This window comes from Protopterus annectens, chromosome 11.part0 (genome assembly GCF_019279795.1).
Source record: "Protopterus annectens isolate FY-2018-M chromosome 11.part0, PAN1.0, whole genome shotgun sequence".
Lineage (NCBI taxonomy): Eukaryota > Metazoa > Chordata > Ceratodontiformes > Protopteridae > Protopterus > Protopterus annectens.
In genome coordinates this window covers 581,248,536-581,392,714 of record NC_056745.1, presented here as the reverse complement: position 1 = coordinate 581,392,714, position 144,179 = coordinate 581,248,536, and positions in this window count along the sequence as shown.

Genomic DNA, 144,179 nt, shown 5'->3' with positions numbered 1-144,179 from the left:
GTGGGTTCCTATCAGTTTGTTGAAACATCAGCAGTTAAAACACCACATGTTCGAACTGTGAAGTTCGAAAACTGATTATTGTGAAGCCATGGAACACCAAATTCTTTCCCAGGGGAAGAATTTGGTGGGCCGTTTATGTGGCTTCGCGATTTTCAGCACTGTGGTGGAAAGTTACTGGTTGGGTTCAGGTAAGTGTGCGATTGTGTGGATGTTAGGGTTAGGGCATGGGTTAGGTGAGTTAGGGATGGGGCGCGGGTGAGGTGGGTGTGTGATAGTGACAGATTTTAGGGTTAGGGCGAGATAGGTGAGTTAGGGTTAGGGCGCAGGTCAGGTGAGTGTGCAATAGTGGCAGAGCTTAGGGTTAGGGTTTGGGTTAAGGTAAGTGGATAGGTAGTAGTGTATGTACAGTTTAGTGTAGGGTTAGATGTAGGATTTTAAGTGTATGTGTGTGGTTTGCTGTTTTTTTGGTGTGCTTGTGTTCTGTGTGTGTTTCTTGGAACAGTGATTTTTTCCCTGGGAAAAAAAATCGCTGTTCTAAGCCTTTGATAGTTTTGCACTTCAAGGTTGGAAGTTCTAACATATGGTGCTCGAACTTCTGCCATTTTGAAGAAGTGATATAGACTCAATCTTGACACTACAATAAACAGAACATGCTGGAGGGATAGATTCCTGTCCCAGAGACTTCCCATACTCTGGAACAAACTACCTGTCTATATCAAACAAAGCAACTCATTAGCACTCTTCAAGAAAAATCTTGATGATCGGATAGAAAATAGGAAATTCACCCCAGGGAATCACCTCTGTGGCTCTGCTCGACAGGAGCACTGGAAAATAATTTTCTTGTGTGACGAAAGCCAGGGTACCTTTTTGGCTATGCTTATATAGGCCCTAGGGCCAATAGCATAGTGCCTACCTATGAGCCTATTACTTTTTCGTGATAAATTAAGTGGTAATTAATAGTAATCACCAGTGAGTTTGTTCAATGTTTTGTGTTTTGATCAAACTGACCAGCAACTATTCAATGTAAAATCACACACACACACACACACACACACACACACATATATATTTATATATATATATATATATATATATATATATATATATATATATATATACACACACACACACACACACACACACACACACACACACACACACACACACACACCAAAGAAATCGAGTGCACGCCGCCGAAAATGGTGTACGGAGTAAGATACAAAGTTCCAAAAAATATATTCCAGCACTCAGAATATTAAATGCAATGTCGGATATAATAAAACGACCCAAAAAGCACTTATGATACACAAAAGTACTTTATTGTTGAGTGGAACAAACATTCAGGTTGCTCCTTCATGCAGCCATTCGGCTCAACTGAAAAAACTCACAGATCGGTGACCAATTTCGCCCCCTGGCATCATCAGTGTAAAGTTACAACAAAACAACACTCCAGCCCATGTTTTATAGTGAGAGGACACCATATTCATAAAACATATATTATGTGGTATAATACAAAAAACAAAAGTGAATAAATATATACTCATAAATATGTATATGTAAAAGTTATTATATTCTATTATATACCACAAATAAATAAATAAATATATATATATATATATATATATATATATATATATATATATATATATATATATATTTATATATATATATGTGTGTGTGCATATAATGAAGAGCACATCCAACCACATATACCCAAATACGAGTATGACACATAAAAATTAAAAAAAATGTTTAGGAAAAATGACGAATATAGAGAATAAATTATGTAAACATAAAAAAAGAAGAAAAGTAGAATCACCAATGGTGATTAAGACCAGGTTTATACATGGCCCCTAGTTTAATCATCCACATTCTTTCCTTTTTATCCAAAATCTGATGATTGGTCAAGTCAGATAGCCTACTACCTTTAATAGTATCAATACCAATAAAGAGAAAAGAAGCAGTATTATGATCATATGAATGTTTATAAAGAGTACTTCTTACACGTTTGCAATTGATATCACTCAAATGCAAAGCAATTCTGCTCTTCAAGCTTCTAGAAGTTTGTCCAATATAAAAGGACCCACATTGGCATACTGCCATGTATATCACCCATTCCGTGTGGCAAGTGATAAGATGTTTAATATCAAAGACTTTAAATGTATTAACAGAAGTAAAAGACTTGGTACGTGACATCACCTTACAATATACACAATTACCACAGGCATATGACCCAGTTGATAAAACAACAGCTGTATCATCTTTAAGCCAGTCAATCTGTTTAAACCAAGACAGATGTTCCCCTAAATTCTTACCCCGTCTATAACTATATAAACATTTAGATTCCAAAAGTTGATCAAAAAAAGGATCTGACTTAAGTACTTCCCAATGATTATCTATAACATTCCGGATCTTAAAAAGTTGGTACCATAATTAACCACAAATCTAACATTCTGGTTAGATCTGGGTCTCAATGTATCAGGAACATCTGTATCCCAGCTAGAATTAGTTGGTTTCAAGAATTCATGTCTGGAATAAGTCAAAGCCATTGATTTCAATGTATGAATATTACATTTATCATAACCTCTTCTCATAAATCTATCACTCATGTTGTTTAATTCCTTTTCATAATCTTTTTGTTCATTACATATACGTCTAAGTCTATAAAACTGCGACTTAGGTATATTCTGAGTGATATGTTTTGGATGGCAACTATTGGCCTCTAGTATAGCATTCTTAGTAAACTTTTTACGAAAAATACCAGTATTAATAGTACCATCAGTTGTTTTGGTCACTTGTACATCCAAGAAGTCAATGTTGTTCATTTCTATTTTATCAGTAAATTTTAAACCAAAATTATTGGAATTAAGATAAGTTACAAATTCCTTCCAACCTACTAAATTCCCAGACCAAACTCCTCAACAATCATCCAAATAGCGACGCCAGATTACCAAGTCTTTCTTAAAGATGTTTTCATCTGAATAAATTAGTTGCCATTCAAAATATCCCATATAGAGATCCGCATAAATGGGTGCGAACGTAGTACCCATGGTAGTACCTCTCATTTTTAAGTAACAATCACTATAAAAGTAGAAAATGTTGTATTCTAATACTATCTTGACCAAAGCAATCAAAAAGTCAATGTGGGTGTGCCTATATTTACCATATAGGGTAAGCCAATGTCTAAGGGCCAGTATACCACCATGGTGCGTAATATTTGTATATAATGATTGCACATCTAAAGTGCAAAGAAAAGAATCAGGTTCAACTTGCAAATCATTCATGAGACATAGAAATTCGCCAGAATCTTTAAGCCTAGCTCTAACCAGTCCCAATAAAGGTTTAAGTTGTTGTTCCAAATAAACAGACAAAGGTTCCGTCAAGGATCCACGTCCTGAGACGATGGGTCTTCCAGGAGGATTATTTACACTTTTGTGAATTTTGGGGAGAATGTAGAACCTCTGGGGTATAGGATTGTCCACTGTCAGTTGTTTACATAGGGAATCTGATATGTTCGCATTTCTAACAGCCATGTATAAAAACTTGTCAATCTTCTTCTTAAAGTCCATAGTAGGATCTAAGGGTAATTTATAATAAAATCTAACATCATTCAACTGTTTATATACTTCAGTTAAATAATCTTTTTTGGACCAGATGACTACCGCTCCCCCTTTATCAGCATTAACTATTATGATGTCATGATTATTTTTAAGACGTCCTAATGCCTGTCTTTCTTGTTTCGTTAAATTATCACCAAACTCCCTGAATATAGAGTTTTGTCCCATATGTAACTCATGTAAGACTAAATCTTCAAAAAGCTTAACACGAGGATGATACGGTGGTTGAAAAGTAGATTTTCTAAACTGAAAAAAATCATCAGGGGAGTTAACAGTATTAATGACATTTTCAGTATCTGACTTATTACTAAAAAAATATTTGAGATTTAAATTTCTACAAAATTGTTTCAAATCAAGACATACATCATATTCAGAAACAAAACAAGAAGGTACATAACTAGATCCTTTATTGAGCACACTTCTTTCAAAAGGTGTCAATGCATAGTTAGTTAAATTGAGTATGAGATCATCCATGTCTGCATGAACATTAAGTTCTATATCTTGGTAAGGTCCCTGAATATTTGTTCCAAGTTGCTCCCTGGTCCGCCTGCGGTGTTTCCACCCTCCTCTTCTAAAGGGCCTATTCTGCCCCTCGATCTCTTGTGTAAAGGTGAAATTTGTTCATCCAAGACTTCCGCCTCAGTATCTGTGCTTGGGGGATTTGAGGAAATATCAGAAGTACTGGAATCAGTATTAAGATCCATGGTTCTGGTAGACTTGAGTATGGATCTGTTTCTTTTATGTTTCTGTTTAAAATGCTTATTGACAGGTTCAGAGAACCTGACAGATCTCTTCATTGATTTCCAGGAATAAACAGTATTGTTTTTAACATCACCCAAGTCTCGGCTGAATTTCTTAAGCTTCTTATTTGTTATTTCTTTCTCAAAACAATGCACTTCAGTCAGATAAGTCTCATCAGTCTGTTATAGTCACCTTGATTATCATGCTGTTGTATTGTATCAAGGCAATCATCCAGTTTCCCTTTCATTCCCACAAGTACATGTTCATAATATTCAATAAGTAATTCAATGAACAATTTACATGCTGTATTCTGTATACAACACCATTTTCTCATAAAGTCAGGATCATCTTTCCCAACAGCCAGTTCTAAATAAACACGTAAACCACGTGGAGCTATCCCAGCCCCCTTGTATGCTTTTAAAAGTTTGATGTGCCAAGTAGTTGAATGAAACTTCTTGGTATGAAGCTTTAATTCTTTAAACAAATGCGACATACTAAAAGTCTCACTCACCCCCATGGAATTACCATTGCTGGAAATGCCATCTTGACCCTCAAAAAAGGCCAAATCATCCGTATCTTGAAATAAGTTACTCACAAAAGCATGAAGGTTATCTCCATTCGCCATGAATGTATAAAGTCCCAATATACTGAGTCGAATAAAAAAAACTGTGATCCAATACCCAAAAATGCAACGGCACTACGGATATAAACACACCAAAAAATTGAGTGCACGTCGCCGAAAATGGTGCACGGAGTAAGATAGAAACATTTTATATTGGACAAACTTCTAGAAGCTTGAAGAGCAGAATTGCTTTGCATTTGAGTGATATCAATTGCAAACGTGTAAGAAGTGCTCTTTATAAACATTCATGTGATCATAATACTGCTTCTTTTCTCTTTGTTGGTATTGATACTATTAAAGGTAGTAGGCTATCTGACTTGACCAAGCATCAGATTTTGGATAAAAAGGAAAGAATGTGGATGATTAAACTAGGGGCCATGTATAAACCTGGTCTTAATCACCATTGGTGATTCTACTTTTCTTCTTTTCTTCTTTTTTTATGTTTACATAATTTATTCTCTATATTCATTGTCATTTTTCCTAAACATTTTTTTTAATTTTTATGTGTCATACTCGTATTTGGGTATATGTGGTTGGATGTGCTCTTTATTATATGCATACATATATATATATATATATATATATATATATATATATATTTGTGGTATATAATAGAATATAATAACTTTTACATATACATATTTATGAGTATATATTTATGCACTTTTGTTTTTTGTATTATACCACATAATATATGTTTCATGAATATGGTCGACTCTCACTATAAAACATGGGCTGGAGTGTTGTTTTGTTGTAACTTCACACTGATGATGCCAGGGGGCGAAATTGGTCACCAATCTGTGAGTTTGTTCAGTTGAGTTGAATGGCTGCATGAAGGAGGAACTTGAATGTTTGTTCCACTCAACAGTAAAGTACTTTTGTGTATCATAAGTGATTTTTGGGTCATTTTATTATATCCAACATTGGATTTAATATTCTGAGTGCGAACTTTATATATATATATATATATATATATATATATATATATATATATATATATATATAATTTATACAAATATAATGGTGGCACAGTGTCACAATAGTGTTGTTACCTTAAAGCAAAAGGTTCCCCAGTTTGACTCTCGACTGGGTGCCTTTTCTGCAGAATCTGCATGTCCTTTCTGTGTTCATGTGGATTTACTCCAGGCGCTCCAGTTTTCTCCCACATTCCAAAGACATTTGGTAAGTGAATTGGGCACTCTAAATTGGCCATAGGTTTGTGTGTGCTTGTGAGTGTGTGGCATGGAAGAACAGTCATGGCTAGCCACCAGACAGTGTAAACCTTGGCTCTAGATAACTGTCACTGTTGAAGTAACACCCTGACCCCGTGTGCAAAAAGGGAAAAAGGCTCTAGATATATATTTAGAGAGAGATTTCATATATATATATATATATATATATATAGATATATATATATATATATATATATATTTATATGTATATATATATATATGTATATACATATATATATATATATATATATATATATAGCTTACCACCATATGGTCGGGCACACAGTGCTCGAGCGTATATATATCCGAATATATTTAGTGAATCCTAGCATGTCGAATGGTCGGAATGTCGCAAAATCACAGAATATGACATTTCTGACTGCTCTACATTCAGAATCAAGTGCTACCATGGGTCAAAAAGGGGGCAGGAGTTTGCGATTTGCAACATCTGCATTTGCAAATGTGGGATGTTGCCACACTCATTTCAGACATTCAGGCTCGACCATCCACCGATCGACCATATGGTGGTAAACCTATATATACAAATATATATATATATATATATATATATATATATATATATATATATATATATATATATAGATAGATATATGTGTGTGTGTGTGTATATATATATATATATATATATATATATATATATATATATATATATATATATATATATATATCACTCCAGAATAAGTACAAATATGACTCTGTCACTGTTCATGTTGGTGTGAATGACCTGAGCCGTACCTCCCTGGACTACATGAAAAGAGACATGGAAGAGCTCTCTGATTACGTAGCCCAGGCCGGTACGACCCTGACCATGAGTAGCATCCTGCCCTCACCAAGAATGATACCACGGTATAAAGAAAAAATGATCAATTTCAACAATTGGCTAAACTTTTGGTATAATTCAAAGGGGATCAAGTGTCTGTCAGCCTGGGATGACATGCTCGACAAGCCACGCTGCTTCACTAGAGTCGGCTTGCACCTGTCACCCTTAGGCTTTTAAATACTGGCCAAGACTCTTGCCACCCCCATAGTGCTTTTTTTAGGCAAGGCTCAAAAGACAACCCACCATCATAAATAGCACAAGTAACAAAAAATTGAGAGTAATGCTACTCAATGCCAGAAGTGTAAACCTCAAAATAAATGCACCCGAGGCACTCCTCAGTATGGAGAAAATGAATATATGTGCAGTAACAGAAATCTGGTTTAAGACTCCAGAAAGCACCCCAGCACTACCAGGCTACAACTCATACCATACATTTCGGCCACAAAACCCAGACCAAAATACAAAATGTGGGGCCGTATCCCTATTCATCAAGGATACCCTCACCTCCAGGTTAGTGGCACAGCATGATACTTCAAAGAAAATCCACGTGCAACTAACAACAAGCAGAACTGCAATTCAAATTGTAGCTTGTTACAGATCACCCACCATGTCCCAGGACCCCCATTACGCATTTCTGGAAACACTGGGAAACATAATGGTCCTACCAAACACCCTGATATTGGGTGATTTCAATTACCCCAACATTAACTGGGAGAACTACTCAAGTACTAACTCCCTTGCCCAACATTTCCTAGAATTTATAAACTCAAATGCCCTGGATCAACTAGTCAACACCCCCACCAGAGGTGACAACATATTGGACCTGGTCATCACTAACATAGGCAACAACCCCTTGCTGGTTAGATCTGACCATAAACTAATCACTCTGGATATCCACATTCTACCCCCACCCCCGGTCAAAGAAACCACAATGAAAAACTTTTCAAAAGCAAACTTCACGATACTTAAGACTGAGGTGGAAAGTTTCAAATCCCCTATGCTAAAGGATAACACTGCCCAAGCTGCAAAATCCTTTACTAATGCACTCTCCGGACACCTACAAGAATGCATGGATCATGCTATCCCAAGCAAAACCAAGACTCATTCCTCCAAGAAAAGGAAACCAGTCTGGTGGACCCCTGCCATAAACAAACTATGCAACAGAAGGAGGAAACTAGTACAGAAAAGAGTAAAATCCCAAGAAGGGAAGGCATCCCTGATCAATATCAGCAAGAAACTATGATCCCTCATAAAATCATCCAAGGTTAGCTTCAAAAGAAAAATTGCCAAGGACTCCAAAGTTAACCACAAGGCATTCTTTAGCTATGTCAAGAATCTAAGTGGCAATTCCCAGATCTGCTCGGAATTAGTGCAGAATGGCACAAAATACACTGAGTCGATGATATCGCCAACATCCTGGCAGACAGGTTCAGTGCAAACTTCGCCCCTCTCTCACCCCCAAAAGGGCCCATTACCATACCAGAAGAATGTAGAGCCCCTGAAATCACAGACACTCAGGTTAAAACAGTCCTCTCCAAAGCCAAAAACACAGCATCAATGAGAGCAGACGGTGTCCCAGGCTGTGTCCTACATGAGCTCAAAGATGAACTAAACCCTCAACTAAACACACTGTTCAAACTCAGCCTCTCCACAGGCTATGTGTCCATGGAGTGGCGCACAGTAACACTTATTCCGGTCCACAAAGGTGGTGCCACAACAGACCCCGGGAACTATCACCTTATAAGCCTGACTAGCTTGGTCTGCAAGGCTATGGAGCACATCATCATGGATCTCATTAACAGAGATATTGGGAACCTCCAAATACTGGACCCTATCCAGTTCATCTTTGTTAAGGGCAGATCATGCCTCCTAAACCTAGTGGACTTCTTTGAGACAGTTGCCAAGGCTATAGATGAGGGAAAGGTGGTCCACATAGCCTACCTAGACCTCGCAAAGGCCTTCAACACCATTCCCCATTCTGGTATTATAGACAAGCTCACCAGCCTGAACATAAACCCCTACATGACAAGATGGGTTGCCAACTGGCTCATGGACAGAACCCATATGGTAAGAGTTGCTGGATCTAGGTCTGACTCTAAACCAGTTACAAGTGGCATTCCCCAGGGCTCAGTCCTAGGACCCCTCCTGTTCAGCATATACTTTTCAGAGGTGCAGTCAAGCAGAGGAGGACTATGGCTGACCAATTTCACAGACAACCAAAAACTAGGGGCTATAATTGACTCTCCGGTTGACACAGACATCCTCCAAAAGGATCTCACTGAGACAGATGCCTGCTGTCAAAACCATGGCCTCAAGCTAAATGCCAAAAAGTGCATAGTCATCCCCTTTGGAAAAAACAAAGTACCCACAAACTATCACATTGATGGTAGCCCCCTAAATACAGAAGATGTAATAAGGGATCTGGGGACCCAAGTAGATAGTAATCTCTCCTTTGATAATCACATTGCCAAAGTGGTTAGAAAATCCTTCTATGTGGTGCGCCTAATCACAAAAGGGTTTGCATCCAGATCGAAAGAGGTCGTTGTGCCCCTCTATGCATCACTCATCAGACCCATCATAGAGTATAACTCCCCATTTGGGATGTACCTTACAAGACACCTGCAACAGCTGGAAAGACCACGGAAGTACCTCACCAAGAGGATCACTGGCCTCAAACAGATGCCCTATGCAACTCGACTGAAGAAACTCCAGCTGTACTCGGTTGCATACTGCCTACTCAGAAATGATCTCTGCCTGACATACAAAGCCATGTCCAATGCAGAATTGATGGACATACTCCACCTAAAGAAAACCATGTCCCCTCGAGCCACATGTTCCAGGGATGTAAACCTCACCACAACAATAAATAGGATGTGCTGGAGGGATAGATTCCTGTCCAGAGACTTCCCATGCTCTGGAACAAGATTCCAATCTACATTAGGGAGAGCTCCTCACTAACACTCTTCAAGAGAAACCTTGACAAGTGGATGGGAAACAGAAAGTTTACACCGGGGATCACTTCAGTGGCTCTGCTGGACAGAGGCACAGGGAACTAATCTAAGGGGGCGGCGAAAGCCAACGCATTCTGGCTAGGCTTATAAATGCCTTTGGGCAGATAGCCTAGTACCTACCTATGAACGTATGTACTTATATATATATATATATATATATATATATATATATATATATATATATATATATATATATTTCTCCTTTATAATCTCAAAATACTGAAATCTTGAATTTCAGTAGCTCAAGACCATAAAGGTGAATTTTTAAAATAATGAAAGTGCATAATCGCGAATTTGAATATCTCATATTCACAGTTAGGGCTTTACACTACGTTACATGCAGTGTTTTAGGTGGATGGTCTCCGGTGTCGTGTGGATTTAGGTGGAATTTAAGGTAAGTGAGTGTTTTGTAATGGTTTTGGGTGAGAGTTTGAGTGTATGTGAGTTTGTCTGTAAGTTGTACATGTGGGTTAGGGTAGATGGGTGAAAGTATGATTGTGTAAGTGTTGGAAGTGTTGGTGTTTGTGTGTGTGTGTGTGTGTGTGTATGTGTGTGTGTGTGTGTGTGTGTGTGTGTGTGTGTGTGTGTGTGTGTGTGTGTGTGTGGGACTGTAGAATGTCTGGGTGTGAGTTTACTTTCTTTTTGTGTTTGTGCGATCTTGGAGTTAGTGTATATAAGTAGGTGGGTGTGCAGGGTACAGGGCAGCTTGCCTCCCTGCTTATTTGTAGTGTAGGTTTGCAGATGTGTGGTGTTATGTTTTTGTGTGTTTTTTTGTTTTGTACTCTGGGTATTGTGGTGTAAGTGTGGTGTGGTGTATGCTGTGTGTTCAGGATTTCAAATTTTGTGGTTTTGGGCTGCCGGTGTTTTGTGGATTTGCCTTTCAGTAGTTTGAGATTATAAAGTGAATATATATATATATATATATATATATATATATATATATATATATATATATATATATATAGATAGATATAGTTATAAGCTTGAAATCCTGAAATATCGAATTTCAGAATCTCAAGCCTATAAAGTCGAACGGACGGAAATCGCGAACCTGGAAATGTCGAGTCTGATAATGTCGAACCCGCGGTTCGGATAGCACATTAGGTGACTGTTACTTATTTCAGGGGTTTGGGGAGGGATTGTGCTTTTGTTAGTGTGTTGGGATGTTTTATGTGTGGGTTAGGCTAGGTAGGTCAGAGTGTGAGTGTGTTAGTTTTGGAAGTGGTGGTGTTTGTATGTCAATGATGTGTGTTTGTCCGGAGGTGTGGAATATTTGGTGCTAGGTTGTCTGTGTTATGGAGTGTAGTGTGACCTCGGAGTTAGTATATATTAGTAGGGAGGTATGGGGGACGCAGTCCTCCACTTGGGGGGTGCAGGGGAGTTTGTTCCCCTGCATATAGTAAGGGTAGGTGTGTGTGTGTTTGTTTAGTTGTGTGCATGTGTGTTGTATTGCTTTTTGTACAGTGTTGGGAGGTGTGTGTGTTTGTATGTGTTGTGCAGTGTGTGCTGTGTCTTTTCACGGTTTTGTGGATTCAGAACTTTGGGTTTTGTGGTTTTGTTGGGAGGCCACGGTGGTGCAGTGGTTAGAATTGTTACCTTCCAGCAAGAGGTTCTCCGGTTCGATCCTCTGCTGGGGTGTCTTCTGTGTGGAGTCTGCATGTCCACTCTGTGGTCGCATGGGTTTCCTCTGGGTGCTCCAGTTTCCTCCCATATCCTAAAGACATGCTGCAGGTGGATTGGACAGTTTAAATTGGCCCTAGTTGTGAGTGCGTGTCTGTGTATGTGTGTGCCTTCTGGGGAAGGTCGGGCATCAGGCTGGCAACTTGACACTGTAAAACTCCACTGCCAATCATGAGCGGACAGGTGATCTGCTGTGGTGACCCCTAACCAGGAAAAGAAGAAGGGTTTTGTGGTTTTGAGAGTTAGGGTTTCATGGTTTTGTGTTTTGGTTATTTGGATTTTCTACTTCATGGTCTTGAGATACTGAAATTCGATAATTCAGTATTTTGAGATTATGAAGTGAATCCATATATATATCCATATATGGGATTCATACTGATCCCCAAATGACAACATCACTGAATCACTATCGGCTGGGCATACTTACGCGAAAGTGCTTTTCACCGAGAGCACTTTCACGTCAGTATGCCTGTTGCGGAGATTGTACTACTGTGCGGATAAGGGAATATTCCCTTTTCCTCACTGTAGTGCGATCTTGGAGTGAGAATATTAAAGTAGGGGGGTGTGGAGGGCACAGCTCCCCACAAAGGCGGTGCAGGGGGGCTTGCCCCCTGCTCGAATGTAAAAAACATACGGACTTTCAAAACCGGACATTCGTCATGTTTCTGATGTTCGGTATTTAGGCTAAATTTTGTTTTTGTTTTCGGAATTTTAGTTCATTCTTCTGACAACAAATTATTTTGCCTTTGAAATTTTGATGGCAAACCTATATAAACCTATATAAACACATATATATATATATATATATATATATATATATATATATATATATATATATATATATATATATATATATATATATATACATATATGTATATATATATATATATATATATATATATATATATATGGTTCCCTATCAGAAGCCTGAAACACTATAAGCCTGAAAATCAAAATCCTGAAACAAAAAACCTGAAAATTCAAAATCCCGAAAACTCAAAATCCTGAAACTCAAAATCCTGAAAACACAAAATGGACATACTGACGTCATTGTGGCTTTGCTATTGTTAGCCCTGTGATGTTGGGTTCAGGTAAGTGTGCGGTTGGTTTTATGTTAGGGTTAGGGGCGGTTTAAGTGAGTTAGGGTTAGGGCGCGGGTCAGGTGAGTGTGCGATAGTGACGGACCTTAGGGTTAGGATTAGGGTCAGGGTCAGTTGGTAGATATTAGTGTCTTTATAGTGACATATTAGCATTATTTGTGTTTTCAGGATTTTGAGTTTCAGGATTTTGGGTTTTCGGGATTTTAGATATACTGGGAACTGCCTAGTGGATGGTACTTATGGGTAAGGCAAACCAGGCAGCATAGGATATTATATAGGTATTTATTTATTTATTTATTTATTGACGTTTGATTACTGGGAAAGTCAGAATGGGTAGAAACCCGTTTTCAGTGGAGTCAGAGGAGAAAAACTTCAAATTACTACAAAACATTTTAAGAACAATAATTTTACAATCTTCAAAAATAAAACAAAAACATCTGCAATTTAAATAATAATTTAACAAATTTGACATTATATAAAAACATTGGTTAAGAACTAATACCAGTTATACAGCAATCATTTAACATTTAGAGAAATTTTTGACAGTTTATAGAGAAATTAAAGGTAAATTAGTCTAATACAAACATGAATTGCAATATGAAGTGAGGGAAAAACAGACTTATGGTACATTTAGAGACAAAGTCACGGAAGGTGTCAGAGCCATGGCCTCAAGCTCAGTGCAAAAAAGGGCATTGTCATCCTCTTTGGTAAAAGTTCTGTACCCAGGAACTACCACATAGGTGGCAGTCTACTTAATGCCGAATGTGTGATAAGAGACCTTGGGACCCAGGTGGACAGTAGTCTCTCCTTTGATAATCACATGACCACAGTAGTCAGGAAAACCTTCTATGTGGCACATCTCATCACAAAAGGGTTCTCATTCAAGAAAAAAGAGGTTATTGTTCCCCTCTACTTGACACTCATTAGACCCATTATAGAGTACAATAAACCTTTTGGAATGTACCTCACAAGACATCTGTAGCAGCTGGAAAGACCACAGAAGTACCTCACAAATAAGATTACTGGCCTCAAACAGATGCCCTACACTTACCATCTCAAAAAACTCCAGCTTTACTCCGTAGCATATCATCTACTCTGAGGTGATCTCTGCCTAACATATAAAGCTATGTCAAAAAAGAGCTGTTGGACATGCTACACCTAAAGAAATCCCTCCAAGCGACATGCTCTAGGGACCTAAACCTTGTCACCACAATACACAGGACATGCTGGGGGGGATAGATTCCTGTCCCAGAGACTTCCCATCCTCTGGAACAAGCTACCCATCTATATCAAGCAAAGTTCCTCATTAGCACTCTTCAAGAAAAATCTTGATGAGTGGATGGGAAATAGGAAATACACCCTGGGGATCACTTCTGTGGCTCTGCTCGACAGGGGCACAGGAAAATAACTTTCTTGGGTGGCGTAAGCCAGGGAACCTTGTTGGCTAGGCTTACTTAGGCACTTGGGCCGATAGCCTAGTACCTACCTATGAACCTATGAACCTATAATAGAAGTAGGAAATAAGTGAAGAAGGGAGAGTATGGATGTATTAAGCATGAAAAGGTATTGTTCACATTTAAGGATGTATAGTTTATCCTGGTTTTGGGCAAGAACAGAGTCAGATTTTAGCTAGGAGGTCTTTCAGAGTGGTTTTAAAAGATCGAATGGGAGGGTATTGAGTCTTGACCTGATGAATACAGGTAAGGAGTTGCAGGCCTTAGCAGTCTTGTAAGAGTACAGACAATGCCCAGCAGATTTGATAGGTTTGTAAACAGACAGGAGTTTTTGGTCACTGGGTACATAGCTGTGTAGAATGTCTTTTAGTACTGGACCGGCAGATGGATGCTGGATATTTTTGTAGGTAGTAAGAAGCTGTGTATATGTCAGTTGATAAGGCAGTTCTAACCAATTTAGGCTTTTTAGTGCTATACAGCAGTGGGTTCTGAAAGGGGTATTTGCTGCAAATTTAGCAACTTTGTTATAGCATTGTTCAGGTTTTAATTTTTGTGAAGCCTGGAGGTTAGTGAGGATGGGAGCACCATAAAGAAGTGTCAGGGGAGATAAGTAGTGGCAAGTGTAGTTTTAGTTGCGACTGTGGGAAAGTTTTTGGCACTGTAAAGCATCCTTAGTTTTTGATGAGTTTTTCTTATGTAATTTTTGTATATGCAGGTCAAATCTAAGCTTATCATCTACTATCACCCTTATTAATTTGCTATGAGAAGTGATGTCAATGGTTGTATTATCAAGAGAGAGGACTTCAAATTTTGTTTTTTCATGAGAGAGAGATTTGAGGAAAAAGTGTGGATATGTGGAGATGTGGAGTATTTATGGGAAAAATAGTTTTTAGTAGTAGGCACAACATAGAAATAAGAGTTTGGTACTAGTGACCTAAGAGAACTACCTAGGATGTCATGTAATTAGGAGCACTTGGGGTAGATGCCTATAAGCAATGGATTAAGTGACAACATAACAGAAGTCAGTGTTTGACAGGTCAGAGGAGTCTGGAGTTTGCTTTTTTGCTGTGAAGTGTGATGTACCGAGGTCAGAGTAATCAGCTCCAAGACAGGGTGAGGGGTTTTACTAAATTAGAGAATTATCGCTGTTCTGATGGTTAGAATCTTGAGCCATATTTTCCATTAAGGAGTGATAAGCCAAAGTTGTTTATTTACACAACTAGTGAGGTATTATAGGTTCATAGGTAAGTACTAGGCTATCAGCCCTAGGGCCTATACAAGCCTAGCCAAAAAGGTACTCTAAATTTTGCCACCCAAGAAAATTATTTTCCTGTGCCCCTGTCAAGCTGAGCCACAGAGGTGATCCCCAGGGTGAATTTCCTATTTCCCATCCAATCATCAAGATTTTTCTTGAAGACTGCTAATGAGGAGCTTTGTTTGATATAGATAGGTAGTTTGTTCCAGAGTATGGAAAGTTTCTGGGACAGAAATCTATCCCTCCAGCATTTCCTGTTTATTGTGGTGACAAGGTTTAGGTCCCAAGAGTGTGTTGCTTGGAGGGATTGGTATTTCTTTAAGTGGAGTATGTCCAACAGCTCTGGGTTTGACATAGCTTTGTATGTTAGGCAGAAATTGCCTCTGAGTAGGCGATATGTGACGGAGTAAAGCTGGAGTTTTTTGAGACGGTCTGCAAAGGGCATCTGTTTGAGGCCAGTAATCCTCTTTGTGAGGTATTTCTGTGGCCTTTCCATTTGTTGTACTTGTCTTGTGAGGTACATACTAAAAGGGGCATTGTACTCTATAATGGGTCTAATGAGTGATGAGTAGAGGGGAACAATGGCCTCTTTTTTTACTGGATGAGAAACCTTTTGTGATGAGGTGTGCCACGTTGAAGGATTTCCTGACTACTGTGGCGATGTGATTATCAAAGGAGATACTACTGTCCACCTGTGTCCCAAGGTCTCATCACACTTTCGGTGTTAAGTAGACTACACCTATGTGGTAGCTCATGGGTACAGAGTTTTTACTAAAGGGGATGACAATGCTCTTTTTGGCATTCAGCTTGAGGCCATGGCTTTGACACCAGGCATCTGTCTCAGTGAGGCCCTTTTGTAGGATGTCCACATTGTTAGGAGTTTCAGTTATGGCTCCTAGCTTGCAGTCATCTGTGAACTTCGGTAGCCAAAGACCTTCTGTGTTTGCCTGTACTTCAGAAAAGTAGATACCAAACAGGAGAGGACCCAGGACTGAACTCTGTGGTACTCCACTTGTCACTGGTCTGAAGTCAGATTTGGAGTCTGCTACTTTCACAGTGTGGGTTTTGTCAGTGAGCCATTTGGCAACCCATCTTGTGACATAGGGATTTATACCTAGTTTATAGGTTCATAGGTTCATAGGTAGGTACTAGGCTATTGGCCCTAGAGCCTATACAAGCCTAGCCAAAAAGGTGCCCTGGCTTTCACCACCCAAGAAAATTATTTTCCTGTGCTCTTGTCAAGCAGAACTACAGAAGTGATCCCTGGGGTGAATTTCCTATTACCCATCCAATCATTAAGATTTTCTTGAAGAGTGTTAATGAGGAGCTCTGTTTGACATAGATAGGTAATCTGTCCCAGAGTATGGGAAGTCTCTGGGACAGGAATCTATCCCTCCAGCATGTTTTGTTTATTGTGGTGACAAGATTTAGGTCCTTAGAGCATGTAGCTTGGAGGGACTGGGATTTCTTTACGTGGAGCATGTCCAACAGCTCTGGGTTTGACATAGCTTTGTATGTTAGGCAGAGATCGCTTCTGAGTAGCCAATATGCAATGGACTAAAGCTGGCGTTTTTTGAGTCAGTCTGTGTAGGCCATCTGTTTGAGGCCAGTAATCCTCTTTGCGAGGTATTTCTGCAGCCTTTCCAGTTGTTGTAGATGTCTTGTGAGGTACATACCTAAAGGGGCATTGTACTTTATAATGGGTCTAATGAGTGATGAGTAGTGGGGAACAATGACCTCTTTTTTTCTGGAAGAGAAACCTTTTTTGATGAGGTGTGCCATGTAGAAAGATTTCCTGACCACTGTGGTGATGTGATTATCAAAGGAGAGACTACTGTCCACCTGTGTCCCAAGGTCTCTTATCACACTTTCGGTGTTAAGTAGACTACCGCCTATATGGTAGTTCATGGGTGCAGAGATTTTACCAAAGGGGATGCCAATGCACTTTTTGACATTGAGCTTAAGACCATGGCTTTGACACCAGGCATCTGTCTCAGTGAGGCCCTTTTGTAGGATGTCCACATCATTAGGAGTTTTGATTATGGCTCCTAGTTTGTAGTCATCTGCGAATTTAGTTAGCCAAAGACCTTCTGTGTAAGCCTGTACTTCAGAGAAATAGATACTAAACCAGGAGAGGACCCAGGACTGAACCCTGTGGTACTCCACTTGTCACTGGTCTGAAGTCTGATTTGGACTACTTTCACAGTGTGGGTTCTGTCAGTAAGCCAGTTGGCAACCCATCTTGTGACATAGGGAAGTATACCTAGTTTAGTGAGTTTATCTATAATATCAAAGTGGGGGATGTTGTTGAATGCCTTGGTGAGATCTAAATAGGCTGTGTGAACCACCTTACCCTCATCTATGGCTTTGGTGACTGCTTCAAAGAAGTCTATTAAGTTTAGGAGACATGATTTGCCTTTGACAAACCCAAACTGTGTGGGGTCCAGAGTTTGGAGATCTCCAATGTCTTTGTTTATGAGTTCCATGTTGACACATTCCATGGCCTTGCAGACCAGACTTGTCAGGCTAATGGGGTGGTAGTTCCCAGGGTCTGTTGTGACCCTCCCCTTTGTGGAGTGGGATAACTGTTGCAGTGCACCATTCAATGGGCACAAAGCCTGAGGTGAGGCTATGATTGAACATGGTACTTAGGTGAGGTGCCAGTTCATTCTGTAGTTCGTGTAGAAGGCAGCCTGGGATGTTGTCAGGGCCCACGAATGCTGTGTTTTTGGCTTTGGAGAGTGAGGATTTTACCTGTGCATCATGATTACAGGACCTTTGCATTCTTCCAGTATAAAGATGGGCCCTTTAGGGGGTGAGAGGGGGGGGGTAAAGTTAGCACTGAACCTATCTGCCAGCATGTTGGCAATATCAGTTGGTTCTGTATATTTAGTGTCATTGTGCTGTAACTCAGAGCAGATCTGAGTGCTGCCATTGAGATTCTTCACATAGCTATAGAATGCTTTGTGGTTGTCTTTAGAATCAGTGACGATTTTGTTTCCATAACTAGCTTTGGAGGATTTTATGAGAGATCTCAGCTTCTTACTGAGGCTGAACAGGGAGTTCCACCAATTGTGGGATTTTACGCTTTTTTGCAACAGTTTCTTTCTTCTGTTGAAGAGTTTTTTTATGGCAGTAGACCACCAGATTGGCTTCCTTTTTTAGAGGATAGCATCTTGTTTCTGTTAGGGATAGCACAATCCATGCACTGGTGTAAGTGCTTATAAAGTGCATTTGTGTAGGATTCAGCAGTCGTACCTCTATTGTCTATCTGCATGGGTGTTGTGAAGTTTGCCACTTCTGTCTTAAGAAACGTGAAGTTGGCTTTGGAGAAATTTTTTATGGTTGTTTTCCTAATGGGGGGTGGGAGCGGGATATGGATGTCTAGGGTGATTAGCTTGTGGTCGGATCTGACCAACGAAGAGCTGACCTCTGGTGTGGAACACCAGTTACCCATGTTGGTGATGACCAGGTCTAGGATATTGCTGCCTCTGGTGGGGGTGTGGATAAGTTAATCCAAGGCATTGGAATTGATGAATTCCAGAAAACGTTAAGCAAAAGAGTTGGTACATGGGTAGTTTTCCCAGCTAATGGTGGGGTAGTTGAAATCACCCATTATTAGGGTGTTGGGTTGTACCTTAATATTTTCCAGTGTATCAAGAAAAGAGGAGTGGGAATCCTGGGGCATGGTGGGGGGTCTGTAGCAAGCTACAATCTGGATTGTGGTTTTGCCCAGAGTTAGTTGAACTTGGATAGTCTTGGATGCATTATGCTGAACAACTATCTTGGAGGTGTGGATATCCTTAATGAATATGGACACTCCTCCACCTTTAGTGTTTCGGTCCGGGTTTGGTGGCCGAAAGGTGTGGTATGAATTATAGCCTGGTAATGCAGGGGTGTTCTCTGGAGCTTTGAAATAGGTGTCTGACACTGCACAGATGCCGATGTTCTCCATTTTAAGGAGTGCCTCAAGTGAGTGCATTTTGAGATTTAGACTTCTAGCATTGAGTAGCACTACCCTCAGATTTTGCTTGCTTGTACCTGTTACGGTGGTGAATTTGTCATGTGAACCTTGCCTAAAAAAGGCACTATAGGGGTGGCAAGAGCCTTTGCCAGTATCCAGAATCCCAAGGGCGACAGGTGCAGGCCATCTCTGGCAAAGCAGCGTGGTCTGTCAATCATGTCATCCCAGGCAGACAGATACTGGATTCCCTTAGAATGACACCAGAAGCTTAGCCAATTGTTGAAGTCAATCATTTTGTCCTTGCACTGTGGTATCATTCTCGGTGATGGCAGGATGCTACTCAGGGCTAGGGCCATACCTGCCTGGGCTACAAGATCGGAGAGCTCCTCCATGTCTCTTTTCATGTAATCCAGGGCGGTACATCTCAGGTCATTCACACCAACATGGACAATAACAGAGTCATATTTGTACTTGTTGTAGAGTGACCTGAGTGCATGCATTATGTGGTGGATCCTAGCATCCGACAGGCAGCTGACAGTAACTTTCTCCTTATTTAGCCTGGTGAGTGGAACATCAGTGTGCCTGACTATAGAGTCACCTATGACTAGAGTGTTGGGTACGTTATGCCTTATGGGTTGTAATTGAGTGGCACACTGAGTATGTGGGCTATGTGTCATTTGGATTGTGTTGGGGGGTGGAGGTTGCTTGCATTTCTGCTTTGGAGATCTCGGTTGTTTGGGCAGATTTTTAATGAGAGCCTCCATGAATGTAGGTGTGTGTTTTGTGCTTCTGTGTGTGTGTGTTTTGGTGGTGTAGGTTTTGAGGTACTATGTGATGAGTGTGGTGCAGAGCAAGTGTTTACCTTCTCCTCTTGACTGTCTAGTCCAGTCTTCAGTGAAGAGAGCTTTGCTTCCAGTTTGGCTATATAAGTGCATCTCTCACAGGTCATAGTGCTGGGTGCATCTCTCACAGGTCGTAGTATTACTTGAAAGACTTTTTACCAGAGACTTTTATTTTCCAGAGTCTGGAGCAGTATGATAAAAACTTTGTTTTTTGTGTCACATTTTGCCTTTATATTCAACACAGCACTGTTTACTGTGAATCTTTACTTGTGTGCCCTGACTGCTGGCTACTTCTGTGAAAAGCAGAAACTTTGAGAGCTGCCATTGCTTGCCGGAGATTTAAGAAAACAGACTTTGTGCTGTTTTCCTTACTCATTTCCATTACTTTAACTGATCACCAGAATAAGACCTTCGAGAAGAGAATTTGTGTCACTTCTCTGTTTTGGGACTTAAACTGTAATTACTTGCCAGTGCAAATCCTGGTGAGAGTGAAATCAATAACGAGAGAGAGAGAGAGATTGTTGACTGCTGTTTTTGATTTACCTGAGAAGTGGTTGTAGGGTACTATCAGTCATGCCCATTTTGTTCCTGTTAGTACTTTTCTGACATAGTGCTGCAAGAGTGGCTCTTTAGTTTTAAAAATGTTGCAGCATAGCAAAAGTGTTTCATCTTACAAATATTTTGAGTTTTCCCCTACAGCTATATTTCCAGTTCCATTGTTGGCAAAAGTCTTCCTGTGTGTTGCAAAAAATACCTCTGTTTAAGAAAAGTTGTGGTGCTCGCTCTGTCTATATTTACTGCAATGTACGTAAACATACACACACACACGTGTGTGTGTGTGTGTGTGTGTGTGTGTGTGTGTGTGTGTGTGTGTGTGTGTGTGTGTGTGTGTGTGTGTGTGTGTGTGTGTGTGTGTGTGTGTGTGTGTGTGTGTGTGTGTGTGCTTGGAAGTTGATTAGAAAGGTAGCCTGACTCAAAATTCTACTTCTCCCCATAATATAAGACTGAAACTATAGGCAAACAAGGTGCATAACTATATGATTCAACATCGCTGTCTCTATTCGACGGCCAGCTAAACTTGTATGTGGAATACTGTTTCAAAAGTTACTTGAACTGCTGTCCTTTAAAGGTGCTCATACATCACCAGAACTGAGACCTGTATTAGCTAAATTAACCCCCTACCTTTTCTTTATTACAGCTAGCCCAAAATAAATGGCTAATACAACTCAAAGAGACACCCAACCCAATAGTTGCTTTATTAAAGCCAATACTGGTACTGTATACACTAAGCTTGAGTGCAGTTAGACATAAGCTAGTGCATACCCAATCCCCAAACTCACCTGAACAATAGATTGTTTTTTGTTGTTCACACATTGTGCTGTTTCTGGTCTCCTTTTACATCTCCCTATTCATCTTGTCTACCATCCTCGACCAGGAACTGACTACTGCCATCCTTCCTCCTTCTCATCATGCGTTGAGCCGGTTAAATGTTGTAGCTTTAGTGTTCTGTGCCATTGCTTATCCCATTTAATAAACATTATAACACGCAGTCATGGTGTCTAGTGATGTACAGCTGTAGCTAGGGAATATTACTGTGTTCACAAGTTGATTAGAAATCTACACTAGGATTTCTATATTCTTACTTTCAGGAATCATTAACATTATTGAATGCAATTATCTCAGGCTTTAAATGCAATAGAACTGGTGTAGGTTCATAGGTTCATAGGGCAATACTAGGCTATTGGCTCGGAGGCCCTATAATCCTAGCCAAGAATTTCGCCCATGTTCCCACAAAGCCAGCACCTGTTCCTTTCAGGTTTGCCATATTTTTAGGGATGTCCCTAATTTCAGCTCAAAATGTTTCTCCTTCCCTCCTAAGACAAATTTTTATGGTAGTGGATTACAGTCAGTAAATATAATACACTTGCTTTCTCCTTTCGAGCACCTACTGTTTCTCAAGTTCTCCCCATGAACATTAAGGAAATCAACACTTACTCCAAATTCAAAATGCAACTCAAAAACACTAATTCATCCAAACCAAATGCTCCTGCTTTAACACAGGACATATCACCTAACCTAACTCCTTTCATAGTCACTTCTCTCTCAAGATTTACTGAAAATTGACCCACTTTAGAAAATAATGTCTATATTGTATGTTACATTCTACTTGATTGTATATTGCACTGTGCTTGTTCAAAACAATGTATGACATTTTTTATTTAATTAATCTGAACCACTCCTTTGTGCATTTTTTGTTTGTGAAATGTTTTCTATGTCACCCAGGCTGAGCCTGAAATTGGTCAATATTGATCAGTGCACTGCACCAATCAGCAAATATAAATAAATAAATAAATACCTACACTCACATTCTCTTTTTCTGTCAACGTTCTATGTTAATAGTGCTAGTATTTTAAAAATGTCCCTATTGTATGGTATTTCCCTAATTATTTTTGCATTGTCCCCAATTCTGGATGTAAAGTACTGAGAATTATATATCACAGAGTTTTTATAAGTAGTTGCTTAGGTAGGTATTCAATGCTCTTTTGACATTCTAGGAACATTAAGACAAAACTTCTGCAAATATACATTTGCTTTCATCTATTTATGGAACAACAACTTTAGTATGAAATGGTAGGAGATAACAATACTAAAATATTTGTTTTGTCTCTCCCCGTATTCAAACAGTGACGGGTTAGACTAGCCAAACCATTACAGAGCTTTAAGTATAGTCATAATGTAAACTTTGCAAGCCTGCTATTCTAAAACAGGAATTTAATCCTTGAAAGCTTAACAATATAATACATTCAGGCACAGCACACTAGTATTAAACAGGCAAACAACAATGAAACTGAACATATCAAACATTACTCAATATTCTTAATGTTAAATGTTCTACACAACTGTCTGTTTTGTGCAACAGGAAAATGCTTTCTTGTATAGAGATATGAGTATTTCATTCATGGTTTCACTTTTTAATATGATTAAGACTTGAGAAATGCAGTGTACTGAATCATTATTTCCTGCAATACAGATATTCATTCATCCTCCACCTGTAGGGTTTACTGTATGTAGATCCAAAACCTAAATTGGCAGTCAGTGAGTAGAAGGCAGAGAACTAACTCTGGTCAGGATGCCATTCCATTGTATGGACATACAGACACACACACACAGACACACACACACGCACACACACGCACACACACGCACACACACGCACACACACACACACACACACACACACACACACACACACACACACACACACACACACACACATGCACTGTGATCACATCTATGAGCATCTTGGAGGATCAGATTTCCACCAATTGCATGAGAAAACTAAAAACATGTTTCTGCACTGAAGGATGTACCTAAAATTAGTCTACAAAAATGTTTAATATAGCAATAACCCACACCTGGGTGTGGGTAATGCTGGATTTACCCACAGTTGGTGTGGTTTGGTCACGAGGGCGAAGCCCGAGTGGCCAAACAAAGTCAACTGTGGGTAAATCCAGCATTACCCACACCCAGAAGTGGGCTATTGCTATTATACAATGACATTATTTAAGAAAAAAAATAATGGGCAGTTTTCACGAAACCTCTGTGTAAGAGTTAATATGTCTTACATGGAGGCTGCAGTCTAACGATATGACATTAGCATGCCATCCATATTCATGAGGGCATGCTGAATCACACCCTAGGCTAACACAGTTCATGTAGGAAAGTAGGGGGCGTATCCGAATAACGAGTTCTGCAAAGGGACACACCCCCAGAAGAGTCAGAGTCCTGAAAGTAAACTCCCATGAGCGAGTCCGCGGAAATGTCAAGGAACACAACACCACACATGCCCCCACAGACTATAAACCCAACTGTAATGTAAAACGTAAAAATAGCAGTTTAATTTTTTTTTATAATTTCCAAAATGTTTGCCCATAGTTGCTCTCGTTTGCGCGGGTATGCCCTCCGCTCAGTCACAGTTAGCAGTCATTGAAAAGCATATAAGATCTAAATATGCAAATTAAGCCAAGTAGCAATAGCGTAGCGGTAGAGATGTTGGCCAAAGAGGAGGTAGTCACGGTTCGAGCCCCCCCAACACCATTTTCTATTTTTATTTAAATAAGCATGAAACAATCCCCTGGCATATATGTATATATAATGGGCCATGTATTTTGAAGAAATCAGACACAAGAAAATATAAAAAAATTGTATAAGTGCCCATAGCTGAGCAAGGCTTTACAAATCCGAATATGAGTGCCCATAGGTGAGCAGCAGTTTAACAGGTGTAATATGAGTGCCCGGAGTTGAGCACTGCTTTGACATGCTTAAAATGAGAGCCTGTAGCTGAGCAACACTTCACACAGCGTAATATGCGTGCTCATAGCCAAATAACGCATTACCCAGCGTAAGCCATTTGCACGGAGCTGTGCAGCGTGCCAGCCGGCGGGCAATGTCGAGCAAGCTGTATCAAAACCGCCTTTACACAGACACACCTCCTACCCTGTCTAAACAGTAGTAAAAACAAAAAAGCAATATCCAGGCTCAAACCCAGGATACTGTGCACCATAGTCAAAGTACTGAACCACTAAGCCATGACAGCTGTATTGAGAAATGCAGTATTAGCATATATATAGGAATGAGTGGAAATAGAAGCATGACAAAGCATGTTTTCTTAAGCTGATAAATATCCAAAATGGCCAATCACAGGTAAGTGTGGAAAAACGGGCATATATAAGCCCCATAGGTGGGAATACACAGCATAACTGGTTGTGGTACCCATTTGCAGTCAGGATGGCAGGTGCAGGAGAGGGAAGTCACTTTAGAGCACAGAGGTGGGGTGTTGAGGAGTCCAAATATATGGTTTGGCTCCTAGTCCATGATCATGAGGCTCAACTCATGCAGGGCCAGGTTCACTGGGGTGCATACAAGGCAGAGGCGTGGAACCGGTTGGCACATGATCTCACCAGTGCCACAGGCATACCAAGGACTGGTGAACAGGTCCGTCACCACCATGCGGACCTGAAGAGACATAAGCAGGACCAACTGAACCGTTGGATCCAGGAGGCCCGGCAAATACCCAATGTCCCACTACTGAGTAAGTATCCATGTAATTAAGTATGTAAGAAATTATCCTAGCCTATATTATGGAGATGTATGTTCCAATATTACTTCATTTATATTACAGCTGCAGGTGTCCATTCCATGAATCAGCGAGCCTATGCTGATAGGCTGGTGAGGTTGTGCCACCAGGTAGGTTAGTAATTATTTTGCTGGAATTGTTATAGAATATAAGTGAGACAGCTTATAAAAGAGTTCAGTGTTGTTACATATTAATAAAGTTCAAATAAGCCTACAGGAAAGATTCTGATAGTACTGTAAGATTAGGTGATGCAGCCTGTAATCCAGAAATAAACATTAAACAAGTCTGAAATAGAGTTTCCACCTGTATTGTAATATCAGATAACTGCTTCACCCTGAAAATGACTGGTAATCAATCTACAAAGGATAGACATGTGTCAAATACATCCCCTTTTAAAATCTGCCATATGAAATAAGTGAGTCTGTTGGAAAGGATTGTTGTAACCAAGTTATAAATGTTAATAACGCCTAGAATTAAGTACCATCTTGAATTGTAAAAATAAAACAAGTGAGAGTGTGAGAAAGAGGGTATGAATCGACCAAGAAAGCTGTAATAAGTCTGGAATAAAGTTATACTGCAGTCAGTATATAATGAAATGAATGAGACAGCCACAACCAAAGAGTGAAATGGGTGTAATAAAGTACTGAACCTGGAATGTGTCTGTCCCACAATTTGGATATGGTGCTGCACCCTTTCAATATGGAGATAGTATGGTTGTATGAAATACTGAACATCCACAGTTGTCTAGAGCCATATAAATCAAATGTAGCAGGATGCTGTACCTGAACACAGCCAGATATGAACATGTATGAATAAAAATGGAATGTATATTAATGTAGCAGTAACATTCCCATCACCAACATTCCCAAGGTTACATATAGGAAACTGTACAAAGACATGTAGGGGATATATATCTGCAGCTACTAGGAATGTACAGCAAATGTATAGGTAGTTTAAGTTGTTAATGTAATATTTCTTCACCCTGCCCCATTTTCACAAATTATGCCATTCCACATCAAACTGGGTATGTGTATACACAACTAATTCCCATGGACATTTGTCCTGTTGGTTCATACATATCTGCATGTACGTTGATGCATGTGCCCTGTTCACATGTCCAAACCTGATGGCCTGTTGCCATCAATCAACCGTGCATGCTGTGGGATTGTGTACTGTTGTTCTAAATATGCATGTGTTATGCTTGCTGTTCAATGTTTGGAATTCATGGGTGTTTGGTTAATGGGAATACTTATGCATGCTGTTACAACTAATTTTGAATGGTGTTGTTTGTTACTAACCCAAAATGTCATAAAATACTGATAAACATAGGACAACAGGGAAGGCGGGTTCCAGCGGACCCACCTCTCCCACCTCAGCTGGCGAGTGCACCTGGCACCAGTGCCCACCCTGGAACCTCCTCTGGTGGCCCTGTGCCACCTTGGGGTGGAAGCGCTGCAGGGGATGGGGCTCATCCCCCCTCTGCAAGCGTGGCCGGAGGAGAACGTCCACTCACCCTCCATAGTGTCCAGTCTGTGGTACGTAGTGAGATCAGGCATGCTGTGCTTGATCCCCAACGCCAGCTCGAGGTGAGGGTGGCGCAACTCATGGGTGTGCCTGCCCATCCTATACAGACCCCAGCACAGCCCCATCCTGGGCAGTGAAGGCACAGTGGTAACTGCCCATGGGTGGGGATCTCAGTTCCACTGTTGCCATCTGTGGGCTCATGGGCTCGCGATATCCAAACATCCGTCCCCGTCAATTGTGTTTACCCCCCACATGTCATACTCCACCCCTGTATGCATCTTGTTTGCCTTGTCTGTTAACCTCCCCAACCTACCTCCCCAAATATACTTATTTCCTGTACCTCACATTCCACTCTCACCTGAAAAAAAATAAAAAAAGGGCACTCTGTTCCCACAAAAAAATTATGCCCCATACATAGCTGCCCATTTTGCAGACATGTCTGCTGGACATGTCAACTGATAACTAACATTGGCTGTACAACATATTTTGTTGTCCTCACCCCTCTCTCAGGGGTGGAAGGTTTCAAACTTCACACCAAATTTCACACATATGCACAGCTGTTGCTGGTAAAGAAATGGGCAGCTATGGGCCTTCTCTACATCTTTCCTGCACATCCCAAGCTTGTTTTCCTACTGTCCTACCCTCTTTGTGCCCCCCTTTTCACCACTTTCCTATCTCCCCATTTTCTTTTCTTTAAAAGAAATTAGCACGGGTGTTAGTGAGAGTAAGCACTTTTAAGCAGTAGTCAGCGGGTGTGCGCTTGTGTGCACTTAGCTAAGCGAGTGTGCGCATAGCTAAGCGACTGTGCGTATGCTTGAGCATCGCACAAACCTGCTTACAACTGCTTAAAAGTGCCTTAGCCACTTTGTATGACAAGGCCTGTAGTCTGCTCATCAGCAAAATAAAATTCCCCTGTCAGTCTCAAACACAGGACCTTGGAAACACTAGTCTGCATGACTTACCACTAAGCCATAACTGATATACAAGAACTTGGTGCTGAAAGCAATATATCATGACATAGAAGGACTGATTGTAAAGGTAATATAGGAAGGCCATTACACAAAGCTTGTTTCCTGTATCTTTACTGGCAGTTCTTGTGGAATTGCATTACATTAGTGTGATAAGAGAAACAGCCATGCTAGGAGGTAATAATGTTAGAGTAGCACCTTACAAACCACACACGGTAACAGAGCAGGATAAACACCACCATATTTGAATAGGTATGAGTCCAGACATCCGAACTGTGACTGATTTACAGGAATGTCCTTCATTTGTCAAAAAATGTTAGCTGTGCCCCACTGACTCCCTGCGAAATGTACTAACAGTAGGCAGAAAGGTGGGTAATCCCACGTAATGGTGACCATCAATAAGTTAAAGTACACACTACTTGCATGTCAGAAATAGGGTAGTAATACAAATGCTCAAAATACCCCACAGTCACAACTGCAGAATATCTGAAATATATCACGGGTGTATCCCACTGATATGTACCGTTCCCTGAGGCTGCTCAAATATATACCCGAGAGTATCTGAGGCCTGCAAGTGTCAGAAACACACAGGCATATCAGCCTGTCTGCTGTTACACACTCTGCGAATAGCTGTAGAATTGCTTCCACAAGCATGCCCTCATGTAGGAGTACAACCCAGAAATATCAAAGGATGTAGCCATCTAACAAACTAAGGACAGTATAGCAGTTTACAAGCAATGCATGTGCCTGATATTCATAACTGTTAGTACAAAGTACAAGGCCCTACTACTGCTCAGCAGCAAAATAAGATACCCTTGTAAGTGTCAAACCCTAGACCTTGGCCTCACCAGACTGCATGCAGTGCCACCAAACCACATCAAACATATAAGAAATTGCTGCTGAAAGAAATATATCATGCATTACAAGGAGTGAATGTAAATGGAAAATAGGAAAGCCATAGCAACACATTCCAGTAAAGACTAATATCAGGCCTTCAAGGAGTGAATGTAAAGGCAAAATAGTGAAGCCATAGCAACACATTGTAAGAGCTACTGTTGTATACCAGTTAATCCACTAGTCCCACAGGAAAGTACATAATCCCATGTAAACAGTGTTAGCATTATCAGGTGTCAGTCAGGTTTCAGTACAACATGCATTTCAGTGGCTACAACACTGCCTTAGATATGAGAGACATACCAACCTTTTGACTGACACAACAGTGTCCACAGCAAACCAGCATGGTCCCCACCTTGCAAAACTGAAAGGCCTACACCTACCTAACCTAACATTGTATAGCACTGTCCTGAAATCACAGTGAGAACTGCAATTACCACACAGCAGGCTGCATGCAATTAGTAAATGCTGGCCAACAATTGGCGCAGAGGCCATCACATGCACATGTGCAGATGCCTACAAAAGCAGCCTGTACTGCCAGTCCACACATACAATAATATCATTGCAGCAACTGGAGGGAGAGAGAGAGACAGAGACAGAGAGAGAGAGAGAGACAAAAAAAAAAAAAAACAAGCCATCAAGCCATCAAGCCAGCCAGCAAGCCATCCATCCAAAAAAGCTGTCAGAAACAAAAGTAATGTAAACTACATTATCTAATAATCTACATACTGTGAACCCTCCATATGTGTTAGCAGTCTGTATCTATATGTATATGAAGATGTGCATAGGGCAAGGGACATACTGCAACTGTTAGTGAAGGCTGGACATACAGATGTAGTTGAAGGTTGCTATGTGCACATATCAATGTAGGTTGTAGTACAATGTAGGTTGCACAGCAATGGATGTTTAGAAGTATGTTAGTGTGTGTATGTATATATATATATATATATATATATATATATATATATATATATATATAGATAGAGAGGTTTGTATAAATAGATAGACATATATAGATAGAATATGTATATACATATAGATGTAATAGACACATACATATATAGATATATATAGATAGATACATACACATATACAGACAGATATGAATGTCTATAGATATGTATGTATATGAATATATCTATCTATATATATATATATATATATATATATATATATATATATATATATATATATATATTTAGAGTGAGAGAGGCACATGGGGGCAGATGTATTGCAACAGGTGCCTGGTGACGAAGGCATGGACTGAACACCAGTGTGGATACTGGAGTACCATACCCCATTCCAAAACACTTTAACCACTAACTACCACATAGGTGGTTGCCTGCCTACTACTGGAGGTGTCAGAAGGGAACATGGGAAACAAGTGTACAATAGCCTCCCCTTTGATATTCACAGTGGCACACTATCTTGTAATCCCTGTACATGGTACGTGTCATCACAAATTGTGTGTCAGGTAGTGAAATGTAGGTCAGTGTACCCCTGTACACCTCACAATGTCCTACACAGTATGTACCTCCCATGACAACTACAGCAAGGGAAAAGGCCACAGACATTCCTAACAAAGAGTGATAATGCCCTCAAACACATTCCCTATGCAGAGTGACTGACAAAACCACAGATAGAGTGCCTTTCATACTACCTACAAAGAGGTCACCACTGCTGGATATACAGAGTTATGTCACACCCATACCAGTTGTCCAACCGCCATGGTAACACCTTACAATCTGTCTAGCCTAAATGACCTATGGCCCTCATCCTTGTCACCACAGTAAAGAGCACATGCTGGAGGTACAGGTTCCTATCCACAAATAAGCCATACCCTGGACTAAACCACCCAGCATTAACAAGCAAGGCTCCTTATTAGTATATGTCAGACATACCCCTGATGAATGTTATGGAGATAGGTAATATGCCGTATGAGTCACCTCTGTGTAACAGTTTGACAGGAGCAAGTACAATCACATTACATGTGTCCCAAGGGGCAGGGTAGCATAAGGCTATGCTGCCATAGGCCCAGGGCCAATAGCATAGTACCTACCTATTACACAATGCACACACACATGTACTCATTGCAATACCAACTATGTGAGGTGGAATGAGTGTGACACTGACTGTGTGCAAGGTCTGTAATGGTGTGATTGCTCAGCATGACTTTGTGTTTGTCATGGTAGTGTGTGCCCTCGGTTTGAGGCCAGAGAAGGATGTGTCAGTTATTGGGATACAAACATATTACATTGCCATATGTTGTGCTGTAGTTCCCTGTGTATGACTGTAGTGTAGGTAGGGGTATGGCAGCAAAGACTAGGGTGGATTACCAGTAAAACTGTAAATGTGCATTGCATGCATTGCATGGGATGACAATATTCTCCATCCATTAGCTTGATACATACCCCCAGTGTGAGGTTGTGCATTGTACCTCAAACAGTGTGCCAAGTGCTGGTGTATACTAGTTTGTTGTATGGAGTGTGCCAGGCAGTGTCACACAGTTGTTGGCTGAGCACTGATATGTGGTTATTTTTCATGTGTATCCCCTGATAGACAGACAGATGCTATATATGGCAGTTCAATGATATCAGTACAGTAGAGTATTACGTGTGCCATATTACTTGCTCACATATTTTTCTTTTCCTTCCAGGGCGATGGTGCATCAGCGCCCCCCCCCCGTTATTCAGTTGCAGAGGATAAGGAGATACACCAGAGCCTGGTGCGGGGTTTTTCCACACTGTTTTCCAGGATCTGCCAGAACCAGCATGAGAGGGCTGCCCTGTGGCACGACCTTGTCCATTGGGTAAATGACATAGGCATGCATAACCGGACATATGAGTAGGTACGCCATCACTGCAGTGATTTAATTAGAAATGCCCGTCAGTGTGCATCTGATATCCACAGACAACATCTTGCCACAGGTGGTTGGGTACCTATCCACCCCCCCACCTCACCAGAGTGGAGGAGCTCCTCCTAAGTGTTGTGGCTCCAGGCCAACAAAAACAACATCCACAGACATGTGTCATGATGGAGGCTGGAGCCACCCAGCATGTGGACATGGAGTGTGCAGGTAACATGCCATATCTGTAGTTGACTGTTCTCTGCACTGGTAGTTCATGCATGTGTGAGATGTGTACTGTTTGTGTAGCTGTTATCCTGCTTATTCTTGTGCAAGATTGATATTCTGAATATCATCAGTACACCAGTGATAGCCAACTGTTGTACTACTGTACTGTATCATACTCCCAGTATCAATGGCACAGTAGTGGCCATTGACAATAACTCTCTTATTTGTGCAGGTCCCTCTGGAGTAACAGCAAGGCTGCCAATCCATGCTGGTGAGTGTGTAATAACAATACTATTAATACTAATAATAATATTAATACTTATAATACCCTCAAACAGTATTGTGTATGTGTTGGATTGCAGGTGTGTGTGTGTTTGTATCTGCTGTACTGAGGAGTGTGCATGTGTGCCCGTGTGCATGTGTGCATGTGCCCATGTGCATGTGTGCATGTGTGCATGTGCCCGTGTGCATGTGTGCATGTGCTCGTGTGCATGTGTGCATGTGCCCGTGTGCATGTGCCTGTGTGCATGTGTGCATGCGCCTGTGTGCATGTGTGCATGTGTGCATGTGCATGTGTGCATGTGTGCATGTGTGCATGTGGCCGTGTGCATGTGTGCATGCGGCCGTGTGCATGTGTGCATGTGTGCATCTGCCCGTGTGCATCTGTGGTAACATTGTGTACACATTGTAAACTGTGTTTCCTGTCTTCCTCTCACAGGTTCTGGTGTTGCTCTGTTGGCGTGCAGCAGGGAACCTGAAGCCACTGCTGGGGATAGTGATAATGATGATACATGTGTAATGGCACAGGGAGGTGTGACAGGGTCTGTTGTTGGTCAGCCAATCGACAGTACACAGCAGTCAACCCCATCAATGCGCACAGTCATCCTGCCGATACATCCATTGTCACCAATGTCCTTAGCTGAGGGACAGCATACAGTGGGCATTGACAAGGGTAATGTGGTATCAGTGGCACATGCATCCCCTCACAGCAGCCATGGCCAGAGTCCTGACATGGTACCACACAGGCAGATGTCCAGGGGTTCTTGTGGGAGCATCCATAGTCGTACTGCCCCTGTCAGAGGTGCCCACAGAGGTCTTTCAACCTCAGCTATGTTCCGGGCTGTAATGCAGGCACATGCACTTATGGAACGGTACACCAGACAGGGTCTGAGGGAGCTTAGAGCAAATCGCACTGCTATGAATGACACTATGCGTGATGTTGCGGCTGTCATCCGTACTGCTGGCGAGGTCATCGACAGACGTTGAGGGGACACATTAGAACTGTTCCACAACTACATGTCCATGAGCCAGGGCAATGCAAGATGGTTGAGGCATCGACGTGGACGTATGCCAGCAACATCATCAGCTAACAGTCGTCGCGGATGACAACAAACCTGCAGCCTCTCCCATAGTGCCAGTACCAGCCCCAGCAATGCTGGGTCTGTGCTGTCATCAGACCGTACTAGAAGACCACGTGCACATGGCTCTGGACAGTCCCAGCAGGGACATGTGTCCAGTCATCAACCAACTGCTTCTGATGACAGTACCCAGTCTGGCTTAGTACCTGATACTGTCCATAGCACCCCTGCCAGACACAGGTACCATGTCCGTGGCCAGAGACAGTGATCTGTATGACCTGGCAGGTACAGTCTGTGGCTGTCTACAAACACCCATATATGACAGCCATGTGGTGGAACTGTGTGCATGCATACACACATGCATAATGTTAACACCTAGGGCTAAAACATACACACACACACCGCATCAACATTGCCCCATTTTGTACTGTTGTCCCTCACTAACACACACACACATAACACATACATGTTGATTGGATGTGTCAATGGCAGACTCTGGCATACCAAGTACACACCCTGTGCATATGATGAAACTGTGCCACCTCCTGCAATCTGTAGCATTGATGCAGGAACAGGATAGCATGGTACTGATGCACAGGGTGACTACATAGCACTGTAGTAATATTATCATGTTGTTTACAGTACAGTGTAATGATATCAATGTGGGTATATCCCAGCATGCCTGATGCATTAACAGTATGATTGTCATTGTAGTGTTTTTATACACCAGTGTTAATTCCAAAAGTGTAATGTCTGCGCATGTTTGCATTCTGGTGGTAAGGCTGAAAACACAAACCCACCTACATAGGTACCACAGGGGATAAGAAACTGGAAGTAATGATACTCAATGACAGACATCTAAACCGCAAGATGCATGCAGTCCAAACTCTCCTCAGCATGGAGAATGTAGATATCTGTGCAGTAACAGAAACCTGGTTCAAGGCTCCCAAGAGCACCCTAGCACTACCATGCTTTACAGCCCCAAAACATGGAACTAACCATGAAAGGAGGGTGAGTATTAATAAATGTCAAGGATACCCACACCCCCAGGTTGGTGCCACAGCATGAAGCATCACAGACTATCCACGTGCAACTAACAGTGGGTAAAACTGCCTTCCAGTTCATAGCCTGCTACAGACCACCCTCCTAAACCCAGGAAACCCACTTGGCCTACTTAAGAACACATGTAAATATGAAGGTGTCTCCAAACAACATTATCTTGGGCAACTTCATCTACCCACACATAGACTGGGAGCATTACTGTAGCTCCAACACCCTAGGCCAAAGGTTCCTAGAATTCATAAACTCAAATGCTATGGAACAACTTGTTACCACTCCCACAAGAGGGGAAAACATACTGCACCTGATCATCACCAACATGGGGACTCTATGCTCCAGACCAGAAGTGTATCCCTCACTGGTAAGATCAGACCATAGAGTAATCTCACTGTATATTCACATACCAACCCCAGCCCTTGCCCAGAAAAACACAGTGAAAAAGTTGTCTAAAGCAAATTCCACACACCTCAAAACTGGGACAGAGGTAATCCTTCAAAGCCCCCGGGCCTGTGGAAAATACGTCCCACACTACTGAATCCTTTATAAACGCATTCTATGAACACCTTCAGGAATGCACAGATCATGAAATTCCAAATATAACCATGACCCAATCCTCCAAAGATAGGCGTCCTTTCTGGTGGACCCCAGCCACATAACAGAAAACAATAGAAGGAGGAAGCTACTACATGATCGAGCAATATCCCACAAAGGGAAGGCATCGCTGATCAGTATTTTGAAAACATTACAGGCACTCATAAAATCATCTAAGGCCAGCTTCAAGAGAAATATTGCACAAGACACTAAGGATAATCACAAGGCTTTCTTTACTTATGTTAGGAATCTGGGTGGGAATTCCCAGATATGCTCAGAAGTTGTCCTAAATGACAAAGAATACACCTAAGCCACATAATTGCCAACATCATTGCTGACAGGTTCAGCACAAACATCTCACCCCCCTCCCCACCACAAGGGCAAATATATATCCCAGCAGAGTGATGCCCCCCTGACATCTGAGATGCTCAGTCGCCCTCTCCAAAGCAAAAACACAGCATCAATGGGAGCAGACAGTGTCCCAGGCTGCATCCTACATGGACTCCAAGAAGAACTAAACACAAACATAAAACTACTGTTCAATCCCAGCCTTACTACAGGATACGTACCCAAGGAGTGGCGTATAGCAACAGTGATCCCTCTCCACAAAGGTGGTGCCTCAAAGGATCCTGGAAACTATCACCCCATACGCCTGACTAGCTTGGTCTGCAAAGCTATGGAAAGGATCATCATAGACCTCATAAATAAAGATATTGGGGACCTACAGACACTGGATCCTACCCAGTTCGGCTTTGTTAAGGGCAGATCCTGCCTCTTAAACCTGGTCAATTTCTTTGAAACAGTCACCAAGGCCATTGACGAGGGGAAGGTGGTCCACACAGCCTACCTGGACCTCGCAAAAGCCTTCGATACAATACCCCACTCGGGCATTATAGAGATGCTCACCAGCATAACTATAAACCCCGATGTCACTAGATGGATTGCAAACTGGCTCATGGACAGAACACACATGGTCAGAATTGCTGGAGCCATGTCACACTCCAAACCGGTTACAAGTGGCATCCTACAGAGTTCAGTCCTGGGACCTCTCTTGTTTGGTATATATTTCTCAGAGGTACAGGCCAACACAGATGGACTGTGGCTGAGCAGGTTCGCAGATGACTGCAAACTGGGCTCCATAACCAACTCACCAGCCAACAGAAGCATCCTACAAAAGGGCCTCATAGAAACAGACAACTGGTGCCAGAGCCATGGCCTCAAGCTAAACGTCAAAACGTGTATAGTCATCCCCTTTGGTAAGAACAAAGTGCCCAGAAATTAACACATAGGTGGTAAGCCATTAAGTACTGTACACATGATTAGGGACCTGGGGACCCGAGTTGATAGCAAACTCTCATTTGACAACCACATGGTTGTAGTGGTTACACAGACAGTTTATATAGGCCACCTAATCATGAAGGGATTCACAGCTAGATCACGGGAGGTAATTGTGCCTCTTTAGTCATCCCTCATCAGGCCCATAATTGAGTACAATGCCCCTTTTGTGGTGTACCTTACCAGAGACCTGACCTGCAGCAACTGGAAAGTCCACAAAAGTACCTCACCAAGGGGGTCAAAGGGCTCCAACAGATGCCTGACATATAGAACCATGTCCAACCTGGAATTAATGGACATGCTGCACCTCAGAAAATCCAAATTCCATGGAGCTATGCACTCATGACACTTGCACCTCAGCACTTACATAAATAGGACATGCTGGAGGGACAGATTCATAACCCAGAGGCTCCCTTCACTCTGGAATATAATTACAGTCCAGGTTAGGCAGAGTCCCTTAATGACTCTCTGCAAGAGGACTGTTGCTGAGTGGATGGGAGATTGTAGGTTTACCTCGGGTTTCACTTCTGTGTCACTGTTACACAGAGGCTGAGTATACTAACCTGGAAAAAGACCATATGAAAATACATTTAAAATGGGTGGCGAAAGACAAACACAGTCTGGCTAGGCTTATAACTGCCCTAGGGCAGATAGCCTAGTATGAACCTATGAACCTATTACATGATGTATCCTCAACTGATACACAGATGTAGGAAACCCAGTGTCAGTGATATCCCTGCAGTACTACACTATACCAGTAGCCATTCTTACTGAGCCCCACACATCCCTGGGAAGAATACTGTTTGGCATATAGCAGTCTCACGTACATGCCAACACACTAGCGATATGTTCATCCACGACTGGAAATGTATACAGTGGCCTACAATGCAGTCTGCACATGACACACATGACCACCACAAGGGTATCATACAGATAGATACCTGTTGTCCAAGCCATGCTCTATTACTGTAACACAACTGTAACTTTGTCATCAGCATGTACTTAACATAGTATTCCAGTAGTACCATGTAGGTGGCAGCACCCATCATGTAGAACGGATAATGGTGTGTACATATGGACAAGTGTTTTCTTGTCTATCCTGTGATATTCACATTTCCAAAGGTATTGTGCAGTCCCTTGGTGTATCACCTAAGCAAGAAGGTGTCTTTATGCATATCAGCAACAGTTGCCATACACCTACACTGGATGTCCATTACTCACAGACTTTGCTGTGTTATAACATGTGTGACATATACTCCAGACATGAACCCTCACCCACATTAATATATCACAGCTTTCATGAGTGTGTGTCACCCAGTTGGCCTTGGACACAGATCACTGCAGTAGCCTGCATTGCCAACAACATACATGTATGGCGTACAGCCTGGGAATCTGCAGGACATGCTGGCACAGGTAACAACTGTATTCATATGAGGCAGGCTTCACACATAGGAACTATTGAAGGTCACAGGTACATATCTGTATGTGGCACACACATACCTGATGTGTGCATTGCAATTACTGTTATAATTATATGTCATACAATAATAAAAGCAAAACCCACCACCCATTGACAAACACACAGCTTTTGTAGGATTCAAACCCCTACATAACGACACTTGAGAGAGACACATTAGCACAGCACACTATTCGCATTACTAGGTGGTTTCCCTTCTCCTGCTGTACTTATAGGGTGCTGACATCATCAGTCTTTACAAAGAGGAATGTACATCATATAGTGTGTTATTCCAGTTGTCAAAAGGGACATTTCTGAAAACTGCACACATACACCCCCCCGCAACACACACACTGAGCATTTGCAGGATTCAAACCCCTACATAACTATGCTATGATACTTAAGAGAAAAAACTCATTAGCACAGCGTGCTATTCGCATTACTGGATGGTTTCTTTTCTCCTGCTGTACTTATAGGGTGCTGACCTCATCAGTCTTTACAAAGAGGAATGTATATCATGTAGTGTGTTATTCCAGTTGTCAAAAGGGACATTTCTTTCAAAGAGAATTACACACATACACCCCCCCCAACACACACACACTGAGCATTTGCAGGATTCAAACCCCTACATAACTATGCTATGATATTTGAGAGAAAAATCTCATTTGCACAGCGTGCTATTCGCATTACTAAGTGGTTGCTTTTCTCCTGCTGTACTTATAGGGTGCTGACATCATCAGTCTTTACAAAGAGGAATGTATATCATGTAGTGTGTTATTCCAGTTGTCAAAAGGGACATTTCTTTCAAAGAGAATTGCACACATACACCCCCCCAACACACACACTGAGCATTTGCAGGATTCAAGCCCCTACATAACTATGCTATGATACTTGAGAGAAAAACTCATCAGCACAGCGTGCTATTCGCATTACTGGGTGGTTTCTTTTCTCCTGCTGTACTTATAGGGTGCTGACATCATCAGTCTTTACAAAGAGGAATGTATATCATGTAGTGTGTTATTCCAGTTGTCAAAGGGACATTTCTTTCAAAGAGAATTGCACACATACACCCCCCCAACACACACACTGAGCATTTGCAGGATTCAACCCCCTACATAACTATGCTATGATACTTGAGAGAAAAACTCATTAGCACAGCGTGCTATTCGCATTATTGGGTGGTTTCTTTTCTCCTGCTGTACTTATAGGGTGCTGACATCATCAGTCTTTACAAAGAGGAATGTATAACATGTAGTGTGTTATTCCAGTTGTCAAAATGGACATTTCTTTCAAAGAGAATTGCACACATACACCCCCCCCAACACACACACTGAGCATTTGCAGGATTCAAACCCCTACATAACTATGCTATGATACTTGAGAGAAAAACTCATTAGCACAGCATGCTATTCGCATTACTAGGTGGTTTCTTTTCTCCTGCTGTACTTATAGGGTGCTGACATCATCAGTCTTTACAAAGAGGAACGTATATCATGTAGTGTGTTATTCCAGTTGTCAAAAGGGACATTTCTTTCAAAGAGAATTGCACACGTACACCCCCCCCCAACACACACCCTGAGCATTTGCAAGATTCAAACCCCATACATAACTATGCTTTGATACTTGAGAGAAAAACTCATTAGCACAGCGTGCTATTCGCATTACTGGGTGGTTTCTTTTCTCCTGCTGTACTTATAGGGTGCTGACATCATCAGTCTTTACAAAGAGGAATGTATATCATGTAGTGTGTTATTCCAGTTGTCAAAAGGGACATTTCTTTCAAAGAGAATTGCACACATACACACCCCCCACAACACACACACTGAGCATTTGCAGGATTCAAACTCCTACATAACTATGCTATGATACTTGAGAGAAAAACTCATTAGCACAGCATGCTATTCGCATTACTGAGTGGTTTCATTTCTCCTGCTGTACTTATAGGGTGCTGACATCATCAGTCTTTACAAAGAGGAATGTATATCATGTAGTGTGTTATTCCAGTTGTCAAAAGGGACATTTCTTTCAAAGAGAATTGCACACATACACCCCCCCCCCAACACACACACTAAGCATTTGCAGGATTCAAATCCCTACATAACTATGCTATGATACTTGAGAGAAAAACTCATTAGCACAGCATGCTATTCGCATTACTGGGTGGTTTCTTTTCTCCTGCTGTACTTATAGGGTGCTGACATCATCAGTCTTTACAAAGAGGAATGTATATCATGTAGTGTGTTATTCCAGTTGTCAAAAGGGACATTTCTTTCAAAGAAAATTGCACACATACACCCCCCCCAACACACACACTGAGCATTTACAGGATTCAGGCCCCTACTTAACTATGTCATGACACCTGAGAGGGTTGCATTAGCACAGCGCGCTATTCGCATTCCTAGGTGGTTTTGCTTCTCCTGCTTTACTTAAAGGGTGCTGACATCATCAGTGTTTACAAAGAGGAATGTACATCATGTAGTGTGTTATTCCAGTTGTCAAAAGGGACATTTCTTGCAAAGAGAATTGAATACATGCACACCCCCTGCCCCCACACACACTGAGCGTTTGCAGGATTCAAACCCCTACTTAACTATGTTATGACACTTGAAAGAGAGACGCATTAGCACAGTGCAATATTTGCATTACTGGGTGGCTTTTCTTCTCCTGCAGTATTTATAGGGTGTTGACATCAGTTTTTAGAAAGAGGTATGTACATCTATTACTATCCCTCAGTATGGGGGATAACAATATATATGCATTAACAGACACCTAGTTCAGGGTCACATATGCACATCAGCACTGCCTGGTTATGTTTTATACCATGCTTCATGAACACAGGACTTGTAACACACAACACAACCAGGGAATGTATCCATATCCATATGCTCTTCAGTTTTTCCCTTAGAACTGCTCTGCTTTCAATCTAAACAGTCTATTCTCTATCTGAAAAACCCAGCACTTGCTCCTAAAGCATTTTACACAGGTAAAGCACTCTTAAACAAAAAAAGCACTACATCCCCCTACAATCCCCTTGAGTACCCATTTCCCTATAGGTCCTTTCTGACTCAGTTACACAGCAATCCCTTACACTATTCTAGCATGTCGAAGGGTCAATTACTGGCGTCCTCTCCAGTTCAGCTGGTGAATCTGGGAATCTTGAGGCAATGTTACAACTGCCTCATGTACACAGACAACCCTCTCCTCCTCCTAACAAACACAAATATATGTGAGAGATGCAACTATATAGCCAAACTGGAGGCTGAGCTCTCTCGACTCAGTACTGGCAAAACCAGTCAGGAGGAGAAGGTAACCACACACACCACAAACCCAGTCTCACATAGACCTATCGCAACTGCAAACCAAACACATAAACACACAAAAACATACACGGAGTCTCTAATTAAAAATCTACCAAAACAACAGAGGCCTCCAAAGCAGGCATCCAAGCAACCACTACCTCAAAACATAGTACATGCAATACATAGTTCACAAAGTCAGCATGCCAAACAGTCACAGCCCTTAAGGCCAAACAACATGCCTGATACACTTGTAATAGGTGACTCCATAGTCAGACACACTGACGTCCCGCTCACCAGACTGAAAAAGGAAAAGGTTACAGTAAGCTGCCTGTCGGGCGCCAGAATCCGCCACATAACACACGCACTCAGGTCACTCCAAAGCAAGTACAAATATGACTCAGTCATTGTCCATGCTGGTGTGAATGACCTGAGATGTACTACCTTCCTGGACTACATGAAAAGAGACATAGAGGAGCTCTCTGATTATGTAGCCCAGGCCAGTATGGCCCTGACCCTGAGCAGCATCTTACCCTCACCAAGAATTATGCCACAGTACAAAGACAAAATGATCAGCTTTAACAATTGGCTCAATTACTGGTGTCATTCTAAGGGGATCCATTGTCTGTCTCCTTGGGATGACATGCTTGACAAGCCATGCTACTTTGCAAGGCACGGCTTGCACCTGTCACCCCTGGGCTTCCGGATATCGGCCAAGGCTCTTGCCACCCCCATAGTGCCTTTTTTAGGCAAGGCTCAAAAGACAAACCCACCTCCCTAGAAAACACAAGTGGAAAAAAACTAAGGGCAATGCTGCTCAACGTCAGAAGTCTAAACCTCAAGATGCACGCTCTCTAAGCCCTCCTCAGTATGGAGAACATCAATGTCTGTGCAGCGACTGAAACCTGGTTCAAGGCTTCTGAGAGCACCCCAGCATTACCAGGTTATACCTCATATCATGCTTTCCGGCCCCAAAACTTGGACCGAACCACAAAAGGAGGGGGAGTATCCATATTCATCAAAGATACCCACACTTCCAGGTTAGTGGCAACACACGAAGCATTGGAGACCATCCATGTGCAACTAACCGTAGGCAAAACTGCCCTACAGTTTGTAGCATGATACAGACCACCCTCTCAAACTCAGGAACCCCACTCAACCTTCCTGAAGACACTGGAGAGTAAGAATGTCTCTCCAAATACCATCATATTGGGAGACTTCAACTACCCAAACATAGACTGGGAGCATTACTCAAGCCCCAGCACCTTAGCCCAAAGGTTCCTAGAATTCATAAACTCAAATGCAATAGAACAACTAGTTACCACTCCCACAAGAGGAGATAATATACTAGACCTGATCATCACAAACATGGGGACACAATGCTCCACACTGGAAGTATACCCCTCATTGGTGAGATCAGACCATAAATTAATCTCACTGGAAATCAACATCCCGCCCCCACCCCCAGCACAAAAGACCACAGTGAAGAATTTCTCAAAAGCCGACTTCACACTTCTTAAGACTGAAGTGGTATCCTTCAAGGCCCCTGGGCCAGTGGAAACCACAGCCCACACCGCTGAATCCTTTATAAACGCTTTCTACGAACACCTTCAAGAATGCCTGGATCATGCAATCCCAAATAAAACCAAGACCCATTCCCCCAAAGGCAGGCATCCTGTCTGGTGAACCCCAGCCATTAACAAGCTTTACAACAGGAGGAGGAAGCTACTACATGACAGAGCAAAATCCCCAAATGGGAAGGCATCTCTGATCAGTAATAGCAGAAAACTACGATCACTCATAAAATCATCCAAGGCCAACTTTGAGAGAAAAATCGCAAAAGACACTAAAGACAATCACAAGGCCTTCTTTAGTTATGTTAGAAACCTGGGTAGAAACTCCCAGATATGCTCAGAGTTAGTCCAAAATGACAAAAAATACACTGAACCCACAGACATTGCCAACATACTGGCAGACAGGTTCAGTGCAAATTTCTTCCCCCCCAAAAGGAGAAATATCTATCCCAGCAGAGTGTAGCCTCCCTGACATCTCAGATGCCCAAGTGAGAGCTGCCCTCTCCAAAGCTAAAAACACAGCATCAATGGGACCAGACGGTGTCCCGGGTTGCGTGCTACATGAACTCGAAGAGGAACTAAACCCGCACATAAGGCTGCTGTTTAATATTAGCTTTACTACAGGATACGTACCCAAAGAATGGCGTACAGCAACAGTGATCCCACTCCACAAAGGAGGTGCTTCTACGGACCCTGGAAATTACCGCCCCATAAGCTTGATGAGCCTGGTCTGCAAAGCTATGGAGAGGATCATTATGGAACTCATAAACAAAGACATTGGGGACCTACAGACACTGGATCCTACCCAATTCGGCTTTGTCAAGGGCAGATCCTGTCTTTTGAACTTGGTCAACTTTTTTGAAACAGTCACTAAGGCCATTGATGAGGGTAAGGCAGTTCACACAGCCTACCTTGATCTTGCAAAAGCCTTCGACACAATACCCCACTCGGGCATCATAGACAAGCTCACCAGCTTAAATGTAAACCCATATGTCATAAGATGGGTTGTAAACTGGCTCAAGGACAGAACCTACAAGGTCAGAATTGCTGGAGCCATGTCAGACTCTAAGCCAGTCACAAGCGGTGTCCCACAGGGCTCGGTCCTGGGACCCCTCTTGTTCGGCATTTATTTTTCCGAGGTGCAAGCAAACATAGGAGGATTGTGGCTGACAAAGTTTGCAGATGACTGCAAACTGGGCACCATAATTGGTACTCCAGCGGACACAAGCATCCTTCAGAAAGGCCTCGTAGAAATGGATAACTGGTGCCAGAGCCATGGTCTTAAACTGAACGCCAAAAAATGTATAGTCATACCCTTTGGGAAAAACAAAGTACCCCCAAATTACCACATAGGTGGTAATCCATTAAGTACAGAAGAAGTAATCAGGGACCTAGGGACCCAAGTTGACAGTAATCTCTCATTTGACACTCACATTGCCAAGGTGGTTAGGAAGACCTTCTATATTACCCACTTTATCATGAAAGGATTCACATCTAGATCAAGAGAGGTCATCGTGTCCCTATACTCTTCCCTTATCAGGCCCATAATTGAGTACAATGTCCCATTTGGGATGTACCTTACCCAACACCTGCAGCAGTCAGAAAGACCCCAAAAGTACCTCACCAAGAGGATCAAGGGTCTCAAACATATGTCATATACTGCCCGGCTGAAGAAACTCCAGCTCTATTCAGTCGCATACCGCATACTCAGAGGCGATCTATGCCTGACATACAAGGCCATGTCCAATCCAGAATTAATGGACATGCTCCACCTCAGAAAATCCAAATCCACCAAAGCCACGAGAGCAAGAGATTTGAACCTCAACACAGAAATAAATAGGACGTGCTGGAGGGACAGATTCATAACCCAGAGGCTCCCTACACTCTGGAACAGTATCCCATCTTGATGAGTGGATGGGAGTTCATAGGTTTACCCCGGGGGTCATCTCTGTGTCACTACTAGTCAGAGGCACAGTAAACTAAACCCTAAATGGGCATAGTATTCTCATTCCAAGGGGTGGCGAAAGCCACACACACTCTGGCTAGGCTTATAAATGCCCTAGGGCAGATAGCCTAGTATGAACCTATGAACCTATGAACATATGAACATATATACATCACAGATACACACACATCTGGGTTGTTACCACTGCACTAAGCATGACAGGCCACACATATACAACTACCATTGTGCAAAACTGCCTTTTGGTTTGGTGTGTAGTTCAGACCACCCCCTCCCATATCCAGGAACCACACTTGGCTTCCCTGGGAACAGTGTGGGATATGAAGGTGTTCACATACACCATTACAGTGGTTAACTTCAGGTACAGGAATATTGACTGGGGGAACTACTCAGGCCTCAACAACATCACCCTACAGCCACTACAATTTGTGAATCCATGTGCTACGGCAGAACCAGTCACCACAGCCACAAGGGGGAATACATATTGGACCTGATCATCACCAACATGGGGACTCTATGTTCCACACCAGAGTTAGACCACCATTGTTAAGATATGACCATAACCAACTTTCCTTGGACATCCATATCCGATTCCCACCCCCAGGCAAGGAAATCACTGCTAACAAAGTATTTCTCAAAAGCAGACTTTGCACTTGTGAAGACTGGGGTGGAATACTTCAAAGGCCCTGTGCTGGAGGATTATACAGCCCAATCTGCAGAATCCTCTACTAATGCATTCTATGAGCACCTGCAGGTTTTCATTGATCATGCTATCCCAAATAAAACCAAGACTCCTCCACAACAGGAGACCTGCCTGGTTGACACCAGCCATATATAAGCTGTACAACAGAAGGAGTGAGCTAATACATAACAGAGCAATATCCCACAGAGGGAGGACATCTCTGAACAGTATTGGCAGGACACTTCAATCCCTCACAATCATCACTTGCAAGTTTTGACAGTGAAATTGCCCAGACACTACAGATAAGGCTCCCCTCAGTCTGGAATTGAATCCCAATTAATGTTAGACATAGAACCTCGCCAACCCTCTTCCAGCAAACTCCAGCCACATGGATGTGACATTGCAAATTCAACCCCTGGGATCTCCACTGTGTCCCTGCTTGACAGAGGCACAGCAAACTAGCCTTAAACGGTGCCTTCTGTGACCTACTTTACAGAGGCACAGTAGGCTACTGTACTGGGGAGGCAGATGCCAAATACACTCTGGCTAGGCTTATGAATTCCCTAGGGCAAACAACCTAGTATCGACCTCTGCACCCATATGTTTATGTTTGGGATGCACAATATTTGTTGCTGATAAACTGTTTGGAGGTCTTTATTGCCATAGCTTTCCCTGTTTCTATGAGCAACTTGTGTATCTGTGGAAGATGTTTGATCATGGCAGGGTTCCAGTATATTACTTATGTCTCTGTTGTCATTTAACTGTGTGCACTGGGCAGATTGCTGTATTGTGGGAGGTTCCTGGCTTAACACATACAAATGCCAGATATGTGTGCCCGACTGCTATACTGAGACATGGCCTAAGTGTGTGAGCATGCCCAGTTCAGTCTTTCCATGGTTTGTTGCCTGACATATGTCTTATTTATCAAAGTGTGTGAGCATGCCCAGTGTGACCTTTCCATATGTTGAGATCTGAGGTCCACTACATTTGTGATTGTGTGTGAACTTGAACAATATTTGTCATTTATAGTGTGTGTGTTGGAATTCATGTTGTGTTCTTACTGCCCAACTGCTTTGTGTCTGAACCCAACAGGGATTATGCTGTGCCTGCAGGGTTTCCATGGGACAGTTTGCATACACTTGTCAACATTCTTTCATACTGACCAAACACTGTAATATTGTCATAGTGTAGTGGTCCAGTCCTTTCACTCTGGTGCACAGTATCCTGGGTTTGAGCCACATCACTGCTTTAAATATTCATACAGTGCACACCAGACTAAGGTATGACCATGTTGCATTTTGTTCAGCTATGGCCTACTTAAACCAGGCTTGTCCAACATTACTAGTGTATTCCGCAACTTGGGTGGACATTGCGAAACACTAAGCTATGTGCCTTAAGGCATTTCTAATCCTAGTCAGAGTGTGTTTGTCCTTCAACACACATTTTAACTAGAGTTTGCCATGACATTTTTCAAGGTTAGTATACTGTGCCTCTGTCTAACTGTGACATAAAAGTAATACCCAGGGTAAACCTACAATCTGCCATCCACTCATCAAGATTCCTCTTGAAGAGAGTCAATGAGGGACTCTCTGGCTAACCTGGACTGTGAATTTACTCAAGAGTGGAGGGAGCTTCTGGGTTATGGATCAATCACTACAGCATGTCCTAATTATTTCAGTGCTGAGGTTCAGGTCTCTCATGTGCATAGCTCAATGGGATTCAGATTTTACAAGGTGCAGCATGTGCATTGATTCCAGATTGGACATGGCTATATACATCAGGCAAAGATTGCCTCTGGGCAGGCCGTATGCCACTGTGTGGAGCTGCAGTTTGTTTAATCAGGCAGATTTGGGGTCTTTCCAGTTGCCAGAGGTGTTTGCTAAGGTACATCCCACAAGGGGCATTATACTCAATTGTGAGCCTGATGAAGGATGACTGAAGAGGCATGATGACCTCCCCTGATATAGATGTGATTACCTTTATGATTAGGTGGGTATATGAAATGTTTTTATAACCACTACAGCCACATGGTTGTCAAATGTGAGATTTCTATCAACTTGTGTCCCCAGGTCTCTTATTACTTCTTCTGTACTTAATGGGTTACCACCTATGTGGTAATTGGTGGCCACTTACTGTTTTTCCAAAGGGGATGACTATACACTTTTTTGTGTTTAGCTTGAAGACATGGCTGTGGCACCAGTTGTCTGTTTCTATAAGGCCCTTTTGTAGGATGCTTGTGTCAGCTGGAGGGTCAGATATGGCGCCCAGTTTGTATTCATCTGCAAACTTGTTCAGACACAGTCCTTCCATGTTGGCCTGTACCTCAGAGAATTATATACCAAACAGGGGGGTCCCAGGACTGAGCCTTGTGGGATGCCAGTTGTAGCTGGTTTGGACTCTGACAGGGCTCCAGCATTTCTGACCATGTCAGTTCTGTCCTTGAGCCAGTTTGCAACCCATCTAGTGACATAGGGGTTTATATTTAAGCTGGTGAGCTTATCTATAATGCCCACATGGGGTATTGTATGGAAGGCTTTTGCAAGGTCCAGGTAGGCTGTGTGGACCACCTTCCCCTCATCAATAGCCTTGGTGACTGTTTCAAATGACTCAACCAGGTTTAACGGGCAGGATCTGCCCCTTAAGAAAGCCACACTGGGTAGGGTCCAGTGTCTGTAGGTCCCCAATATCTTTATTTCTGAGGTCCATGATGATCCTTTCCATAGCTTTGCAGACCATGCTAGTCAGGATTCTGGGGTGATAGTTTGCATGATCCATTCAGGCACCACCTTTGTGGAGAGGGACCACTGTTGCTGTACACTGCTGTTTGGGTACATATCCTGTGGTAAGGCTGAGATTGAGCAGTGGTTTTATTTGGTGTTCAATTCTTCTTGGACTTCATGTTGGATGCAGCCCGGGACACCATCTGGTCCCATTGATGCTGTGTGTTTTGCTTTAGGTATGCTGGCTGTTACCTGAGCATCTGCAATGTCAGGGGGCCAGCATTCTGCTGGGATAGATATTTGGCCTTTTGGTGGGGGGGGGGGGAGTTTGCACTGAACCTGTCAGGTCGGATGTTGGCAAGGTCTGTGGGTTTGGTGTATTGTTTGTCATTTTGGACTAATTCTGAGCATATCTGGGAATTCCCACCCAGGTTCCTACCATCAGTAAAGAAAGCCTTGTGATTATCCTTAGTGTCCTGTACAATTTTTATCTCTTAGCTGGCCTTAGAGGATTTTATGTGTAGCCATAGTTATTTGTCATAATACTGATCAGTGATGCCTTCCCTTTTTGGGTTTTGCTCTATCATGTAGTAGCTTCCTCCTTCTTTTGCATGGTTTGTTAATGGCTGGTATCCACCAGACAGGATGCCTGCCTTTGGAGGATTGGGTCTTGGTTTTATTTGGGATTGCATAGTCCATGCATTCCTGAAGGTGTTCATAGAATGCATTCATAAAGGGATCTGTGGTCTGGGCCATATTTTCCACAGGCACAAGGGCTTTAATGGATTCCACCTCAGTTTGGAGGAGTGCATAATTTGCTTTACACATGTTTTTCTGGCCAGGGACTGGGGTCAGGATGTGACTATCCAGTGAGATTACTGTATGGTCTGATCTTACCAGTGAGGAATACACTTCTCGTCTTGGCCATAGAGTCCCCATGTTGGTGATTATCAGGTCCAGTATGTTTACCCCTCTTGTGGGAGTGGTGACAAGTTGTTCCATAGCATTTCAGTTTATGAAGTCTAGGAACCTTTGGCCTAGGGTGTTGGAGCTAGAATAATGCTCCCAGTCTATGTTTGGGTAGTTGCAGTCACCCAATATAATGTTGTTTGGAGAGACCTTCATATTTTCATGTGTTCTCAAGTAGGCCAAGTGGGGTTCCTGGATTTAGGAGGGTGGTCTGCAGCAGGCTATGAACTGGGAGGCAATGTTAGCCACTGTTACTTGCACGTGGATAGTCTGTGCTGCTTCATGCTATGGCACCAACCTGGGGGTGTGGATATCCTTGACAATTATTGATACTCACCCTCCTTTTGTAGTTTGTTCCATGTTTTGGGGCTGTAAAGCATGGTATGAGGTGTAACCTGGTAGTGCTAGGGTGCTCTTGGGAGCCTTGAACCAGGTGTCTGTTACTGCACAGATATCAACATTCTCCATGCTGAGGAGAGTTTGGACTGCATGCATCTTGCAGTTTAGACTTCAGGCATTGGGTAGCATTACTTCTAGTTTCGTATCCCTTGTGATACCTATGGAGGTGGGTTTGTGCTTTGAGCCTTACCTATTCAAGGCACTATGGGGGTGACAACAGCCTTTGCCAGTATCCAAAATGCCAGGGGTGATAGGTACAACCCATCCATAGCAGAGCATCATGTCTTGCTCAGCATGTCATCCCAGGCTGACAGGCATTGGATCCCCTTTGACTAACAACAATACTTACGACAATTGTTGTAATTGATCATCTTGTCTTCATATTGTGGCATCATGCTTGGTGAGGGTAGGATGTTACTCATGGGTCATCAAGTTTGCATATACTACATGGTGTTACAATGCTTAACACATGGCAATCATGCCTCAGGTGGTGCTGCAGGGCTGCCTATGTTGGATGCACATACTACACTCCCTGTACATATTTGAAAGCAGGTTGTGTCAACTTAGGCATCCCTTTTACTATATGTGTGAGTCAGGGAGAGGTATCATTTCCAGGGTTCCTACTGAGCCAGTGTATGTGCTATGCGTTGCCTCTTTGCCAAGGCCAAGGCATACTGGGCACTCCTCCTTCTGCCTACTGGGGCATGCTCAGGTTGTTCCTCCGAGTCACGCTCTGCCTGTGATGGCCTTGGCAATGGTGGGGGGCTGTTTGGGCCGGGCCTATGCTGGTCTTGCTGCAGCTGTTTTTGCAGAATCATATTATGTAGCATAGCACATACCATGACAATCTGGGTACATGTAGTTGGTGAGTACTGCAAGGCTCCACCAGATGTGTCCAGGCACTGAAACCGTGACTTGAGAAGCCTAAACAAATGCTCTATTACATTACGTGTTTGAGCATGTGCCTCATTATGGAGTTCCTGGTCAGGTGTGTGTGCGTTTCTGATGGGTGTCATATGCCACGGCTCCAGTGCATAGCCAGCATCCCCCAATAGGTGACCATGTGGGATGCCCCCGCTGGCAAATGTCTGGTACAGTTGCGTCAGATGCCAGATATGGGAATCATGGTAGCTTTCAGGGCAGCCAGCACACACATTCATTATTATGCCCTGGGCATCACACACAACCTGGCAGTTGATGGAGGGGAAGCCCTTGCGGTTAATGTAGCCCTACCCCGCTCACCGGCTGGTGCTTTGATGCGTATATGCATGCAGTCTATTGCACCCACTACCTCAGGGTATTCTGCTATTTGCTGGAAGAGACGCATATTGCTGGCCAATACCTCATGGGAATTGGGGAAATATACATGATCACCGACATGTGCTGACATGGCATCCAGGAACTGGTGCAGTACCCTGGATGCTGATGCCTGTGATATCCCCATCATATCACCAGTTGGTCTCTGGAAGGTACCTGTTGCTAGTATTCTTAGGCCAACACATACCTTGGTTTCCACTGGGATGGGTTCCCCTCTGTTGGTTCTGTGTGTAAGGCGTGGCCTGCACAGCTCAACAATTTGCTGCAGGAGGTCTCTGTCCACTCTATAGCACTCCACTATCTCCAGCTCATGTAACCCCCTGGTAGGTGATCCTTTGCCTATACACTCTTCTCCGTCTCCTCACTGTGGGTTGTCCGGCAGCATTTGCATTGTCACCACCCTCAGCATGTCGCATATGTCACCTTATAATAGCTATGGCAGCTCCTAGCATTTTTGTCTGAGTGAAGCTTTTTCAGTTTTCAGTTCTAATAGCTTACTCCAGTGTTGCAGTGTCTCTTGAGAGACACATATTGCACTGTTGTTTGCAGAGTTTTCAGTGCTGGGCTGGGCTACTGTTCTGCCTGTGTAATTGCCTGATTCTGATTGTTTTCACCTACTAGCTCTGCTAGTATTCCCTGGTAGCTTCCTACAATTTGTTGTGCTTCCTTTTTCCTGTCTGTTTCCCCAGGGGGAGCGACTCGTATACAGAGGTACACACACACACACACACAGCAGCTAACACGTGCGCACACATGCTTAGATGGACTACAACTTGCTTATTCGGGTTAAAACGCGTGCACACTAGCGCAAACGCGCTTACAAGTCTTTAAACAGGCTTCTACATGCTTACTCTGGCGTAAACGTGCACACTCACGCTTACACGCTTGCACTCCATCTTACTCGGGCTTCCCAGCACGCACACTTGCGCATGCACGCTCGTCAAGAAACTTTGGTGTTATCCACAGTGTACACCTTCCATTTCTTGGCTTTTCCATGTCTACCTGTTGACACACCTCTTTCCATGATGTCTAACTGACAGCTTTCACATCCCACTCTGCTCCAATGAGCTTCATTTCTTTCATACATACCCCCCTGTGATGTCACCTATCTCCTACTCTGTTACTCCCCCTTATCCTACTCCTACACTCCAGGGAATATGCTCATATGCTATGTAAAAGTGCAATTCACTATCCTAACACTCATTTACATAGGATTGCTTACTAATGCTTAGTTACATGTCTTACACTGAGCTCCCCCCCCCCCTTAGCAACCCCTACTCGGTGGCCATGTTGTTTTCAGCCTGCTATTCCCTTACATTGTAAATTGATGGTTTGCATAAAACCCATGTTTATGGGTTTTAAATATTTTTCTGTTTTTTTTTTAGCGCAGCCCGTTTGCGCAGCGCTGCGCTATGTTTAAACACTGGCGATCGCAGAAAAAAAAAAAATTATTTTAATTTTGCATGGAGGTACGTTGCAGAACGGTATTCAGTTATAATATATAATAAATATAAAACAAAAACGATTTACAATTTTACCGACATGGAACCTACCAAAGAATTTTTTGACTTATTTTCTAAAGGTTTCCAGTTTGTCCCTTCTAGGCCCTCCTTTTTACTTGATATTTTGATTGACCTAAAGCTGTTTATGAGACAACTAAGTTTAAACCTACACTTTAAAAGGCAAAAGAATACTGGCAATGAATTAACAAGGAGGAGTACTTTCAATCCCCCTATGCACCCCTCCCTCAAGGTTTTTGATGAGCTTGTAGAAAGGGACATCAGGGGAATGGAACAACACAATCAGGATACTTCTCCTAACAACTTGAGTAATAAGGAGTTGGCATTGATCAAACACTTGAGACAGGAAGGATGTAGGGTTATGAAACCCGATAAAGGAGGGGGAACAGTTTTGATGTATACGGCAGATTATGAGGCCCATATTCACAATATGTTGCAAGACCTGGACCAATATGAGCTGGTATCCAAAAATGAAATTAATATTGCCTATGCCAAAATTAATTTCCAACTTTCTGACCACCTTTTACAGAATGCCATCAATTAACAACTTTACAATTATTTTTTATGTGGACAAGCCAAAAATTGCTCAAATTTTTGGCATTCTGAAGACTCATAAAACACTAGAACCACTTAAGTTCAGACCAATAGTTGCAGGGTCAGGTAGTATTACCGAACCTTTGGCCAAATTTATTGATTCAATTTTAAAACCATCTGTGGCTATCATAATCCACATTTGTAAGGATTCTTGGGATATTTTGAGGGGTATTGATCAGATTTTATTCAACCGCCAAGTTTTGATGGTTACGGTGGATGTAGTGGAACTCTTCCCGAGTATTCCCCATGAAACGGGATTAGAATGGCTTGGTTATATTTTGACATCAGAGGCAGGCCATAATGCTACAATTACTAATCTCATACTAGAATTCATTGAAATTGTCCTAGAGAACAACTTCATCCACTTTAACGGTGAATTTTACCATCAAAGAAAAGTTGTGGAAATGGGGGCCTCATGTGCCTCCTTGTATGCCAACGTTGTACTGTATTTTTGGGAAAAGAAATTTATTTTTTCCAGTAAATGGTATCATGATATTTTACATTATAGAAGGTATTTGGACGACATTTGTATTTTGTGGAGGGATAGTAAGGAGAGTTTTTTGAATTTTTGCACTACAGTAACAACACAACACCTTTTTTGAAGTTTACACATAAATTAGACAATTATTAGTTACATTATTTAGATGTTACTATTGTTTAGGATTATGTTAACCAATGCTTTTAATCAAAATTGTACAGAAAGAGTTCATATTCTAACTCTTACCTGCATTTTAATAGCGGGCACCCATATTTTCAGAAGAGAGGTATTGTCAAGGGACAGTTGATCTGGGCATCTCAAATGTCTAGTACATTAGAGGATTTTATTGGGGAAGTTGATACCCTTAAAGGTTTCATTTTAGAGAAAGGATACCCGGACAAGTTCATTGAAGATTTGATTCAGGAGATTAGCCAAAAAAGGGACACTATGTATCCCCCTTTGCTTGAAACGGGACTATCCACCTTACAACAGAAAGAATACCAGAATACAGGGGATGGTAAAAGTAACTTTATTTACACTTACTCAAGGAACTCTGATGAGATTGAGGGTATTGTATCTAAATATTGGCCTATTCTTAGTCTCCATGATGAAATAAAAGCCTTTATTCCACTTCAACCACATTTTTTCAGAAAGAGAGATAAGAACCTGAAAAAACTTTTTGAAATTAAACAAGTCCTAGAGTTTCACAGAAATGAAAGGAAACCTGGTACACACCCATGTGGGAACTGTAAACAATGCCATGCCATGTTTAATCAGAAGCAAATTTATATTCCTTCGAGGAAATTTAAATTTACCTCGAAGAGCTACTATAATTGTTGCACAAAAGGAGTAGTATACTTAAGGTTATGTAAAGCTTGCAATAGTTTTTATGTAGGCAAAACTGAGCATCATTTAAGGAGAAAGGTTTACGAGCACTTCAATGATATTGCAAAACTTAAGGAAAGCAATGCTTTTTACAAACACTCCTTATCATGTGAGAAAATGAATGTAAAATTTGTCGTATTGGAACAAGTAACACCAGACATTAGGGGTGGTAGCTGGGAAACTGGAGTACTGCAAATTATATTGGGAACTGAAGCTGAACTCCAGTATGTTTCTTGGTTTAAATGATAGTATTAATATTATGAGTGTTTTAAAATTAAGAAAAGCTCGTTTGTGACACTCCCATACATCCCCTTTATGTACACACTATTTGGAAATGAGTGTTTTATTCTTTCCTCCTGACACTGTCACTCTTTTAACTTTGCTATTTATTGTTTTGACATGCCATGTTTGAATCTCCCTGTACCATAGGTAATTTTAGAGGTGATTTACACCTTCTTGGTACAGGTTGTGGGCTCTGGGTTATGTTTTTTAAGTTTTTATCTAACCCTAGGGTATTGTATGTGTTTTTTACTCAAAATCTTACCACATTTCTTGTTAGATCTTATTTATATTAATATATATATTTTATACATTTTTTTTATTTACACCTATTGTGCTGAGTTTGAATATGTTTGATTGTACATATTTTCACTTTTGTAGTTTATATAGGAATTTTGCAAGTTGTATTATCATTAGAAGATCTTGTTTATTTAGTGTACTGTGTTTTATGAGTTTTTAAATCTACAGTTGTAGGTTAATTAATTTTATCACATAATTTTATCATGTGACTTAACTGGATTATTTAACGATGTGACTTGCAGTGCTGCTATATGTGACCTTGATAAAGCCCGGTAATACTCGGGCGAAAGCGCTTGGTGTATTTGCTGTTTTCAATAAAGTTTGCTGATATATACAGACCGGACTTGGCTACTGCTACCACTCTTTGGATTTATTTTTCTGCTGGTTTTTGGGTCCTGACTTGCTGGGCTTGTGTTCTTGGTTTATTCACGTTGTGTTTTGGAATTATTTGTTCAGCATTACTTACAATGGAATGATGCTACTTGAAATAATATGAAAGTATTCATGTTAAAGGTCAGCATTCCTGCAGCCATAGTGAGGCAGGAGGATGTATTGTTCATAGGTTCATAGGTGTGTAGTAGGATAATGGCCCTGGAGACTTTATAAGCCTAGCCCATAGGATTAACCTGGCATCATGCCACCCAACCTTAGTTCCCAGTGCCTCTGTTGAGTAGATCCACTGGAATGACCCCTGGGGTGAATTTCTATTTCTCATTCACTCATCAAGATTTTTCATGAAGAGGGCCAGTGACATGCTCTGTTTGACATGTATGGGAAGTCTATTCCATAGCATAGGCAGTTTCTGGGTTATGAACATGTCCCTTCAGCATGTTCTGTTGATTGTGGTAATGAGGTAGAGGTCTCTGGAGTGTGTGGTACAGAGGGAATTGGGATTTCTTTAGATGAAGCATTTCTAACAGAGCTGGGTTAGACATGGCTTTGTAAGTCAAGCAGAGATCGCCACTAAGTAGGCAATATGAGATAGAGAATAGTTGGAGTTTTTTGAGTCTGTCCATATAGGACAAGTGTTGAAGGCCTAGGATCCTCTTTGTGAGGTAGTTTTGTGGCCTCTCTAGTTGTTGCAGGTGTCTAGTGAGGTACATGCCAAATGGGGCATTGTACTCGATGATTGGCCTAATGTAACATCATCTATAGGCAACTCAACTATAGCATTGGTTGCAATATGTGTTTTCTGTATAATAACATAATAATAAAGCAATTCTACTGTTGGTGCCTGATGTGCTCAGTGGTGTAATGTCTCTGACTGCCATTCCTTAACATCTGATTAATAGACTTGCATGTTGCCTAGAAAATAGTTGCTTTTTATGGATGGGTAAAACAGAAAGGATAGAACACTACATAGAGTTGAGTTGTTTATAATATAAAGCACAGTTACCTTGCTACTGCATGTGTAATACAGTGATAGCATGCTTTAAGTTTTTTTCTGTTGCAATACTAGTGCACTGAGATACCTGTTTATTGTGCTACAAGGAACAGAGCTCTGCCATAAATCTGTGGCCATTTTAACTGTGTTCACATCTGATAGCTCAGCCTACTGAACTGTATACTGGGAAAGAATGTATTTTTAAAAGAAACTGTTATTGTTTATTTTTAATCCATTTTATAGCATAGTCAGCTGATCCAATCATTTTAGTTCTGACTGTTTATCTAACCCCTCACCTCTCTCTCTCTTTCTCTTTGTAACCTAACTTTAGGTACCCTGACTCAAAATCTATCTTTCAGCAGCAGCTACTTCGCCCTATAATATAAAACTGAAACTGCAGGCAAGTGAGATGCATAACTATACAATTCAACATCTTGGCCAGCTAAACTTGTATGTGGAAATTTATTTGTACTGCTGTCCATTAAACGTGCTCATACATCACCAGAAACGAGACCTGTATTAGCTAAATTACCCCTCCACTTTTTTTTATTACAGCTAGCCCAAATTTAACAGCTCAAACAACTCAAAGAGGCACCCAACCCAATAGCTGCTTTATTAAAGATGATACTGGTACTGTATACACTAAGCTTGAGTGCAGCTAGACATAGACTAGTGCAGACCCAATCCCTGCACTCACCTAAGCAGTAGATTGTTTTTTGTTGTTTGCACATTGTGCCATTCCTGGTGTTTATACTAATCTAGCCACTCCCTCTAGCCTGGCCAGCCAATCATAACATTACACCTTACACACCACCACTAGCTAATTAAACCATTTACCCCAACCCCTGCTACAAATATTAAAACAAACAAATTAGCTAAAATGTCTAGTCACAAAACAACACCCACATCAAAAAAGACGGTGCTCTACCAATCTCCACTACATTTCAGGCACCAACTATCCTTAAACACATTCACACTAATACTTCTCTCACTAGCAGCACATAGCTCTTCTTATCACACCAAAATATATGAGCCCATCCCCTACCACTCTACCGCCTACATCTACCCACTAAAACCAAAACCGATCAACATTCCTATAACTTCCTCTATCCTTAATATCACACCCCTCCAGTACACAAAGCACACAATACTCCCTCACCCAAACATCCCAAGCATCTCTCTAAAATACAATACGTTCATAGTTAAACTACTAAAAGCTCTGGTTAATATAGCATCTAAACTAACTCATACTGGGGACATACACCCAAACCCTGGACCAATCTCCAGCCTGAACAGATCCACTTCACAAAATAACCACTCTCAGCCTACAACCATTCCACCTAGAAACAAGACTGATATCATACTCTTAAATATTAATATAAGAAGTATTAATAACAAAATACATGATCTGCATGCCAACCTCTCTATACTCTCCTGACATCGTACTTATCACCAAAACATGGCTAAAGCCAGAGACTTCTAATAATGAAATTCTCCCACCAGGCTATAATATCATACGCCATGACAGGATAAGTAAAAGATGAGGAGGTGTGACACTACTCTTCAAAAATCACCTCTCCTTAGAAACTCTAGAAGATCAAACACCAAACTTTGGCAATGCAGAAGTACTACTTAGTAAACTTTGGGCAGGATTCACGAAGCCTCCGTGTAAGAGTTATAACTCATACATGGAGGCTGCAGTTAAACGGAGTGATGTCAGCATGCTCTGCATATTCATGAGAGCATGCTGAATCACACCTAAGGCTAACACGGTCCATGTAAGACAGTAGAGGGCGTGTCCGTAGGCCAAGCCCTGTAAGCGGACATGCCCCCAGAAGAGTAAAAGTGCCCAAAGTAAACACCCACGACAGAGTCCATGGAAATGTGAATAAACACAACACAACACATGCCCCCACAGACTACGAACATAAAATGTACAAATGAACATCTCATAATTTTTTTTTTAATTGTAAAGATGTTTAACCGTGAGTGCGCTCGTTTGCGCGGGCATGCCCGTAGCACAGCTACAGTTAGCAGACAGTGGGAAAGCATATAAGAACTAAATATGCAAAGTAAGCCAAGAAGAAATAGTGTAGCGGTAGAGATGTTGCCTGAAGAGCAGGCATTCATGGCTCGAGCCCCTACAACACCAATTTTTATTTGTAGCAAAATAAGCACGAAACAAGTCCCTGACAAAAATGTACACAGAAAAATTACATTTTATGTAAAATGTAATGAAATAGCCCATTTATATGGAAGAAATGTGAGGTAACAAAACAATAGAAAATGCCAGATGTGCCCATAGCTGAGCTACAGTTTAATAGGGTGAGTGCATCTGCCTGTAGGTGAGCAGTGGTTTAACTGGTGCAAAATGAGTGCCCGTAGCTGAGCAGTGGTTTAACATGCTAAATGTATGTGCCCCTAACTGAGCTGAGCGTAATATGTGTGCTGATAGCCAAATGAGGCTTAAACCAGTGTACCCCATTTGCGCAGAGCTGTGCACCGTGCAAACAAGCTAACCAACGGGCAACGTTGAGCAAGCCGTATCAAAACAGCCTTTACACAGACACACCCCTCAGCTTGTCTAGACAGTCATAAAAAATAAAAAGTAGTGGCCAGGTTCGAACCCAGGATACTATACACCATAGTCAAGGTACTGAACTACTAAGCCATGACAGCAGTACCTGTAAATGCAATAATAGCAAATATATAGGAATGAATACAAACTGGAGCATGACAATGCAGGTTTAGTGAAGTTGATACAATTCCAAAATGGCCAATCACAGATATGTGCGGGAAAAACAGACTATATAAGCCCCATAGGCGGGAATACACAGCATAAACAATTGTAGAACTGACTTGCAGCCAGAATGACAGGGGTAGGTGAGGGTAGTTGCTTTCGAGCACAGAGGTGGGGCGATGAGGAGTCCAGGTACATGGTCTGGCTCCTAGTCCACAATCATGAGGCCCAACTCATGCAGGGCCAGGTCCTGTGGGGAGCATATAGGGCTGAGGCGTGGGACCAGTTGGCTCATGATCTCACCAGTGCCACAGGGATTCCAAGGACTGGTGAGCAGGTTCGTCACCACCATGCGGACCTGAAGAGATGCAAGCAGGACCAATTGAACCTTTGGATCCAGGAGGCCCGGCAAATGCCCAACGCCCCACTACTGAGTAAGTTACATTTAATTATGTATGTAAGAAATTAAACTAGCTGATATTATGGAGATGTGTATTCCAATATTACTTCATTTATATTACATCTGCAGGTGTCCGTTCTGTGAACCGCAGAGCCTATGGTGATAGGCTGGTGCGGTTGCACCACCAGGCAGGTCAGTAATCCACTACCAGTAACTGTAAAGAAATATAAAAGTATGACAGCAAAAGAGTGCAGTGTAGTCAGTAAGTAATAAAATGTGCAAGTAACAGTGTGAAAGTGTTTGCAAGTATTGCTTGATTACAAAAGTGTGTTGCAGTCTGTAAGCCAAACAGAAAAGTGAAAATGTCTGACCTAAATTCTGAAATAAAAATGCCCCACCTGTAAGAAAATAGTACACAACCTGCAACAGGCCGAAAAGTATAGCTGCAGAAGATGATGAAATCACATGTGTGAAATATATCCCTGTTGAAATACTGAAACATGACATAAGTGAGACTGCTGGAAAGGATTGTAATAACTACAGGTAAAACATGTCAATAAAGCCTAGACGTAAGTACCATCCTGAATAGTAAAATGAAAACAAGTGAGAGAGTGTGAGAAAGTGTCATGAATCCAGCAATACAGTGGTAATAACCCCTGAATAAAGTATACTGCAGTCAGTACAGAATGAAATGCATGTGAGAATCAAAACCAAACAGCGAAATCTGTTCAAAGTGTTACTGCATCTGGAATGTGTATCTCAAAATCTGGATATGTTGCTCTCAGTCTGCAATATGCAGATAGTATGATTGTCTGATATACCAAACATCCATACTTGTCTATAGCTATATAAAGCAAATGTAGCAGGATGATGTAGCTGAACAAAGCTAGATATGAATGTGTATGAAGAACAATAAAATGTATATTGATGTTGCAGTAACAGTCCTATCACCAAGTTGAAGTAGTTATCATATTGGAAACTGAACAGTAGTGTGTATATATGTGCAGCTATTAGAAATGTACAGCATATATATTGGTATTTGAAGGTGTAAATATTATTTGCTTCACCCCACCCTATAACCACATATAACCCAATCCAGCAATACAGTAGTAATAACCCCTGAATAAAGTATACTGCAGTCAAGACAGAATGAAATGCATGTGAGAATCAAAACCAAACAGCGAAATCTGTTCAAAGTGTTGCTGCATCTGGAATGTGTATCCCAAAATCTGGATATGTTGCTCTCAGTCTGCAATATGCAGATAGTATGATTGTCTGATATACCAAACATCCACACCTGTCTATAGCTATATAAAGCAAATGTAGCAGGTTTATGTAGCTGAACAAAGCTAGATATGAATGTGTATGAAGAACAATAAAATGTATATTGATGTTGCAGTAACAGTCCTATCACCAAGTTGAAATAGTTATCATATAGGAAACTGTAGTTAGAACAGTAGTGTGTATATATGTGCAGCTATTAGAAATGTACAGCATATGTATTGGTATTCGAAGGTGTTAATATTATTTTCTTCACCCCACCCTATAACCACATATAACCCATTCCACGTGAAAATGGTATGTGCAATCACAATTAACACCCCTGGACATTTGTCCTGTTGGGTCATATATATTTGCATATCCGTTGATGCATTTGCCCTGTTCATACATCCAAACCTGATGGCCTGTTGCCATCAATCAACCCTGCATGTTGTTGGACTGTGTATTGCTGTTCAAATTATGCATGTGTTATGCTCGCTGTTCAATGGTGTGAATATCTGGGTGTTTGGATAATGGGAATACTAATGCATGCTGTTACAACTAATTGTGAATGGTATTATATGTCACTAACCCAAACTGTCATGACATAATGCAAAACATAGGACGACAGGGAAGTTGGGTTCCAGCGGACCCACCTCTCCCACCTCAGCTGGCAAGTACACCTGGCACTAGTGCCCAGTCTGGACCCTCCTCTGGTGGCCCTGTGCCACCTGCGGGTGGAAGCGCTGCAGGGGATGGGGCTCGCCCCACCTCTGCATGTGTGGCCGGAGGAGAACCACCACTCACCCTCCGTAGCGTCCGGACTGTGGTGCGTAGGGAGATTCGGGACTCTGTTCTCGAGCCCCTATGCCAGCTTGAGGCACAGGTGGCACAACTTATGGGCATGCCTGTTGCCTGGCCTACACAGCCCCCAGCACAGCCCCATCCTGGGCAGTGAAGGAACAGTGGCAACTGCCTATGGGTGGGGATATCAGTTCCACTGTTGCCATCTGTGGGCTCATGGGCTCTGGATATCCAAACCTCCATCCCCATCAATTGTGTAACCCCCCCCACACATGTCATACACTGCCCCTGTATGCGTCTTGTTTGTCTTGTCTGTTTACCTACCCAACCTACCTCCCCAGCTGTACTGACTTCCTTCACCTGACATACCACTCTCACCTGAAAAAAAAAAAAAAGGGCACTCTGTACCCACAAAAAAATTACGCCCCATACATAGCTGCCCATTCCGCACATGTCTGCTGGACATGGAAACTATCAATTACAATTGGCTGTACAACAAGTATTATTGTTGTCCTGACACCTCTCTCAGGGTGGAAGGTTTCAAATGTCACACCAAATTACATACATATGCACAGCTGTTGCTGATGAAGAAATGGGCAGCTATGGGCCTTACCTACATCCCTCCTGCAAATCCCAAGCTTGTTTCCCTACTGTCTTACCCTCTTTGTGACCCCTTTTTCACCACTTTCCTGTCTCCCCATTTTCATTTCTTTCAAAGAAAATAGCACGGGTGTGCGCCAGAGTAAGCACTGTTAAGCGGTTGTAAGCGTGTGTGCGCGTGTGTGCGCGGAGCTAACCGCCAGTGCGCATGCATGAGCTCCGCGCAAACCAGCGCAAACCCGGCTACAACTGCTTAAAAGTGCCTTAGTCACTTTGATTGACAGGTCCTGTAGTCAGTTCAAAAGCAAAATAAAATCCCACTGTCAGTACTGAACCCAGGACCTTGGACACAGTAGTCTGTATGACCTACCACTAAGCCATGACTCTTATACAAGTACATTGTGTTAAAATAAATATAACATGTAATAGTAGGGATGAATGTAAAGGGAATATAGGATGTGTAGTACCCAAAGCATGTCATTTAGAATTACTGTCAAAACTACTGGATTCCCATAATAGTAGTGTGTGAACAGAAACAGCCATGCTAGTTGGTAGCTTGTAGGTAATAATGTCAGTTAATGTACATATATAAATGTATGTATATGTACATATATATATATATATATATATATATATATATATATATATATAAATATATATCTATATATAGTTGTAGGTGTCATTGTGCATACACACTTACTACAGGGAACAGGAGAGAGGAATGGAGAAATGTGAATCTACAACACAGCCTGAATCATGAGAGAGATACTAACCTTTACACTCACAGAACAGTGTCCACAGCATACCAGCATGGTCCCCGCCCTTACAATCTGAAAGGGCAACGCCTATCTCTAATACCCTTTTATAGCACTGTCCTGAAATCACAGTGAGAACTGCAATCAGTACACAACTGGCTGTATGCAATTAGCAAATGCTGGCTTACAATTGGTGCAGAGGCCATCACATGGACCTATGCAGATACCTACAAAAGCATCCTGTACTAACACTCCACACATGCAATACATTCATTGCAGACAGGGAGAGAGACAAACCGAGACAGAGAAAAAAAAAAAAAAACGCTACACACTGTGACTCTAAGCTGTCAGCAGTGACAGTAGCAGCAGGAAGCAGAAGCAGTGGTAACGCAACCAGCTGCGACAAACACAGGTAATGCAAAGTAGCAGGTTAATAGTGTGCATACTGTGAACCCTCCAAATGTGTCATAGGTCTGTATCTATAGGTATGTCCATGTGATATGTTGTGTGTACGTAGTTCCACCAAAAGGGGATGACTATACATTACATGTCAATCAGTGTTAGGCCATGATCCTGGCAGCAGTTGTCTGTGCGTTGCCTTCAGCAATGGCTGTAGTGACTGCTTTGAAAGGTCAGCCAGGTTCAAAAGGCAGGATCAGCCCATCACAAAGGCAAACTGGCTGGGAACAAGTGTCTGCAGGTACCTGATATCACTGCATATGCATCCCATACTGAATAATTCCATAGCTTAGCAGACCAGGCCAGTTATGCATATGATGTGGTAGTTCCCAGGGTCAGTAGAGGTGCCTCCTTAGTGGTGTGGGACCACTGTTGCTGTATGCCAGTGTCCAGGTACATATCCTGTAGTACGGCCAAAATAAATTATCAGTCTTATATGCGGTTGTATGTCCTCTTGGAGTGCAGGTAGCACACATCCAGGGATACCATGAGGTCACAGTGATGCTGTGTGTTCTGCTTTGCTGAGGGCGGCCCTCACCTGGACATGTGAGATGATAGGGAGGTTACATACAGCTGTGATAAGTATTTCAACTGGTGGGGGAGAAGGAGGGGGGATACGTGCACCAAACCTGTCTGCAAGAATGTTGCCAATATCTGTGTGTTTGGTGAATGTTAAGTAGGTGTGTATTAACACAGAACATATCTGAGGCATTTGGTCCATATGTGTAACATAACTGAAGAAGGCCTTGTGGTTATCCATAGTGTTTGTGGCCATTTCCCTCCCAGAGTAGGCCATGGCCGTTGTTATGAGAGACCGTAGCGTAGTACCAGTGCTGACCACAGATGCCTTACCTTAATGTGAATCTGCTCTGTCCTACAGTAGCCTCCTGCTATTGTTATACAATCTGCCTCTGTCTGGGGTCCACCGGACAGGATGCCTAACCTTTGTGCATAGGGTCTGGGTTAGAAATGTGTGTGCAGGTTCCATGCAATCTGTGGCATGTCCATGGTAAGCATTTGCAAAGGGGTCAGCAGTGTGGGTTGTGGCTTCCACTGGCCCAGTGTGCTGCATGGATACCATCTCAGTCCTAACAAGTGAATAACTGTCTAATCACATACATATCAAAGTAGTCTACTGTGCTGGTGGTGGTGGTGGGATATGTATATCCAGGCTGAGTAACTTGTGTCCACATCACACTAGTGGATGGAGTCTCACATACAGTACCTTGGGATGAACCCCCAGAGTGAGGTTGTGCATTGGACCTGTCAGTGTGTGCTGATCGATGGGGCATGCTACTATGTTGTGTGGAATGTGGCAGGTATTGTTGCACAGGTGTTGGCTGAGCACTGATATCTGGCCATGTACTTGTGTATCCACCACGGCACACACGCATGCAACATATGGGAGTAGTAGTATATCACTACACATGAGTATCATGTATAGTATGTGTGCCATATATTGCTGACATAGTCTGCTGATATCCTGTTTGTGTTCTGTTCCAGGGAGATGGCGCACCAGCGTAATCCCGCCTACTCTGCAGCGGAAGATGAGGAGATACACCAGAGCCTGGTGCGGGAGTATGACATCCTGTTTTCCCGCACCAGTCAGAATCAGCAGGAGAGGGCTGCAACTGTGGCAAGACCTTGTCCATAGGGTAAATGACATTGGCACACATAATAGGACATATGAGCAGGTATGACATCACTGCAGTGATTTAATCAGAAGTGTCCATCAGCATGCTTTGGATATCCACAGGCAACAGGTTGCCACAGGAGGTGGGGTGGCCACACATCCCCCCCTCACCAGACTGGAGGGGCTACTCCTAAGTGTTGTGGCTCCAGCTCCGGAACAGCAACAGCAGTACACCTGCATCATGATGGAGGCTGGATCCACACAGCAGCACGACATGGAGCGTGCCGGTAATATGCCATATGTGCACTTGTCTGTTCTGTACACTGTTAGTTTATGCATGTGTAAGGTGTGTCCGTGGTATGTATCTGTCATCATAGTATGTAATTGTGCATGTGTGATACTGGCAATATCAGCAGCTGACGTGTGAAAGGCAACTGGTGTACTACTGCACTGTATCATATGCAGTATCAATGGCACAGTTGTGCCCACTGACATTAATCTCATCATTTCTGCAGGTCCCTCCAGGGTTACAGCAAGGCAGGCCATACATGCTGGTGAGTGTGTTTAACAATACCTATAATAGTCCTGATAGTGCTAGTAACACTAGTGTAACTCAGTAGTGCTCTGTGTGTATACTGCTGGGTGTGCATGTGTGCATGTGTGCAGGTGTGCCTGTGCCCATGTGTGCATGTGTGCATGTGTGCAGGTGTGCCTGTGTCCACGTGTGCATGTGTGCATGTGTGCCTGTGTCCATGTGTCCACGTGTGCATGTGTGTCTGTGTCCACGTGTGCATGTGTGCATGTGTACACGTGACCACGTGTGCATGTGTGCATGTGTGCATGTGTCCATGTGTGCATGTGTCCACATGTGCATGTGTGCATGTGTGCATGTGTCCACGTGTGCATGTCTGCATGTGTGCATGGGTGCATGTGTGCCTGTGTGCATGTGTGCATGTGTGCCTGTGTGAATGTGTCCACATGTGCATGTCTGCATGTGTGCCTGTATCCATGTGTGCATGTGTGCCTGTGTCCATGTGTCCATGTGTGCATGTGTGCATGTGTGCATGTGTGCATAAGTGCATCACTGGTAACAATGTGTGGAAACTGTAAACTGTGTTTCATGTCTTCCTCCCACAGGTTCTGGTGCTGCTCTGGTGTCCTGCAGCAGGGAACCTGAATCTGGTGCCACAGGTACTGGTAATGATGATATCTGTGTAATGGTACAGGAAGGTGTGTCAGGGTCCGCCATTGGTCAGCCAATTGACAGTACACAGCTGTCAACCCCATCATTGCGCACAGTCATCCTGCCAGTACATCCTTTGTCACCATTGTCCCTAGGTGATGGACAGAATACAGTGGGCATTGACCAGGGTAATGTGGTACCTGTGGCACATGCGTCTCCACACAGCAGCCATGGGCAGGGTCCTGCGATGGTACCACACAGACAGTTGCCCATGGGTTCTCGTGGGAGCATCCATGGGCGTACTGCCTCTGGCAGATGTGCCCAAAGTGGTCTGTCAACCTCAGCTATGTTTTGGGCTGTCATGCAGGCACAGTCGCATATGGAAAGGTACACCAGACAGGGTCTGAGGGAGCTGAAAGCATGTCGCACAGCTATGACTGACAGTATGCGTGACATTGCTGATGCTATCCGTAATTTCACCGATGTCATAGACAGACGTTGTGGGGACATATTACAGCAGTTCCACAACCAAATGTCCATGAACCAGGGCAATGGTGGGCGTTTGCGGCATCGACGTGGCTGTATGCCAGCAACAGCAGCAGCTAGCAGTCGGTGCAGATGACAACAGGCCCGCGCATGCCCCCATAGTGCCAGCAGCAGCCCCAGCAATGCTGGGTCTGTGCTGTCATCAGAACGCCCCAGGAGACCACGTGCACGTGGCTCTGGACAGTCCCAACAGGGACCTGTGTCCAGTCAACACACTCCCGCTTCTGATGACAGTACCCAGTCTGGCTTAGTACTGGATATGGTCCATAGCACCCCTGCCAGGCACAGGTACTGTGTCCATGCCCACAGACACTGATCTGTATGACCTGCCAGGTGCAATCTGTGGCTGTCCACAAACCCCTGTATATGGCAGCCATGAGGTGGAACTGTGTGCGTGCATACACACATGCGAAATGTTAACACCTAGGGCGACCACATACACGCACACACTGCACCAACACTGTCCCACCCTGTACTGCTGCCCCTCACCAACACACATACACACACACATGTCAATTGGTGGTATCAGTGGCAGACTCAGACATACCTAATTCACACCCTGTGCATATGATGACACTGTGTCACCTCCTGCAATCTCCAACATCATTGCAGGAACAGGTAAACACGTTGCTGATGCACAGGGTGACTACATAGAAGTGTATTAGTAGTATCATGTTGGTAACAGTACAGTGTGCTGATATGACTGTGTGTATATCCCAGCATGCCGGATGCAGTAACCGTATGAATGTCCTGAATTGTCATCTGCACCCATAGTACGTACCAAAGTGTAACAGCTGCACATAATTGCATGCCGGTGGTAAGGATGTCAACAGATAGCCGCATACATGGGTAGCACAGGGGGGAAGCTAACGCAAGTAGTGATATGCAATGGTGGATATGTACAGTAATGGTGTCAAGTTGCCCACAACGACTATGCAATGTGGATGTTTGTGCATGTTGATATGTGTGCAGTACCAATGTAATCCAAAACACAATTAACTATGACATAATATCAGTTCTACCATGGGCATCTGCGCTGTGTATTCCTGGGTACATGTTGATAGTGCCTACATATTTGCATTGTTACATACTGTTATTGTTACCCCTTCTTTGTTGTATAATGCACTACTTCCAGCCCTGCTTACTGTAGCTTTGTTTGCATGCATGTTCGCTTGGGGTTCCCTGGAACACTGCTTACACCTGCAATGCTGAGTTACAGTGCTTCTGTAGACTCCTAGTGACATCTGCATAGCGTACAATACGTATGTCAAGTTTACACATGACAGAACGTCACTGTCTGTCCTGTACACATGTACGTTGCGTGTGACACATTGCACATGTCTTACCTGGCATTTACCCACGTGTGCAGTCATATATGCCAGTGCTATGAAACAGTAGCAGTACACCCACACATACACACCTTCAGTATGTTGTTCCCCATTGGCCCTATGTGTTGGTTCTCACCATGGCAATCACACTACTAGGGTAGCATGTGCAAAGGTAACCTGTGAATCACCTCTATGGTCCAGTTGTGGTTTATGTGAGTCATGTGGCAATGTCACAGCTGCCACATGTATGCAGTCAGCCATCACCCTTGGCCAGGAACGTACAACGCATGTGTGGGATGCCACCACACAGCCAATCTGGGGACTGAGCTCTCTGAACCCAATAATACCATACCCTGTCAGGTGGCATGTCATATATACTACATCCTGGACAAACTTCAACCCCAATCTCTGCTGCTACTATTGATAAAACCCCTGAAGATGTTTCTGATAGTTTTAACCAATTCTTTACTGAGACAATTCAAACCCTAGCTAGCCAACTACCTCCTAGCTCCCCTGGTCCTGAAAGTAGCACCCCTAGAAACCTACTTGCGTTCAGCTTCCAACCAGTCGCAACTTCACTTATCTGTACCTTGATCAAAAAATTAAAACCCACTACACTTTCTGCTGATCAACTCCCTGCCAAATACCTACAAAAATCAGCTGATGCTATTGCTTACCCCGTCTCAATACTAATCAATCGAACCATAGTAGAAGCTAAAATTCCCACCATCTGGAAAATATCCTATGTAATCCCACTTCACAAAGGAGGCAGCTCTACTGAATTCTTCAATTACAGGCCAATAGCTATACTCACTCCACTTGCAAAGATTATGGAAAAATGTATTCATAGACAATTCATGCACCACCTAATTCAAAATCGCCTTATGGCAGACACTCAGCATGGCTTCCGTCCTCATCACAGCACTATTTCAGCCCTCCTAGCCTTTACTAACACCATAAACCATAATCGCAACAATAATTATATATCCTCAGCCTTCTTTTTGGATCTTTCCAAGGCATTCGATATGGTTGATCACCAACTTTTAATCCACACCCTGCAAACATTCTATCTAGATACTGGAGCCCTCCAATGGTTTCAATCCTACCTGAATGGTCGACAGCAGGCTGGCCTCTGGCAGAACAAACTCTCTAACCTTCTACCTAACACCCTCAGAGTACCACAAGGCTCTATACTAGGGCCCTTGCTGTTCTCCATCTTTATTAACGACCTTTATACTGTCATCCCAAAAGTCAGCTGTATCCAATATGCTGATGACTCTACTCTGATTTGCTCAGCCACATCTCCAGTAGAGTTATGGTCAGCTACCCAGACCACCTTTAATACAATAGAAAACTGGCTTTCTGAACATCGTCTGATCCTAAATCCCAAACAAACTAAAATGCTGTTATTTTCACCAACACGTAGGTCTACCGCTTTCTCCTTTACCATAAAATCAAATGATGGCACAATAATCTCCCCTGACCCATCTACAAAACTATTAGGTGTCATCATAGACAATAATCTCAAATGTGACCTACATGTTAACCAAACTATCAAAACCATCAATAAAAAATTAGGGTCACTTTACAGAATAAAAGCCTTCCTAACCCCTCCAGCTAAAATTGCCATAGCTCGCTCTCACCTTCTTTCAACCCTTCTGTATGCATCCCCTCTACTCTCAAATTTGAACAAGACTGTCCTTAACAAACTCTCAATTTGCTACAACCACATTGCCAGGTTTGCCACTGGGCTGCCTTTTAGGACACATCATTGCATCGATCTAAATCAGCTTGGTTGGCTTGAACTACCTAGCCTAATCCAGTATAACCAACTGATATTATCACCCCCTATAACAATCCTAGACCGCTTCGATCCTCTAACAAACTACTAATTCAGACTAGCAAAATTAATAACACAGCCAGTGATTCTCTCTTTGCAAACTCTGTAAGTAGATCCTCGAACTCACTTCCAGCTGATATTACCTTACTTTCCACCTTAGGTCAATTTAAAACTAGACTCAAACAACATTTGTCACTTAACTGGCTATGTCAATGTATCAAGCCTGGCTAACTCGAATGTGTAAAAATCTGTTAACCAGTTTACTGTGTAATTTAATTTAATCCTGACTTGTGCTCAGGACTAACTTTAGCATGTGGAACTTGTTTAACTTGCTTACTTATGTAATCTCTGTAAATAATCTGTTTGTAATATGTAATGCTGGTATTATGTAATGCTGTATCTGCTTACCCTTGGAGCTTTTCTACCCGGGCCTCCACTGAAAATGGACATGCATCCAGTCGGACTATCCCGGTCAACAAATGTAAAATAAATAAAAAATATTACAGTGACTACAATACAAGTCAGACATAGACACGCACTGACAGCATGCTGAACACACTGGGGCATACGTGGGGACTCAGAATAGCATCCTGCCTGAGCATCACACACCTCCGCAGTTGACACACAGGCATATGTTCCGTCGGAACAGAGCACATGCCACACATGGCACACACATCCCGTGTGCCACACACTCACAGCCTGTAGGGCTACACAACACTCCTGCTACAGACGTGTCAGGTACCTGTCTTGGGTGTTGCACTGGGGTCCCGCTCAACAGGCTGTATCTGGTGAAGGTCGCAGTGATATGCCTCAGGGGCACTATGGTCCACCACAGAACACATGCATACAGGTCAGTCAGAAGCATGGTCACATATGACTCACTCATTGACCATGCCACTATGGCTGATCTGAGACATACCTCCCTGGACTACATGATAGGGAACATAGAATGGATCTCTCAGCATATGGCACAGGCCAGTATGAGCCTGATCTTGGTTGCCAACATACCCTCACCAGGTATGCTACCACTATATGTAGGAAGGGTGTTGTATGTCTACATTCTGCTCAGTCTCCAATGTCATTCATAGGGTATCCGCTGGCTGTCAATGTGTGCTTACATGATAGGGAAGCCACAATGATGTGCAAGGGTCATCTTGCACGTGACACCCATGGCCCGATGTATATTGGCAAAGCTCCTTGATACACACATACTGCCTTATGCTGCAGGACACGGTTTACATAGCCACCTCCACGTGTATCACACAGGTTAGGACATTAAAAGTGCTGCTACACAACAACAGCAGTGTACACTGCAAGATGCGTGCACTGGACACTGTCCTCAGCATGGTGAACTGCAATGTCTGTGCAGTACCAGAGTCCTGATTCATGGCTCACAGGTGTTACCCATCACTGACAGGTTATGCCCCATACCATGCCTGTCATCCCCTACACATGTAACACACATGGACAGGGGGCTGGTATCCCAAGGCACCACAAATACACACACCTCCAGGTTGTTGGCACAGCACAAAGCATCAGGGCCTAATCATGTGCAGCTAACAGTGTGTCGGACTGCCATCTGGTTCATAGCCTAGCACACACAACCCTCCCATACACAGGAAGACCACCTATCCTCCATAACAACACTGGCAATATGACAGTCTCAAGAACTGTCTTTATATGGCTGGACTGCATCTAGCCAAACATTGTGCGTGAGCATTACTGTAGCTACAACACACTAGTTGAAGGGTTCACAGCATGTGGTCACTGAATTGCAGTGGAATGACATGTTACCACTCCCACAACAGGTGGGAACATGCAGCACCTGTACATCAACTACATGTAGACTATATGGCCCAGACCAGATGTGTATCCCCTGCTGTAGGTATTTTACCATATACACCCACACTGTATAGACACATACCGCGTGTGGCCCCTGCACAGTAAGACACAGTCATATTGGTATACATTGCAAATACCATTTATCCACTCAAGGCATGTGTCAGACATGGTAACTACTGCAGGTTACAGGTATTTATGTGTATGTGTCACACACATACATCATGTGTGCAATGCCATTGCTGGTTTAGGCAATGGCATGCATTGTTATGTACAAAGACCCACACAAGGTCATAATGTGTGACACAACCACACGTGGCAGTTGTGGGTTACCAAAACATACCTATCTGTACTCTTACAATGGTAATAGACCCAGTAGCAGAGCGCAGTATTGGCATTACTGGCCAACTAGCCCTGTTTGGCTGTGCTGATAGTGTGGTGACATCCCCTGTGTTTACTGGGGGAATATGCAGCATCTGCTGTATTGTAGTATTTGCCAAAAGGATCTGTTCTCTTACACTTGCATTTACACACACCCTACTACCCCCACACACACTTGCCATTTTCAGGATTCATACCCCTACCTAACTAAGTCACGACACATGAAAGAGATGCATTAGCAAAGCACACTATTTGGATTACTAGATATTTCTTTTTCTCTGGCTGTACTTATAGGGTGCTGACATCATCAGTATTTTGAAAGGGTAATGTGCATCAGGTAGTGCGATCTCCTGATTGCCAAAGCTAACATGTTTTTCATACGGAAATGCACACACACAAACTCCCCACATCCAAACACACACACACTTGCTGGTTTCAAACCCCTACCTAAATATGTTATGGCACTTGAGAGTGACGCTTTAGTAGGTTGCGCTATTCTGAGTACTGGCAGACGTCTCTTCTCCAGCTGTATGTATAGGGTGCTGTCATCATCACTGTTTGGAAAGGGTAATGTGCATCATGTAGTGTGATCTCCTGATTTCAAAAAAGCACATGTTTTTCATACAGAATTATACACACACAGAATCCCCACATCCAAACACACATGCCATTTACAGGTTTCAAACTCTTACCTAATTATATTATGACACTTGGGAGAGACGCATTAGCAGAGTGCGTTATTCGAATTACTGGGAGGTTTCCCTTCTCCTGCTGTACTTATAGGGTGCTGACATCATCAGTGTTTAGAAAGGGGAATGTGCATCCTGTCGTGTGTTCTCCTAGTTGCCAAAAGGGATATTTCTTTCATACAGACTTGCACACACACTAGCCCCCTCCAAACACGCTGAGCATTTGCAGGATTCAAACCCCTACCAAACTATGTTATGACACTTGAGATAAACGCATTAGCGGAGTGCACTATTCGCATTACTGGTAGGCTTCTCTTCTCCTGCTGTACTTATAGAGTGCTGACATCATCTGTGTTTAGAAAAGGGAATGTGCATCCTGTAGTGTGTTCTCCCAGTTGCCAAAAGGGACATTTCCCTCACACAAAATTGCACATACACTAAATCCCCTCATCCAAACACACAGACTTGCTATTTGCAGGATTCAAACCACTACCTAACTATGTTATGACACTCAAGACAGACGCATTAGCGGAGCACGCAATTTGCATTACTGGTAGGCTTCCCTTCTCCTGCTGTACTTATAGGGTGCTGACATCATCTGTGTTTAGAAAGGGGAATGAGCATCCTGTAGTGTGTTCTCCCAGTTGCCAAAAGGGACATTTCCCTCACAGAAAATTGCACACACCCTAACCCCTCTCATCCAAACACACACATTGCAGGATTCAAACCACTACCTAACTATGTTATGACATTCAAGACTGACGCATTAGTAGAGTGTGCTATTCGCATTATTGGTAAGCTTTCCTTCTCCTGCTGTACTTATAGGGTGCTGACATCATCTGTGTTTAGAAAGGGGAATGTGCATCCTGTAGTGTGTTCTCCCAGTTGCCAAAAGGGATATTTCCCTCACACAAAATTGCACACACACTACCCCCCCTCATCCAAACACACACACTTGCAGGATTCAAACCACTACCTAACTATGTTATGACACTCAAGATGGACGCATTAGCGGAGCGCACTATTCATATTACTGGGAGGCTTCCCTTCTCCTGCTGTACTTATAGGGTGCTGACATAATCAGTGTTTAGAAAGGGGAATGTGCATCCTGTAGTGTGTTCTCCTAGTTGGCAAAAGAGATACTTCTTTCATACAGTCTTGAACACACACTAACCCCCTCCACACACACTAAGCATGTGCAGAATTCAAAACCCTTCCTAACTATGTTATGACACTCGAGACGGACGCATTAGCCGAGCGTGCTATTCGCGTTACTGGGATGATTCCCTTCTCCTGCTGCACTTATAGGGTGCTGACATCATCAGTGTTTAGAAAGGGGAATGTGCATCCTGTAGTGTGTTCTCCTAGTTGGCAAAAGGGACATTTCTGTCATACAGTCTTGAACACACACTAACCCCCTCCACACACACTGAGCATTTCTAGGATTCAAACCCCTACCTACCTATGTTTTGACACTTGAGATGAACGGATTAGCGGAGCGCGCTATTCGCATTATTGGGAGGTTTCTCTTCTCCTGCTGTACTTATAGGGTGCTGACATCATCAGTGTTTAGAAAGGGGAATGTGCATCCTGTAGTGTGTTTTCCCAGTTGCCAAAAGGAACATTTCCCTCTCATAGCCTTTCACACACACAAACCCCACTCACACACAGCATTTGCAGGATTCAAACCCCTACCTAACTATATTATGACACTTGAGGGAGACGCATTAGCAGAGAGCACTATCCAAATTACTGGGCATCTGTTCTGCACCTGCAGTATTTATAGGGTGCTGACATCTTTATTTCTACAGAGGTGTGTACATGTAGTACTACCTGTCAGGTGAGGGATAGCATATATATGCATTTGCAGCCACCTACGTCAAGGTCAGATATGCACATCGCACTGGCAGGTTATGTTCTATACCATGCTTTGTGACCACAGGACCTGTAACACACAACACAACCAGTCCAGAACACCACACCCACATCCAGGACACACACTTAGCTTCCCTGGGAACAGTGCCGGGATATGCAGGTGTTCACATACACCATTCCAGTTGTTAACATCAGGTACAGGCATATTGTGTGTGAGAACTACTCAGGCCTCTACCACTTTACCCTACAGCCACTACAATTTGTGGGTCCATGTGCTATGGCAGAACCACACACCACAGCCACATGGGGAATACATATTGCACCTGTCCATCTGCAACGTGGGTACTCATTGTTCCACACCAGAGGTAGACCACCATTGTTGATATCTGACCATACCCACCTTTCCCTGGACATTCATATCCCATCTCCACCCCCAGGCAAGGTTGTCACTGCACACAAACTGTATTTAGCACAAGCAGACTCTACACTTGTGAAGACTGGGGTGGACGACTTCAGAGGACCCATGCTGGGGGACTATACTGGCCACTCAGCATAATCCTTGACAATTGCATTCTATGAGCATGTGTACGGTTTGCATTGATCATGCTATCGCACATATATCCATGACTGCTCCACAACAAGACACCTGTCAGCTGTACACCAGCCATATATGCGCCGTACAACAGACAGAGTGAGCTAATACATTGCAGAGCTGTAGCCCACAGAGGGAGGACATCTGTGAACAGTTCCGGCATGGCACTTCATTCACACATAATCATTACAACACAGTGTTGACAGTGGAATTATCCAGAGAATGCAGATAGGGCTCCCCTCAGTCTGTTATTGATGGACACCTACTGTCAGAGATCCTCAGCAACCCTTTCCCAGCACACACCGACAACATGGCTGTGGCTTAGCACATTCAATCCCTGGGACCACCACGGTGTCCCTGCTTGACATAGGCACAGCTCACTAGCCTCACATGTTGCCTTCTGTGACCTACTTTACAGTGGCACAGTAGCCTACTGTACTGGGGATGCAGATGCCAAGCACACTCTGGCTGAGCTGTCATTCCCTAGGGCAACAAGCCTAGTATTGACCTCTACACCCATATGTTCAATTGTCGGATGCACAATATTTGTTGTGCTGTTCTACTGTTTGCTGGTCTTTATTGCCATAGCATTCCCTGTTCCTATGACCAATTTGTGTATCTGTGGAAGATGTTTGCATATGACGGCAATCCACTATATCACTTATGTTTCTGTAGTCATTTACTGTGTGCACTGGGCAGATTGCTGTGTTGTGGTTGGTTCCTGGACTGACACGTACAAATACCAGATATGTGTGGCCAACTGCTAAACAGAGATATGGCCTAAGTGTGTGAGCATGCCTATTTCAGCCTTTCCATGGCATATTGTCTGACATATGCCTCATTTATCAAAGTGTGCGAGCATGCCCAGTGTGAGCTTTCCATATGTTGCACTTTGAAGTCCACCACATATTTGGATGTGTGTGAACTTCAACAATATCTCACGTTTATGGTTGTGTGTTGGGTGTCATGTTGTGTACTAACTGGACAACTGCTTCGTGTCTGCCACAACAGGGATTATACTGTGCCTGCAGGGGTTGCATGGGATACTTTGCAGACAGTTCTCAACATATTTTCATAATGACCTAACACTGTAGTACTGTATAGTGTACTGGTTCAGTACTTTCACTGTGGTGGACAGTATCCTGGGCATTAGTCCTATGACTGCTTGACATCTTCATAATGAGCACAACAGACTGTGTAGGGGCCAGTTGTGCACATATGACCATGTTGCATTATGTTCAGATATCGACTACCTACACCAGGCTCGTCCAACATTGCTAGTGTATTCCACAACATGGGTGGACATTGGCAAACACTAGCGATGTTCCCTAGGCCATTTCTGATGCTAGTCACAGGGTGTGTTTGTCCTTCGACACACATTGTAACTGGAGTATGCCATGACATATGTCATGGTTTGTATACTGTGCCTCCGTCTACCTCTGACATAACAGTGATACCCAGGGTTAGCCTACCATCTCCCATCCACTCATCAGGATTCCACTTGAGGGATGTCGATATTCTGGCTGACCTGTACCAGGAGCTTACTGAAGAGTGGGGGTGCCTTCTGTGTTATGGATCATTCTGTACAGCTTGTCCTATGTATGTCAGTGCTGGGGTTCAGGTCTCTCTTGTGCATAGCTCACTGCCATTCAGATTGTACAAGGTGCAGCATGTTCATTGATTCCAGGTTGGACATGGCTTCATACATCAGGCACAGCTTGCCTGTAGCTGGGCAGTATGGCAGTGTGTGGGGCTGCAGTTTGTTTACTCAGGCAACATATGGCATCTGTTCATGCTCTTTGCTACTCCTGGTGGGGTACTGTTGTGGACTTTACAGTTGATGGAGGTGTCTGCTGCAGTATACCCCACAGGGGCTATTGTAGTCAATTGTGACGCTGATGGAGGATGACTGCAGAGCCACAGTGACTTCTCCTTATCTACATCTGCCAACCTTCATGTTTGGGTGGGTATATAGTATATGTTTCTGTGAACACTACAGCCACATGTTTGTCCAGTGCAGGATATCTATCACCTTTTGTACCCAGGTTTCACATTACATGTTAGGTACGTCATGGGTTAACACCTGTGTGGTAATTTGTGGACACTTACTGTATATCCATGGTGGTTGTCTATACACAGTTCTGCAATTAGCTTGCTGACATGGCTATGGTTACAGTTGTCTGTTTGTAGGTGGCCCTTTTGTGTGTTGCTTGTGTCAGCTGGGGGTTGGATATGGTGGGCTGTTTGTACTCCTCTGCATACATGTTCAGTCACAGTCCTTCCATGTTGGCCTATACCTATGGGACATATATACAGAACGGGGGGGGCAAGACCAGACCTTGTGGGATGCCACTCATATCTGCTTTGTAGTCTGACATGGATGCAGCATGTCTGACCATGTCAGTTCTGTCCTTGGTCTGGTTTGCAACCCCTCTACTGACATAAGGGTATATATTTAAGCTGGTGAACATATCCATACTGAACTCATACTGTATTGTCTAGAAGCATGTGCATGGTCCAGTTACGCTGTGTGGACCACATTGCCCTCATCAATGACTGCTTCAAATGGGTCAAACATGTTTAGGGGCAGGATCTGCAGTTACGACAGCCACACTGTGTAGGGTCCAGTATCAGTAGGTCCACAATAGCCTTCTGTCTGCGGTACATACTGATCCTTTCCATAGCTGTGCAGAACAAGCTTGTCAGGATCCTGGGGTGGTAGTTTGCAGTATCCATTCAGGCAACACCTTTGTTGTGATGGACCACTGTTGTTGTACACTGCTCTTTGGGTACATATCCTGTGGTAAGGCTGACATTGGGCAGTAGTGTGATTTGGCATTCCATTATTCTTGGAGTCCATGTTGGCCTCAGCCCATGACACCATCACATACCTTTGCTGCTGTGTGTTCTGCTTTGCAGATGATGGCTGTTACCTCAGCATCTGCAATGTCAGGGGACCATCAGTCTGCTGGGATAGGTATTTTGCACTCTGGGGGGGGGGTGTTTGCACTGCACCTGACAGGTTGTATGTTAACAATATGTGTGTGTGTTTGGTATGTTGTTTGTAATATCTGTGTGATTCGGAGCATATCTGTAGATGCCCAACATGGTTCCTACCATCAGTTGGGTAAGCCTTGTGATTATCCTTAGTGTCCTGTACATTTTGTATCTTCATAGGTTCATGGGTTCATACTAGGCTATACACCCTAGGCCATTAGTAAGCCTAGCCAGAGTGTGTGTGTCTTTCACCACCCCTTGCTATGTTCTATTATAGCCATTTATGAATTTCTTCACTGTGCCTCTGTCTGGTCATGACACAGTGAAGACCCCCAGTATACATGTACGATCATCCATCCACTTGGCAATATTCCTGTTGAGGGGTGTCAGTGAGGGGCTCTGCCTAACATGGATTGGGATCCTGTTTCTGGGTGTGGGGAGCCTCTGGGTTATGTATCTGTCCCTCCAGCACATCCTATTTCATTATGTGTTGAGGCTGACATCTGTCACTCTCACAGCTCCAATGGCTTTGATTTCCTGTGGTGGAGCATGTCCATTACTCCTGTGTTGGACATGGCCTTGTACAACAGACATACAATGCCTCTGTGTAGGCAGTTTGTGACTGCATTCAGCTGGGGTGTCTACAGCCAGGCAGCATATGACATATATTTCACACCCTTTATCCTGTTGGTGGGGTAACTATGAGGTCTTCCGAACCGCTGCAGGTGTCACGTACGGTACATCCCATATGAGTCATTGTACTAGATTATGGGCCTGATAAGGGAACAGTACAGCGGCACAGTGACCTCTGTTGATGTAGATGTGAATCCTTTCATGATATGGTGTCCAATATCGACAATCTTCCTAGCCACATTGGCATTGTGAGTGTCACATGACAGATTACTGTCGACTTGTGTCCCTAGGTCTCTGATTACTCCTTGCATACATAATGGTTTGCCACCTATGTGGTAATTTGTGTGTACCTTGTCTGATATTTAGTGGGACATTCATACTGTTCAGTGTCTTCAGGATGTCTGGGTGGAGTTCTTGTGTGTGAGAGTGTGGTCTGTCGCATGCTACAGACTGTACAGCAGTTTGGACTACACTTAGGTGCACATGGGTGGTCTCCGCTGCTTTGTGCATTGTCAGTTACCTGGCCATATGGGTGTCTGTGCTGCATATGCATACTCCCCCTCCTTTGATGTTTTGGTGCAGGTGTTGGGGCCATAACACATGATATGTGGTATAACCTGGTAGTGCTGGTGTGCTATCACTAGGCTTGCAGCAGGCTTCTGTCACTGCACAGACATCAATGTTCTCCATAATGGGAAGTGCTTCAGGGGCATGCATATTGCAGTTTACACATCTGGCATTGGTCAGCATTACCCTTATGTTTCCTACCACTTATATTTTCTAGGGTGGTGGGTAGTCTTTTTGGCCTTGCCTACATACGGCTCTATGGAGGCGGCAAAGGCCTTATCCAGTATCCAGACACACAGGGGTAACAGGTGCAAGCCATCCCTGGAACAGCAGCATGGCTTGTCATGCTTGACATCTCAAGCAGACAGACATTAGACCTTCTTGGACTGACAGCTGTAACTGTGCCAGCTGTTAAACATGATCATTCTGTGTTTGTACTGTGGCTTCATTCTTGGTGAGGGTTGGATTCTGCACACAGCCAGTGTCATACCGGCCTAGGGTACATACTCAGAGGGATCATCCATGTCTCTTTTCATGTTGACCAGGGAGGTACATCTCAGGTCATTCACACCAGCATGGACATTGAGTGCATCATATTTCTGCTTGCTTTGGGGTGACCTGCGTACTTGTGTTATGTGGCATTTTGTGACATTTTGTGGCAGCCTACAGGCAGCTTACTCTACCCTTTCCCTTGTTCAGTCTGGTGAGTGGGATAGCAGTGTGTCTGCCTATACAGACACCTATCACAACTGTATCAGGCATGTTGTTTCTCCGTCTGGCCTGTGACTGTTTGGCACACCAGCTTTGCGTACAAATTATTCGTATTCATTGCATGTGCTATGTTTGAAGGCTGTGGTTGCTTGTGATCTGCTTTGGAGGCTTCTGTTGTTGTGGTGTGTTTGTAATTAAGGCCTCCGGGAATATTTGTCTGTGTTTATGTGTTTGGTTTACAGTTGTGGTAGGTCTATGTGGGACTGGGTTTGTGGTGTATGTGGTTACCTTCTCCTCCTGACTAGTTTTGACAGTACTGAGTTGGTGGAGCTCAACCTCTGGTTTGGATACATGGTTGCATCTATCACATATATTTGTATTTATTGGGGGGTGTTGTGGTTGTCTGTGTACTTGGGACAGGTGTCACATTGCCTCTGGATTCACAGATTCTACTTGTTGTGGCTGGACTTAGTGGATTGTATGTGTGGACATATGTTATTGCCACACTACTGGTCAGTGATTACTTCCCTTTTTATGTTTGCTCTATCATGTGGTAGCTTCCTCATTCTCTTGCATGGTTTGGTAATGGCTGGAGTCCAGCATGCCAGATGCCTGCGTGTATGGCATTGTGTGTTGTTGTTATTTGTGATTGCACACTCCAAGCATTCCTGGCGGTGTTCATGGAATGCCTGTATAACATGTTCTGTGGTGTGTCCCATATTCTGCACTTGCACAGGGCCTTTCGTGGATTGAACATCAGTTTGGAGGGCTGCAACCTATGCTTTACACATGTTTTTCACTGTGGTATTCTGGCCATGGACTGGGGTCGGGATGTGTATATCCAGTGTGATTACTCTATGGTCTGGTCTTACCAGTGAGGGATACACTTCTCATCTTGCCATCCAGTACACATGTTGCTGATTATCACATCCAGTATGCTTACCCCTCTTGTGAGAGTGGTACATTGTTCCTGGGCATTTTCATTTATGGATTCTGGGAACTTTTCTCCTACTGTGTTGGTGCTAGTATAATGCTCCCGGTGTATGTCTGGGTATTTTCAGTCAAGCAATATAATGTGGTTTGGGGGGCTTGATATATTCATGTATTCCAACATAGGCCAGGTGCAGTTCCTGGTATTAGGACAGTAGTCTGCAGCAGGCTATATACTGGGAGGCGGTTTTAGCCATTGGTATTTGACCATGACTAATCCATGCTACTTCTTGTTGTGGTACCAACATGGTGGTGTGGTTATCCTTGACATTTATTGCTAGTCACCTTCCTTTTGTAGCTTGTTCCATGTTTTGCGGCTGTACAGCACAGTATGAGGTGTGACCTGGTAGTGTTAGGGTGCTGATGTGAGCCTTGACCCAGTTCTCTATTACAGGACTGGTATCTACATTCTCCATACTGTGTGCGTTTACACTGCACACATCTTACTGTTTAGACTTCTGGCATTGGGTAGCATTACATCTAGGTTCCTATCCCTTGTGGAACCTATGAAGGTGGGTTTGTGTTTTGAGACTTACCTATTCAGGGCATGCTGTGGGTACTGACAGCCTTTGCCAGTATCCATGGGGCATGGCATGATAGGTACACGCCACCCCTAGCAGGTGGTGCATCATGTCATGCTCCGCATGTCTTCCCAGCCTGAGACACATTGGCTCCCCTTTGACTAACTGCATTACTTCAGCCAGTTATTGCACTTGATCATCCCATCATCATTTTGTGGCTTCATGCTTGGTGAGAGTGGATGTTAGTCAGGGTGTTCAGGTGTGCATATAGTACATGGTGTTACATTACTTAACACATGGCATTCATGTCTCAGGTGGTGCTGCAGGGCTACCTCTGTCGGATGCGCATATTACACTTCCCTGTACATGTTTGTGAGCAGGTCATGTCATTTTAGGCATCCATGTTATTATTTGAGTGAGTCAGAGGGGGTATCATTCCCAGGGTTCCTACTGAGCCAGTGTATGTGCTATGCGTTGCCTCTTTGCCAAGGCCTTGGCATACTGGGCATGCCTCCTTTTGCCTACTGGGGCAGGCTCAGGTTGTTCCTCCTCCAAGTCACTCTCTGCCTGTGATGGCCTTGGCAATGGTGGGGGGCTGTTTGGCCCAGCCCTATGCTGGTCCTGCTGCAGCTGTTTTCGCAAGATCATATTATGTAGCATAGCACATACCATGACAATTTGGGTACATGTAGTTGGTGTGTACTGCAAGGCTCCACCAGATGTGTCCAGACACTGGAACCATGACTTGTGCAGCCCAAACACACGCTCTTTTACATTACGTGTTTGTGCGTGTGCCTCATTATGGTGTTCCTGTTCAGGTGTGTGTGTATTTCTGATGGGTGTCATCAGCCACGGATCTAGTGCATAACCTGCATCCCCCACTAGGTGTCCGTGTGGGATGTCCCCATTGGCAAATGTCTGGTACAGCTGCGTCAAATGCCAGATGTGGGAATCGTGGTAACTCCCAGGGCAGCCAGCACACACATTCATTATTATGCCCTGGGCATCACACATGACCTGGCAGTTGATGGAGGGGAAGCCCTTGCGGTTAATGTAGGCCCTACCCTGCTCATCGGCTGGTGCTTTGATGTGTATGTGCGTGCAGTCTATTGCACCCACTACCTCAGGGTATTCCGCTATTTGCTGGAAGAGATGCATATTGCTGACATATACCTCACGGGCATTGGGGAAATATACATGATCACCGACATGTGCTGACATGGCATCCAGGAACTGGTGCAGTACCCTGGAGGCTGATGCCTGTGATATCCCCATCATATCGCCAATCGGTCTCTGGAAGGTACCTGTTGCTAGTATTCTTAGGCCAACACATACCTTGGTTTCCACTGGGATGGGTTCCCCTCTGTTGGTTCTGTTTGTGAGGCGTGGCCTGCACAGCTCAACAATTTGCTGCAGGAGCTCTCTGTCCACTCTATAGCGCTCTACTATCTCCAGCTCATGTAACCCATGGTAGGTGACCCTGGGCCTGTACACTCTTCTCCGTCTCCTCACTGTGGGTTGTCTGGCACCATCTGAATTGTCACCACCCTCAGCAAGTCGCCTATGTCTCATTATGACAGCTATGGCAGCCCCTAACATTTCTGCTCCGAGTGAAGCTTTTTCAGTTTTCACTTCTATTAGCTTACTCCTGTCTTGCAGTGTCTCTTAAGAGAAACATCCTGCACTACTGTTTGCAGTGTTTTAAGTGCTGGGCTACTATTCTGCCTGTGTAATTGCCTTCTTCTAATTGCTTTCACCTGCTAGCTTCAGCAGTTATCCCTGCTAGCTTCCTATTAATTCTGTTGCTTCCTTTTTCCTTTCTGTTTCCTCAGGGGGGAGCAACGTGCATACCAGCAGAAACACACTCACAGTGGCTTACACGCGTGCACATGTGCTTACACGGTTTAGAATCTACTTATTCGGGTTAAAACGCACGCACACCCGCGCAAACACTACTACACATCTGCCAACAGCCTCCAACATGCTAAGCCTGCCCTACACGTGCGCACACCAGCGCAAACAGTGTTAAACATCTCCCAACACGCTCCCACATGCTCCGTCTGCCTTACATGCACGCACACTGTCCTACTCGCGCTTCATGGTGAGCACACGTGCGCATGCACGCCCAGCAAGAAACTTTGGTGTAAGTAACAGTGTACACCTTCCATTTCTTGACTTTCCCTGACTTATCTAGTGGCACACCTCTTTCCATGATCTGTGTCTGTCATCTGTCATGTTACACTGACCTCCAATGAACTGCATTTCTTTCTGCCATTCCCCCCTGTGATGTCACCTATCTCCTACTCTATTCCTCCCCCTTATGTATCTCTTACACTACTCAGACTGTGCTCATTTGCTATGTGACTGTGAGATTCAGTATCCTAACCCTCATTTACATGAGATTGCCTACTAATGCTTAGTTACATGTCTTAGACTCAGCTTCCCCGCTTAGCAACCACTACACGGTGGCCATGTTGTTTTTGGTCTGCTGGTCCCTGCATTGTCATTCCATGTATTGCATGAAACCCACATTTGTGGGTTTATAACCTTCTTTTTTATGGTTTTATACAGCGCAGCCCGTTTGCGCGGGGCTGCCCTGGGTTTAAACATCGGCGATCGCCGAAAAAACTATATATATTTTTAATATTTTTGCATCGGGTTACCTTGCTAATGGCCACATATTTGGCCATTGGCATGTTGCCTGAGACATATGCACCTTTTTTTTGGAGCTGACATGGCTCCGTTGTGGAATTTGCAGAAACGTACTCAGTTGTCAACTGAGTACATTTCTGCAGCTAGAACGTCTCTTACACGGACTGGTTTCTGCTTTGTGGATCGCTAATATACCTCATCTGCAAGTGAGGTATTTAGCATGTCCACGCCCAGTCCTTGTAAGAGACGTTTTAGCTGGTCTCTTACACGGAGTTTAGGGCTGTTCCTGGATCGCGAGGCTTGCATGGAGTGTTGCATGTCTCTTACACTCCGTGCAAGCCTTTGTGAATCCTGCCCTTAATGTTAACTCCAAAAAACATATAAACATAATAGGCAACTATATACCACCAGGAGATAATATCCTAACCTTAAAGAATATATTACTCTGGACCACAAAAACATTACATCAGGAAACAATAATCATGAGTGACTTTAATGTAGATTGGTCAGACTGCAATTCTAATAATCCCAATAACTGCATCAATCTACACGGCTTCACCCAACTCATATAAACACCCATTAGGATAAATAAACCAACCAATAAAGACTCCACTCTCAACTGGATCTTAACCAATAGACCATCCCTCTGCTGTCATGCTGGTTGTCTCCCGGACAGCCTTAGTGACCATTTCCCAACCTATTGACTTAGACAAACTAACCCAAAAAAAAACAAACTATATACTAACAAATAAGAAACAAAAAACACCTTAACCCCAGCAACCTTAGAAATATCCTTAAACACTGTGACTGGTCACCATGTAAACTACTTCCCCTTGAAAAAGCAGTAGATTATTTTAATACTACCTTTCTGACCATCCTAAACACATAAGTCCCTACCAGAACCATACAAGTTAAAGCTAACTATGGCCCATGGCTAAACAAAGAAACTAGGTCTCTACTAAAAATAAGAGACAAGGCCTGGCAACATTGCATTCTGACAAAATTAGATGCCAATCTGCATTACAAACCTACAGGGAACTCAGAAATAAAACAAAGAAGCTAATTATACTATACAAAATAAATTATTACTCTGATATCTAAACTAAGCAAAACAACAACCCACACAAATTCTGAACAGCTATAACAGGCAAAGTTAGCATCCCCCCACACACACTACTAATAATAATATAGATAATACCTCTACCAAATTCAATAAACACTTTATCAAAACCATCCTAGCACTGCCCAATAATCAAACACCCCCTCCTATCACAACTACTTCTATGTCATCCAAGAACATGATCACCCTCTCCCTGTAACATGTTTCTACTGAAACAATCAAAAAGCACCTAAAGAAATGAAAACCACCTGCACTAGATGTGGACAACCTACCTGCTGACTTCTTAAAACTAACTGCTGTGGGTATTGCCTACCCAGTAGCTGTTCTTATCAACAGATCCATAGCTGAATACCTAGTCCATTCCATCTGGAAAACGTCTTACATTATACCACTTCATAAAGGAGGCACATCAGCTGAGCTATCTAACTACTGCCCAATTGCAATCTTATCACCTCTGTTTAAAATACTTGAGAGAATCATTCACAAACAAATCACAGATTACTTGCATACTAACAAACTAGTAACCAATATTCAGCATGGTTTTCGATCATATCACAGTACTACCACCTCAATACTGTCATTTACTAACACTATCAACCTTCATAGAAACAACAACAATTTCATATCCTCTATCTTCCTAGACCTATTCAAAGCCTTTGATATGGTCTCACATAATAAACTACTAAATGACCTTGCAGAATTAAACTTATGTCAATCTACCCTTGCCTGGTTCCAGAATTACCTAACTAGGGGCCAGCAAACAGTACACTGCCATCAAACACTCTCACCACTACTCCCAGTGACCCTGGAAGTCCCACAAGGCTCAAAACTAGGACCCCTACTCTTCTCTTTATTTACAAACAACCTTCATACCCCAACCCCACAAACCTCTTTCATCCAGTATGCAGATGATCTACAGTCATATGTGCTGCTACTAACATACAGGATCTTCAGACATAAATTCAGCAGTCTTTCCTAGCTGTAGAGAAATGGCTAACAAATTCCCAACTAATTCTGAATCCCCCCCAAAACAAGCTCATGATATTCCATCCCACTAAAACAATCATACCCCACAATCACATTTAGCATTGTTTCAATAAATAACACCATCATCTCCTCACACATCACATTAAACTTCTAAGAGATGAAATAGATTGCAACATGAGATTTGACATCTACATATCCCAAATAGCAAAAAAAGTACATAAAAAAACTTGGAACACTGCATAGGAATAAACATTTCTTCACAGATAACACTAAAGCTACTATTGCCCAAACTCACCTGATCTCTACACAGCTATATGCATCTCCCTTATTCTTAAATGTAAGAAAATCTGAACTGGCAAAACTAGCACCTGTTACAATAAAATCACCAGATATACTGCAACCTTGCAATTTAGATCACACCGCTGTAAAACCATCAGTCAGCTCAACTGGCTGGAACTCCCCCATCTCCTTCTCTTTTACCATTTAACTATGGCCCATAAAATCTTCTACCAGCCTGAGAAAACACACACCCTGAAACAAATATTACTACCATATTCCACTGCTAGAACTCAATGCTCCACCAACAAACCCCTCATTAAGACCAATATACCCTAAAATCCTAGCTGGAGAATCCCTTTTCTCAAATTACATAGACAAAATCTGGAATGGGCTGTCATAGGACATTAAATCTACTCCTACCCTGTCCTAATTTAAAAAAAATACTAAAAGCTCACGTATTCAGTAAGTGGCTGTGTCGTTGCTTTGCTTATGATTAAACTATTCTTCTTCAGAAGATATGACTACTTCATTTATTAATAAAACCAAGCGTGATATGCTTATTCTGACTTTAAATAAGAAAACTTTCAATTTTCAGGCATCTCTTGTACGCTGGAGACTAATTCAAATCTCGTCATTACATATTACAATAATCTATGACATGGGAATACTATTAACTTTACTCTGAATCACATGCATTCTGATGAGCTACTTGTCTGTGTATATACAAATTTACATTAAAATGACTGTAAAAATGTATCTTCTTTATGTATTTTAAGCTGTATGCATCCTGTATTTTCTATATCTATCTACTAAGTATGTAACTGTATTTGTCTGCATTGTACTTAAAGTAGTTATGTTAAGTGGAGCTTTTCTCCCTGGGCCTCTGCTGAAAAAGGAAGTCGGACTTTATCGGTAAACAAATGTAAAATAAATAATAATAAATAAATAAACATATATATATATATATATATATATATATATATATAGAGAGAGAGAGAGAGAGAGATTCATCATAGCAGAATAAAATATATTTGACTAACAAGTTCGCCATGGTCTGCTGTATTCAGAAATACAATATATTTCTTTACTGATTCCTGTATTTACCTCCTTTTTGCTGTGTACCCTAAGATATACCTACTTTGTATGCTCTGCAAACCCATCATAAAGTACAGGGAGATGGACTGAGCACATTCACTTTCATGGATGGCACCTGTGAAAAGCAACATTAGGTGCTGTTGGTCAGTTATTCACTTTATAATTTGATTCAAGTTTCCTTTTCTCACTCAGTTCCTTTTTTGATTTCTGATTTCTCTCAATTCATTGATTGAGATGCTGGTTGCTCATGTTTATTTACATACTCCATTTATAACAGACCCCTGGGTTCACATCCTGACATCACAGCATCTCATCTGAAAAACAGTAATTATTTTTTGTTGTTTACATTAACATCCTTTATCAAAGAACAACAATGTAAGCAAGATGGTGTGGGAAGTGAAGGCCACCATATGGGTGTGTAAAAGAATTTTGCTTTGTAGTGCTAACTGCAAATGCTCAAAACTTGTTAAGCTGTGAGTATGTACATTTAAGTAGTTTGTACAGGTGTGCTGTTAGTCCTGCACACTAAGAGTCATGCAATTGCAGCTAATTGGCTACATTTATAACTATTTTGTTTTGATAACACATTGCAGACGTAACAATAATCCACTTTGGCTGCTTGCAACCAACCTCTGACAATCTCTCTCTCATTTTTTTTGATCTACACTGAAGGTTTTTATTTATAAACCAATGAAATATGATGAGCATTTATGTGAGAAGAACAAAACAGCATGTCTGTTGCAAAGACTGCAATATGACAAATTCCATTCTTTTTAACTTGTGCATTATTTTTGACAAATATAGTTTACCAGCAGAGGTATTTGTTTTGAGACATCTGTGTGGGTATGGGTGTAGTGGGTGGGATGGGATTATACAGTTTGAGTTGTCTGCTAAGTAGGGATGGGGTAAAGTGTTGTGGAAGAAAGGGTTAATTAAGTGGAGGAGGTGGAGAGGTTGCAGGGTTAGGAAATGAGGTAATGAGAGGAGGGGTTTTAATGCTTTTATATGTTCAGACTGGGAGTAGGTTGGCCTCTTTGGCATGTGTTTTAGTACAAATAAGTACTTATAATCAATGTCTAAGTGACCAGGAGATTGAGTTTTAGGCCTGTTAGTAGGTGACAGGCAGTGAGGTAAGGAGTATTATCTCTGGGAGTGCTGTGGTATATGGAGGTAAGTTATTTTGTGTGTGTCTGTGTAAAGAGGTTAACTGCCAGTACAGTTTACATACTTGTTGTTAGGGCTGGTGCAGTGCCACATGTTCAGGGGGATATGGTTAGATAATTGATGTCTTTTTAAGTTTGCTTGTAATTAACTATAAAGCAAGTTTTGCTATATAACTAAATCTGCCATGCAGTTTAGGTGTGGTATGCTTCAGTAATGTTTTTAAAACTACTCAAGAAAATATCTGCTCACATTTTTTTTAGGTTAGTTTGATGGTATGTGTTGTTTGCATATATATTATAATTTGTAAACTAGATATCAGTTGGCCATTTAATTTAGGTAAGACTACAAGTCGTGGTCACTTATCTGGTTCACTAACTAGTTATGGTTATCTTGAAAATGACTACAAAATATCAAGAAGTGGATTTTTAAAGGTTATTGGTGAATAATCTGATGAATTTAGTTCCTTATTTGAGGAGTGGTGTAGAACTGGTCTGGTCGTTGATCATCTGCCTGGCATTGTTTTGGTTTTCCTCATTTACAGGGATTATCGGTTCCCCTTTGGTTGTACAATTAAGAAAAAGAAAGAGTATAAGTAATAGGTTCATAGGTTCCTACTAGGCTAACGACCACCAGCATCTTTACAAGCCTAGCCATGAAACCCAACCCAGTTTTGTCACAGAGTTCCTTGGATGACTATATGGTGGGGTATGTTAGTAAGGAGGCAGGTAAAGGTTGTGTGTGTGTGGGGTGGGGGTTATGTTAGTTGGGGATTAATTTACTTACCGTCTACCTTTGCTTATCAGAGATATGGGGGCCAGATGGGGTGAATTTCTGATTTCCCATCCAATGATCAAGGTTTCTTTTGAACAGGTCAAGGATGAACTCTGCTTTATGTAGATGGGGAGCTTATTTCATAGCATGAGGATCTTTTGAGACACATATCTATCCCTCCAGCAGGTTCTATTTATGTTGCAGACAAAGTTTAGGTCCTTAGATCTAATATTTCTGGTGATGTTTTTCTTGCAGATATGCAATAGATCCCTCAGATCCAGATCTGAGGATGCCTTATATGCTAGGCATAGTCGCTTCTCAGTAACTTTTAGGAGACTGAGTACAGAGATAGGACCTTATGGTGATTTGTGAAGGACAGGATATTCATACCCTGGATTTTCCTGGTGAGGAACCTTTGAGGGTGTTCCAGCTGTTGCAAGAGCCTGGCTAGGTTCATGCCAAAGGGGTATTGGACTCAGTGATGTGTTTGATAAGGACTTAGTAGAGTGGTTCTTTTACTTCCTTGGACCTGGTTGCCATACACTTGCTTATGAGCTGGGTGACATAGAATGATTTTCTTACTATCTTGGCTACGTGTCGATTGAACACCAAATTACTGTCCACATATCTTCTCAGATCCCTAACTATCCGGTCAACTGTAAGGGGTGTTTTATCTGTGAAGCAATTAGCCTGAGTGGATGCTTTCCCAAAGGACACTATTATGCATTTCTTTGCATTGAGTTTTAATCTGTGCCTTTCACACCTGTCATTTGTGTTAGACTCCCTTGTAGGATGTTGGTGTCGAGTGGAGAATCTATGATAGCTCCCAAATTTACAGTTATCTGTAAACGTGGTGAGCCAGATGCCTTTCACACTAGCCTTGAATTCTAAGAAATAAATGCCAAACAGGAGCAGGCCCAACACAGAGCCCTGGGATACTACACTGGTGTTGTTTAAAGAAGAGAGACCCCTGGGTAGGCACCTGCAGAGTCCTCAACGGACCACCAAAGGAGAAACCAGAGGAAATGCAAACCAGCAGAAAAACAGAATAGCAGTAGCACTTGGGAAGAGAGCTAGAAAGTTATCTAGAGCAGCAAAAAAGAGTGGCATCAGAGTTTTAAAGGTGGGGTCCAAGGCATCTACAGGTAATGCTAAAAATGGTGAGATTATGGGGGATTAATACCAGGCATGTTTGGGATAGATAGGGTAGCAGAGTTAGTGAGAGGTTTATATGAACTAAAGTGACTTAGTTTACAGGAGTTGTTGAGGTTCAAGGAACAGGTTGAAGAGGTAAGGAGTCAGTCTGGTACTCAGGACATTGAAGAAGTGGTAGGTTTAGGTATCTTGGAGCCAGTGAGTGGATTAAGATACAGACCAGGTTGAGGGGTCAAGTGGAGTTAACCTGAGGGTGCATCCAGAAGATTGGATGATGAGCCAAGCATTTTTGTCATAAGGATCGGGGGTATTTATTACCCCATATGCCATGTCTGGAAAAGAAAAGAAAAGATATGGAGTGGGGAGTATATTTATGTATTCAAACTGACTCATGCTGACAGCAACCGGAGTTTAGTAGAGTCAGAGGCATCAGGGATGAAGGACTTGGTAGCCGCACTGGCTATTTTGCAGAGGAGAAGGACAGGTAAGTCTAGGGTAAGGACCTGGGTGAACTGTTTTTTTTTCTATTATATGGCTGTGATCCTGGAGAAGTATATGTTGCAGCCTTTGCAACTGTTGGCATATTTCCTCATGATTCATGAGGCAAAGAGGTTGCAAATTGGTAATGCTTGGTTAAGGTATAACCAACGTTTCCACAAAAGAAAAACAGTCAACAAGACATTGTGGTGGAAGGTAAAGCATGAGGACATTTGGTTGGGAACAATGATTGGTAGTGCAGTGAGACAGGCAAGTCCTTGAGGGAGATAGGTAAAAAGCCAGGGATGCATTGGGCTTTCAGCTTAGATAGGTGTTTCTGAGCTTGTATTTTAATCACATATGCTCAATGTGTTGTGTTAATCACTCTTTAGCAAAATGCTGGTGCAAGGAAGAGGGAGTTGTACACTCATCAATGCCATAGAACAATGGCAGGCACCTTAATGATGGACAGCTCAGTTTTGGGAGAAGGGGTAATTTTTCATGCTCAAAGAGGAACCTTGTCCTTTTGAGGTCTTGCCATGAAGCAAATGTTCCCATTTGTCTATTAACGTAAATGTTCTGGCCTCTCAGTTAGTGAATTTACCTGACTTAGATGTATCTGATTCTCAGGGGGATTTGCTATTAAATCAATGGTATGGGCTAGTAAGGTGGTTTGTCCTATCAGTTAAAGGGAAAGAAGAAGTTGTTCAGAAACTACTGGAGAAAGAAGCTGATGTGGGGAGAGTTTTACAAAGCCCTTTTGAGGTACATCCTTTTCGGGGTTATCACATTTCTCCTTTAGACCTAGTGCCTAAGATGATGCCTGGTGAATTCAGACTGATTAATCATGTATCATTCCTGGAAGGGGGGGGGGTGAGTGATTGTTTTGCTAGATAAGATGCTCAAGTGCAATATTCATCCATGGATAGTATGGTAAGTGTTATCAGGGAATCTGAGGACCCATGGTCGGTTGAATTGGAGATTGAAGCCCCTTTTCAGCTTTTACCAATTACAGAGGAGAATTGGCCATTGCTGAGTATGTGCTTAAGTGAGAAATACTATTTTGACAAGGCCAAGCCCATGACTTGTGCAACTGTGTGTGCTACATTTGAGAAATTCAACACAGCATTGCAGTGGATTTAGCAGAAGTGGGTTACTAATTAGAGTGGTCCATTGCTTGGAAAATATTTTATTGATTGGTGAAGATTGTGAGGGAGCAAATGCAAGAATGATGGCATTTAAAGAGATGTATGTGTAATTAGGCATACCTTTAGCTAATGACAAGCTGGAAGGCCCCAGGAAAGTGTTAAACTTCTTAAGGATGATAGTGGATGCTGTCGGGGATTTTTTTCATTTGGCACAAGAAAAGTTGCAGAGGTAGAGGGCCAAGATTGAATGAGTCAGGGTGAAAGGGAAGATCAGAATTAAGGAAGTTATAGAGATTTTTGGCCTGATTAATTTTGCTTGCTGTAGATAGGCCTACAGAGCCATCTCAGACCCTGCTCTCATGGAAATGCTAAACACCTGCAAGTCAAATGGGACAAGATTCACTTGTTCTAGGGATCCTAACCTAGCCTGCGACATTAACAGGACATGCTGGAGAGAAAGATATGTCTCCCAAAAATTGCCACTCCTCTGGAACAAACTCCCAATTCATGTAAAACAGAACTCCTCAATGACCCTATTTAAGTTTAAATTAGAAAACTGGATAGGAGAAGGTAATTTTCCCCAGGGATGTCAAATATGTCTCTCTTGGATAAGGGCAGTCAATGCTGATCATAGACTCACTCTGCAAATATAGACCATACAATTTGGTCAATAAGGTTTCTTCCTTTATCAAGCAGTTGCCAGCTTGCAACTGGAAGAGGTTAGTTGTGTTTTTCATAACACATTTGGTGCACACGTGGTGTATTGGAGAAGCAGTTAAGTTGATTAAGGTTCATTTAGCTGCTCTCAGTGCAACCACTAGATTAGCAGGTTTATGGGATATGACAAAAGTCTGTGTGGTCAGCTGAATAATTAAAGGATGGACAGGGCTATTGGTCTGAGAGAGGATAGATTTTTTCCTTTAGGCAAACAGCTCCTTAGGATATTAGTGAGAGGTTTATATAAGTTGGTGGGAAGTCAGATAGAGTACTCTTTTTGGGCAGCTTTGGTCATGTTTATATATACAGGGGCTTTTAGGGTTGGAGAATTGCTTAGCACCCTGTTATGGAAAGATTTATGTATCACAGATTCAGCTGGCCAGCGGGTAGTGCTGCCAAGCAACCTAGAAAGTTTGATATGCCTGGTGGCATGGGTAGGCAGTTGCAGAGATTACATGGTGGAGCTTTGGATGAGTTGTTTTTTCATTCAGGTGATGGCTAGATCATACTGGCAATACAGTTTGTGAGAGTGATATGGACAGCCCTGGAGAGTCATGTTGCATTATTTTCTGATAGATGGAGCATCTGATTTAGGGAAGCAGGGAAAATCGGTGGAGCTGATTTGACGGGTGAGGAGATGGTCATCTACTGCTTTTCTCTCATATAATATAGTCAGTTTTTGGTCATTAGTGTAATTTATGCTTTTGTTTTTGTTTTGCAAGTGATGATATTGTCATACACATACTGGGACACTCTTTTTTTCTGGGTAACAAAAGGAGTATTAATCAAACCTGGAAGAAGCATGCTGGGTCTGGAGAAAGGCAGGTGGAATATGTCTTGGCATGGCTTCAGAGGTCTAAAATGGCATCACTTGATGGTTAAATTTGAGGAGATACAGACAACATTAAATATTCCTTGCATATTAGTAATCCATTTAAATGACTTGAATTAGATGATAAAAAGGAAAACCTTTGGCACAGGTTGTCAGTGATTTGGTAGGGTTGAATCAGAAATTTCCTACGGATGTCAGTAGTATAGTCTGAGATTATACCTAGGTTAGTGTGGTGACAAATAGATATGTTTATGGGTTTGGAAAGAGCCAGGCATTCTATTAACTATATAGTTGCTATGGCATTGATTAGGTTAGGCATGTATATAGCTGACCACAGGAATGTTGGTGACGTGGATGAGAGCTGGTACCGACTGAAAAGAGTTTACTTAACTGATCTAGACATGGATTTGTTTAATGTGCACATTTCACTATTTTTGCAAGTTTTGCTTAACGACTTGTAAGAAAAGGGAGGGGAATAGGCTGGCAGGTGGAGTAAGAGGGAATAGGTTTGACCCCTCTTCTGTTCCCCCCTTTTCCTTGGTGGTTGGATGTTGCAATTCTGAGGTGAGCAGTGGCATACTGCTTCAAAAGCTTGGTTGTTTGGTCAGAGTTAGTGAAGGGATTTAAGCTTCTTATATTTGGAAGACTTTTGGATGGTGAGTGCTCTCCATGCCGCCAACAGAAAATGTAAGTTGATATTGAATGTTTTGTGTTTCCGATGAATGTTCATGTTTATGGCTTTTTATTAATGTATTAATTGCTATGTCTAATACAATTGGTCACAAAGGCAAATTTTGGTGTTTTTATGTCTAACAGGGATCTATGGACAAATGATTATTTTTCTTGTTTTTAAACACACATTACTGGGGTGGGCTGGAAAAGGATAACTACAATGCCCTCAATGTGCCTGGATGAAATATATTGCATCTGATCCTTAAATTATAGAAATTCTTTCAGCAACTTTGAGAGAAATGAAAGTATATGCTTCTTCCTCATTAAGGTATTTTGTATTGCAGTCAATTTTGTCTAAGGCAGAGGGCAGTTAAGTAGATGAGTATCGATGCCTTTTCTGAAGATGAGAGGCATTAATTTCAATGTATCATTATTTTTTTCCATATTTATTTTTGTTTTCCAAAAGTATATTACAGTAGATAACAATATAAACAATTGTGAAAATTGTCAGATACAAAGTAATATTTGTTTCAACATGCAACCAGGTCATATTTCTACTAAGTCACACAGAATAAAACCCATGTACTATTTATTTTCAAATTTTAACAGGAAAATACATATAATTATCCTAACTGCATGGTGTAGTAAACTCTAACACACTATATACAATATTTAGAGCAAGTGCAACAGCAGCTAAAGAGCAGAAGCATGAGAGAGCTGTATCTGTATTTGATTCAATTTATCATTATAATTAGCTCATTGTATTGCCTGACATTCATTAGCCCTGTATGGTTATCCAGAATCCTTGAATGCACAGCATCTTACAACTGTGTACTTCCTATTTCCTTTGCTGTTTTTTATATAAAAATGTACTGAAGAAAATTCCAAGAAAATAGTTTTCAAACAAGTTTATCATGGCATTATAAAAAAACAAGACAAATGGCTTCTGCAGCCTTTTACACCTTGCTAGTATCCACCCTTAGACCATATGCCTGTCTGTAGGAGAGCTAAGCCAGTTAATCCCAGGGAGAACTTGTGAGTTCCCATCCAATCATCTTGGTTTCTTTTGAAGGAAGCTAGTATATTACACTGCTTAATTTGCAAGGGAAGTCTATTCCAGAGGTGGGAGACACTGTCTGTTGACCCTATCTTTCCAATGTATTTATCGGCTGGTGAAGATTTAAATACCTGGATTAATGTTTGTGGGACTATTTGACTTGTAAAGACACAAGGGATTCAGGAGCCCTGTGACCCTAATTGCAAAGATTGCAATTGCTGGGCAAAGATCACCCCTTAGGACTATCTATAAGACACTAAATAATCGGACAGCACTTTCAGTCTTTCCTGGTAGGCTAGGGCTTTAGGCTAGTGATCTCCTTAGTTAAGAACACCAAGGCTTTTCTTGTTGGTATGTCTAGTGATGTGTATACTGAAAGAAACACTGTATTCAATATTTGGCCTAATCAATGTGCTGTATGGAGGAACAATAATTTCTTCCGATCTGGATGATACTCCTTCACCAATTTATTGTATAAGGTAGAAGGACTTCCTGAATTGTTGAAGTAGAAGTAGGGTATAGTCTATGCTGTATGTTGAGTGGAAAGGGTGTTTACCAAAAGTAATAATATCTAATGTTTTGCATTTAATTTTTGCCTGATATTAGTACAGCAGATTTTGATAAATGCAAGTTCTTGCTGAAGGATTTGGGAATCAGATCAAGACTTGGCAATGTCTCCCACCTTCACTCTGTGAACATCATTAGCCAGAGGTCTTGGTTCATGATTTGGAGATCAAAAAAGTAAATGCCAAACAGAAGGTGTCCTAGCATTGAGCCCTTTTGAACACATCTTGTCATCTTCATTTTATCTGATCAGGCACTTGCCATGCATACTGTGAGGGTTCTATCTTTTAACCATTTTGCTATCCATCGTACCACAATGGAATGAATTTTTAATAAGTATAGTTTACTAATTATGCTAGCATGGGGGATCAAGTCAAAAGCCCCAGTCAGACTAAGGTATGGAGTATGAACAGTATAACCACTGTCAATAGCCTGTGTTACCCATTCAAAGATACTCACTAAATTAATTAGACAGGATCTAACTTTGACAAAGCCAGACTGTTGCAAGTTGAGTCTGATGAGATTTTTTTATATCATAGTTTATCAAGTCAGTTATTTTACGTTCCATGGCTTTGCAATGAGACTCTTCAGACTGATGGGTCTATAATTCACTGGTAGGATTATCATTAAATAGTGGCATCACTCCTGCCAAGCCACAGACCTCAGGAAAAAAGCTTCTAGTTAAGCTGAGGTTAAACAGTTTAAGAAGTGGCTCTACCAATGATTGTTTGCTGCTGTCTGTTAAACAGCCAAGATATTATCAGGTCATATAGAGAAAGTATTTTTGGCCTTGGGGAGTATCTTCAGTGCATGTTCCTTAATGGTCATGGTGGGGGAGAGTAGTGATTGACAGAATCAGGGATATACGGACTTTGGATATCCATCTCTGGGATGAATCTTGTACTTATTATACTGCCAATGGCTGTGGGTCATAATAGGTGGCTCCATCCTGAATTAGGTCTGAGCAATGTCAGGTATTAATTCTTAGGTTCCTAATGTAGCTAAAGTAATATTTGTAATTGTCCTTGGATTCAGATATTAATCTGGCTTCATGGCCTGCTTTAGTAGATCTAATATTCTCTTCAAATATTTGGTAATATTTCTGATATTTTCCTTAATATGATTTTTTTTATTTTTTGATCTGTTATATACTTTAAGGAGTTTATTTCATTTATTGTAGAGTTTAATTCTATTGGATGATCACCATAATGGTTTGTTCTGGAATTTCCCACTATATTTAGATTTGGCTGTGATTGTCAGCTCTATACATGTATTAAGATGGGCATAGAACTATTTTTTGTGTAACTATCTGCTGTGGTAATACCTGGTGTTTATACAGCTATAAGTGAATTTTCAAGGCACCCTATTGAAATGTCAGGACTTTGCTGAAAAAAAAAACAGACCAAAAATATAAGAGAGAATTATTTATATATTTGCTGGCATTGTTTTCTGATACTCTAAGAGTCTCCATCTTGATTTTTTTCTAATTTACTGCTTTCTGCACTTATTTTCAGTCATTTTTTTTTTATTTAATTGCATTTATTTAAACTGTATTTCCTTTAATATTGATACACACTCAAGTGTGCTAGCTTGTACTGCATTTAAATTGTTGTTACTGCTGTTTTAGCTGCTTTTCTGTAAAAAAAAAAAAAAAAAAAAAAAAAAAGTTATAAGCTTGTTTCCTACATTTCCTGTAACTAGTCTAGTCCAGATACAGATCTGCTGTATCCAGGACTGTTTGTAAGCTTCTGAGCCCCCCCCCCCAAGCCTCTCTGTGTTAGAGGGACACCTTCTAGCTTATCAATAGGAGTGGTAAGCAATATGTAGCCTATCTACCACAAGAGGAGTGGTTTCTGGCCCAGAAATTGTAGTTCTGAGCCCCCCCCCCAAGCCTCTCTGTGTTAGAGGGACACCTTCTAGCTTATCAATAGGAGTGGTAAGCAATATGTAGCCTATCTACCACAAGAGGAGTGGTTTCTGGCCCAGAAATTGTAGTTTATTGCCTGTTTGGGCAGTTTTTCCATCATAGGTTCATAGGTTGGTACTAGGCTATCGGCCCTAAGGCCTATGCAAGCCTAGCCATAACAATTCCCTGGAAACTTTTTCCCACAATATTTACTTCTCTGGGCCCCTGTCTAGCAGGGCGACTGACATGATCCCCAGGGTGAATTTCCTATCTCCCATCCAATCATCAAGGTTCCTTTTGAAGAGGGCCAATAAGGCGCTCTGCTTGACATGTATGGGCAGTCTATTCCAGAATATGGGGAGTCTCTGGGTCAGGAACCTATCCCTCCAGCATGTTTTGTTCATTGTGATGATAAGGTTTAGATCCCTGGAGCGTGTAGCTCTGAGGGATTGGGATTTCTTTAAGTGGAACATGTCCAACAGCTCAGGGTTTGACATGGCCTTGTATGTTAAGCAGAGATTGCCTCTGAGTAGACGATATGCCACAGAGTATAGCTGGAGTTTTTTCAGACGGTCAGCATATGGCATCTGCTTTAGGCCTGTGATTCTTTTAGTGTGGTATTTCTGTGGCCTTTCCAGCTGTTGCAGATGTCTTGTGAGGTACATACCAAATGGGGCATTATACTCTATAATGGGTCTAATGAGGGATGAGTACAGTGGGACAATGACCTCCTTTTTTCTGGATGAAAAGCCCTTAGTGATGAGGTGTGCCACATAGAAGGATTTCCTGACTGTTTTGGCGATGTGGTTATCAAAAGTGAGACCACTGTCCACTTGTGTCCCTAAGTCTCTCATCACACTTTCAATGTTTAGTGTCCTGCCACCTATGTGGTAGTTCATGGGTACATGTTTTTTTCCAAAGGGGATAATTATATATTTCTTGGCATTAAGCTTGAGCCCATGGCTCTAGCACCAGGCATCTGTTTCTGTAAGGCCCTTTTGTAGAATATCCACACCATTTGGGGATTCAGTAATGGCTCCCAGTTTGCAGTCATCTGCAAACTTTGTTAGCCAGAGTCCCTTAGTGTTGGCCTGTACTTCAGAGAAGTAGATGCCAAACAAGAGTGGCACCAGTACTGAACCCTGAGGTACTCCACTTGTCACTTGTCTGGAGCTGGATTTGGAGTCAGCTACTTTTACAGTCTGGGTTCTGTCAGTAAGCCAGTTGGCAACCCATCAAGTGACATAGGGATTTATGCTCAGCTTAGTAAGTTTATCTATGATTCCAGAGTGGGGGATGGTGTCGAAGGCCTTGGCGAGGTCCAGATAGGCTGTGTGGACCACCTTACCCTCGTCCACAGCTCTGGAGACCGATTCGAAGAAGTCAGTTAGATTCAGGAGACAAGATCGGCCCTTTACAAACCCAAACTGGGTGGGGTCCAGTGTTTGAAGGTTGCCAATGTCTTTGTTTATAAGTTCCATGATAATGCGTTCCATGCCCTTGCAGATCAGGCTTGTCAGACTGATGGGACGGTAGTTCCCAGGATCCAAGGTGGACCCTCCCTTGTGGAGCCGGATAACTGTAGCTGTGCGCCACTCAGTGGGCACGAAGCCTGAGGTGAGGCTATGATTAAACATGACACTTAGGTGGGGTGCCAGTTCATTTTGTAGTTCATGTAGCACGCAGCCTGGGATGTCATCTGGTCCCATGGATGCTGTATTCTTAGCTTTGGAGAGTGCTATTTCTACCTGTGTGGCTGTGATTATAGGAATTTGGCAATCTTTTGGTATTGAGATGGGCCCTTTAGGGTGTGAGAGGGGAGTGAAGTTGGCACTAAATCGATCTGCCAGGATATTGGCAATATCCTTGGGATCAGTATATTTAATGCCATTCTGTTGTAGCTCAGAGCAGATCTGAGCATTGCAATTTAGATTCTTGACATAACTATATAATGCCTTGTGGTTATCTTTGGAATCTTTGGCAATTTTATTTTCATAACTAGCTTTTGAGGATTTTATGAGAGATCTCAGCTTCTTACTGAGGCTGGTGAGGGAGTTTTTTGCATCCTGGGATTTTCCTCTTTTCTGCAACAGTTTCTTCCTTCAGTTGTATAGTTTGTTTATAGCAGGGGACCACCAGATTGTCTTCCTTTTTTTGGAGAAGAGCATCTTGGTTCTATTTGGGATGGCATGATTCATGCACGAGTGGATGTGCTTGTATAGTGCCTTAGTGAAGGATTCTGCAGTTGAACTTCCAGATCCCGTCTGCATGGATGTTGTGAAGTTTGTCACTTCTGACTTCAGTAGCATGAAGTTGGCTTTGGAGAAGTTTTTTAAGGAGGTTTCCTTACTCTGGGGTGGGGGTGGGATGTGGATGTCAAGGGTGATTTACTTATGGTCAGACCTGACCAATGAGGGGGTGACCACTGGTGTGGAGCATCTATCTCCCATGTTGGTAATGACCAGGTCTAGGATATTGGAGCCTCTGGTGGGACAATGGATTAGTTGATCCAGGGCATTGGAATTTATGAATTCCAAGAACCGCTGGGAAAGGGAGTTGGTACCCGAGTAGTTTTCCCAATTAATGGCAGGATAGTTGAAATCACCCAGTATTAGGGTGTTTGGTTGTATCTTAATATTTTCCAGTATGCTTAGGAAGGTGTAGTGAGAATCTTGGGGTATGGTGGGGGATCTGTAGCAAGCTACAATTTGGATTGCAGTGGCGAATTTCAGATGCATTGTGTTGGGCAACTAGCCTGGAGGTGTGAATATGAACACTCCTCCACCTTTAGTGTTTTGGCCTTGGTTTTGTGGCCGAAAAGTGTGGTAAGAATTGTAGCCTGGTATTGCAGGGGTGCTCTCTGGAGCCTTGAACCAGGTCTCAGTCACTGCACAGATATCGATGTTCTCCATTTTTAGGAGTGCCTCGCGAGAGTGCATTTTGAGGTTTAGACTTCTAGCATTGAGTAGCATTACCTTCAGATTTTGCATGCTTGTATCTGTTACGGTGGTGGTTTTATCCTCTGAACCTTGCCTTTCAACTTTCTGGTTGTTCAAGCTCTGCACAGTGGTGCCGAGATAACATAAACTATTACTGGTGCCAGAAAGTCTGCTCTTCAGTTTTTCCCTTAAATCTTGCTAGTTCTTTCTCTCTTGCACTTCAAATAGCCTAATCGCTTTGCACTTCAACAGAGTTTTGTAGCAATTATTGTAGCACAGCTAAGTGCCATCAGCCCTAGTCTTTCTTCACAGAAATAGCTCCAGTACTTAGTAGTTATGACCACCCCTCATGGCATGACTAAAGGGCAGTTCCCTGTACTTTTTCCTATTAACCTGGTGCACTTAAGCATTCTGAGGCAGTGTAGCAACTGCCTCATGTACACAGACAACCCTCTCCTCTTACCTCCCAACACTCAGACTTGTGAGAGATGTACTTATATCACCAGATTGGAAGCTATGCACTCTCTAGACAAGACCAGATTAGCTGGTCAAGAGAAGGTCAACACCTGCACCACACCGCATGGAACACATAGCCCTTCAGAACACCCACTATCACAGCTCTCACATAAAAACACAAACCACACACCCACCTTTTCAGAGGTTCTCAATAGAAATTTAACCAAACAGCAGAGACCTCCAAGACAGAAATGCATTTGACCATCACAACACAGCACAAACAACAGGACACATAGCTCACCTCCACAGTGTGCCCCTCAACCTAAGCCCCTAAGGCTAAACACCTTGCCCAATACACTAATCATAGATGACTCAGTAGTGAGGCACACAGATGTCCCACTCACTAGGTTGAATAAGGAGAAGGTAACAGTCAGCTGTTTATAAGGTGCCAGAATCTGACACATAACACACGCACTCAGGTCACTCCACAACAAGTCCAAGTATGACTCTGTCATTGTCCATGTGGGTGTAAATGACCTAAGATGCACCTCCCTGGACTACATGAAAAGAGACATGGTGGAGCTCTTGGATTATATGGCCCAGGCAGGTATGACATTAGCCCTGAGCAGTATCCTTCCATCACCCAGAATGATACCACAGTACAAACAAAAAATGATTGACTTCAACAGCTGGCTAGGTTTCTGGTGTCATTTTAAGGGGATCCAGTATCTGTATGCTTGGGATGATATAACTGACAGACCTTGATGCTTTTCCAGAGATGGACTGCATCTGTCACCCCTGGGTTTCTGGGTAATGGCTAAGGCTCCTGCCACCCCTATAGTGCCTTTTTTAGGTGGAGTTCCAAAGACCACATTACCACCTTAACAGCTATAAATAAATGCAATCTGAGGGTCATGATGCTCAGTGCTAGAAGTCTAAATCTCAAGGTGCACTCACTCGAAGCACTCCTCAAAATGGAGAATATCGACATTTGTGCTGTAACGGAGACCTGGTTTAAAGTGGCAGAAAGCACCCCTGCACTACCAGGCTGTAACTCATTCCACACCTTCGGGCCCTGAAACATGGACCAAAGCTCCAAAGGTGGTGGTGTCTCCATATTCATAAAGGATATGCACACCTCCAGACTAGTAGCCCAGAATAACACATCTGAGATACTTCAGGTACAACTAACATTGGGTAAGACAGCGATCCAGGTCATAGCCTGCTATAGGTCCCCAAACATGTCCCTTGACTCTCACTCCACATTCCTAAGCACCCTGGAATCTATCAAGTTCCAACCCAACACTCTCTTACTAGGAAACTTCAACTAAACCTCCATCAACTGGGAAAACTACTCAAGCACCAATACACTGGCTCAACGCTTCCTGGAATTCATCAGTTCCAATGCCCTGGACCAGCTCATTCTGACTCCCACTAGAGGAAGCAACATCCTTGACCTGGTTATTACTAACATGGGTGATCGTTGCTCTACACCAATAGTCAATCCCTCCTGGTCAGATCTGACCATAAACTAATCACCATGGAAATCCACATCTCACCCACTCCCCCCACAAAGGTAACCACCTTGAAAAACTTCTCCAAAGCTGACTTTGGGCTCCTAAAAACAGAGGTGGCTAACTTCATGGCACCCATGCCAATGGAAAATAGCTGCATGACTGCCAAGTCATACACCAATCCACTGTATGAACATGTACATAAATGCATGGAACTAGCCATACCCAACAGAACCAAGATGCTCTCCTCCAAAAAAAGGAAGCCAATCTGGTGGACCCTGCCATTAATAAATTCTACAACACAAGGAGGAAACTGCTACAGAAAAAAGCGAAGTCCCAAGAATGGAAAAACTCCCTTATTAGCCTCAACAAAAAGTTGAGATCCCTCATCAAATCCTCTAAAGCCAGCTGTGAAGGCAGAATTGCAGCAGACACTAAAAACAATCACAAAGCCTTCTATAACTATAGCAAGAACCTCCACGGCAATACCCAGATTTGCTCTGAGTTACTGCCTATACTGAGCCAACAGATATTACCAACATACTGGCTGACAGATTCAGTGCCAAGGTTACCCCTCTCTCCCCCCAAAGGACCAATCACAGTACTGGAAGAATGCCAGGCACCCAGCATTACTGCAGCACAGGTTAAAGTTGCATTGTCCAAGGCCAAGAATACAGCTTCCATGGGAGCCAATAATATAACTGGCTGTGTTCTACATGAACTACAAAGTGAACTGGCATCACATCTGTGTGCCCTGTTCAGTCACAGCCTCATCTCAGGCTTTGTCCCTACTGAATGGTGCACTGCTACAGTCATCCCTCGCCATAAAGGGGGAGTGACTACAGACCCTGGAAATTATCGCTCCATTAGCCTGACAAGTCTGATATGTAAAGCTATGGAGCGCATCATCATGGACCTGATTAACAAAGATATAGGAAATCTCAATACTCTAGACCCCACGCAATTTGGCTTTGTGAAAGGGAGATCATGCCTGCTCAACCTGGTTGACTTCTTTAAGTCAGTCACCAGGGCTGTGGATAAAGGTAAGGCAGCGCATACAGCCTACCTCGAGCCGGCCAAGGCCTTTGATACCATTCCTCACTCAAGAATTATTAAAAATTCACGAAACTAGGCATCAACCCCAATATCACTAGGTGGGTTGCTAATTGGCTCACAGATAGAACACACAGTGTGAAAGTAGCAGACTCCAAGTCAGACTGCTGACCAGTCATGAGTGGAGTCCCACACGGATCAGTCCTGGGTCCTCTCCTGTTTGGCAAATACTTCTCAGAAGTCCAGGCCAACATGGAAGGACTCTGGCTGACCAAGTTCACAGACGACTGCAAGCTGGGATCCATTATTAACTCCCCAAGTGATGCAGACATCCTACAGAAAGGCCTCACTGAGACCAATGACTGGTGTCAAAAACATGGCCTTAAGCTTAATGCCAAAAAATGCATCATGATCCCCTTAGGTAAAAACTCAGTTCCCACTAATTACCATATCGATGGGAGCCCACTGAACACTGAAGGCATTATAAGAGATCTGGGGATGCAGGTTGGCAGCAACTTCTCCTTCAGCCACCACATTGCCACTGTAGTCAGAAAATCCTTCTGTGTGGCACATCTCATTACCAAGGGTTTTGCATCCAGGAAGAAAGAGGTCATCATCTCTCTCTACTCTTCCCTTATTAGACTAATCATCAAGTATAATGCCCCATTTGGCATGTACTGCACTAGACACCTGCAACAACTGGAGAGGCCATAGAAGTACCTCATGAAAAGGATCTTAGGCATTAAACACATGCCCTACATGGACAGACTCAAAAGAAAACAATGAATATCGACCACAGCGTTCAAATAAAATGGCAATGAAGGCAGCAACCAAATACCTTGGAACAGTGGAGGCACAAATTCCACAACGCACCGTGAATAAAATAATGAAAGTAGATTTATTCACCACAAAACAGCGACAAAAAAATCAGTGAAAAACTTGGACTAAGCGCTTTCACCAGTTCAACCGGCTTCTTCAGAGTCCTCAGACTCAAAAGACTCCAGCTATTCTCTGTCTCATATCACCTACTTAGAGGTGATCTCTGCTTGACTTACAAAGTCATGTCTGACCCAGCTTTGTTAGAAATACTACATCTAAAGAAATCCCAATCCCTCTGCACCACACGCTCCAGAGACATCAACCTCAGTACCATAATCAACAGAACATGCTGGAGGGACAGGTTCCTCACCCAGAGACTGCCCATGCTCTGGAACAGACTTCCCATACATGTCAAGCAGAGCACCTTGCTGTCCCTCTTTAAGAGAAATCTTGATGAGTGGATGGGTAATAGAAAGTTCACCCCGGGGATCACTCCAGTGGCTCTACTTGATAGAGGCACTGGGAACTAACAAAGGGTGGCATGATGCCAGGGTACTTCTATGGGCTAGGCTTGTAAAGGCTCCAGGGCCATTAGCCTAGTACACACCTATGAACCTAAGTATTGAACACTGCTCTTCTTCTTTAATCATGTATTTTGCAGGGGCTTGCCTCCTGCACCCTCTGATGTGGAGGCCAAGCCTAAACCTAATATATATATATATATATATATATATATATATATATATATATATATATATATATATATATATATATATATATATATATAAACCGCTCTGAGACTGACATACTTTAGAGAAAATGGAATATTCTGAGAAATGGCATGGTCGTGGACTTAGTATATGTAAGTCTGGAATTTTGGCCAACATTCATTCTCCAAGTTGCAGGATTTAGCTTCTGCATACCAATGTTTCAAACACTTATCAAATTTTGAAACTTTATCATAGAACTTGATATGGTGTGTATGTCTGAAAGCTTTAAATTCTGAGGTACAGGGGCTTGGAGGCCTTAAAAGGTGAAGGTCACTAGTTTATGATATAGCTTAAACATGGTTGGAGATACCAGGGGAATAATGCATGAAGAGCTTATATTCATAAGGGCTAGGTCTAGAATATTATGTTCTCTAGTGGGTTTGTTTATTAAGACTAAGAACTTCTGAGCACATTCAGCATTGGAGGTATAGATGTTCCTGTTTTTTGAGGAGTAATTAAAGTCACCTAATATAATGAAGTTCATGTATATGGAGAGTTGATTTAGTACATTTCAGTTCATAGGTAAATACTAACTTAGCTGCCATTGTGGGCCATTTAAAGCCTAGCCAGTTTCCCCTTTCATGCTCAAATTAATTTATCCCATTTGGTTAGAGATTGGCCTTACCCATCCCATGGCCAATAATTATATATTACCCCTAATTATAATAACTGGGATCATACCACAGATAACTTAAAGGGGCCCATGAATGGGATAAAGCATTTAGGAGCTGCCTCTGTCCATTAGTAGTACAGGGGGAAGTCCTTGGGTAAATTTCTATTCCCCATCCATAGATGAAAGTTGTGCTTAAATATGGACAGAGATGAACTTTGTTTTATGTGGCTGGGGAGTCTGTTTTAGAAACCTTATTATTTTCAGGAGATATAGAAGCTGTTCTATAATAGGCTATGAGCTGACAATTGGTCCTGTTTAGTTTAATTCAGAGTTCAATGAATTTAGTTTGTGGGATTCTTGGAATATGTCTGGTAGTGATTTAATCCTTAACAAATATTTATTTATTGCATTTTGTTGACCAGGAAATAACAACTGGGCCAAAGCCCCTTTTCAGTGGAGGCCTGGAGAGAAAAGCTCCAGCAAATTACACTGAATAAATTAATAACTATAGCTCAGTTATTCTGATAGAAACATTGCACAGCATTACATAGGATGTTCAGATGTACTTAGAACAACAATACAAATAATAATATAAAAACATACATTCAACAGGTAAACTCAGGGTATTCAGAAATAAAATCATTCAGATTATAAGATCCAGCATGATATTGCACAGAATATGCAAAAAACAATGTAGGTTCCATTACATACAATATGATCTATAGTGAAGCACAGCAAGCCTTTAATGTAATCTTAGCCAGGAGTTTCACAAGAGCAGAGCCAAGCATGCATAAGATGTTACTTAAGTACAGTTTTTGAAGGAACTTCGGTTTTCAATTTGTCTTAAGAGTGGATGAGAATTCCATTTCCTAGCAACACAGTTGGAGTATAGAGTGTCAGCTGCTGTATTATTAGATTTAGATATCATAAGTAACAGTCTGTGCCCAGAACAAAGATTTCTGTTAAGGTGTATGTGTGAATAAGCGATTTAATGCTTGGTCATTGTTATTGCTTACTGAGTAGTTCATGCATTTTCAGTAGTTGCGTAGGTAAGTGAATGTAAGAGCTGTGGCCAATTAAGTTCTCTGAGTGTTCAGCAGTGGTCTGCCCTGTGGGCCAGATTTTTGGTAAATTTCATAATGTATTACAACATCATTAGAGTTTGTGGTTACTGTGGAGCTTAAGCTGGTCAAGCAGAAACATATAATAGGACTGGGAGTAGATAGGTGGAGGTGATGCTTTTCCTGGCTGTATTTGAGAGGAAAAGCTTAGCTCAGAAGAGACTACTTAATTTTTGTTGTGTTTTTTGCCACTTTAGTATGTGATGGTCATATTTCAGTTGGTTGTCTATGACAACTCCTAGACGTTTGGTTTGTGTTACCTGTTCAAATTCTGTATTGTCCTTAGAGATTATAGAGAATAATTCTTTTTGGGTGATGTCCTGTTTTGGGATGAATAACATACCTTTTGTTTCCTTGGCATTGGGAAGGAACTGGGAGTTTCCCAACCAAGTTTCAATTGAAGAGAAAGATTGTTGTATATGTTATTGAATAGCAAAGAAGTCTTTACCAGTATATATAACTGTAGAGACATCAGCTTGTTGGACCATTGTGGCATGCCTTGATGAAGTATATAAGCTGTTTATAAATAGATTGAACAGTTAGGGGCCTAGGATTAAACCTTGTGGCACAACAAGGTATATGGGTAAGAAAGAATAGTTATTGCCCCATTTTGCTTGTTGCCTGTTTGTCAAATAGCTGTGGAACCAAAGAAGAGTGGAGTCAGTGAAGACTAATTATAAAAGTTTGAGTAAGAGTGTTTGTGACTAACAGTATTGAAGGCCTTTGATAAATCTAGGAACAGGGTGTATACATCATTTTCTATTATGGTTAACTGTACTGATGAAACTGAGTAAAGCTGTACTAGTACTGTGATGGTGTCTGAAGCCTTGTTGAGTTGGAGACAGGAAATTGTTTTGCAAAATTAATTTAACTCATGCACTCCAGTTGAGCTCAGGAATTTTGCAGTGTAACTTCCAATGGGTACAGCCTAAGCCTTTTGACATAATCAAGTTATGTTCTCAAATTTCAAACAAATGTTCATGTCTGTGGAACCATATGGATTATGAAATAAGTATAGATGCAAACTCTTCAGCACAAACCAGTTTTGTAGTGGTAGTATTCTTTAGAGTCTAGTCTTAAATTTTATAAGTCACAGTAAACACAGTCCCCAGGATTCATTAAGCTGAAAATTCCATGCAGGAACAATGTAGCCATTCCTGCACTGAATATGGCCACCGAGCGATCCAGCAAAAGGCTGATCTGGCATGCACGAGCGAGCCTACACTGTTCCTGCATGGATACAACTGCAGAATGCTAATTACCTCATTTGCTGGTGAAAACCATACAAATGAGGTGAATTAGCAATTCAACAAGCAGCCAGGTATCCATGCAAGAACAGTGTTATTTGCATAAATGTATTTGGTTACTAACTGAATGCATTTCTGCAAATAACAAAATGGAGGTGTGACAGCACACAAAAAAGCTGGCATTATAGTGTTTAGGCATGCCAATGGCCAGAAAACTGACTCTTTTTTTTTTATAAAAATCAAAAATTTTTTTTTGGCCGATCATAGCTGTTTAAGCTCCGGGCAGCAGTGCGCAAACGGGATCGTGCCGAAAATAAAAAAAAAATGAGAACTCAGTTTTAGGGGAAATCTGTATTTTTCCATTATAGTCTATGGCATGCAGAATCAAAATAATTCCAGGGAACACTGGTTGTCAAGGGGAAAGGCTCCATGTTAGTACAGTAACTATGGACTTAGGCAGTGGGGTATGCAAATGAGGGGAAATTTACTGAATCACAAAAATCTTCTAAGTCCCAAACTGCACCAAACTGTGTAGGTGCTCTAGCATGATAGTGTAATTAGGAGGAGAAACAGACATGAAAAGGTGGAGTGTCAGGCATGTTGTAAGCACATTGGAGCCCTATGGCACAGAGATGAGCTTAGCTAAGCACAGCTAAGCAAGGGGGTGTGTCTGAGGCTGTATTGACTTATTCCATGAACTGAAGAATGTGTTTGTGCCCAGGGGAGGGCCATTTCTTTGTGTTTACATTAGCTAAATGGGTTTGTGCAGTGCACACTGGGTCTAAAAAAAAAAAAAAAAAAAAAACCTTGGAAAGGACTGTTTACATTTGGGCACCAGGTTTGCGTGGCATGCCTCGGGGCTTAGAAAAGACAGAAATGGGAAGGAAAAAAGAAAAAAAAAGGAAAATAGCAGAATTAAAGTAATCAAGTACAAATAACATAGCTGGCAGGTGGAATGCATCATAGTCAGCCAATCATACAGACAGCATCTGCAGCACAACAGTATAATGTATGGAAACACCTTACAGTCTGTTTTTTCCCACAAACTCTGCACCACTGGTGTACACATGCGGGAGAATTTTAACTGGAAAAATGTTAGGGGCTGCCGTTGCTTTCATCCATCAGTATGTGCTCGAGGCTGAGGCCAGAGAGGAGGATAATGCTGACAACCACTACAGACCAAGAAAAAGAAGAGTGTTCAAATCTAGGATAACTTACCAGGGGCTACATGATCTGGAGGTAGTAGAGCGCTACAGGGTAGACAGAGGCATACTTCAGCAAATCACTGAGTTGGACCTAGAACCAACAGAGGGGAACCCATCCCAGTGGATACAAAGGTATGTGTAGTCTTAAGAATTCTAGCTACGGGTACTTTCCAAAGACCGACTGGGTACATCATGGGGGGTCTCACAGGCATCTGCATCCAGGGTACTCCACCAGCTCCTGGATGCCATCCTACCACATGCTTGTAAGCACGTTTACTTCCCCAACACCCGTGAGGAGAGGACCAGCAATATGCATCTCTTCCACTATGTAGCAGAATACCTGGAGGTACTGGGTGCCATAGATTGCACACACATTAACATCAAAGCACCACCTGGTGAACAGGGTAGGGTCTACATAAACCACAAGGGCTTCCCCTCCATCAACTGCCAGGTCATGTGCAATGCCCAGGGCATTATTAATGTGTGTGCTGGCAGCCCTAGAAGCTATCATAACTCCCACATCTGGCATTCATCACAGCCCTACAAGGCATTTGCCAGTAGGGGCATCCCATATGGCCATCTGGTGGGGGATGCTGGCTATGCACTGGAGCCGTGGATGATGACCTCCATCAGAAATGCACACACACTCACACAAGAATGCCATAATAAGGCACACCCACAAACCAGGATAATTTTAGAGCATGTGTTTGGGATGCTCAAGTCACGGTCCCACTGCCTTGACATATCTGGTGGAGCCTTGCAGTACTCCCCAGCCACATGTACACACATGTTCATAGTATGTGCCATGCTACGCAATATGATACTGCGGAGACAGCTGAAGCAGGAACAGCATGGGGAAGGGCCACATATACCACCATTGCCAAGGTCCCCACAGGCACAGAGGGACTCAGAGGAGGAGGCCCCTGAGCCTGCTCCTGTAGGCAGATGGAGGCATGCCCTGTATGCTCAGGTCTTGGAAAAGAGGCAATGCATAGCACACACACTGACACTGTAGGGACCCCAGGGACTGACACCTCTCTCTAACTCTCACACACAGTAAAATGGATGACACACACATCACATTATCTGTAACTTACCATGAATAGGCAGTGTACTGTGTGCATCCACCATAGGTGGTCCTCAAGCACTGTCCACACAACTGCTGCAAGCACAAGATAAATCAGTCTTCTTAACAATAAATGAATGGATTAGTATGTTTTGTTAGCATATCTATGGTAATGTTGTATGCATGCAAGGGAATGGGATGCCCTACTGGGATGGCAGCACACAACTGACAGCTATGTGGGAGACCAGGAAATGTTTGGCCAAAACGGACCTCCACACACTATGCAGTAGTACCCAAGGTGGCAAATCCCACTGTAGTATGTGTGGGGACAACTAATGGGGGGGTCATAGGTCACAGGCATGGATGTCAGTGTGGGGTCCCATAACCACCCTTCACACTCACACAGCAAGTCAGTTGTAGAAAACCACAGAAAAATGTCTGGTAAAGGCACACAAATCACAGCAATGTTGAATTACCCCCCCCCCCCACAGACTCACACAGTGATAGCACAGCAGGACTCGCAGTTGCAGTAAGGCTATGAAGGGTAAGAAGTTTGAAATTGAAATGTATCCCAGTACAATCTGACCTGTTCTCTTTACTAATATGCCTCTAGTCCCGAAGACAGGGAACAATAGTATGGTAAATGGAACCAAAATGTAAAGCAAATATCAGCACAGTCTGTGCAAATGTGTACAGTTGACAGGTGTGACCACCCCATATACCCACACAAATGCAGTAACATGTATGCTTGCAGGGAAATAGCAGCATAGCACACATTGGCAGGGCTGTACCAATACATATGAAAACATGTTGCCTGTCCACAATATGCAGGGGTCAATGAGCTATGTGTATGTGTGGTTAATACTGTCTGGATATGGACAGCACATTCTCCTGGTAGATGTCTTGTAGTGCCCTAGGTACAGTGCTGCCTTTGACAGGGCCATGCGCAGATAACTGCAGAGCCAACTTTTATGCATGTCAATGACACTCACTGCTCTGCCACTGACATACCTGGAAGTCAGTGTTATGTGGAATATACTACACATTAGTGACATCTTGAAGAATGTGTAGCTGAGGTGCCAAGGCCTTTTGTGAATATAAATGCTTTTTGGAACTGCTGCCAGTGGTCATTCACAATAATCCTTTTTTCTTATGTTTGCTTTTACATATAATGGACATGCCTGCACAGTTGAATGCACTCTGTACCCACACCCATAACTCCAAATGTCTGACAGCAAGATGTCTGGACAAGGGCAGAAATAAAAGTGAAACAAAGGCACAATGATAGGCGTGTGTTGTAAATATCACCCTTACATACTGAGAAAGTTGGTAGGGTGAGAGGTTTGTAGTAACAGGAATTGTCTGAAGATTATGTAGTCTGAAACAGTAATGTCTGTCATTATTTTGTAACATCACTCCTCAATTAAATGTAACAAACTTGCCATAGAAGGAGGAAACTAGTACAGATAAGAGCAAAATCCCTAGAAGGAAAGACATCCCTATCAGTATCAGCAAGAAACTACGATCCCTCATTAAATCATCCAAGGCTAGCTTCAAAATAAAAATTGCCAAGGACTCCAAAGATAACCACACAGCGTTCTTTAGCTATGTCAAGTACCTAAGTGGAAACTCTCAGATCTCCTCTGAGTTGGTGCAGAATGGAACAAAATACACTGAACCGACTGATATTGCCAACATTTTGGCAGACAGGTTCAGTGCAACCTTCACACCCCTCTCACCCCCTAAAGGACCCATAACCATACCAGAAGAATGTAAGGCCCTGGCAATCACCGACACACAGGTTAAAACAGCACTATCCAAAGCCAAAAACACAGCCTTAATGGGACCGGACGGTGTCCCAGGCTGTGTCTTGCAAGAGCTCCAAAATGAACTAACCCCTCACCTAAACACACTGTTTAAACTCAGCCTCGCTACAGGCTACGTACCCACAGAGTGGCAGACAGCAACAGTTATCCGACTCCACAAAGGTGGTGCCACAACGGACCCCGAGAACTATCGCCCTATAAGCCTGACTAGCCTGGTCTGCAAGGCTATGGAGCACATCATCATGGAACTCATTAACAAAGACACTGGGAACCTCCAAACTTTGGACCTCACCCAGTTTGGCTTTGTTAACGGCAGATCATGCCTCCTAAACCTGGTAGACGTCTTTGAGACAGTTACCAAGGCATTAATGAGGGTAAGGAGGTCCACACAGTCTACCTAGACCTCACAAAGGCTTTCAACACCATTCCCCATTCTGGTATTATAGACAAACTCACCAACCTGAACATTAACCCCTATGTCACAAGATAGGTTGCAAATTGGCTCACGGACAGAACCCACACAGTGAGAGTTGCAGACTCTAGGTCCAACTCTAAACCGGTTACAAGTGGCGTCCCCCAGGGCTCAGTCCTGGGACCCCTTCTGTTTGGTATATACTTCTCAGAGGTACAGGCAAGCACAGGAGGACTTTGGCTGACCAAGTTCATAGATGACTGCAAACTGGTGGCCATAATTGATTCTCCAGCTGATACAGACACCCTCCATAAGGGTCTCACTGAGATGGATACCTGGTGTCAAAATCATGGCCTCGAGCTGAATGCCAAAAAGTGCATAGTCATCCCCTTTGGAAAAAACAAAGTACCCGCAAACTACCACATAGGTGGTAGTCCCCTAAATACAGAAAAAGTAATAAGGGATCTGGGGATCCAAGTAGATAGCAATCTCTCCTTTGATAATCATATTGCAAAGGTGGTTAGAAAATCCTTCTATGTGGCCCACCTAATCTCAAAAGGGTTCACATCCAGAACAAAGGAGGTTATTGTGCCTCTCTACACATCACTTATTAGACCCATTATAGAATAAAATGCCCCATTTGGGATGTACCTTACAAGACACCTGCAACAGCTGGAAAGACCACAAAAGTACCTCACCAAGAGGATTACTGGCCTCAAACAGATGACCTATGCAGCCCGACTAAAGAAATTCCAGCTGTACTTGGTTGCATACCGCTTACTCTGAGGTGATCTCTGCTTGACATACAAGGCCATGTCTAACCCAGAATTGATGGATATGCTCCACCTAAAAAAAAAAATCCCTGAGAGCCACATGCTCTAGGGATATAAACCTTACCACAATGATAAATAGGACGTGCTGGAGGGATAGATTCCTGACCCAGAGACTCCCCATGCTTTGGAACAGGATTCCAATATACATCAGGCTGAGCCCCTCACTAGCACTCTTCTAGAGGAACCTTTATGGGTGGATGGTAAACAGAAAATTTACCCCGGGGATCACTGCAGTGGCTCTACTGGACAGAGGTGCAGGGAACTAATGGCTCTGCTGGTCAGTGGCACAGGGAACTAATCTAAGGGGGTGGCGAAAGCCAACACACTCTGGCTAGGCTTATAAATACCCTTGAGCAGATAGCCTAGTACTTACCTATGAACCTATGAACCTATAAAAACACAAGTTTATGTAGGAAAGATGAAATCTCTAGACAAACACCTGGACGACTTGCCAAAAAATGTACAGATGAGAGGTATGCCCACACAAGGATATGACATCTCAGTTAGAAAGATACCACACAAGCAGGAGATCCCCAGCCAGTATATCACAAGGTTGCTGGACTGTTTACACAGCTGTGTCATTACTAAACTGGCTGTAGCTGCACTTCACAAATGAACTTTTTGGGCAGGAATGTACATAGCTGCCCTCAAAATATTGGTCTGTGTCATACAATTATTATTCCACTGGTAAAGCACTGTGATGATCTGAGAATGTCTGGCACTAGGTAATGGCACAATACATTGCAGTGTCAGACTACAGATATGTCAGAAAATGTCTGCTAAACAAAACAAGTACCCTGAGGAAAGTCCTGTGTACTCCTGAGAGGTATGGTTTCAGCACACAACACCCTGGCCTGGAGTACACCTATCTCTGGAATGGAGTCCCATGCTAACTATAGAAGGTCACACTGGGCATGCATCTACACTTAGAGAATCACAGGACATGTTGGAACCCACATCGGAATGTATGACTGTATTCTGTATATATGCCTGTGCATACAGACAGCTATGTACACCTCAACTGACATCAGACAGGATTACCCTCAGCTAGCTATAGGTGGCCCATATGTGGTATATCTGTATCTGGTGCATGATGTATACACACACACACACACACACACACACACACACACACACACACACACACACACACACACACACACACACACACCCATATATATATATGGCAAAAGATAACATATGTCAAACACACACACACATAGATGTGGGGAACTGAGAGACAGACAGTGATACAGAGAGAGACACAGGGGGACACAGACAGAGTGAGTCACACCCACGGATACCCTGAATGGCATACAGTGATGTCCTGCTGTGAACAGTGGCATACCAGTTGTAAACAGTTGCACATACCAGCATAAAAGGTGAGCCCCATTGCGTAATAGTACTGAGGTTGGGTTTATAATATCACATATCTGCCTGTGTGTGTGTGTGTGTGTGTGTGCATCCATAGGTCTAAGTATTAGGAGACTCTTCCCACTCAGTACACTTCACATTGCACTACTTCACAAGATCTGCTGGAGTCATTCACCTTAGAAGTACCATTGGACACCGATCACCCCTATAAACTCTGTAATGAGTGCAATGGCTGTGTAACACTATAGTACAAATGATTAGATAGGTAGGGGTTCTAATCTCAATACTGGCAAGTGTGTGTGTGTGTGTGTGTGTGTGTGTGTGTGTGTGTGTGTGTGTGCGCGCGTGCGTGTGCATGTGCGTGTGCGTGTGTGTGTGTGTGATAGTTGTGTATGCGAGAATGAGGAAGCGTGTATTTGATTGTTTGTAGGTGAAACAGTTTTAGGCCATTCCCACCCACAACACTTCTCAGTGTCCCACTTTATAAGTCCTGCTGATGTCATTCCCCTTATTGGCACCTTTGGCCAGTTGTCAGCCCAGTAAGCTCTGTAGTGCATGTAATAACTGTGTAACACTATAATACAAATCACTAGCTAGACAGGGGTTTTAATCTCAGATCTGGCAAATGAGTGTGTGTGTATGTTTTCAAGAAGAAGTATTTTGATAAGTTTCCCACCCACTGCTCTACTTAATCAGTCCTGCTCATGTCATTCCCCTTATCAGCACCTTTGGCCAGTTGTCAGCCCAGTAAACTTTGTAGTGTATGCGATAACTGTGTAACACTAGTACAAATAACTAGATAGACAGGGGATCTACTGTCAGATCTGGTAAATGTGTGTATGGGTGCATAAGTGTGTGTGTAAGTGTGTATGATTGTAGGAAGAAGTATTTTGATAAGTTTACCAACCACTGCTCTACTTTGTCAGTCATGCTGATGTCATTCCACGTATAGGTTCATAGGTGTGTACTAGGCTAATGACCCTGGAGCCTTTACAAGCCTAGCCCATAGAAGTGTCCAGTCATTGTGCCACCCGACATTAGTTCCCTGGGGTGAACTTTCTATTACCCATCCACTCATCAAGATTTCTCTGGAACAGTGTCAGCTAGGTGCTTTGCTTAACATGTATGGGAAGTCTATTCCAGGGCTTGTGCAGTCTCTGGGTGAGGAACCTGCCTCTAAGTAGGTGAAATGAGACAGAGAATAGCTGCAGTCTTTTGTGTCTGTATGTGTAGGACATAGGTTCATAGGTTCATACTAAGCTATCTGCCCTAGGGCATTTATAAGCCCAGCCAGAGTGTGTATGGCTTTCGCCACCCATTTTAAATTAATTTTGCTATGCCCTTTTTCGAGGTTAGTATACTGTGCCTCTGTCTAACAGTGACACAGAAGTGATACCCGGGGTAAACCTACGATCTCCCATCCACTCATCAAGATTCCTCTTGAAGAGAGTCAATGAGGGACTCTGCCTAACCTGGACTGGGATTTTATTTCAGAGTGAAGGGAGCCTCTGGGTTATGAATCTGTCCCTCCAGCATGTCCTATTTATTTCAGTGCTGAGGTTCAAGTCCCTCGAGCGTGTAGCTCGATTGGATTTGAATTTTTTGAGGTGCAGCATGTCCATTAATTCCGGGTTGAACATGGCTTTATACGTCAGGCACAGATCGCCTCTGAGCAGGCGGTATGCCACTGAGTAGAGCTGGAGTTTCTTTAACCGGGCAGCATACGGCATCTGTTTGAGCCCTTTGATCCTCTTGGTGAGGTACTTTTGGGGTCTTTCCAGTTGCTGCAGGTGTCTGGTAAGGTACATCCCAAAAGGGGCATTGTACTCAATTATGTGTGTTTAATGCCTAGGATCCTCTTTGTGAGGTACTTCTGTGGCCTTTCTAGCTGTTGCAGGTATCTAGTGAGGTGCATTCCAAATGGGCCATTATACTTGATGACTGGTCTAATGAGGGAAGAGTACATAGAGATGATGACTTCTTTCTTTCTGGATGCAAAACCCTTGGTAATAAAATGTGCCACGTAGAAGGACTTCCTGACCACAGTGGCAATGTGGTGGTTGAAGGAGAGGTTGCTGTCAACCTGTGTCCCCAGATCTCTTAAAATGCCTACAGTGTTCAGTGGGCTCCCATCGATGTGGTATTTAGTGGGAACTGAGTTTTTACCAAAGGGGATGATGATGCATTTTGTGGTGTTGAGCTTCAGGCCATGGTTTCCACACCAGTTAGTAGTCTCAGTGAGGTATTTCTGTAGGATATCTGCATCACTTGCAGAGTTAGTGATGGCTCCCAGCTTGCAATTGTCTGTGAACTAGGTCAGCCAGAGTTCCTTTGTGTTGGCCTGGACTCCTGAGAAGTAGATGCTGAACAGGAGACTACCCAGGAGTGATCCCTGTGGGACTCCACTTGTGACTGGTTGGCAGTCTGACTTGGAGCTTGCTACTTTCACACTGTGTGTTCCATCTGTGAGTCAATTTGCAACCCACCTAATGATATAGGAGTTGATGCATAGTTTGGTGGGTTTATCAATAATTCCTGACTGAGGAATGGTATCAAAAGCCTTGGTCAGATTGATGTAGGCTGTATGCAGTGCCTTACTGTCATATACAGCCCTGGCGACTGACTCAAAGAAGTCAACCAGGTTGAGCAGGCATGATCTCCCTTTCACAAAGCCAAACTGTGTGGGGTCCAGAGTTAGGAGATTACCTATATCTTTGTTGATCAGGTCCCTGATGATGCACTCCATAGCTGTACATATCAGATTTGTCAGGCTAATGGGGTGATAATTCCCAGGGTTTGTAGTTGCTACCCCTTTATGGAGAGGGATGACTGTAGCAGTGCACCATTTGGGAGGGACAAACCCTGTGGTGAGGCTGTGACTGAACAGGGCACACAGATGTAGTGCCAGGTATCTCTGTAGTTCATGCAGAATACAGCCAGGGATATGTTTGGGTCCCATGGAAGCTGTATTCTTGCCTGTGGACAATGTAAGTTTAACCTGGGCTCCAGTAATCCTGGGTGCCTGGCATTCTTCTAGCATTCTGTTTGTTCCCTTGGGGGGGGAGAGGGGGTAAAGATGGCACTGAATGAGTTGGCAAGAATGTTGGCAATATCTGTTGGCTCAGTATAGGAGGTAGCACTGTGCAGTAACTCAGATCACTTCTGGGTATTGCTGTGGAGGTTCTTGATATAACTATCAAAGGCTTTGTGGTTGTCCGTGTCTGCTGCAATTCTGACATCATAGCTGGCTTTAGATGATTTAATGAAGGATCTCAAGTCGTTGTTCAGACTAATAAGGGAGTTTTACCACTCTTGGGACTCCACCTTTTTGTGCAACAGTTTTGCCCTTCTGTTGTACAGGTTCTTAATGGCAAGGGACCACCAGATTGATCTCCAGTGTTTGGAAGAGAGTATCATGGTTCTGTTGGGTATGGCTAGTTCCACGTATTTATGTACATGTTTGTACAGTGCATTTGTGTATGATTTGACAGTCATGCAGGTATTTTCCATTGGCATGGGTGCTGTGAAGTTAGCCACCTGTGTTTTTAGGAGTCTAAAGTCATCTTTGAAGAAGTTTTTCAAGGTTGATACCTTTGCAGAGGGTGTGGGTGAGATGTGGATTTTCATGGTGATTACTTTATGGTTGGATCTGACCAGGTAGGGACTGACTACTGTTGTCAAGCAATAGTCTCATATGTCAGTAATCAACACAGGTCAAGGATGTTGCTTCCTCTACTGGGGATCAGAATGAGCTGGTCAAGGGGATTGGAACTGATGAATTTCAGGAAGCTTTGTGCCAGTGTCTTGGTGCTTGAGTATCCCTCCCAGTTGATTGGAGTGGTAGTTGAAGTCTCCTAGTATGAGAGTGTTGGGTAGGACCTTGATATATTCCAGGGTGTTGAGGAATGTGGATTGAAAATCTAGGAACATGGATGGGGACAATAGCAGGCTATGACCTGGATTGCACTATTACCCAATATCAGTCATACCTGAAGTATCTCAGATGCATTATGCTGGGATACTAGTCTGGAGGTGTGCATATCTTTTATGAATATGGAGACACCACCGCCTTCAGAGCTGTTATCCATATTTTGGGGTTGACAGTTGTGGAATGAGTTATAGCCTGGTAGTGCAGGGGTGCTGTGTACTGCTGTAAACCAGGTCTCTGTTACAGCATAAATGTCAATGTTCTCCATTTTGAGGAGTGCTTCAGGTGACTGCATCTTGAGATTTAGATGTCTAGTGTTGAGCAGCATGACCCTCAGCTTGCATTTATAACTGTTACAGTGGTAATTTGAGTTGGAACACCACCTAAAAAGGCACTATAGGGGTGGAAAAACACTTAGCCAGTACCTGGAATCCCAGGGGTGACAGATGCAGGCTATCTCTGGCAAGCCATTGTGGTCTGTCAGTCATGTCATCCCAAGCAGACAAATACTGGATACCCTGAGAATGACACCAGACACTTAAGCCAATTGTTGAAGTCAATAATTTGTTGTTTGTACTGCGGTATCATTCTGGGTGACAATAGTATACTGCTCAGGGCTACTGTCATACCTGACTGGCCCACATAATCTGAGAGCTCCACTATGTCTCTTTCATGTAGTCCAGAGCGGTGCATCTCAGATCATTTACACCCACATGGACAATGACAGTGATACTTGTAGTTGTTGTGGCATGACCTGAATGGGTGTGTTATGTGTTGGATTTTGGCATCTGATAGACAGCTGACTGTTACCTTCTCCATATTCAACCTAGTGAGTGGGACATCTGTGTGCCTCACTATTGAGTCACCTATGATTACTGTATTGGGCAAGGTGGTTGATCTTAGGGGCTTAGGTTGAGGGGCACACTGTGTAGGTGAGCTACGTGTCCTGTTTGTGCTGTGTTGTGGTGGTCGAGTGGGTGTCTGTCTTGGTGGTCTCTGCTGTTTGGGTAAATGTCTATTGAGTGCTTCTGTGAAGGTGGGTTTGTGGTTTTTGTTTGTATGTCAGAGCTGTGATAGTGGGTGTTCTGGAGGGGTATGTGTTCTGTGTGGTGTAGTGTAGGTGTTGACCCTTCTCCTCTTGAACAGCTAGTCCAGTCTTCGCTGGAGAGTGCATATCTTCCAATTTGGTGATAGAAGGGTATCTCTCACAAGGCTGAGTGTTGAGAGTTTAGAGGAGAGGGTTGTCTGTGTACATGAGGCAGTTGCAACAGTGCCTCAGAATGCCCAAGTTCACCAGGTTAATGGGCAAAAGCACAGAGAACTGCACTTTAATCATGCCAGGAGGGGTGGTCATAACTACTAAGTACTGTAGCTGATTCCATGAGGAACGACTACTGCTGATGACTCTCAGGTGTGCTAGAATAATTGATACAAAAACCTGTTGAAATGCAAAGTTATTAGGCTATTTGAAGTGCAGCAGAGGAAGAACTAGCAAGATCTAATGGAAAAACCAAAGGCAGATTTTCTGGCACATGTAATAGTTTACCTTAGCTGTGCAGTTATCAGCACGCTTGGGCAGTTGTCTATCCAGTAAGCTCTGTAGTGCATGTGGTAACTGTGTTACACTATAGTTAACTAGATAGGCAGGGGTTCTACTCTCAGATCCAACATATGTGTGTGTGGGTTTGTAAGTGTGTATGTTTGTAGGAAGAAGTATTTTGATATGTTTCCCACTCACTGCCCTACTTTATCAGTCCTGCTGATGTCATTCCCCTTCTCAGCACATTTGGCCAGTTGTCAGCCCAGTAAGCTCTGTAGCAGGTGTGATAACTGTGTAACACTAGTACATATAACTAGATAGGCAGGGGTTCTATTCTCAATACTGGCAATAAATTGTGTCTGTGTGTGTTTGTGTGTGAATCATATACGGTGTGGGCTATACCATTTTGAGTTGTGTACCACCCTGTACACTTTCCATCACCCTACTTTACTACTACTTTGCACACTTATGCAGCCAGCTTATTGTACATTTTTTATTTTTATATTTTCTCCTAACAGATTTGTTCATTTTTCAATTGAATTGTACAGGTTATAGGTCACATTAAGGGTGGGAAAAGTTTTGAAATGATTCATTGTGGTCTCATTTTTTTTATATCACAAAAACCTGGCATTTTAACAGGGGTGTGTACACTTTTTATAGCCACTGTAACTAACAATATAGAGCTCTGGGGTAAGTGAGTAGTGTTAGTAGGTGATGGCCCTTCCCCAGCACAGATTGCACCCATGTACACATCATTGCTGTTCACCTGTATAGCACAGTGGCAAGTACTACAGAACATACCTCACAACTGTGCAGATCCTTGCAGAATGTGTATGCTTGCTCTGTTTCTCATAACCCCTGTGTTTGTCTGATACATAACTGGGATGATCTGAGGAGTGACATCACTAATTAATGACATACATTTGAGTGTCAGACATCCAAATCAACAGTTAATGTATGGTCACACAATTCCTGTTACACCACTAACCTTCTAAGCTTACAATGGATATGATAAGTGTACACAACCCTGTTAACATGCCATGCTCTTGTAATATATAAAATCAGACTGTAATAATGCATTCAAATATATTATCCACCTTTCATGTGACATATGACCTGTGCAATCCAATCTACAAACAAATGTGTTACGTGCAAAATATAATGAATGAAATATGTACAATATTATGGTTGCATAAGTGTACACACCCTTACAATGATACTTTGCTGAAGCACCTTGTAAGTGACTTACAGCATTTAGTCTTCTTGGGAAGGTGTCTATCAGCATGGCACTTGTCTTGGCATTATTTGGCCACCCTTCCTTGCAAAGGTCCCCCAACTCTGTCAGATTGCAAGGGCAGCTCATGTGCACAGCCCTCGTCAGGTCACACTGGGGTTTTGCTATCAGGTTTAGGTCTAAGCTCTGGCTGGACCAATCAATAAACATGAGTGTGTTTAGGTGGAACCATTCTTAGGTAGCTTTGGATGTATGCTTTGGGTCTTTGTCATGTTGAAGGCTGACACCCCTCCCTCTCCTCAGCATTCTTGCAGATGCCTGATGGATGTGGGCCAGATGTGAGTGTTATTTTGAACTGTTCAGAATTCCCACCACCATGACTACAGGCCCAGTTCTGGCTTTAGAACAGCATCCCCACAGCAGGCCAATGCCACCAGTGTGATTCACCATGGGGATGGTGGTCTTCAGGTAAAGAGAGGTGTTGCTTTTGCACCACCCGTACCTTTTGGTATTGTGGCTGTGAGGTCGATCAATAGTCTCATTACACCATAACACATTTTCACACATGCCTTTGGGAGACTTGATGTCCTGTATTGCAATTTGTATCCACCCCAGATGTTTTTTGGTTTGGGGAAATGCTTCCATCTTCTGACCCTACCCCATAGGCTAGACTTATGCAGAATATGGGAGATTGTTCTCAAGTGTAGTACATAACAGCAGTACTTGCAAGAGATTACTGCAACTCCCTCAGTGTTGTTGCATGTCTCCTGGCAGCCTCCCTGATCAGGTTTGGACATGTTTTTCATCAGTTCTGGAGATGTCAGGTTCTTTTCAACAGCACTGTTGTCCCATATTCAATCCACCTTTTGATGACTGCCTCTACTGTGTTCCATGGTGTATGCAATACTGTGGTAATGTTGTTGTACCCTACTCCTGAGTGATACCTTTCAAATATGGGATCCCTTTGCTGCTTTGTAAGCTATCCATGAATATCCTACTTGGACAGCAGATTGTTATTTGGTGTTACTCAGAGTGCCTTTACTTGATGGCAGGTGTGTACCCAACCAGACTGAATGCTGTCAGTAAATCACAAGTTGCTGCAATAAAATAATATTTGAAGGGTGTGCATAGGTATCCATCCAGCTTATTGTAAGGTTTGTATACTCCATATTTGGTGCCCAACAGATTGGTTGGTTTTACAAGTAAATTGTTCATGTTATGGATCACATTAAAGGTTGGAAAGATGTGGACTGACATACTGTGGTCTCAATTTGTATATATCAAAAACACCTAGCATCCTAACAGGGGTGTATACACTGTTTATATCCACTGTATAAGAGTAATGTTTCACACATGTCTCTACCTTAAGCCATTTGTCCTCCATTTTTCTGGTCTCTGTCCAGAAGTCTTGCACTGACAGGTTGTGAGGTATGCTACAGGAATGTTACATTCTCTTCTGATAGGCCCCTGTGGTGACTACTGTGATGCAATGCAGTTAACCCCACCACAAGTGAACATGCACATAAAGCAATATGGCTTTGTGTGACAGTTGTGTGCATGGTAAATTGCATGCCCTTCACATACCTGGGGTATTGAAAAACCACAACAGAACAATTTCCATACTCACCAGCTTCAGGCTGATGTCCCACATACAGACCAGTGGGACCTAGGTAGTTGTGGGAGAGAGGTATTGTCAACAGACTCACATGAGGTATTGGTACAGGATGGATGCAGCATGTCAGCACATTTACAGTACAACCCCCAGTACTACACAATTTGCTGTCCTTCACCATAGATGTGCACTTCTGTGCATTAGAAAACCCCATCCACAACTGCAATCTGACCTGACACATGCATGTAGATACTCTACAGATACAAGTATGTCTGCTACACTAGTCTAGTAATCTCCACTGGGGCCTTACCTGGCATGCTCCTCATCCATTGTCTGGGTGCCACCCATCTCCAGAATGTGGGGGTCTGTACTCTGATGTACTGGGATTGGTGCCCCAAGGTTGGTGGTGAGCCCCTCAGTGGGTGTCAGTGGGGGATGCATGGCTGGGTCCCCACCTGTGGCTGCCTGGTCCCTGGCCATGGCAGCAGCCCTTTGCTGGGCATGGCATATGAGGTCAGTTGCACGATGCCGAACCTGCTCATGTGTACGTGTGTGCAGGCCGACATTGTTTACTTTGTGGACAAGGTCATCCCACAGGGCGGTCCTCTCCTGCAGATGTTTCTGGATCTGGCCAAACATTATTGCATGGTTCTGTAGTATGGCTTCTATAATTATGGTTGTCTCAGCCGCTGAAAAAGTTACCCTTTGCTAATGCGACATTGCACCTGGAAGACATAAACAGGGAAACACATAACAGGACCTCATACATTTGGCAACAGTATGTACAGAACCTGCACATGTACATTGAATACCAGTCATCACCACTCACAACCACACCATACCCCTGTAATGTATCAGCACAGTATCAGCTTGCATTGCACTCCTGGTCCTAATGTGTCATATTTCCCCCAGTAAGGGCCAGTTAATTGCATAATCCTCTATTCTTCATTCAGGTCTGCGTAGAGGGATGACATTGGCCATCTTCCATGTGGATGAGGTGTGGATGCTGCCGAGGCTTGGTGTGACTACAGTGTGTAATAGAGCTGGGAGCACCTGCCTGAATCCATGTAGGATGCAGACAGGGATGTTATCAGGTCCCATGGATACTTATGTCTGTTGTCTTTCAGTAGGCAATATGTACCTGCTCACTGGTGATGAAGGGAGGGGTGCAGGTGCTGTGCATATCCACCTATGATGATACTGAGCCAGGGGGATGTTTGCCCTAACCCTATTTGCAGCAGGCTGGCTGGCTGGCTATAGCTATGTTGTGTGTGTACATGGTCTGACTGTCCACCATTACAGGTTGGATTGGTTTATTCCCTCTGAGATTGCAGATATATGGGAAAAAGGCCTTGTGATTGGCCTTGGTGGATGTGTCCAATTTGTACTCATAGTTAGCCTTGCAGTAATCAACTTGTGACCTTGTATGTTTGTTCAGACAATGGCTGACTTGATGCCAAGTTGGTGCCTGCTCCTACTTTACCCTATACAGCCAATATAGGAACCAAATCTGTGATTTTTGTATTGCTGCTGTCCAGCAAAGGGGATTACTCTACTTTAGTGGAAGCAGGTTTTACAAGTCCTGACAGCTCTGTAGGTATTCATATAGCTGTTTGTAGTAGGCATGGACACAAAGTCATAACACAGCTGGACACCTCCCCAATTTCAGACTGATAATCATGCTTATTATAGTACCCATGGTTGTGCAGGGCAATGCAACAACCAGTAGCTGTAGAAATTTCACTCTGTTGGGTACACAGTAACTAAGATTACACATGTGTACAACATGTACAGCTTATTTATCTGACATTTTGCATCCCATGTCTGTTGTTATGAGGCAGCCAGATATACCTACTCATACTGACGTGTGCACAGGTAATACCTGATATGCAGTTCTGTTCTATGTCAGTATGGCACACTGTATTCACACTCTTGCTGCCGAATCATCCCTCTCAACCCTTTAGAGCAGGACATCTGGAGGATGCCACACATACATGGGGGTCAATGGCACAACATTAGTGACACTGTCTTAATATTGCTGTAAAACATGAGTCATTCCATAGCACAGTAGCCTTTGCATTGACAGGCATACCCTGGAGGATGTCCAACACTCATATGGCAGGAAGAGAAGAGAAAGGCTAGGAGTGTGTTAGTGAGGGTAAGTACTTTTAATGTTAGCAGCATGACTGGTATAGGGACGGAGCTAGCTGATATGATGACCAGAGGAAGGTTGATATATTATGTATGCAAGAGACCAAATGGAAGGGGCTAGGTGTATCGCAGGCAGGTCACAATTGTGCTATCATGGTATGGATGAGAGGAGAAAGGGGGTAGGAGTTATCCTGAAGGAACAGTATGCCAAGAGTGTTTTTGGAGGATGAAATGAGTGTCTGATAGAGTTATGTTTATGAAGCTAGAAACTGATGGTGTAATGATGACTGTTAGTGCATATGCTATGTAAGTTGGTTGTGCAATGGATGAGAAAGAAAAATGTGAAGTCAGTTGGATGGCATGGTGATGACTGTACCCAAGGGTGACAGAGTGGTGATTGCAGCAGATTTCAATGGGCATGTTGGTGAAGGGAACAGAGGGGATGAGGAAATGATGGGTATGTATGGTGTTAAGCAAAGGAATGCAGACAGTGAGATGGTGGTGGATTTTGCAAAAAGGATGGACATGGCTGTGGTGAATGCATACTATAACAAGAGGGAGGAGCATAGGGTGACATACAACAGTGGAGGAAGATGCAAACAGATAGAATATATCCAATTTAGGAGGGCCAGTTTGAAGGAGATTGAAGACTGTAAAGTGGTGACGGGGAAAGCGTATTTAGGCAGCATAGAATGTTGGTCTGTAAGATGACATTGGTGATAAAGAAGAGGAGGAGTGTGAGGGCAGCACCAAGGATCAAATGGTGGGAACTGGAAAAGGGTGATTTTGAGGTGGAGTTCAAGGAAGAGTTAAGACAGGCACTGGGTGTCAGTGAAAATTTAGCAAATATCTAGGTAAGTACAGCAGAGCCTAGTAAGAGAGATGGCTAGAAAGGTGCTTGGTGTGACATGTGGATGGAGGAAGGAGTACAAGGATTCCTGGTGGTGGACTGAGGAAGTACAGGACAGTATACAGAGTAAGAGGTTGGTGAAGGAGTGGGATTGTTAGAGATATGAGGAAAGTAGACAGGAGTATATGAAGATGAGGTGCATGGCAAAGAGAGAGGTGGCAAAGGCTAAGGATGAGGCATATGAAGAGTTGTATGACAAGTTGGACACTAAGGAGGGATAAAAGGACTTGTACCGATTGTCTAGACAGAGGAACTGAGCTAGGAAAGATGTGCAGCAGATAAGGGTGATAAAAGATAATGAGGGAAACATACTCACAAGTGAGGGGAGTGTGCTGAGCAGACAGTACTTTGAGAGGCTGATGAATGAAGAGAATGAGAGAGAGTGAAGGTTGGATGATGTGGGTATGGTGAATCAGAAAGTGCAACGGCTTATAAAGGAGGAAGTAAGGATAGCTATGAAGAGGATGAATACTGGGAAGCCTGCTGGTCCACATGACATAGCTGTGGAAGCATGGAGGTGTTTAGGGGAAATGTCAGTGGTGTTTTTAAACAGATTGTTTAATGATATCTTGGAAAGTGAGAGGTTTCATGAAGAGTGGAGAGAAAGTGTTTGGGTACTGTTTTAATAATAATGTTGATGTGCAGAGCAGTAGTAGCTACAGAGGGATAACATTGATCAGTCACAACATGAAGTTATGGGAAAGAGTAGTGGCAGCTAGGTTACACAGGGAGGTGATGATTACTGGTCAGCAGTATGGTGTCATGCCAGGAAAGAGCACTACAGATGTGATGTTTGCTCCAAGAGTGTTGATGGAGAAGTCCAGAGGAGGTCAGGAGTTTCTTTGTGTCTTTCTAGACTTAGAGAAAGCATATGATAGGGTGCCTAGAGAGGAGTTATGGTATCGTATGAGGAAGTCATGAGTGGCAGAGATATATGTAAGAGAGGTACAGGATATGTACAAGGGTGGTGTGACAACGGTGAGGTCTGTGGTGGGAGTGATGAATGCATTTAAGGTGGAGGTGGGATGACATCAGGGATCAGCTGTGAGCCCTTTATTATTTGCAATGGTGATGGACAGGTTGACAGACAATAGCATAACAGGAGTCCCTGTTGAATATGATGTTTGCAGATGGATTCATAGGTTCATAGGTGTGTACTAGGCTAATGGCCCTGGAGCCTTTACAAGCCTAGCCCATAAGATTACCCTGGCATCATGCCACCCAACCTTAGTTCCCAGTGCCTCTGTCGAGTAAAGCCACTGGAGTGATCCCTGGGGTGAATTTTCTATTTTCCATCCACTCATCAAGATTTCTCTTGAAGCGGGCCAGTGAGGTGCTCTGCTTGACATGTATGGGAAGTCTATTTCAGAGCATGAGCAGTCTCTGGGTTAAGAACCTGTCCCTCCAGCATGTTCTGTTAATTGTGGTAATGAGTTTGAGGTCTCTGGAGCGTGTTGTGCAGAGGGATTGGGATTTCTTTAGATGGAGCATTTTTAACAGAGCTGGGTCTGACATGGCTTTGTAAGGCAAGCAGAGATAATCCTAAGAAGGCAACATGAGACAGAGAATAGTTGGAGGTTTTTGAGTCTGTCCATATTGGACAAATGTTTAAGGCCTAGGATCCTCTTTGTGAGGTACTTTTGTGGCCCCTCCAGTTGTTGCAGGTGTTTAGTGATGTACATGGCAATTTGGGCATTATACTAAATGAGTGGCCTAATGATGGAAGAGTAGAGGGAGACAATGATCTCTTTCTTCCTGGATGCAAAACCCTTAGTTATAAGATGTGCCACACAGAAGGACTTACTGACCACAGTGGCAATGTGGTGGTCAAAGGAGAGGTTGCTGTCAACCTGTGTTCCCAAATCTCATAACGCCTTGTGTGTTCAGTGGACTACCATCAATGTGGTAATTCATGGGAACTGTGTTTTTCCCAAAGGGGATGATGACACATTTTTTTTGGCATTGAGCTTAAGGCCATGGTTCTGACAACAGTTGTTGATCTCAGTGAGGCCTTTCTGTAGGATGTCAACATCACTTGAGGAGTTAATAATATCTCGCAACTTGCAATCGTCTGAACTTTGTCAGCCAGAGTCCCTTCATGTTGGCCTGGACTTCAGAGAAGTAGATACCAAACAGGAGAAGACCCAGGACCGAACCCTGTGGGACTCCATTCATGACTGTTCGGCAGTCTGACTTGGAGTCAGCTACTTTCACACTGTTGGTTCTACCTGTGAGCCAGTTTGCAACCCACCTAGTGATATAGGGGTTGATGTTTATGATTCCTGAATGGGGAATGGTATCAAAGGCCTTGGCCAGATCAAGGTAGGTTGTATGAACCACTTTGCCTTCATTCACAGCTCTGGTGACTGACTCAAAGAAGTCAGCCAAGTTGAGCAGGCATGATCTACCCTTCACAAAACCAAACTGTGGGTGATCCAGAGTTTGGAGATTCCCTATATCCTTGTTTATTAGGTCCATGATGATGTGTTCTATAACTTTGCATATCAGACTAGTCAGGCTAATGGGGCGATAGTTCCCAGGGTCTGTAGTTGCTCCTCCTTTGTGGAGAGGGATGATTGTAGCAGTGCACCATTTGGTAGGGACAAAGCCTGAGGTGAGGCTGTGATTGAACAGGGCACACAGGTGAGGTGCCAGTTCACTCTCTAGTTCATATAGAACACAGCCAGGGATATTGTCAGGTCCCATAGAAGCTGTATTTTTGGCCTTGGACAGTGCTGTTTTAACCTGCGCAGCAGTAATACTGGGTGCCTGGCAATCTACTGGTATTGTGACTGGTCCCTTGTGGGAGAGAGGGGTAAAGTTGGCACTGAATCTGTCAGACAGTATATTGTCAATATCTGTTGGCTCAGTATAGGAGGTACCATTGTGCAGTAGCTCAGAACAAATCTGGGTATTGCCATGGAGATTCTTTACATAACTATAGAAGGCCTTGTGGTTGTCTTTACTATCTGCTGCAATTCTGTTTTCATAGCTAGCTTTAGAGGATTTGATGAGGGATCTTAACTTTTTGTTGAGGCTGATAAGGGGGTTTTCCAGTCTTTGGACTTCACCATTGTGATCTGTATTGAGAGTAGGAAACAGATTTTGGAGAACCTGGAGAGGTGGGGATATGCTCTAGAGAGGAGAGGAATGAAGGTCAGCAGGACTATGACAGAATATCTGTGTGTGAGAGGGACAATAATGGAATATTGAGGATGCAGGGAGTAGAGTTGGCAAGGGTGGATGTGTTGAAATGATTGGGATCAACATTTCAGAGTAATGATGACTGTGGAGGACAGGTGAAAAAGAGAGTCTCAGGAATGATTTGTGACAGATGAGTACCAGTAAAAGTGAAAGGGAAGGTCTACAAGATGTTAGTGATACCACCTATGTTATATCTGTTGGAGACAGTGGCATTGACAAGAAGGCAGGAATCAGAGCTGGACGTGAAAAAATTACAGATGTTAGGATTTGCATTGGGTGTGAAAAGGGTGCACAGGATTAGCAATGTGTATATGAGAGGGTCAGCCCATGTTGGATGGTTTTGAGACAAAGCCAAAGAGGAAAAATTACATTGGTTTGGACATGTGCTGAGGAGGGATGCTGAGTATGTTAGGAAAAGGATGGTAAGAATGTAGCTGCTGGGTAAGAGGAAAAGAGGAAGGCCTCAGATAAGGTTTCTGGATGTGGTGAAAGAGGACATGCCGGTGGTTGGTGTGACAGAGCAAAATGCAGACAGGCAGAAATGGCAACATAATCTACTGTGGTGACCCCTAATGGGTACAGCCAGAGGAAAAAGGAGATGTTGTAATGTCAGTCTTCACAGATTTGCCAAGGATTTTCCAGACATAACACAACTCTATGAGTAAATGACTACAAATACAAGGCACACATATGGTCAGAGTGCATAACACTGGACAGTTACATGGTATGAGCTCAGTATATCACATGCAGTTCAACACATACATCTGCAGCAGTACTTTACTATGCAAATACCATGTATAGGTCTCTCACATTTCTGAGACAAACAAGTATATCATAGTTGTATTCACAAGTAAGATATGGATATGTATGACATCCCAGTAGCTCCCCTAACATTGTCAGCCAGTATTGTTCAACACACATTCCAGTAGTAGTCATGTGTGAGACATCCTTTCCTGGGTGACTCAGGGGCGTGACCTATGATCTATGTCACTGCAGACAGACCGTAATACTATGGCCATAGGTTCTGATCAGCAATATATCAGTACAGCAAGTTTTGTTGAGACATATATGTTAAACTTCCTATTTCCCATTCTTACATACCCCCTACTGCAGTCCATTACATGCTTACTTGTTAGACATACCTGTTTTTTTTTCCAAATGTAAGTGGTTATATCCTGCTTGTTTTTTTTTCTAAATGTAAGTGGTTATATCCTGCTTGTTTTTTTTTCTTTTCACTGTTTCTCTCTCTCTCTCTCTCTCTCTCTCTCTCTGTTCGAGACTTGGCAGAGCTGATTATTGTTGCTAGGCAGAACAGTGGCTGATGGAAACATACTGATTAAAGCAGTTGTAAGCGGGTTTGTGTGGGTTTGCATGATGCTAAGTGACGGCAACACATGGTTAAACGTGCAGATGCTTAATCTGTGTTGGCTTCACTTAGCAATGTTTACCAGTGCGCATATCCACTTTTAGCATTCACGTTTGAACAATGTTTAAACCTAAGTATAACTGAGCATTGCTAGCCATTGCTCAAAGTTCATTCTTATAAAATATCTTTTATTTATATTTCTCTACATATTATATTATGTTATTATTATAATAATATTATATCCTTATAATATTATTATATCATATTATATTATATTTTTATACATATATTTTTTATATTTTTCTTATAAAATATAAAATGTGCTTCCATTACAGTAGCAAGGGGTGTAACTATACTGTATTGGGCACATGTATACATGGGTGGTTTCACATGTTATATGCACTCATACTTCCATTTTACGCCAGCTACACTACCCTGGGTGACAAAATAACTTACCACATATTTTAATATGGAAATAGTACTATTAACACTGCTTTCTCATGTAAAATTGGATGGTCTGTTGTAGTACTCAAACCGTGTGTACCTGCATGCAAAGATGGGACTCTGACCACTACACTACCTTGGTTTGGGGATTTGAGCTGTATATTTTTATTCTATTGCATAATACTATTATATTAAATGAGTATTGAGGTTTTTGACCATGTCATTGAGGACTGCTGTCATAACATAATGGCATACATTTCAGTTTCAGATATGTATCCTTCAGAACATTCATGCTAATGCATAACCTGTTTTCTATCAACTTTCTGTCTGTCCTCTGTGTTGCCTTTGAGCAGGCATTACAGACCTGCTTCCTGATCATGAGGGGAGGGAGGAAGATGCTGTACATGCACATGTGTACCTATGGGGGGATAGGGGTGAAGTTTACACTTCACCTATCTGAAGCCGGTTGCCTATATCTATGTCATATGTATATGTGTTGTTATTGACCATCACTACAGAGCAGATATGTGTGCTGTCTCTTGAATTGCAGACACATGTCTGGAAAGTCTAGTGATTAGCCTTGGTGGATATATCCAGTTTGCACTCAAAGACAGCCTTAGTGTACATCAGCTGTGACCTTATTTGCTTGTGCAGAACAAGGTGACATGGCTGCCAATGAGGCACCTGTTCCTTCTTGGCCCGTCTTGCGATTATTTCCATCTATGATGGTAGTCATGTATTGCTGCTGTCCACCACAGGCATTCAGCCTACCTTGAGGGGGTTGATGTTTTCCTGACAGGTATTACTGAGGCCATACAGCTATGTAGATGACCACATAGTATTGTGGTGTGGGTCTAGACACTGCTGCTAGTTACAACGTCCTTTATGTGAGCCTTGCCCCTTTTCCTTGCCTGTGCAGGGAACATTAATGAGGTGTGAGGGCTACAGCTTCACAGACAGTAGGTTGGAATACCTCACAGGACAGGACATGTGGAGACAACCCAACAACATGGGGGAAAAGCTCCAGAATTGGGTACAGATTGTATGTCATTACTGCTGTTATACACATGGAGGTTTGCTAGATTTACAGGGTTCATCTGGACATGCATTTACTGAGTGACTTGACATCTGACAGCGATATGCCTCTGAAATACCTCTCAACTGGGATGCTGTCCATGGACTAGCCAGAGATTTGCCTGTTATATTTGATCAGTTCCTCGAACAATGTCTGGTTTTGTGGGGTCAGTAGGATAATGTGAGGATTTTAGTCACTAACTGTTGATATCCATTGGTGTTCCAGACATCATATCCTTCAGGGATGTTATGTTACAACAACACTTGTAACACCATCTAGTGTTTCAGTTTGTAACACCAAAATGTGTGATATGTCCCTCTTTCCAGCCCCCTGTCCCCCAATGAGGCACCTGTTCCTTCTTGGCCCGTCTTGCGATTATTTCCATCTATGATGGTAGTCATGTATTGCTGCTGTCCACCACAGGCATTCAGCCTACCTTGAGGGGGTTGATGTTTTCCTGACAGGTATTACTGAGGCCATACAGCTATGTAGATGACCACATAGTATTGTGGTGTGGGTCTAGACACTGCTGCTAGTTACAACGTCCTTTATGTGAGCCTTGCCCCTTTTCCTTGCCTGTGCAGGGAACATTAATGAGGTGTGAGGGCTACAGCTTCACAGACAGTAGGTTGGAATACCTCACAGGACAGGACATGTGGAGACAACCCAACAACATGGGGGAAAAGCTCCAGAATTGGGTACAGATTGTATGTCATTACTGCTGTTATACACATGGAGGTTTGCTAGATTTACAGGGTTCATCTGGACATGCATTTACTGAGTGACTTGACATCTGACAGCGATATGCCTCTGAAATACCTCTCAACTGGGATGCTGTCCATGGACTAGCCAGAGATTTGCCTGTTATATTTGATCAGTTCCTCGAACAATGTCTGGTTTTGTGGGGTCAGTAGGATAATGTGAGGATTTTAGTCACTAACTGTTGATATCCATTGGTGTTCCAGACATCATATCCTTCAGGGATGTTATGTTACAACAACACTTGTAACACCATCTAGTGTTTCAGTTTGTAACACCAAAATGTGTGATATGTCCCTCTTTCCAGCCCCCTGTCCCCCAAGTACATGTGTTGTCCAGATGACCTGCACTATGAGGTGCAGAGGTATGGTTTATCATTAATTACCGACTGCACTCCAGTTATCATCCCAGTGACCTATCTGACTCCTGGCCGGGATAAGCGGCAGTGGCCAGGATTATGGTTCCACACCCAGGAAATTCTGTGGAAATCTGTATATATGAAAGTTATGTATGTCTGGCCATTGTGAACAGACTGCCAAGATTGTGTAGCAGTGTTGTGTGGATGTTTGTTGGCCTGGGTAGGGAGAGTAGCAGATGTGAGCTGCTATGGCTGCTGTTGGTCCATCAGGTCTGCATGCTTGTAGGTGCAGACTGTGACATGACCTGTAACACCTCAGGATTCCCAGCACACTGTTATTTTGGCCAGTATATGTCAGTGTAGTGTATGACTGGTTGGCCAGTATATGTCATTGTAGTGTGTGACTGGCAATCAGGATATGTTGGTTCAGACATTCGTTGTACTAGAGTTCATTTTGGGTACTGGTATGTTGCTGTGCAAATGTTTTTGGGTGGACATTTTTGCACCACTATCTGCTTTTCAATACAGTTCCATCCCTGTAGTGCATGCTAGATTTGAATATACATGGGTAATTGCCCAGAGCTGATGTGGGGGAGTGTTGTGCTGGTCTTACTGTGCTTCATAAGGTGCTGGGTGGCATGTTTGGCAGCTGTCAGGGGATTTCCATTCTGTTACATAACTGCGGTCATACCTCTACACTGTCCAGATACGTGGCTCACATGTTTGGTTTGTTCCCCAGACAATCATTGTCCTTGGCTAATCAGTAGGATACTCTGGGGAATAAAGTCAGTACATGCTAACATCCATTGGTATTACTGACTTCATATCACTCAGAAAAGATATGTGACAACAAACCCAGTAACACCAGCAACTGTCTAAATTTATAAAAGCAATATGTCCAATATACCCCTGTGTTTGGGCCTCTGTCCCCCAATTATGTCAGGCTTTGTCCAGATGCCATGCACTAAGAGGTTCAGAGGTATGTAGTATCATTATTTATTGTATCAAAGTAAAGCAAACTGCAGTAGTGCAAAAAAATTTAATAAATCCAATAAAACGCACTGATTCAATACATAAAATAAAAGATTAGCGCTTTCGTACATAACAGAGTACTTCAGATCTACACAGTAATAGCAGTTACAATTTAAATAATACAGGCAATTAGTGTTGCAGATCACATGACTTTAAAATAGGTTTAAGGGGAATGAACTCATTTAACCCCTTAGTCCCTGTAGCTTGTAAAAGTAACATCCATTTCACCTCTTGACATTCAGTCCTAGTTGTTATATCACCTCCTCTAACATTAGGCTGACAAATCTCTAATACTGAACATTTAAAATAATGATTATCTCCTATCTGGGTAACATGTGTTGCAAGGGAATTTTTACTTTAATTTCTCTGGATACTGTAAAGATGCTCATGTATCCGATCTCTCAAGCACCTATTAGTCTTGCCCACATAAAACATTATGCAGAGCTCACAGGAAGCTAAATACACAACATTCATTGCATTACAGTCAGCATATGCCTTAAGCTCATAGACATGTCCAGTCACAGGGTGTACATACATATCATCATTACTTACATAAGAACACATGGTACATTTATGACAAGGAAAGGTCCCTGAAATAGCATTCCCTAAATGTTCGTTCCCATTATTAACAACTCTGATGGATTTATAACAGAGCAGTCTCTTTAGACATTTCTGATTTGTGGCACTTCACCCAATGTCTCCTTACATTTAGCATCTGATCGTATTATTTTCCAGTGTTTTTTAATAATATTGCATATAGCAGAAGAATCATTGGAGAAGGTGAGGCACATTCTTGCCTTACCTAACAAGTTCACAGTCTTGTTGTTGACAGGGCCCACTTCTGAATTCAGGTAATATTTTAATCGAGTGTCCCTAAATGAGACAACCTCATCTTATGCCTCAGATATATCATCCTGTGGATAGCCTTTTTCTTTAAAATTATTTGAAATTTCTTTAGAAGATTCATACATATAACTGTCCTTTGTATGCAGCCAGGCAGATCTATAAAATTGCCCTTTTAGCACATTCCTCTTTACAGATTTCAGATGCATACTCTTGGCATATAAAATGTTGGTCTTACAAGATTTAGTATAAATCTGTGTCTCAATGCCATCATGGGCTATAATACTTTGTACATCCAAAAAATAAATCTTCTCATTACATGAGCTAAATGTAAATTTCAATAAGCTAGTGCTGCTATTAAGATATTCAACAAACTCACATAAGGAAGAATAATCATTCTCCCAGACAAAAAACACATCGTCCATAAAACGACCATAATAGAGAATGAACCTAGAAAAAATATTATTTTCATTAAAATCAAAATCAGACTCCCACTGGGTCATGACCATGTTGGCATAGCTATTGGCACAAACTGTGCCCATAGCTACACCCATTCATTGTAAATAAAAGAAGCCTTCAAACATAAACAAGTTATATTCCAATATAATCTCTAAAAGGGAACAAATCAGATGAACCTTATTCGTGTTATATCTACTATTCTGTGTCAAAAAATGTCTAACAAAGTCTACCTCATTTAGGGATACATGTAAAAAAGTGACATCACATCCATAGTGACTAATAACAAATCATTAGTAAATCCCTTTAACTTGCATTCATTTAACTTTTGCAAAAATTGTCTAGTTTCCTTTAAAACGTGTTCAACTTTATCAACTACAGGACAAAGTTGTTTCTCCACATATATGGAGAGTGTCTCTGTGGCCCACCCTCTGCCAGATGCAATGGGTCACATGGGTGGATTAGTGGGGTTCTTATGCAGCTTTGGAAGTCCATGGATATATGGTACCATGGGATGCTCTACTAATAAGTATTCATAGAGCTGTTTATCAATGGTGCCCTCCATTAACAAGTCTTCAATGCATTGTTGCACTTCTACTGTTAGCCTTTGGGCTTGCAGTTCAGTAAGTGGCAAGTAAGTGTGAGTATCACTAAGCATATTCAACATAACATCAGTGTAATAAACAGTGTCAACGACCACTATTCCTCCTTCCTTATCAGCTGGCATGAAACGCAGTGTATCAGATTATATTAACTCCATTAAGCAGAAAATTCTGCTCTACTGAGATTAAAACCATGATTTCTTTTACTTAAAAAGTACTCATAAACATCATCTTGACACAATTTATAAAATGCTTCGACTAAAGGGGGTTGAACAGGTACATAAGTGCTTGTTTTTTTTGAAATCTATCATACCCCCAGCATTGTTACCATAACATAGCTTTAAAGATAAATTTCTTACAAATAATCGTAGATCATTTAACACATCTATCAAGTTAGAATAACCTGAAGGTATAAAATTAAGTCCATAATTCAATACCTTTAACTGTTGTACAGATAAGGTCGTAGTTGAAAGATTAAACACTAGGTTTTGCGGATTTTGTTCTACATGACTTGCTCTACTTCTGATGTCCCCAAATTCTGCCTCTTCTTGTTGAAACGAGTCCAACTCATTGAACGACCTCTCTCCTTTGATTTCAATAGTTCTGGTGCTGTCAATCGTAAAAAAGGAGTACTGGACATTGACACTGTTATTTTCAGCATCGCTGTTAGTTGTCTGCACAAATGGAACATTTCCTGTTAAGGGCACGCTGGATGAACCTGAAAAACAAGTAGGAAGTAGTGAAATGACCTGTAATACCTCAGGATTCCCAGTGCACTGTGATTTTGGCCAGTATATGTCAGTGTAGTGTATGACTGGTTGACCAGTATATGTCAGTGTAGTGTGGGACTGGCAATCAGGATATGTTTGTTCAGACATTTGTTGTACTCTGGAGTTCATTTGGGGTACTGGTATGTTGCTGTGACTGTGGTGCAAATGTTTTTAGGTGGACATTTTTGCACCACTATCTGCTTTTCAATACAGTTCCATCCCTGTAGTGCATGCTAGATTTGAATATACATGGGTAATTGCCCAGAGCTGATGTAGGGGGAGTGTTGTGTTGATCTTACTGTGCTTCATAAGGTGCTGGGTGACATGTTTGGCAGCTGTCAGGGGATTTCCATTCTGTTACATAACTGCGGTCATACCTCTACACTGTCCAGAGGCTTAGACACTGTCCAGATACATGGCTCACATGTTTGGTCTGTTCCCCAGACAGTTGTTGTCCTTGGCTAGTCAGTAGAATACTCTGGGGAATATAGTCAGTACATGCTAACATCCATTGGTGTTACTGACTTCATATCACTCAGAAAAGATATGTGACAACAAACCCAGTAACACTAGCAACTGTCTATAACAGCAATATGTCCAATATACCCCTGTGTTTGGGCCTCTGTCCCCTAGTTATGTCAGGCTTTGTCTGGGTGTCATGCACTAAGAGGTTCAGAGGTATGTAGTATCATTATTTATTGCCTTCATTCCTGCTACCATCCCAGTGATATCATAGACCACAAGACATGTAACAAGGAAGCGGTCATAGATATGAGTCCTGTGCCTATACATTCTGTGGGAAACTGTACTGTGTATGTCTGTCCATTGTTAACAGACTGTCAGGATTGTGTAGCAGTGTAGTGTGTACATGTTTAGGCTGTGTAGGGAGGGGGTACATGTGAGTGTCATGGGCCCTTTCTATCTGATTGTGCATGCTGCTCTGGTTTCTGATTCCCTATCGCTTGTATATGTTTGTACAGGCAGACCGTGACATGTCTCATAACACTGCAAGATTCCCACTACACTGGGACTTGGGGCAGTCTATGTAGGGGTAATGTGTGAGTGGAAAATGGGATAGTGTTGCTCACACAGTCATTATAGTGTAGTGTTCAGTTTGCTTACTGGTATGTCACTGTGACTGTGGTGCAATCGGTTGTGGGTGTGCACTTTCACACCAGGGTCTGTTTTCCACTAGTGTTATATCCCTGTAGTGCCTGTTATATTTGCAAATGCATGTGTACAGCCCCAGAGCTGGATTTGGGTAGTGTTATGACAGTCTGATTGTAGTTTGGATGTTGTTTGTTAGCTGAGTGTAATTTCCCTAATGTTGTGTTATGTTCACACATCTGCAGGATGTCCAGTTGTCTGGCCAATATCATTGGTCCGGTCCCCATAACTGTTATGTGTTCCTGACACATCAGTGGGATGATGTGGGGATTGAAGTCACTAACTAATGAGAAGCAATTGAGTCTCAGACTTGTGATATTTCAGTCAATATATGTTAGGACATACAGTGTTATTACATCAACTTTCTCAGCTTATCTATTCATATATTTTGGATATGTCCCTAGTTTAATGCCTTTGTCCCCTCACTTTTTCAGACTTGGTCCAGATTCATTGCACTAGGGCATTCTGAGCATACCTCTCCACTGCCAGGATTTTCACAGAATGCCCAGATGTTTGGCCCATACTTTTGTTCTGTTCCACAATTTATTTGTATTTGTCTGATAAATCACTGTGATGATCCAAGGATTTATATCAGTAAATAATGACATAATATTTCAGTTTCCGTCCTCATATCTTTTAGTAATTGCCTGCTGAAACACACCCTGCTGCTGTAGCAAATGTCTTCATTTCTAACAGCGATAGTTGAAATATGTCCCTATATCTGGCCCATTCCTGCCCCCCCCTTTACAGTCTTTGTACAGATGCCTTGCACTAAGAGGGTGAGAGGGATCGTTCTGAGGTCTGACTGCACTGCATGTTATGAACATACACACACACACACACACACACACACACACATATATATATATATATATATATATATATATATATATATATATATATTATTTACCACTATTTCAACATATATATATATATATATATATATATATATATATATATATATATATATATATATATATATATATATGTGTGTGTATATATGTCTATATACAGCATATGAATGTTGTATGCCTCTGTTGCATGATATGTTAAGGTGTTTGCCTTACAAACACAAGGTGCGGGGTTCGAGTCTCACAAGGGATAATTGGCTAGGCTTAAAATGGCTCGCAAGGGCAGTTAGCTTAGTACTAATCTATGAACCTATGAATCTATCTGTTTGAAAAAGCAACATTAATTCCTATAGCTTGGATGGTGTAGTGGTCCGTTGCTTTGACTATAGTATAGAGTGTCATGGGTTTGAGACTTGGGGCTGGTGTTTTTTTTTCCTTAATGATAAATGACCATAATTCATGACATGTTTGTTAAAGCATTATCAATTCTCACAGCTTCAATGGTTTAGTGGTGTGTTACTGTGATTGCAGAGTACAGTATTCTGGATTTGAGACTTGGCAGTTTCTGGGCAGAGCACTTTTAAGCAGTTGTAAACAGATTTGCGTGGGTTTGCATGAAGGTAAGTGATGCCAAGGTAAGGTTAATCCATTTTAGCTTCACTTACTGCCGCTTATTTCCACTCACCCCCATGCTAATTTCTTTAAAAGAAAAGAAAAAGGGGTGCTAGAAAAGTGGTGAAAAAGGGGCACAAAGATGGAAGTACAGTATGAAATGTAGCTAGGGATGTGCAGAGCGGGTGTAGGAAAGGTCCAAAGCTGTCCATTTTTTCTACAGCAACAGCTGTGAACTTCTACAGAATTTGAAGGTGAATTTGGACACTGAAACCCTGTAGAGAGGGGTGAGGACAGCAATAATGTGTTGTCAAGCCAACTGGACCAGATTACATGGCCAGTGGATACATGTGCGAAATGGACAGCTATGTGTGGGGTGTAATTTTTTGGGGGGAACAGATACCCTTTTTTAAGGTGAGAGTGGGATGTTGGGGAAGGATAGTAGGTATATTTGGGGGGGTAAGTTGGGTAGGAAGACAGACAAGACAGACAGAACAGCAGACAGGGGCAGTATATGACACATGTGTGGGGTAAACACCTTGGATGGGAAAGCTGGTTGGGAATCAGATGCCCATGAGCCCCCAGATTGAAATAGTGGGACTGAGGTCCCCATCCATGGGCAGTCACCACTGCACTTTCATGGCCCCAAAGGTAGCTATGCTGAGGACTGGACAGGAGGGGCAGGCTGACCTTCAAGATGCTCCAGGCAGCCCTCAATCTGGTGCAGCTGTCCACCAAACTCCTTTTGGATGGCACTACTCACCAAACTCCAGATTTGGCTATGAGTGACCGTTTCCTGTCCGTGCCCGTTCCAAGGGGAATGGGCCCTGTCCCCTGTGGTGGTTCCACCTGAAGGTGGTGCAGGACCAGTGGATGACCAGGTCCTTGGTTGGGCTCCAGACATGCTAGGGCCCAGTGCCATGGCCAGATGAAGTGGGACAGGCAGATCCGCCGAGATCTGCCTTCCTAGACGTGCTATGGTGTTGAGGTTTTACAAAATATGTTGGTTAGCCATTAACAAAACATTTCAATATTAGTTTTAACAGCATGCATTGATGTTCCAATTAACCCAAAACAACAGATTTGGAACAGTTGCATAGTAAACAACACATGCATAAATGGAACAACAGTAGGCATCATAACGGCATGCAGGTTACATTGATAGCAACAGGCCACCAATGACAGTATTTGAAAGGGAACATTAATAATCAAATGATTCAATATTTGTAGAGCAATAGGACACATGTCCCAACAGTAGATTTGGAGAAAAACATACCTGTTGATTTATGTGTATGAATTATTGGTGCAGATAGGGTGGGGAAGAGAGATGTCAATAACTGTATAGGCTTCAATTGTTCACAACTGTACTGATCATTACTCTACTCATTACTCTCCGGGTATGACCTCACTTTACATCTACCTATGGCCTGGGGTTGGGCAGTGGAATGTTTGTACACAGTGTATTTCTAAAGCCTTCTTAAAGCTAATAATGTATATACATTTACTTACCTGGCAAACCTGTGGAGGGAATTATCTGTTAACACTAGCTGACTGTTTCTACACATATTCACATATTCAAGGTTACATATGTGACACTGACAGGGGTGCCCTGCACTCATGCTATGTGTGTGTGCTACTGCCATACTCTGCCTGGCTTTCTCTCTGTCACCCTGGGTATTGGCAGCAGTGACCACTGGCCATGATAGCATGACACTTGAGGGACATTTATCAGGAGAAACTACTTGGTGTATGTACTTATCTTGCTGTCATTTGCAGCCTTGGGGTTGGACAGTGAAAGTGTTGTACACAGTGTATTAGTACAACCTTCTTACAGCTAATAGAAACATTTTCTTGCCTGGCAGACACGTGGAGGAAATTTCTGCTAACACTACCTGACTGTTTGTACACATATTCACATATTCAAGAAGTTACATATGTGACACTGGGTGCTCTGCACTCATCCTGTGTGCATGTGCTACTCCCATACTCCATCTTGATTTATATCTGTCACCCTGGGTATTGGCAAAAGTGAACACTAGCCGTGACAGCGTGACACTTGAGGGACATTTATCAGGAGAAACCGCTTGGTGTGTGTACTTATCTTGCTGTCATTTGCAGCCTTGGGGTTGGAAAGTAGAAGTGTTGTACACAGTGTATTAGTACATCCTTCTTACCTGGCACACCTGTGGAGGAAATGTCTGTTAACACTACCTGACTCTTTCTACACATATTCACATATTCTTGGGTGAAATTATGCATACAGCTTACTACCACTCATGGGATTTGAACCATGCCTGTTTGTGAAAAAAGGTACAACAAGGTTGTGTTTCAACACAATGAACTATTGAGGAACTGCTGTCTGCTTCTTGACTGCTTTCTTCCTAATACTTTCTTAGTTGGACAATCTGACCTTGTAATTCTGACATTCATGCATGGCAGATAGTTCTTGTACTGTGTATTAATATTTTGACATTATGATCTGGAAAGCAGTGGTTAACTTTAAGCACTGCTGCAGGGGATACAGTATACTAATTTACAGATTACTATTCGGGGATCATATCTTGGTGCATGGAACATTTCATATTGTTGATCTCCTGTTTTACAGCTCCACAATCTTTGTCAGATGAGCATCAATTAATTCACGCTGTTAGAGCCATAGTTGCTGTGCAGAACCTGTACACATTTAGATTCATACCACCATATACCAAAGTAAACACAACAGTATGGGGTTTTTAGATTTATTGAAGAGTACTGGCACTTATTAATAGATATCCTGTACATCAGTATTACACTGCTAACGTCTCGTTTATTCATTACACACAGCACACATTTTAACCTACTGGCAGTTGACATTCTACTCCTTTCTATTTATTTGCCCTGAATACTGCAAGCTAGATTTGTACTCAACAGCCTCCCGGTGCAGCCTTAGCAGCCTGCTGGCATAGGTGTCTTTGTTTGCAGCCCTCTCATCATCTGCAGCTGTACAGGAGATAAAGAAACATTTATGCATACCTATCAATCACATACACAGGCTGGACTTTGGTGAACACTAATTGATACTGATACACACATCTGGGACATTCTGTGCCCATGAGTCATGGGTCCACTGGTCCAAGAGTTCCATCTTCCTACATTTGAGGTCAGCAAAATGGTACCGGACTTGGTTACCAGTTCGAGGGATGCCAGTAGCTCTGGTGTGATCATGTGCAAGACAGTCCCAGGCCACAGCATTGTATTTGGAGCCTTGGTACTGGCCCTGCAGCAGTCTCTCCCCATGGTCTTTCACTAGGAGTCCAACTATGACCCTAGATTCCTGAATGCCCCAGCATTGTGCCCAAAAGCATGAACCCTCTCCTACGCCATCCATAGTGCCCCCAAGGATGAGCTATAACTGGTTATGGCTGTATTCCCACCTGTGAGGTTTAAACAGAGCCAAATTCCTGCCCTTTGCCATCATTGGACCATTTTGAATATGCTGAGCTAAGGTTGGCAGTGCTTAAAGTGATAGATGTTGAGCACTGCTTACCAATGTGAAAATCCACTTAGCTGGTCTACTTATTGCTTAGCATTTACATTTAAGCAATGCTTACACCAAGTTAGCATGGCTGAGCACTACTTACCATTGCTCATTTTATTTTATAAAGTATCAGGATTGTGGGATTAAGTCATCATTACTGACATGTTATAGTTTTATGTTTACCTTCCATGACATCCCCTTATGTGCTTTCATTAAATTATATTCTTGTATGACTATACTGTATAGGGCACTCGTGTTTATATGGGGGTTTCAGATATTTTCTACACTGACATTTCACCTTTGGACCTGCTACACTACCCTGGTTGACAAAAAACAGTTCCTACATAATTTAAATTTACAAAAATAATTTTAACATTACTTTCCCACAGAAAAATACGTTTCCTGTCTTGGTACTCAAACCATGAACACCTGCAGGTAAAGCCAGGA